The 119,835-nt window shown below is 49.2% G+C and overlaps 2 protein-coding genes across 6 annotated transcripts; one reads left to right on the top strand and one right to left on the bottom strand.

Moving 5' to 3' along the window:
• The first annotated feature begins 13,036 nt into the window (after nt 1–13,036).
• Nucleotides 13,037–99,819, top strand: FLI1 (Fli-1 proto-oncogene, ETS transcription factor). 5 transcript variants are annotated; one of them, XM_053996905.1, is made up of 11 exons: nt 56,869–56,892; nt 57,316–57,409; nt 59,549–59,668; nt 60,036–60,244; nt 70,259–70,413; nt 73,554–73,757; nt 80,128–80,193; nt 93,812–93,877; nt 95,096–95,158; nt 96,220–96,267; nt 97,262–99,819. In XM_053996905.1, exons 2-11 carry the CDS (start codon nt 57,317–57,319, stop codon nt 97,789–97,791), a joined length of 1,554 nt encoding a protein of 517 aa, XP_053852880.1. In that variant the 5' UTR covers nt 56,869–56,892; nt 57,316; the 3' UTR covers nt 97,792–99,819. The 5 variants fall into 5 exon arrangements, with proteins under 5 accessions (XP_053852882.1, XP_053852884.1, XP_053852883.1 ...); XM_053996907.1 differs by lacking the exons at nt 56,869–56,892; nt 57,316–57,409; nt 59,549–59,668 and adding exons at nt 13,037–13,280; nt 15,136–15,217; XM_053996906.1 differs by lacking the exon at nt 93,812–93,877 and having other exon boundaries at nt 56,817–57,157.
• A 10,726-nt stretch (nt 99,820–110,545) lies between these two features.
• On the bottom strand, nt 110,546–111,661 carry KCNJ1 (potassium inwardly rectifying channel subfamily J member 1). The gene has a single exon (XM_053996919.1). The coding sequence runs from the start codon at nt 111,659–111,661 to the stop codon at nt 110,546–110,548; it is 1,116 nt and encodes a 371-aa protein (XP_053852894.1).
• Nucleotides 111,662–119,835: the final 8,174 nt, after the last annotated feature.

Raw genomic sequence — 119,835 nt, forward strand, 5'->3', positions numbered from 1 at the left:
GCTCATCTGTTTCTGTTTATTTGTCCTCGATTGTGTCTTTGTCTTAGCCAGGAACTTGGAAAGCTCCTTGGAAAGCTGGCTCGGGCTGCCTTTGCCATCTGGCTGCTGCTCATGGCTGAGAATTCCAGTAGCAAACCAAACCCAAACATTGGGAAATGGGCCTGAGGAGAGCTCGTTTTTAGGAGGAGGACAATGGGATGGGAAGTGGGAGAGAGCCTGTCTGGTCCCAGCCTGGAGAGGAGCTCTCCCCAGAGCTCCTCAGACACCTGGGAACTCCCGATGGTTTTGTGTCTCCAAGGTCCCAATGAACAGGGTGGAGAAATTGAGGCACAGGGCCACTCCTTATGTCTGTGGCAGAGCTGAATGTCCTGACCCCAGGAAGAGTCTGGGAGCCCAGGCAAGGGAAGGTGGCTCTGAGGTCACCTCTCCCCCCACTTTGGGTGCTGACTCTGCTGGGGACAGTGGCTGCTCCTCCTGGAGGGATCACTGGGAATGGGCCAGTGACAAATGGGCTCTGGCTGAAATGAAGCGATGTTATCGTGGCCTCTGTTCCTCCCCCTGGGGGGACCACGAAGGGCCCTGGCTGCCTGGGCCAGCTCCCATTTCCCTGGGTGGTCACGGGTGGCCGGGCACCGTGAATCAAAGTGTCGGAGTGGAGCAGGAAATGCCGGGATGGGAACGGGAGCTGAAACCACTCTGCCACGGAGGCTCCGGCCAGGGAAACCTGCCCAGACCTCATCTGCCTTCACCCAGGCACTCAGGGTGGTATTTGAGCAGCTCCCCAGCCCTTCAGAATCCAGCCTTGGCATTTTTGAGGCCATTTTTTGATGGCTCAGCCATAAAAGCTGGGAGTTTGCAGCTGCCCTCTGTTCTCATTGCCCTCCTCCTTCAGTGGCACTGTGGGAACATGAGCAGCTGAAGGATTTTCCTGGGGGAGGCCAGAGATGGTGTGGGGAGATGATGGAGCAGAGAATCCTCATGGATTGAGCTGCTCCTCCCTCCCAAAAAATCCCCATGTGGGGCTCCAAGCACTCCCTGTGTGAGACCTGCACTGCTTTCCCTGGGAAAGCACAGGGAGGGATGCTCTGCTGCTCACTCTGTCCTTCCCCAGCTCTGCCCTCAGCATGCCCAGCAGCACCCAGCTGTGGCTGCCATAGCACTGGGCACAGTTATCCCTCAGGGATGGGGGAACAGAGCCCTGCTCTCATCTCCAGTCTGCAGGACAGGCCTGAGAGGACTGCCAGGGACCAAGGAATCAGTGCTTCATCCCCACAGCCAATCCCACAGCCAATCCCACAGACATCCGCCGAGCCATCCCCAGAGCCATCCCCAGAGCCAACCCCACAGAAAATCCCACAGCCAATCCCACAGACAATCCCAAAGCCTCCCACAGCCGTTCCCTGGGCCCAGAGGGTTCTGCCAATCCCACCAGGAGCCCTTTATGCTGGGAAGGATGAAAGTTTGACAAGAAAGTCTCACAGATATGTTTGCTTGGCAGAAAGATTTTTGCATGTAGAATCTGAAGAAGGGATAGAATTGAAAGCAAGTTTTGATATAGAAGAAAAGAATTGCTGAGCTGGTCTTACTGGATAAGTAAGAAGGCAAATGGTATGTTGGTCAGAAGGGGGTTTTATGGCTTAAAGCAAAAGATAAACCCACCTCAAACAAGGTGTTTTTACCAAGGAAAAAGATCAAACAGGCAAATAAGACTGACGATGTTGCAAGTAGAAAAAAGGTCTCAGAATTTTCCACTGCAAGAAAACTGAAAAACAACTTGTAGCTTAAACTGCAGCATACTAACTTTTAGTGATTGGACAATAGTAACATCAATATGGTAATGACAGTAGTTCTGATAGGCTGTAGGTAAAAGTTAAGGTTGGTTCCTCTGTATTAAGATGATCAGCAAAGAAAAGTATATAATGCATTGTAACCAAAACCAAAGGGTCTCCAGGCTTGCCTGCAGCTGGAGCTGACAGCTGTAGGCACAGGCTCTGCCACCCACGGCCCTGGACTGCTGGAACGCCTTGGGTACAATAAACTGCATTTTGTAGAGTGGAGTCCCACATCGCTCATCCGGGCTCTTACTCCTTTACTTCCACAGGCTCAGGCTTTTCCTTGCACATAACTGGCTGCAGGTCGAGGAGCTGCTGCTTGGTCCCCAGCTCAGTCAGCAGCTCACGTTCCCCTCCCAGCTCCTGGAGCTCCATCAGCTCCCTCTGATCCCAGGAAATGAGTTTTCCAAATGAGCCGTGCCTGGCCCATCGATAAAGAAGGCATCAATGGCCTGCCCAGTTTCTCCTCTGCTTTCTTAGGCCCCATAATGGATGAGGTGAGGAAGGTGTCCCTGCCCACGGCACGGGTTGGAATGAGATGGGCTTTAAGGACTCTTCCAACCCAAACCATTCTGGGATTCTGGGATTCCACAACAATTTCCTCCTGCTTCTGGGTTTTTCCGATGTGTTTGTTGCCAAAGCTGTGTAAAAATGTGGGTGTTTCCTGCACCTCAGAGCTGCCTGGATCTAAAGTGTGTCCTGAGAGGAGGATCAGCCCCTCTGCATCCCTGCTGCATCCCAGCTTCTCAGGGAATGCATATCCATGTCTCCCAATTCATCCCCAGAGAGGGTCTAAACTTTGCACCCAGTGGAGACAACGGTGGGGTTTGTTGACTGCAGTAGCACCAGGAGACCAATCCATAAATTAACACAGCAATGCCGGGCTCAGGAACTCCCTTTATTGTTCCCTTCAGCCCTGGGCTGCCTCGGGCCCTGAGCCATCACCTGATCCATGGAACCTCGGGACCTCAGAGATCAAAAGGAAACTCTGCACGGCTCAGAGGGAAGCATTCTGGGCTGCTGGACTGCTCCCTCCGACTTTCTCTTCCGCGGGAGCTTTGTCACTGTGCCCAAACACTGTGGCCAATTGTCACTGTGCCCAAAGCTGCGCTGGAAATCTCTGCTCGTGGGTTGCAGTGCCACAGCCCCTGCCTCACACAGGGACACTGCATAAAAGGGTTTATAGCCACGGAGCTCCCCAGCTTCCCTCCACCCTGAGCATTCTGTCAGCACAGGAGCATTCCCACCCCCCCAGAGCCCCAGAGCAGAGAGTCCTGAGCTCCCCCTGAGCTTCCCAAAACCTGCAGAGAGTCCTGAGCTTCCCAAAGCCTGCAGTGAGTCCTGGCCTGCTCAGGACCTGGGAAATGAAATAAATTTGTTCTGCTGATGAGAACAAGTGACAAGGTGTCACCCAGCACTGCAGGGACATGGAATATAGAGCATTTTTCATCCACACAGGAGGACAGATTGCAAGGATAGAGGTTTTGTACTGTCCCAATTGGAGCACTGGATATAAATGTGTTTACAAGGGGATTTTTGGCTAGTTTGAGGATCAAGTCCCACCATGGGACTTGGCAGAGCTCCTGTCATGGGGTGTCCTTCCAAGGCGTGAGGAGCTCTGTGTCACTCCAGCCAAACTCAGCCTTGGAGAGCCTGGAGGGAGCTGCTCACCCCAGGGCTGTGCATTCCCCTCCTTTGGGAACAGCCCCAAGTTTGGGACCAGGGCAGGACAACGGGAGCACAGGGGCTCCAAGGGCCTTCACTGAGCTGCCCTCATCAATCTCCATCAATCCTCCCTCTCGTGTGCCCCAGTTTGGTCTCTGGACCAGCTCCCTTCCTCTTTCCCCTCCCCTCCTGCTGCCCCCCAGCACACACAGGCACATTTCCTTTTCCTTAAGCAAACACTTTTCAGATTTAAAAGTGAACTCCGGGTGCAGGCTGCGAAAAGACAATGTGGCCTGGCCCCTTATCTGCTGCTATCTGCTCCCGACAAGCTGCGAGCCCAGATTGGGCCTGCAGGAGACTGCAGTGTTTATGGCCACAGGAGGAGGGACAGGAGGGGAAATCTGCTGGGGCAGATAAGTCCAGGAAATGGGGCTGGAGCAGAGTCAACAAAGCTGAGCGAGCAACCGGACACCTCAGGAGTCGCAGGGATGTGACTCAGTGTCACGACTCTGTCATGACTGCAGCTCCCCAGCAAGCAGAGAGGATTCGCCTGCAGTGGTCCCTGCCTGCCATGGAGAACAGAAACATCTTGATCTCTTCACACACCCACAATGTTTGCCAGTGAAGAGCCCAAATTTAAGCTCCTCAGCCCATAAGCAGGCCCCTGAAATAACCCTCTTGGTTTTGCAGGACTGGGAGCATGAGCTGGGCCCAGCAGCTCATGGGTCCCACCTGGGGTTTATCCCGTGCTGTGTAAATCTAGAAGCTCCCTGGTCCCCAAAGGATCACCTGGTCTTGTCCGTGTGCCACCAGTGTGGCTCAGAACCCACAGCACAAGGCAGGAGCTGCTCACATGGGCACCAGGAGATTTTTAGAGCCGCCACGTTATTTTTGTAATCACCTGTTATCCCCATGTGCACGAGGGGTTTGGTGCTAACTGGAAAAGCGTGTGGGCTTCGTCTGTAATGTATTTCAAACACAAAAATATCTTGGCTAATTATATCCAAGAACAGCAGCTCACATTGTTCTGGCAGCCCAAAAACTGTTGTAAGCATGGCTGTGGAATGGAAAAGTGAGGCTGCCTGCTCTCCTCTGGAAAGCCAGCTGAAGGAAGCTTTCATGCTCTGATGGTTGTTTCTAAGCAGGAAAACTTCTGCAAACTTCTTTGGGGCGGCTGCTCTGGTTTTACCTTAAACTCTGTAATTTATGACAGAGCCTTCATGTCTGAGCTACTGAGAGGAAAGGCAGCCTCATGGAGAGCAGAGTGCCACTGATGTCCAACAGCCTCCAGCTGCAGGGCCCTGGGCCACCCCAGCTCCATCCTGGTTCAGATTTTACTGGCTGAACTCCCTGAGTTCACAGCATTTTCATCTGCTTGCTGATGGGGTTATGCCCATGCATTGCTCCAGCCGTGATTTGGATGCTGCTGTTCCACGCTCACCTTGCTCCGGCAGGTTCTGTTCTGCTGCCGTTGTTGCCACAGCCCTGGCACACACCCAGCTCCAGCTGTGAGCCCACGGGCCCAGGACTGGTGTGCTGGACTAAACAGTGCCCTGAGCAGTGTCCCTGTCCCAGCAGTGTCCCTGTCCCAGCAGTGCCCCTGTCCCAGCAGTGCCCCTGTCCCAGCATTTTCCCTGTCCCAGCAGTGCCCCTGTCCCAGCAGTGTCCCTGTCCCAGCAGTGTCCCTGTCCCAGCAGTGCCCCTGCTCCAGGCATCTCTGAGGGCATTCACAGAATCCTGCAATGGTTTGGGTTGGAGGGACCTGAAAGCTTCCCCAGTTCCATCCCTGCCGTGGATTCCAGGATATTCCTCAGGTGCCTTCCAGAGCTGGCACAGAGGAAACCAAGCCTTCCCTCCCCCTTCCTACAGATTCCTCTTTCACCCCCACACCTTTTCCTGTGAACGGTTTTAATCCAGGTTTCATCCCCTCCATATTTTGCTGTCTGAGGCTGGTGGAAGATTCCCTGCCCACAGCAGGGCTTGGAGTGAGGTGATCTTCAAGTTCCCTTCCAACCCAAGCCATTCTGTGAAACCTGCATTTCTGCCATCTCCTCTCCTTGCACAGGGAACTGCTGGTTCTTGGCTTTTTTCAGTCAAGGTCAGGATTGAATCACTAGAGATATTTCATGTTCAGACTCAGGTGTTTGTTATTTCTTGTCTATGTTGCAGCCTCACAGCAGTGAGCTCTGCAGTTCTTCACTAACAAGGTACAAAATGGCTCACCATCTTTCTCTACAAGGTCTTTTAAGGCTAAACTGCCCAATTAAGAAATGACACCTCAATTATTTTCACTTTTAACCCAATAACCAACCACCTGTGCCCTGCAATGTGGACTTTTCTGTCCAATTACACAAAACCACCCAAACCCATGGAGAAGAAGGTGAAGAAGAAGGAGGAGAAGAATAAGAAAGTGAAGAAGGAAAAGAAGAAGGTGAAGAAGAAGGAGCAGCCTCCACCCTAAAACCTCCATCTTGCCATATATATATTACTTATTCTAAACCCTTAAACTCTAAGTTTCCCACCCTGTGATGTCACACACTTCTATCCAAACTCCACACCCACAATCCCAGTTCTGTCATTCCATTTTGGGAGCTTCTCCACGGTCTCAGGTCAATGCAGTGCTTTCCTGGGGGTCAGAGTGTGTCAGCACAGAAAGTCTGAAATTCTCAGCAGCCAGGGCTCTGACAGGGAGCAGCTCTCCCCTGTTGCCCCAGGCAGTTTCTCTGGCCCATAGGTTGGTCAGAGTTGCTCTCAGCCTCTCCTGCTGTCCCTGCTCTGGCCAGGATGCCCGGGATGCCCTGGCAGTGCATGGCAAAGCCCTGACACGGAGCCATCTCGTGATGCAGAGAACTCTCACTTCACAGCATTAGCCAGGGAGATTTCCCAAATGGTGGCTCCTCCCCAGCTGGGAGCAGTCATTCCCCCAGAGCACTGTCCCATGGAAAGGCTGCTCCAGCAGCAGCTCCAGGAGCCCTTTAATCTGCCCGGAGCCCCCGAGCTGCTGGGACAGTGTGGGGACAAGGGCTGCGGTCCCAGAGCTCCTCGAGGGAAAGCCCTCAGTGGGAAGGGCTGTAAAACACAATTTTTCTGGGTAGTTCTAAATTTCCTCTTTATTTTATGGCTCATCTGATTCAGAGAGAAACCTCCTCAGTGGAGGAGTGGAATGGGAAACACACTTCCATGTCAAAGCCTTGGAATGGCATCAAGCTGCTGCTTTAGTCAGTTATTTTCCTTTCATTCACCTTGGGCTTGGGGTTGTTTTAATCCTTTTCGTTCCTCTGGCTGTTTATGTTTTTGGTGGAGCTGCCTTTCTGCTCCCTCCTGCTCTCCTCCTGTACCATCCACAGTGGGTGTCACAAGGTGAGATATTTTCAAGGAATTGATCTCTGGGAAGAAATAATGGATGTGTTTGCTTGGTTGGTTGTTTTTCTGTGGTGATCAGAGCAGGTGGAGCCCCTTTAGAGCTCCAGAAAGGTCTTCAGGGGCTGAATGGTCTCTCCTGAGCTGGAGAGCTCAAGTCCAGGTTGGCCAGGGAGGCTCCAAGGGAGAATCAGGACAAGAATTTAGGGTTTTGCTTTAAAAAAAAAGAGGAAAGAAGCAATCCCAGAGTGAGTAAAGGCCTCAGGCTGTGGAGCTGGGCTATACAAGGAGGGGAAGCTTTAGCAGAGGCAAGGGCAATCTTGAGTTTTATATCCCAAAAAAGAAGATTTTTATCTCTTCTAGAAGAGGTGCTTCATCTAAAATTTACTAAAAAGCAAAGCAACAGCAAATCTTGCAGGGAACCTGGGGTCGCAGCCACTTCTCTTTTCTGAAGAGGCAAAACTCCTCTGGAGGAAGAGGTTTGTTTTTCATTTATTTTCCTTCTTTTCTTCCATTTTTCTAGTCAGCATCATCTGGCCAGGGATCTATGTGGTGAAAGGGCCTCAGAGGGGTGGCAGTGCTGTCACCAGGGGCCATGGCCACCCAGGTGTGCCTCTGCAGGTGCCACTTTGAGGGGTGGCATCATGGCCCTTCTCTCACTAAAAGGATGCTGAAGGGCTGAACATGAAAATCCTGGGCTAAAAGAGGAGTGTCCAGGGCCAAGTGTCCAGCTTTGGTCCAGGAGAGTGGAGGCTCCTGCTGGGGACTGCTCAGGAGGGGCAGAGCTGGTGTGGGGTGAGGCTTTGTGGGATTCCTGTCTTGCCTCAGCCACTATGGGATTCAATCCCTCTCCCACAGGAATTCCTGTCCCACTTCTGCCACAAGAATTCCTGTCCCCCCTCTGCCACAGGAATAAAATCCCTCTGTCACAGCAATGAAATTCCTGTTCCACCTTTGCCACTGTGGGATTAGATCCCTCTGCCACAGAAATTCCTGTCCCACTTCTGCCACAGGAATTCCTGTCCCATCTCTGTCACAAGAATTCCTGTCCCCCTCTGCCACTCAGGGATTAAATCTCTCTCCACAGGGATTAAATTCCTGTCCCACCTTTGCCACTGCAGGATTAAATCCCTCTCCCACAGGAATTCCTGTCCCACCTCTGCACAAGGATTGGATCCCTCTGCCACAAGGATGCCTCTCCTCTCTCTGCCACAGGAATTCCTGTCTTGCCTCTGCCACAGGGATTAAATCCCTTTGCCAAAGGGTTTTCTGTCCCACCTCTGCCATTACAGGATTAAGTCTCTCTGCTACAGGAATTCCTGTTCCCCCTCTGCCACTCAGGGATTAAATCCCTCTGTCACAGCAATGAAATTCCTGTTCCACTTTTGCCACTATGGGATTAGATCCTTCTGCCACATGGATTCCTCTCCTCCTTCTGCCATAGGGATTGGATCCCTCTGGCACAGGGATTAAATTCCTTTTCTGCCTTTGTTGCTAAATGATTAAATCCCTCTGCTACAGGAATTCTTGTCTTGCCTCTGCCACAGGGATTAAATCCCTTTGCCAAAGGGTTTCCTGTCCCACCTCTGCCACTCAGGGATTAAATCCCTCTCCACAGGGATGAAATTCCTCTTCCACCTTTGCCACTACAGGATTAAATCCCTCTGCCACAGGAATTCAGTCCCACCTCTGCACCAGGATGAGATCCCTCTGCCACAGGGATTCCTCTCCTCTCTCTGCCACAGGGATTGAATCCCTTTGCCAAAGGGTTTCCTGTCCCACCTCTGCTACTCAGAGATGAAATTCCTGTCCCACCTTTGCCACTACAGGATTGAATCCCTCTGCCACAGGAATTCCTGTCCCCCCTCTGCCCAGGGATTGGATCCCTCTGCCACAGGATTCCTGTACCACCTCTGCCCACCCCACTGCCTTGGGGTCTGAGGTCTTATCACCCCTAAACTTATGATCCCTAAACTTTCCTTCCTGCCTTTTGTCCGTGAGGCTTTCTTTCTCCAGGAAATGTCACTGTCACCCTGCCATCCCACCCCACACAGCTTCAGGAGGAACTCTCCAGGGACTGGTAAAAACCCACAGGAACTGAGGCTCACAGCAGCCCCCAACCCAGACTGCTTTAACAGGAGTTCCACGGCATCCCACAGACAGTAAATCATTTCCTTGGATGTTTATAAACAACGGGAGTGGAAACTCCCATGTTCTGTAAATGATCAGGACTTTAACAACACCAAACTCCCACTTTTTGTAACTCCACAATAAACATTCCTCAAAATAAATACTCCAAACATGTCCTCAAATCCAGACAGTGAAAAGAGAAAGGTTTTCATTCCCATCAGACAGACAGGGAACAAGGAAATTAAAATTCCTGGGGCACTCATGAACCTTCACCTAACATTTCTTTTTCAGGAATAATATAGCATCCAACAATGACAGCAATCCCTTCTTTCCTATGCCCTCATTTTATCTCTGGAACTAAAGCTTTCCCTGTGTTGTGATAATGATTTTATCAAGAATTTATGATTATTTATTTGAATACACTGATCACATCCATCACTAATATTAGGGTGAAGTGTATTCTATTTCAAAGGTGTTTTTCCTGCTAGAGAGTGATTTAGCAAAGCTGAAATATTTGTCCCAAAAAATATTTACAGTGGGTTTGCAGAATTTCAGTAGACTTCATCAAAGTGCCTTTAATGATTAATTTAATTAGTGGAAATGAAGGAGCAGATCCTTGCTGAAACGGGGATTTCTGAGCTCTCTGAATGAAACCTTTTAGCACTGGTAATTTATAACAGAAAATATTTTTCATGCTAAAATTCTAAATGTGTCCTTCTTATCAATGGAAAATGAAAATAAATTCTAAGAGAGAGGATTTTTCTCTCAGAATAATAATTTAAATTCAGGAATATGGCTAATTTAAATTCAATTTAACTTCTCCTTGAAGCTCCAGCTATGCAAAAGTACCTTTGTATCAGATGCTGCTTAAAGATAGCACAGGGGAAAGGCAGAAATTGTGGGCACAGAGGGTTTTTATCTTGTCCCCAACCCCCCCAGCAGCACAGCAGATGCAAACCCAGCTGGACATCTCTCCATGGCAGTTGTTTCACCATTTCTTCCCCGAATTCAGGGGAATTCAGGAGCCTGGTTTTATCCCAGCTCCTGGGCTCACCTGTGGGATATGAACCTTGTGCCCTTAGAGCACAAAGTCGCAGTCCCTGCAGTGGGGGCAGGGTGTGGGAGGTGTTTGGGATCCTTCATTCCTGGACGTTCTGCCCTTGGTCACTGCTGGATCTTCCCGTTTCCCACCCCAAACACCCAAATCTGGGTGGTGTGGTGGCCAATTCCACTGAGACAGTGGTCACCTCACCTGGGGCTGCTCTCCTTTACAGGTTTTGAGGTGCCACTAAATTATGGGCCAAGCCTGGGAGAGGAGCAGGGGCCAACAGATTGTCATTATTTGCCCATAGCATGTGGTGGCCAGTTCAAAACCCCACATTTCCCTGCCAGGAAGGAAAAGCTGAAGCACAGCAGTGTGTGTGTGGTTCCATGTCAAGCACTGGAGCTCCATCTGCCTTCCCAGACTTTCCCCTTATTCCTAATTAACATGTTGAGGAATTTTAAAATGTAATAAACATTATTTCTAAACAACCCAAAAGGAAAGCTTGCTTCTCTCCAGTTTGATGTAAACATTTATAGCGCAGCTCCATCCTTAAACAGTTAATCTTATAGTGACCTATTAAAATAAAATGAATTGTGTTATAATTCATCCTAAAGCAACCTCGGGGTGAGTGTATCAGGTAACTCCTGCTTTTGCAGCCCTCATGACGTTTTTAATCAAATTCAGCTGTAATTGCTGGAGCATTCACATGCCTCTTTTAATACCCTGCCTCCATTTGGGACTCATATGAGTCTGTTTTCTCTTAACGTAGCTAATAAATAGAAAACATGAAAAGAGCACATTTTGCAGGGCTCGGAGCTTTTCCACCGTTCCGTTTGTTCCAGCAATTGTCTGCCGGGCTGATGGGAACGCGGCACTTGTCAGTGCCCAGGATAAAACCCTTTGTGGGGTGGAAGTCGCTGGGTTTGTGTCGCTCACACCCCGTTAAAAGGGACAGGGACAGGGCCGGGAGCCGAGGGCAGGATTTCATCGGCGTCTTTAAAAACCCACCGCCGCTGATGGACCCCGAAATGTTGCTTACGAACAACTCACCCACGTTTGGGCAGGAAAACCTGAAATGCGGGCTCTGCCTCCGAGATGTTCGTCTAAACAAAACTCCTGCAACTTTCCCTGCCCAGCGGAGCAGGGGGATGGTGGCTTGGGGTTTTTTCAGTCTCCGACGCTACAGCTGTTTCCAATTTGCCAGCAATTTTCTTTTGGGCTAGTAAAGCTCCCAGGATGGCTGGAACTGGCCACATGGGTTTCTCCCCTCGGCTGTGGGGTTTGGTTACAAGGGGCAGCAAACCCAGCTCGGGATTCGGGGCAGGCGTTTCCTCTGAACTTGGGAGCGCTTTACATCCCAAATTCCTGTTAACGCCAACCTTTAAAGGATTTTTCATTGCAGGTTGTGTGTGTGCTCAGGGGTCCCTGCGGAGCCAGGCTGAGACTGCTTTAAAAGTGCAGGAAAATAAGAGGAAAATGAGATCCGAGGCAGAGATGCACTCGCGGGTTCCCTGCCCCGACAGGAAAACGGGAAGAGGCGTCAGTGACCACGAGAGCGGAGCCCTGGGGTTCCTCCTGTGCCGTGTTCTGTGTAATTCACACGTGGAAACGTGAGAAAAGAATGAGCGATGGCTTTGAAACGTGAGCCCGTGCGGTCCCGGCTGGCTCGGCTGTGCAGAGAGTTGTTCCCATCCTCGCAGAATAATGAGATTAAGGCTTGGAAAAAGCATTTTTAACCCCGTGCACGCGATTTTTAAAAAGCCTTTAATGATGACAATGCTGCTTTTGATTTTAGAGCGTTTTTCTCCCTATTCCCTTTCAGTCCTGATTGTTCCCCCGATCCCTTCCCTCCTGCGCACCTCGCGTGCCCCTCCTGTCGCTTTGCTTTTCCTTCCATCCCAAGGAAGCTTCTCCCTAAAACCCCCGTCCCCTCACCTTAGGAAAGGGCTTCTCTCGCCACAAACAACAACAATTATAATAACAACAAAGAATCCAAAGAATTTCTATATTAAAAAGTGGCGAGGTCCCTGGTTGCTGGGTCCAGGTCTGAGTCTGTTTTCCTTGGAAATTGGGAGGAATGCTAAACGCCTCGTCTACCAGGGAGTAAATTGTGTGCGGAGCTCAAGGCACGGCTCCCAGGTTGCCCTTTCACCCCTTCACTTTATATGTTCCTCTTATTAAGGAGAAAAATGTTTCAATATGTTGGAATTTGGGGCAAAGCCGGGAAGGAGAGAAAGAGAATAGAGAATGGAAGAACATTTTCCAAATAGTTTTGGTAACCCTTCTGAGGGCTGCATTTAAAATTGATGTTGTACTAAAATCCCTGGAAGTTTCTGCCCAGGTTAGCACAAAATATTGTCTGTGAAGGTTTCTGAAATGACAAAATGCACCAGGAACGTGACTCCGATGGGGGAAAACCATCCCTGGATGGAATATGTGTTTCCTTTCCCTCCTGAACACGTTACTGTTTGATAGGCTCTTGTGAAAGAGCTGAAAAGAGCTGGAGGTTTCGGCTTGCAGGCAGAAATGCGGAATTCTTTAACCAAAAGAATCGTTTGGAGCCGATTCCATCCCGCTCTCCCAGCCCTGTGCATCTGCAGCGTGCTCCGTCATGCTTTGGGTTAACTCTTTTCTAGGTAGGAGTCAGGAAAGAAAACCTCAAAATAAGGACCGATGATTTAAAAACGGATATTTGAAACTTCCTTATTTTAAAAAGGGGATTTAAAGTAGCACTTGAGCTCCACTCAGCGTCTCTTTTCGGCTTGACTCCTCAGCAATACTTTTTTTTTTAAAAGTTGTGAATTTTTTTCCTTTTTTTTTTCTTTTTTTCTTTTTTTAGTGTGTTGTTTAAAGTCGCTCTTAGCGCCAGGAGGGCTCACGGGGCGAGGATGTCCCATGGCCAGGAATAATCTGAGGGAACAGCTGGAATATTGATAAGGGGGGAAAACGGAAATCAAATGAAAAGTAGAGGGCAGAGAAGCAAGGGAAAGGAAAGCAAAGCACGTCCTGGAGCTGCGAGCAGCACAGAAGCCCCCTGAGGAAATGCCTGCTTGATGCAGCCTGTCTGGATGGGCTGGGAATTTTAACTTCAGCGCTGCTTTGGATCCAGCAAGTTGAAATCTCTCTTCTCCCCGCAAAACTGCAGCGGCAAGGGCAGTGCTCCGCAGCTGGGGGGGAGCTGGGGTTTGGTCTCACCCTGGATCTTTACAAACTGCTCTGCCACTGGCTGAGGGGAAAGGCTCTAAGAGGTGAGTCCCTTCAACCATAGCAATAAGAATAAGCGATTCTAAAAGTAGTTTAAGAGGCCTTTTTCTCTCGCGGCTGACGCTGGCAGGGCGAGCCGATCGATAAATAATCCGCTGCAGGCTCTTGAGAACCGGCTCCAAAATATGCAGATGTATTTATTTACATGCACAGGCGTAATTACAACAGGGAGGTAAAGGAGGCGGGAGGGGGATGCTAATCAGGGGTAAAGAGGAGAGCGGGGAAAACCAATATGGGAATCCTTGACCCCAGAAAATTTACTGGCGAGGCAAAATTACCTTGTCCCTCCACTCTGCCTGCCCCCACCCCCGTCGCAAGTTCAGAAGCAAAAGAAACTGGAATGTGTTAGGAGGGAGGACGACAGGAAAAAAAGGAATTGTACTTATCAGAAACACATTGTCCGCTTTAGAGCCGCTTGCCCTCCCGTGCCAGCTGGACGGGCAATAAATACTTTAAAAATCAATTAAAGGGGGGTTACGTGCAGATAGCGAGCTTTTATTTTCCAGTTGTTTGGCTGAGGGGTTTTTACTTGTTTTAATTTCTCTTTTTCCCCTGAACTCCACGCATGGTTCCGCGGCTCCAGGGGTGCGGGGCTATCCCCGGGCTCTGCAGGGTCTCCGCTCCAGCGGCCGGGCAGCCTCATTAACGCGGGTCTGTAATTAACCCGGGGCTGGCTCGGATCAGACCGGGACAAGCCGCGCTCAAGGCGCTGTCAGGACCCCGCAGTTTTCCTCAGGAGCTTGGACAAAAGCCCCAGCCCAGCACCCGGGGTGCGCGGCTCCTGCGCATCCTTCCCATGCCGCCGGCTCCTTTCCCTGCAGTAATTCCCGGCTGCATCTCTGACCCTTCCTTCCACCCCGGAAAGCGGCACAGAACCGCAGCAGGGAGCGGCAGGCGGGGATGTGTGCGAGGGTGCCTGGGATTCTTAACGATGCACTACTTACACTTCGCTAATTACACTTAGCTAATTGCTTTCTGGCGCGTTCCAGAAGAGCTGAAGACCCCGAGAGGATCGGGGAGGACAAATAAAATCGGTTTTCGGATGTTTTGGTGGCTGCGGGTTTGTTTTCCCACACACCATCACGTTTTGCACCATCGTTGTTAATCTCTGCATCTCTGCAGTGACGATTTTGGGGGTTGGAGGCAGAAAACACTCCGTTCATCAGGAGCTCATCAAGGCTGAGGAGAACAGGGAAACAGATGGGGTGCCTTGAGTCTGGGACAAAGTCTAAGCAGGACCCGAAACAGAAATGGGATTGACAGCCCTGAGAGTTCTTTTAATATCTGCAGCGATGCTTCCTTTCGGGTTATTTTTTAATTTATGGTTTAATTATTGTTGGTGAGGAAGGTTCCTTAAATCAGTCGGGGCCGGCGGGTTAATGGCTCGGGATGGTTTCAATGAGCCAGGAAAGGCAACTGCCCTTCACTCAGCCCACGGGAACCTCGGGGAACGAGTCAATGGGGTTAACTAGGCTCGACATGAAAACACGAGTATTTCAGCTGGCTTTTAATTGTTGGCTAAGAAATTCAGTTAATCAAATGTCAAACATTTCCCTCTGCTCTGGTCTAAAGTGAAGAAGGCTCTTTTCTTGAGGAGGAGGAGGGAGAATCCAAAGGAAAAACCAAACTGGTATTAAAAATGAAAAATAAACCCCTGCTCTGTGAGTCTCTTACTTGATTTTAGTTACTGTGTTGATGTGGTTCTCTGTCCTTTAAAAGTAACACTTGCTCATTCCTCTTTATATTTTATTACCAATCTTATTCTTTAAACCAGGCTTTATTCCTTTATTTTTCTACATGCATATATATGACTGGGAGTATTTTTATGATTTATTTCAGGTCAAATTTAGGACCTTTAAACATATCTAATAAACAAGTAAGGATGTTTCAGACTGTACCAGACACTTCGTCTTACGTCAAGGTAAGACATGACAGCATCTTTAAACAGGTAATGTCAAAAATTACAATCCTCCCAAATTCACAGTCATTTGTATTGGTTGAAAATCTCATTCCCTTTCTTACTGAATTTAGCAGGGAAAAAAAATCCCTTGATCTTCAGTGGCAGAGGGATCAGAGACTGAAATATCAAATGTATCATTTTGGAAGCATGCAGGGTTGAGCCAGAAGTTGTATCACCGATGACAAACAATGAGTTCAAGCGGGTTTGTCTTTTACCCTTCATCGATGCTGGCTTTGCTGGGTTATGCTGTGGTCAGGCTGTCTTAAACTCCAGTGTGGTCCTGGTTTAGTGCTCTGGAAGCAGCACACCCATGGGGCTGTGCTCCCAGGCTGTATCCCAGAGTTCTGGCACAGTGGTTCCTTCCATTTCCTTCCAACTCTCTGCTTTCCAAGCCCCCCTTAGTCCTGAGCCAGAGCTGAATTTCATTTCTCTTCTCTGCCGTGCCAGCTCTTGAGCTCCATGTGCAAGATGATCTGTGGGGTTGTGGGGTTTCTGAAAGGTCCATTTCAGAATGGATTTAGAGGGGGAAAATATTGAATGAGTTAAGGGCAGACATGTCTGTCAGCTGCTGAAGCAATGGATTGTCACACCAGGCAGTGCTGTGTGACACTGGGATTTCTTTCTGTGTTCCTGAAGTTCCTTTCTGTGCTTGAAGGTTTCCATGCAATTTAGTAGGAAAACTAACTTCAGTTATTTTGTTTTTAACTGATATTACCAGATCTTGCACTTTAAATACTTGTTTGCATTTATTTATTTATTTTAAGTAAAAAAAAAAAAAAAAACTAATGGATCTTACAATGTATTTTGATGGACCACTTCTGCCTCTTTCTTTTTTAAAGATTAAAACAAAAACCAAAGCAGGGTTGGTTGGGCACAGCCTTGTCCCTTTATACCTCAGCTGAGCTCTATATTATATTTGACATCATATAGGGGTTTTTTCACAACAGCTCCCAAGAATGTAAATAAACCAAGCCTGGGACATCTGGGTTACACGTTTGAGGCAAACCCTGCATGCAGCAGCACTTAGGGAAAATCTAAACCACAAGCTTCTCCTGTCCCTGAAGAAACACAGGAGGGTGTTAACTACAGCTGGGTGGATAATTTGTAATGAATAATTTATTACAGGAATTTGGTCTCTCTTTTTTTTTTTTTCCCTTTCCCTCTCTCAATGATCTGTGCCCTAGGATTACTGGGGATGATTCCTGTGAATAATTCTGAGGTCATGGCTCAGTTTGGGCACTGGCTGGGACAATCAGCAATGGAAATGTAAGCTTGGGATGATCCCAGGTCGTGTGGCACTGGCTGAGCTTGTGCTGCTGCTCCACATCACTGCAACAAATCCAGCCAGGAATGGGCAGGATTCCCCCCAGGCTGATAACCCCCAAAATCCCACTCCCATCTTGGTGTTTCAGGGAATGTTGGTGAGGTAATTTTGCTCAGTAAGTTCTCATAGCTCTGGAGCAGGTTCTGGAACAACAGAAATTGTGGAAAACAGCTGAAATTCGAGTCTGGGGAAGGCAAATCCTGTCAGAGTTCAAGCACACGAAGGTGTTCCCCAGAGTGTGACTGGCTGTGGCCAGCTGGAGTTGGGGGTACAGGAAATGCCCCAGGAGGCTCTGTCTGCAGTGAGGACATGAAGGCCCTGAGACATCCTCTGGAGTGGTGTCACTGCCTTGGCCTGGGAGGCAGATCCAGGGCTGCTCCTGTTGGGAGCAAAATTCCTTTGGAATCGTGGAAGTGAGCCCAGTTCTGAAAAACGGAGCATTGCAACAGGAGTGGGGAGCCTGTCCCCAGCTGTGTCGGGGCAGCCTCCTCAGGAAGTGCAGTCCTGCAGGAAAAGGGCTGGGACAGGGTTCCCTTCCCAGGAGTTTGTGCTGTATCCACCAGGGAGAGTCCCCAGGTGGGACACGCAGCTGTGGGGTGCTGGACTCTGCCTTGGCACAGCCCTTCTTCCTCAGCTGATGGTGTTTTGGGCAAGGATACTGTCCCTGCTGTTTTGTCTGCAGAGCTTCTCCCACACCGATGGCAGCAGGGAAATTTTTTGTTCCTGTGCTTAAAAACATCAGCAGTATTTCAATGAAGTCTGACCCAAAATCCTCTGGGGACAAAGGAAATGTCTGCCACTGGCTCTGAGCGGTTTGAGCTGGGCAGCTCATTCAGAGCAGCTCATTAAGGTGGGAGTGTGGTGAAATTCAGAGAAGTTTGAACCTTAAACACACGGGTGAGGTCAGTCTCTGCCCCTCCGGGTTTGATGGATTGATGGATGTTCCAGGCAGGGGAAATGTAGCTGTGGATCCCCTCCGTGGTGCAGTGAGCTCCGTGCTCCTGAGCAGGGCTCCCCCACCTTCTGCTGCTACATCACCCCCTCTTGGAGTGTGGCTGCAGCTCAGCAAGGTCCCCCTGAGACCTCCTGGCCTTCCTTCCCTTCCTGCTGCCCCACCCTGGCCTGGGAGGGCTTCCCAAGCTCTGGGGAGCACAAAGTTTGAAAAGCAGAAGATTGAGAGATGATTGAGTCCAAATTCCTCTCTCTTTCTCTGTCTATTCTGATTATTATTATTATTATTATTATTATTATTATTATTATTATTATTTTCATGTTATTCCTTCTCCACAAAACCTTATTTGCTGTCTTATGGAAGGGAGAAGTATTTTCTTTGTTACTTTTGTGGGATGTGTACACCACCCCCACCAGAAAAAGAGAGATGGGGATTGATCTTCTCTACAAATCCTCCCCAACAGATGGACAGTGTGCATTCACTTCAGGCTTACTCCATGCCTTGGACAGAAAATGCCTCGTCCCCCTCAGCTGGAGCCCAGAGGGGGCGGCTGCAGGGTGTTCCACACACCTACAGGGTGTTCCACAGGAATTCCAGAAGGAACGAATTCACCAAACATCCTGGGACACCTTCAGGCCACGGGGTTCTTGTCATGGCTTTCCAAAAGCAGGCTGAGGGGTGAGGTGAGGTGAGGTGAGGGAGCTGCAGGAGGCAGAGGAGGATTTCATTTGAAAATGCTTTGTTTTAACAAAGATTTTTATGTGGAGTCACTCGGATTGGAAGCTCAGCTTCTCAGTGCTGCAACCTCGATTTCCATCGCAGCAAAGAGGGGCTATCAAAAGCACTGATAACAGATCCCATGGAACTCCTGACAGGGGAACCCAATCCCACAGAACTCCTGACAGGGGAACCCAATCCCACAGAACTCCTGGCAGGGGAACCCAATCCCACAGAACTCCTGACAGGGGAACCCAATCCCACAGAACTCCTGGCAGGGGAACCCAATCCCACAGAACTCCTGGCAGGGGAACCCAAGCTTCTCTCTCATAGCCATTTCTTGTAGGGGCCTTAATTCAATGGAGGGCTGGCAATTCATAGAAATAAAAAATAATTTTGATCCTTCATGGCTTATTCTGCATAACTGTTGAAGAATTTCTGTTCCTCAGACCATTAGGGACTGGCTGATCGGCAAATATTTAATAATTCACAGTGTATCAGAAGGTGCTAATCTCATCTAAACACAATGACTTGACTTTAGAGAATGAAACACAGAATATAATTGGTAAATTAAATTTTAAAAGAAGACAGCACTGAAATCCTGACTGGAGGGATATGGAAAGAGCCATAAGCAAAGCGACATGACCTCTGAATTCTGATTTTTTAATTATTGCCATTGCGACAGCTCCTCCAGGTCACAGCAGCCCTCGCTCCCCTCCTGCCCTGCCAGTCTGTGCTTTCAGATGTGTAGAAAGCAGCACAAGGATAATTTGGGAGTTCATTGTTCACCCGCGCTTTTCTTCTGCCCTTGAGCAACATCCAAACGCTTCATGTCCCCTTTATCGCCTCCTCCTCGCACACTCAGCGCTTCTGCTTTCGCTTCCCGTGCCCTGCCCTTCCCGAAGCAGCCCCGGGGCCGGCTTAAGCCTCTCTCCCTTGCTGCTCCTGGAACTCCTTTTCATGCTCCTGCAGCCCCTTTCCAGCTCCTGGAGCCCTTTCCTGCCCCTGAAGCCCCTTTCCTGCTCCTGCAGCCCCTTTCCTGCTCCTGCAGCCCCTTTCCAGCTCCTGGAGCCCTTTCCTGCCCCTGAAGCCCCTTTCCTGCTCCTGCAGCCCCTTTCCTGCTCCTGGAGCCCTTTCCTGCCCCTGGAATTTCCACTCTGGGGCAGTTCCCACTCCAGGTCCCAGCCCGGCCAGGCAGACCCTGCCGGGAAGGTCCCTTGGAGAGGGAGGGAAGCGCAGGGCGGAGAGGAGCGGCTGTCCCGGCCTCACCCCGCGTTTCCTCTTTCCCCCTGCAGTCCTGCTGCCCCCGCTGCCCCTGAGGAAAGCGGCCCCGGCCCTCGGGAAGGGCACGGAGATGGATTCTGCCCCGGGAAGGAACCTCAGTGCAAGCCCGGGGTTCCCGCTTTAAGCCTGGGTTTAACGCAGCCCTAAGGTTTGTGGTGCAGCACAAAGAAGGATATTCATGGAGGCAAAAGGGGCTGCGTGGCTGGGAACAATATTGGGTTTGTTCTTGCTCTCCCTCCGCCTGGAAAGTTTACAGAAGCCCTAAAGAGAGAGGGGGTAAATTCTTATTTTAAGGACAAAACAGTGGAGTTTTCTTTGGAGCGGACACTGCCAAACCCCGTCACGGACGCGTCCCTTTCCCACAGAACAGGAGCAGAGAACAGGTTGCCAGGAAAGAATATCCCGGGATTTCGTTCGTTTTGCGGTGGGATTGGTGCCTGGTGGACCGAGCGCTGCAGGGGGACCATTGCGGGCTCAGCCCGCAGGTGCTCAGGGATGCGCGGGTGGAGCGGGCAGAAACCTGCCCGTTCTCCTAGGAACAGCTGGAGAACCTGAGCCCGGTAGGAAAGGCAAAACCAAAGCCTCCCTGGACTGGTTTTTCCCCGCTCCGGGTGCTGATGTTCCTACTGAGTGCATCCTCCAGCGCTTTAACCGTTTCTGCGCTTTTTTTTTTTTTTTTTTTTTTTTTTTTTTTTTTTTTTTTTTCCCCATTCCTGGCATCCCGGAGGGTTCCAGTCCTTCTCCGCTGGGCTCGGAGGGGGGGACAGGCACCTCCAGGGGATGGGCACTGCAGTAACTTCGGGGGCAGAAGCTGCTGTGAACTCCTTCGTCACTCGCCTTCCGCGATCACTAATGCCATTTATACCCATTCGTTTCTCTTGCTTTCCCATTTTGACACCCATTTCTCAGGGCACAGACGCTGCTAAGTTGTCGGACTTTTAGCAAGTCGTTGATTAACGCCTTATGACAACTTGGTGCTTAAGGACTTAGATCTTGTTTGCACCGATCTTTCTACTTTAAAGAGAAAAAATCCCTCTCCATGTCCCCGTGTCCTTTTTCCCGTGCTCAGCCCCGCGCTGCGTGGGGAAGGGCTGGCATTGTTCCTTCCCTCTTTACCTTCAAGACACTTGCATTTAAGTCGAGGTGTGAGGAAAAAGTGTTTTTTCTTCTGGAATTGTGGCACGCTGGAGCTTTCTAAAATAAATCGGGCACAAGGGACGAGCTTTTCCAGTGACCTCCGTCTTTAGGCAGCAGCAACCAACCCCCTCCCCAGCTCTGCGACCTTTTAAAGGCTCCATTCTTTCCCAATTTACAGGAAAAACGCCCCCCTCCCAATATGCTGGATCCAGGGAATTTTGTATTCCAGCCCTCCCTATGCTCTCCCAGCCCCGTGGTTAGAAGGAGAGGAGGTGTGGAGGGGAAGGGGAGCAAAAAGGGAAGAAAAGACAGAGTGAATGCTAAGGGGAAAAATGCTTTAAATCTTTCCTGTAAATCTCCAAATATATGAAGTCTGAGGAACAAATTCAAAGCAGGCACGGCCGCCTGAAGAGAAGTTAGAGAGAAATATTCTGTTCCATTCAAGCGCATCAAGGGTCTCGCTGAAGTCTTGTTTGGCTAAGGTCAGACGAGACTGGTTTCTCCAATAAAAATAAATCTCAAATTAATTATGGCCTCAAGCGAGGGGCCAGACGTTCGGAGCTAGTGCACTGCAATCTTTTTTTTTGGCCTCCAGTATTTTTGTTTTTTGTGCCTCAGCTTTTCAATAACTGCGGGATGGGGGAGGGAAGGAGGGCGGGGGCTGTTTTATTGGGACACGGAACTCAAATAAAAGCATCCAGGACACCCCTGGCTCGCCCCACTCGCCCCTCATTGCGATGCAGCTTCAAAGCTCCTGCATCTTCTCCACCCCACTTTTAAGACATTATGTTTTACTTAGTACCGATTAGCGGGGAGTAACTTCCCGGCTTCAGCTTCCCAGATCTCCTGGGCTGTTCCTGTCGGGAGGAGGGACCCGATCCTTCAGTTTTGCGGCTGGAACACTCTCCTGATTCCCTTTTATTGCTGCAGCTGAAAAGCGGAGGTTTGCCCAATTAATTGGGTCTAAAATTGGGATTCGTTTCGGGGGATCAAATCCCAGGGCTGCAGTTTGGGCTTTTTTGCTTGTAAGAATGTGAGGTTAGAAAATAAACACGTTTTTCTTTCTGCGATGGGGTCAGTGCCAGAGGAAAGTCAGAGCCGGGGATTTTAAAAGTCCACTGGAGCTGGGGGAGAGTTTCCCTCCAGTGAAGGCTGATCGGGATAAACTGTGGCCCCCTGCAAGTCCAGAATGACGGGAATTGTGCGTACGGTCAGAGAGAATAGCACGTAGGGCAAATTATCCAGAAAGCGATATTATTAGATATGCAACACACACAATGCACCCAGCGCGGGTTGTGTAAATGCACGTGTATTGAAAGCTCGTTTTACACAGGGGACACTTTGTCACATTTAGTGGGAAATGAGGCACTTTTTAGCCACAAAGCCAGGGCGTGGATGTTGGGGTTTTTTTTGAGCTCCCCTTCGCTTATCCCCGCGTTAGTTGACAGCGACAGCTCCAGGCTAGGCTCAACGAGAGCTCAGCTGATGCTGTTGGGGTCAGAGAGGGTGACAGAAGCCAATCCTCTCTCCTCTCCTCGGAAAATCAGATTCCCAACCTGCAATGGGGCTCGGGAAGGTTTTCACTGTGTTTGTTCCTAGGGAATAACCGGACGGTTTTAATTATGAAGTGATGCCCGCTAATTCCGTGTGGGTAACTGACAGAAAATCCAGATCTTTGGGGTTCTGCGAGGGACTGGCACAGAGCTACACCGGGGGTTAACGCGAAACAGCTCCAGGCCACATCCCCCCAGTGGGAAGGGGGGATTCCATTCCTTTCGTTCAGATCGCGCCGAACGTGGCGTTTTCACCTTCTCCGTGTGGGGCTGCAGCCGCTGGGACCCAGCCCTAAGGACGGGGAGAGGAGGTGGGGACGTGCCAGGCGCCCGAGATCAATATTGAGCTAACTAAAAACGCCGCTCGACGATTCCGTTCCAGTCGTTAACGGAGTGAAATAGGAAAGTAATAATAATAATAAATAATAATAATAAAGGAGTAACTGATTTCTACCAGCCTGTCCCGACGTAAGCATTTGAAATCTTCCGTGGTTGCCAAGATCAAATTATTTTCCAGCTGTCTAGTGGTGGCCACATTAAACAGGTCCTAATTCCTTAGCTGTACGTACGTGTGCATCCGGAAGGGCGAGTAACAGAACCAGAGTGGCGAACACTGCTCAGCCCCGTGCTCGCCTTTCCCCCGCCTGTCTCGGCTCCCTCCTTGGTTAAATGCAATAACAGTTAAAAACTCCGTCAGATACCAGTTAAATACCCAGTTAAATACCAGTTAAAACCTCAGTCAAATACTCAGTTAAATAACAGTTAAATACCCAGAGTCACGGCACAGCCACCTAGGATGATTCAGAGCTTGGCGTCCGGAGGTTATGAATATTTCAGCCTTTTCCAAAAAGTATGGCATAACTTCAAAGGCGGCTTTGGGTTTGGTTTTGAGGTTTTTAGGAGTTGTTTGTTTTTTGTGTGTGGTTTTGTTTTGTTTTGTTTTGTTTTGTTTTGTTTGTTTTGTTTTTTGGTGTGTTTTTTTTTTTTTTTTTTTTTTTTTGGTAGGGGTGGTGGGGTGGAAGGTGGGGGATTAAATCTAAAGCAGAAAGAAAAATAATGCAAAGCTTCTATTTTTCATTATTTGGGAGGAAAATAGCAGATTGTTTGGCTTGACTTTAGAATATGTAACACCTTCGCTCATTCCCTCATCTCTTGGGTTCTCCCAAATGTTGCTTTAGCCCAAACACAGGAGGAGAAGCACGGAGCATCCCTGACAGACCCGGGATCTCAAGTGACCTGAGCAGGCTCCGCTCTAGTCATCCCCAGACATGCAAAATAAACCCCTGCGGGTCACGGTGCCCGTCTGGCCATAAAATGCAGAGTTGGGTTCCAAAAATATCTCCCGGTGGGATGGCGGGGGGTCTGTTTGGCAACTTCCCGTCTTTGGGAGCGTCGGGGATGCGCAGCAGGGGCCGGATTTGTTTGTCCCTTCAGCCCGGAGCTGGGCAAAGGGGGTTTGAAGGTGTCGGGCTCAGGGGTTTTTAGGGTGTTGGGTTCAGGGGTTTTGAGATGCCAGGCTCAGGGGTTTTGAGGGTGCCGGGCTCAGGGGTTTTGAGGGTGTTGGGGTCCCCTCCCGCGAGCTGGGCCCGTTTTCAGGTGGTTTCCCCCTGCCTCTCCCGGATCCTCGGCTCCCCCACTGTCGGTCCCGCAGTCCCGACTCGAAGTGCCCTGTGAGGTCGGTGGGTGACAGAGGCTCCTGCCAGGGGATTTTTTCCTCTTCCTTTCGCGGTTGAGATCCTCAACCTGTGCTCTCCCTCACCCCCACCCGCGTTGTTTGTCGGGGCTGGTGGGGAGCGTTGTCTAGAGAGGAAACCATTCGGGTTTTGAAAGGATGCGTTTCACTCTTCCCTTTAACCTCTCGCTTTTCTGGTCGCTGCAGCCTGCAGCCATGTGGGAACGCCGAGGGGGGAGCCGGGACCGGAGCATTGCCGGGGGGACAGGACACAGGGCATGGAAAAGCAAGAGGAATGAGGAAAGCAAAGGGTTAACGGTGATTTCTTTTAATTGAACTCCAGTTTTGTGGCCCTAGGCAAGGGGGGACCTGACCCCGCTAGCAGCATCCAGATGTGCTGCTCTCGGGGGACCCCGGCGCAGCCCCCGGGAGCGCGGAGCAGACAGGAGAGGCCGGGGCCGCGGGGCGAGGGGAGGCGGCCGGGCTGGCCCTGCGCTCCCCCTTCACCTCCCGGCTGCAGGCGGCCTCAATCGCTGGCAAGCAGCGAGCCAAAAACCTCCAGGTCTGGTCACGTTCAGCCCCGTGTCTGCATCCGAACTGAAAAATTGTAGCTGAATTGATGAGGCTAATTTCAGAGGAGGGGGAGGGAGGGGAGGGAGGGGCAAGGGGGATCTGCGGCTCTCTCCTGCCAGCTTCGGGCTTGGAGAAATAAAGTATTAATAAAGCATCTCTGCCGCAGCCGGGGAGAAACACTGGTGGCATTATTGCATTTCCCTTTTGGAAGGAGCAGGGGCAGGATAACTTTGGATATAATTTTGCTTCCCCTCATCCCCTTCCCCGTGGCTGGACTAAAGACGGGGGAAACAAAAAGCCTGGACACGACTGGCACTGGACAAGGTAACGCGCTCCACCGACGGGCAGGGTGTCCGCCTGCCCTGGCACTTTTCTTTCTTGCCTTCACCCTCCTTTCCCTCCCTGCTCTGTGCCCCGTTTGTGGAAGTGGGGCAGGAGGGCCGCCCCGGCTGCTGCACGATGTGTTCCGCCGTGGTTATTTTGGCAAGGGCGGGGAGCGGGGGAGCTGGACAGGCGGGTATTGTCTCATTTCCCCGGTCCCTTGGAAGGCTTCGGCTTTTCCCGGAAAAAGGAAAACGCGCGTTTCTCCTTCGCCGCTCGCTCCGGTTTGAATGAGAGGGAGGACTGCACGTCAGGGGCTCGCCAGGTCTGAAGCGAGGTCTAAAGGCTGCTGGCTGAGGGGTTTTGTTTGCTGTGCCCGTCAGGACACGGCACCGGAGCGTTACATTCGGCTGTTCTGATAATTATTGTGAGGTTCTGACATTTTTATCAAGTGGGGGTGTCCCCCCGCTCTGAGAGGATTTCACATCTTCGTGAGGAGCTCGCACTGGGAGAGGAGGCTGGGAAAGGACTCCCGGCACCTGAAAGAAAGGACGGAAAATGGTCCATCCCAGTGCTTTCCCTTCCCAGCCCCACATCCCACCCCGCGAGACGAGTGGGAGTGAGGGAAGGGGCGAGAGTGGCCGAGAGCCTCGGCTTGCCCGCAGCCCCATCCGCAGCCTGTGTTTAATCCGTCTGTCTGTCCTGCATTATTGCACTCAGCGCTCGCTCCTGGCAGGGGCTGCACTCTCGGCTCACGCTCCGTGCTGGGAGGCGTGAAGGAAAGGGCTCGAAATACGCTTTGAATACGTTTTAATCGCCAGACTTTTTCTTTTCTCCCTCTGCCTGCCGTCACCGAATTGCATTTACGGTTTTCTCCCCTTAATTTTTCCCGTTGACTGGAAAACGCATTAATAAAAAAAATCTGTGGGAAGAGACGGAAATTCAGTGAGTCAGGCTAAAGCTGCTCCAGCCAAAAGGAAAAAAAAAAAAAGGCAAAACCCCACGTTAAACTAAGCCGTGAGATGACACAGGCTGGCTAACACGGGCTGGGGTGCGAGGCAAGCTCTGAGCTGGCCGGGCTGTCCCAGCGACAAACAGGAGCTGTGACAGAGGTGGCTATTGTTCTGCCTCTTCTTATCTAAATGGAGCAAATATCCTGTATGTAAAATATATATATTTTCATCAAGAAGGCAGGACCAGCGTAGAGACGAAGGTTTCCTCCTCGAGTGACTTCACTTCCCAAAATTAGCAGAAAAAAACGTTTCATCCGGTTAACTGTCTCTTTTTCGCTCTGCTGCAAGAAGCAAAGTTAAAAAAAGAGAGAGACCAAGAGAGAGGGAGGGAGGGAGAGAGAGGGGGAGAGGGGGTACGGAGAGAGCAACAAAACCGCTGCAAGGGCAGCGAGAAGAGCGAAAAGAGAGAGAAGGATAAAAAACTTCAGGAGGCGTCAGTCGCAGGCTAAACCGGGTCAATGTGTGGAATATTGCTGGTCCCGGCTGGAAGTTATTCCCGATGGACGGCACTATTAAGGTAAGGGGGCAGGAGGGGCTGGGGGTCCCCTCGGGCTTGGGGGGTTCTGGGAAGGGGCGCGGGGCTGGGGGCCGGCTCCGGCCGGGCTCTCTCCTCCTCCTCCTCCTCCTTCTCCTCCTCCTCTTTCGCCGCCGCCGCGTCTCGGGGCTCTCCCGTCTCCTCCCCGGCGCTCGGGGGTTCGCAGCCGGCCCGAAGCCCTGGGCCAGGGCCCGAGGAGAGGCCGGGGAGTGCCCGGCTCCGGGGGCAGTGCCAGTGGCAGCTCCTGTCCCCGGCGTGGCTCGGAGCTGCCCCCGCTGTCCGTGTGTCCCTGGCCCTGGTCCCTCGCCCGGCCCTGGCCGAGGCGCTCTGGCTCTGGTGCTCGCCCGTGCGTTTCCTCCAGCAGCTTTTTGGGGGCTTTTGGCGGGGAAAAAGCCCCGGGCTGGAGGAGAAACATCACCCTGGCTTGGGAGAAAGGGAAGCAGAGTGAAGCAAATAAACCACCAACATAACCAACCTCTGGTGGCCTTGAGCAACCAGGGACGCTGCTGGGACCGCGAGAGGAGTTCCCCCTCCTGCCCTCCGGCCAGCCGGCCGCTCCTTCAGCCCTGCAAAGCTAAACCGAGCCCTTCCAGGCACTCCGAGGTGCTTCTCCAAGCCGAGGCAGCACAGGGCTGGCATTGGGGGACCCCTGTGTGATTGTGACGGGCTTTTCTTGGGGAGTGCTGCGGAACAGAAGCCGCTGGAACAGAGGAGCCTTGAAGCGAGAGACGCTGTGGGTGTGTTTGGGTTGGAGGATTTCGAAAGATGCCTATCGCCTGGCTGGGTGGGGTGTCGAGCTCGTCTTAAAAGTGTTTTTTTTTTTTTTTTTTTTTTTTTTTTTTTTTTTTTGTTTTGTTTTTTTTTGGTGTTTTTTTTTTTTTTTTTTTTTTTTTTTGTTTTTTTGTTTTTTGTTTTTTAATTTTTTTTCTCTTTTTAAATTTTTTTTCTTTTATTTTGCTGACCTGGGTAGAACGAAGTTGCAAACAGGCAGGAACTGAAACTGTCTCCCTTAGATAGCAGCTTGTGACAAGTGCACGGTTTGGAAAGGTCTCAAGAGAAGGGGGAGGGAAGGAGATGGGCAGGAAGAGAAAATGGAAAGAGGAAAGAAAGAGGGAATGAAAGGGTGAATGTCAGAAAGGAAGGGAGAAAGCAGGAGTGTTGAAAGCACAGTATTTGGGAGGTATGGCTGGAATAAGACAGGTTTTCCCCTCCACCTCCTCTGATCTGTAGCAAAAGTAACCTGGGCCTCATTCAGGATACATTTAATGCACCACAACTTTCTTTGATTTGTGGAGCCCCAAATATTGTGCAGTGAAAGTGCAGAAATTCCCCATCTGCACCTTTGCTGTGGTGCACACGTGGACCTGCTTTTCTGCACAGGCCAGGAGCCCCCTGGCCATCCCTGAGCAGAGCTGGGCTGTTCCCCTCTCCTCTGGAGCCCCGGGAGCTGCTCCTGTCCCTGCTGCCCTGAGCTCTCCCCCTGGCTGCGGTTTGGGGATGAGGAACTGCAGTGCTCCGAGCTGGGCTCAGTCACGCTGGAGGCTGTGGCCAAAGGAGGAACTCGGCCACAGCCCAGGTCACTGGCCGGGGGCTGGGCCTGCCCTGGGGCTGCTCTGCAGCCGCGCTGCCATGCCCTGCTAGTGCAGGACTCCTGACACTCTTGGGGCTGGGAGACACAGGATCCAGAGACAGGGTCCAGAGACAGGATCCAGACACAGGATCTCCTCCTGGGCTCCTTTACTGAGCCATTCCAGGATCAGCAGCACTTTGCAGGTCCCTGTGTCGTGTTTGTCCCCTCTGCCAACGTACCCTCTTTCTGTGCCATGCACTGAGATCAGTGCTCCTGTCCTGCCCAAAGGATTAGCTGAGACTTCTTGTAAATTTTCATGCTGGGCAGAAAACTGTGGGATGGAGGCAGTGCCAGCCTCCCCCATGGAAAGAAGGGTGAGACCCCCTTGCCTGGTTTTCACAGGTGAAGGGCAGCACGAGAGGATGTGGCTTGAGATGCTGCAATGCTTTTGGTGTGCTGAGCTCTGTACTTAACCTGTGCTGCAGGGTGGGTGTGACTCTGAGGGCACAGCAAGGCAAACCTGGGCACATCCAGAGCAAAGTAATTTAACAGCAATTGTGCCCTCAGCTCTGCTCTTCCACAGAGGCACTGATTTATCTCAGAGCTCTGCATTTGTGTGTGTGAAAAAATATGGCAGAAGGATGCACATCAGTGACTGGAAAGCAAGAAAAACACAGAGAAAGTTTCTTTCATCATCTGCAGCAAGAACACGGGGCGATCCCAGATGAAATCGGAGTTCCGGCATGGGGAAAGGTGCTTCCCACCCCAAACTCAGAAATTTTCCTGTCCTTGGAGAGGACTACTGCTAGATTTGGGACAGGGCTGTGCCCTCAGATTATTTTCTTCTTGAGCAATTTAACTTTGACAAGTGGCTGTTTTTTTAAGCCTATGCAACGCTATTGCACAGACTAATTGTTTTAATTGAGCTGAAGCCTTTAACTGCAGGCTGGCAGATGCAGGGGTTTGGGTCCAGCCTACTTTGCACATCTCTCCCTTAGCCTGGAATCTCCAGTATTTGGCTTTGTCTTAGGCTGCATTACCAAGATAGGCTTGTACTTTCCCCTTCATCTTTTAATCAGAAAGGATCTTGATGACTGTCTGACTGCTGGTTTTACCTCCCTAGAGTAATTTACCTGCACACCTGCCCAGCTGCAGGTGAAGGGATAAATCCACTGGAGGCTTAAGCTGTCCCAAGGGCTCAGAGCTATGCTGGGGAAACAGGGCATGGGCAGAGAATAAATGTGGTTGGGATGATCCTTGTGGACATGGATCCCCTGTGGACATTGTGTGCAAGGGTGAATTGAGTTGTCCTCAGGCTTTCAACCCAAGAAGGGAATTCCATGGATATAAACATAAACCACAGGATCAGCTTGGGATTTTAAGTCATCATTCCCAACCATGCACTGACTGACATCACGTGTGACAGTGCTGAGCCAATGCACCATAAAAATGAACACATTTGTATTTATTCACAGAGGATTATTTATCTTGAAGAGAATTAGACCAACCTGCTGAGGAGGTTGGTTTTTTCTGCATTCTCTGAATAATCTGTGTAATACCTGCCATGAGCAGAACTGGCTGGCTTGGGATGTGCCCCCTGCAGCAATGCTCAAAGAGCTCTGTGGAGGAAGAAGTGCAGGAAATATGAATTATTTCCACCTTCTGTTCATATGCTGCAGATGATGATGGCAGCCAGTGAAACTCCTGACTCTTGTGTTAGCACTAATTTTAAATAGTCACCAACAATTTTATTGTGCCTCTAGACACTCAAATCCCGTATTCTTTGGGCTAACACCCCACTTTGACTGATTTGCATTGTGTTTGGGGGACTCGGCTTTCACTGCCTAACAATAAATCAGAAAAGGGCACATCTCATCAACAGCAAGATGCTCATATATGGCCTTCCTCACAATAACAAATTGTGTGGTTTCAAACTGCTTTAATTGTTTCAGTTCCACTTTATGTGTTGAGAATAATTAAAGCAAATATACTGGCCAGAGCCTGCCTGTTCATGAAAAAGCATTTTTGTGTGGCTCTTGCCTTCATTCCAGGGGAAGAAAAAAAAAAAAAATCTGATGTTGTGGCCATCAGAGAGTCCATCCGAGGGACGTTCAGCGAGGATTTTGCATTATTTAAGTGGAGGACAGCAGTGTCCTTGAATGGAGGACTGGTGTGTTGGCGTTGCCATAGCAAAGGGTGTGGCCGGGTTTTGGAGCAATCACAGTCTTTTGTGAGCTGGAGGCGTTTGCTCTCCCTCTCAAACTTGGCCGTGGGGATCTCGGACTAAGAAAATGTTTCCTTTTTGAGCAATTTTAGTGTCTTGTTTGGCTCTTTTTAATCACCCCGGCTTTGGCCCCAGAGGGATGGCCTTTCCTGGCTAAAGGCTGTTGACTCCTGGGGCAAGGCTCCTAATCTCCACACTGGAAAAATAATAAATAAATCACAAAGATTTGAGGGACAACAACTTTCCATGTTGCTGTCCCTCAAAAGCAATTTGGAACAAAACCATCTGGAATTTCCAGGGCACAAACAGCAATATTCCCTCCTAAACTAATCCCCATTCAAAAACACTTACATTGCATAATAACTTTCTAACATCAAAAACCATTTAGAAAGATTTTATGATGGGGATATTTTGATGCTGCTGCTGATTTTTCCCCTCGAGATCTGTGTGCAAAGGGACATCTCCTGCCCTAGCATGAGCCTCCAGCCTCGGTGTCCTGCTGGGTGCTGCCAGCTCACAGTGCTCCGTGCTGACTCCCACTTGCTAGCAAACGCCAGGAAAGCCTTTTCCAAGCCTGTAGTGTACTTTTTCCTGCTCAAAGAAAGGATGTTTTCTCTGAAGAAAACCTTTACCCAAGAAAACAATGCAACTGCTTGGATTTGAAGCCCTTGGGGTTTTGCTGCAAGGCTTTGAGGAGGTGCTGAGAGCCTGGTGTAGTTTCTCTTCACCTCCACAGGATGTGGTCACTCAAAGGAGTAGCAGTGCATGTCTTGAGGATTTCATGCTTTTATTTTAGTTATTGATTTTAATTCCGCGCTATTCCTTCTCTGAGATGGGGGAAGAAAGAGCTTCTGTCCCTGCTCACAGCATTTCTTGCCCTGGGAGTTCTGTGGGGTGCAGAATGCTGTTCCTTGCAGTGTCACCATCAGGAGCAGCACAGGGGAGGCTGCATCTCGGAGTGAGCTCTTAGATGACACCCTGAGAGGTGACATGTGCTGGGGGAAGGGCACTTGGAGCAAGATTTGCAGGCAGCAGAGTTTGTTTCCTTCAGGTCTGCCCTTCCTGGATTTACAGGAGCGTTTTCCTCTTGAGTTCAGCTCCCATCTGCTCTGAAAGGTCAGGTCTGGAACACATGAATGTACAGCCTCAGCACAGAGCATCTCCCAGCCTTTATTTCCCCACAACCCATCGGTGTTTGAGTTTCCTTTACAGCCCCTCATCAGCTGCCCTTGAAAAACAAAAGTCTCTCCTTGTGGCTGTGTTCATCTGAGCACTTACAGAGAGACCCTGTGTCCCACCTCAGAGCAAACATGCACCAGCAGGAGAATTAAAGGAGACATGGGAGCATTAACTTCAGGATTTCAGGTGTTTGTGGGTTTGTTGAACCCCTAAAGCTGCAGAAGCCTGGTGTGCATGGATGTGCCCCTCGAAAAAGCAGGTCTAACACATCCAGTTAAGTTCTACAACTTGGTTTGAAGCCAATTTGCACCAGAAATGTGAAATTCTCTTCAGATCTCTCATCTGAATTGGACAGTAGGTCTGTTTCCCTGCCTGTGCCTCTCCTGTGCTCTGGTGCACACCTGAACACAGGTGCCCCATGCACGTGAAGCTCTGGCATCTAAAAGGAGCTGCCTGAGGGCACCTCAGTGACACAGGGCCTGTCACACAGCCCTGGGCAAGGGTCAGAGACATTTTCTGAGCCAACAAATATTTTCAGACAAGATTGTGGCCACACATTTATAGCTGGGTTTGAAATACAGACTAAAATATACCCCCAAATGTGGATTTCTGCCTCCCTTGGGAATCATTTGTCTGAGGTGGAGCCGAGTCAGGGGTGCTGTGGCACCTCAGACACCTGGGCAGCCAGGTGCCCTGGGGCAGCCTCCAAGCTGCATGAACAGCACCGTGTGTGACAGGACAGTGCCTGCTCTGCTCTGCTGAGTTCCAGGTATCAAAGCCTTCAAGATGTTGATGCATTTTCTGCTTGTTTTCTTCCTCCCTCTCATTACCAGGCCACATAATTACTGATGCATATCTCCCTCGCCGGTAACACCCACCTGGAAACCTGGCTCTGGTGCTGAGCTTACCACAAACGGTGCCTCCCTCCTGCCCTCCTCCCCCACCTGAAGCTTCTCCTCCAGCCCGAGGCAGAGCCCCAAACCAAAGAGATGTGCAGCAGGAGGTTCATGCTCTCCTGACAAACCTCTTGCCTCTCCAAACAGCACCAAAGGCAAAATTTGGGAATAACACCCTGACAAGGACCAGGGGAAATAAAGGTAGAAGGTTCAGTCACACGAGGTTGGCAAAATTCCAGCCTTTGCTTCTCTTCAGGATGCTGTACAGAAAATAACCCTTCATGTGTGTTCAGCATTATTTCTTTTCCTGATTTTTCACTAAAATCCAGTAGGAAGCACAGCCCAGGAGAGGAAGTGTCATGGATAAGCTTGCTGCTTTATTTGCATTTATCTCCTTGTTCCTCCAGCACAGACCAACCCAGGACTCTACCAGGGCTGTGAAGGAGTCAGAAACAATTAAAATAAATTAGAAACCTTAAGCCCAGCCTGCCAAAGCTGCACACCCAGGAATTGAACGTTACAATCCTTGTCAGTCATCCAGAGGCAGTGAAAAATAACCCAGTGGGCAGCAGAGCCTCTCATTACTCATCTGCTGATTCCTCATTCAGCAAAAAAACTGCCCTTCTTAATACTGCTGGTTTTGATCTGAGGGGAAGAGATAAATCAGCAAGAATACAGTTTTTTAAAGTTGGTTGATGAGTGAAAGAAAGAAACTGGAGTAAGCTATGGTGGGGTCAGGGGAAGGTGTGGTGAGTTCAGGAAACCGACTTCTGTATGATGAGAACATACTTATTTGAATGGCTTTTATAGCAGCCTTTCTTAAAAAAAAAAAAAAAAAAAAAAAAAAAAAAAAAAAAAAAAAAAAAGATAAGGAAAAGATTAGGAGAGGCTAAAATACTCTTTTTACAGCTAAATGCAGAATTTGGCTCTCTGGTTTCTTCTGAATATCTCTTCTTGTTGTTCCAAGCTTGATTGACTTATAACTGCATCTGAACCAACCTCACATCAGTTCCTTTTTATCAGCCAGAGTGAGACTTCCTGTGCTCCCCAGTCTGGTTTCCTGATGTGTTTCCTTTTTCCTTTTAACAGAACAAAGGAAACTGTAACTCCTCCGCTGTTCCTGTTCCCAATCTCTTTGGGACTGCACACACTCTCACCATCCAACCTTTGCCTTGTCTTTTCTCTGCCCGGAGCTCCAGTGCCCTCTTCATCTCTGCCAGCTGCAGAGGGACAAGAACTCGGTGCTACTGAAAGGAAACCACTGCCACTGGCAGCCTTTGGTAGCTAAAATGTAGCAAAGCAGAAAGGGAAACTCTTCACCCAAAGGCTCAGTGTGTCACTGCAGATATGGGATTTTTAATGTCCTGCTGAAGAAAATATCAAGTGTTGAGGTCTCAGTGATTTGCTCAGGCTGATGTTGTGAACTTTGATACTTGAACCTGGGAATTTATGTCCTGAAATGTGTGGACCACTGGTGGAAATGCACCCCAAAAAGGTCACACATGCACAGTCACTGTCGTGGCACACACTGGAACTGGCAGCCTTGTATATTATATTTTAATTTGGATTATTTTCAAAGCACCACACTGAAGGGCAATTGCCCTCTTCTTGCTTTGGTTTTCCCTCAGCTGTGAGGGGCTGCAGCTCTCCTTCAGTCCTGCCATTCACACAAGGCTGCAAAATCCAAACCCTGCCCTGAAGTAAGGATCCTTTTCCTTGGGAAAGCCCTTTTCCCCCAGCTGTTCTGCTGAGATGCTCCATCCCTTTATAACCCCCATATGTCAGAGCTGAGGCTTTTTCTGCACAGAAATCCCAAGTTCTTGTTCACTTGACTGACAAGGATCCCTTGTTCTCCTGTTCAGACAGAGGAACACGAGCCCAGAGCAGGACTGAGTAGATGCCTATACAAATCCTTCAAACACAACCAGAATTCACTGGACAAGTGTGGAGTTGATGTTAGTGCAGAGTTCAGAGCAAAGCTGGGCCTGATTCCGAGGAATAGACATGGGATATCTGCAAATTCCCACTGAAATCAGTGTAAAGAGATCATGCTGAGGTTTTATCCATTCATCCAGACCCAGAAGCTCAGCAGGATTTCTGTGAATTCTGTGATGAGAAAGGAGAAGGGAAATTGGGCTGCAGCCCCTTGCCCACCCAGGTGGGGAGGCAAAGGGAATTTGCCAACTCAGCCTGCCCAGAGCAGGCAGCTGAAATCCAAGGCTCTTTTATTCAAACAATCAGCACTCAGGAATGGCAGAATATGGAACAGGATTGGAGATTCTGGACTTGGCTCTTTCCTGGACATGCCTGAACGTGTGTCTGTGGTGTGGAAGGGTGGCCAGAGCAAGGCCGTGGTTACACCAGGCTGAGGGAGCAGAGGATTCCTGCACCACATCCAGGGACAGGCAGGCAGAGTTTCCAGGGAATCCTGCTCACCCAACACTAAGGAAGCAGTAGGAGCTGCATTACTTGAATCCAGGAAAATAATTAACATCACTGCCCCCCTAGAGAACTGCCTTTCTGCCCATTTCTGTGCACTGCTTTGAGGTGTTCTCATGCACCTTTACAGTCAGAAATGGCATTTTTAATCAAATCACTTTGTGCTGCCCAGCAAAAGGCATCAGAAAATTATATCCCTACTGTAAAATCCAGGGAAAAATCAAGGAAGTTTTGCCTTTTCTGCTGTGTTCTGTTTATGGAACAATTTCTAGACAGTATAATTCAATTTCCATAAAAACTCCATTGATTTAAACCCTATTAAATTCTGAGGATTTGTCTGTGAGGGTTGTGCTGCAGCTCAGCCTTTAGGACTGACTCCTGATTAGAACCAGAAGTCGTGGCTCTATGATTAATTCCCTGTATTATGGGGATTGTCCCCAGAGGCTCCCATCAAGGAGAACCTGGCATGTAGATGGAATAAGAGCCCAAAATCCAAGCAGGCAAAGGGAAAAAGGAAAAATAACCAGGAGATGAAATGCAGGAAGCATCTGGTCACTCAGCAAGGCACCAGCAGAGATGCAAAGATTCTGTTCACAAGTTCCTTGCGTCAGAATTTCCCAGGGACTGGTGGATTTTAAACACCTTCCATGGTTCTAGCACTGAAAAATCACCAGAGGCAGAAATTATTGATACAGTACAGGCTGAAAAGGGGACAGATCTGTTCAACATTGATCCCAAAAACCTGAGAGCTGTTTTGAGCAGCTGCTGGAGGTGTCTCCAAGGCCGCTGAGGATCCAGACCAGAGGTCCTTGAGGGCCACTTTGCTGCATCAGGGACAATTTTTCTGTCCATGACACTCCCAACCCAAAGCAGAATTCACATGACACAAGCCATAACAGCCTTCCTTAATTAGATCTAATATGCCCATGTATATCTTTCCACAGCACAAATATTTATATTTTCTAAACTCATACATCTGACTTTGTTAGAATCAACCAAGCTTTAAAATAAGCACTCACTGGAGTGATTTGTTAGGCCAGAAGTCTCAGTATCATCCTGCAAATATTACCAAAATTGTCTTTACCAGCTCCAGTGACAGGAGAAGGAATGAGCCCCAGTGAGGGATAAAGAGCGCAGGTCCCTGGTCAGGGTCTGGGTGCTTTGACCTGCACACATTTCTCCTGAATCTGTTTTTCTGCCAGACAAGTGTGTGTGCAAGTTTTCCATGTGTCACATTCTACCCCAGCGATGTAAATTCCCCCAGGACACTGGGATTGTGCTGGAGATCCGAGATGTCTCCAGAAGGTGAAGAGAGGGACATGATGTCTCCAGCTCCAGCTCCTGCCCTGCCCACCCTCATCCAGCCTCTGTGCCCAGCCTCCCAGGACACGGTTTTGTCCTGAACTCTGGGCTGCAGAAAGGGGAGCAGGACCATGGGCAGGTCCAGGATGGAAAGTGTTCTTACCCACACAGGAACTGGACGGAGAAGATGAAGGACAGGACTTTGCTGTGGCACCTCTCGGGCCTTTCCTCTGTGTTGCTCTTGGCAGTGAGACTGGATCCTCTGGAGTCTGAGCAGAGTGTGCAAGGCCGGGTAAAAACCTTACTCACATGCAGCCCCATAGGATCCTCTTCATGGCAGGAAAAGTGTGAATCCAATCTTAACTCCAAACCCAAATTCCTTCCTGCCAGGCACATTTTCTGTCTGTCAGCGTTGAAGTTGTGTGTCTCTCCCCTTTGCTGCTTTCCATAGGGCACCCCAAACCCAGCTCCACAGCTGCAGGAATGCTCTCCAGAGCAGCAGGCAAAGGTTTCAACAAAGGGACAGAGTTCATCCCCTTCAGAAAGGGAAAGCAATGCCCTGAGGTTCAAGCTGGCCTGTGATAAATCCTCTGGATTTGCACCACGGCATGTGAGAGCAGACATGCTCTCATCCTCACAGGACACAGGCTGCTCAGTAATGGATGGAACAAACTTGCAGTTTGCTCCCTGCTCCTCAGTTTTGGTATTCTCCTATGTCATCTGTGCTGCAGGAAGGATGTAATTATGGTTGGTCGTTAGTGTGAGGAATTATTTGCGCTGCAGCAGTGCCTGGAGACCAGTGTGGTCTCTGCTGTGTGTAACAGGAGAGTCCTCCTCAAAATTCCTGAACAGTGAAGAAAAGTTAAGGCACTTAATTTGAACTCCAGAGTGGGAGCAGTTCTAGGGCTCTGCTCTGCTGTCAGACAGGACCAGGTTCTGCCATTCCTTTCCCAAAATCTCCAAAGTTTCTGTAAAGGATTTTCTTTCCACCCCCACTGCTGCCCATTGAACAGGACTTCCGTAACTTCTTCCTTCTGGGGTTTGGACACTTTCTTCTGACTTGGGGCTGGCATTTGCTCATGACTGATTCATGCCTTTCTCATGCCAGACACACTGCAGCACTTTCCCTTCCCAGGACGTCTGTCCCCAGTGCATTTACAGACCACTGCTGTACCTCATTTGCTGGGACAAACAAAACCCTCATGATCCCTTCACACCTTCCTTCTCCTGGTTATTCCTTAGCCCTCAGCTGCACCTGATCCCATCTGGATTTGCCTTTTCTCAGCATCACTGGAATGGCACACACTGTACCCAGGGCTTGGCTGGAAATGCCCTCCTGATGCAATCACTTGAGGCATTGGGATGCTTTGGCTTTTTTAGGTTCTGATGAATCAGAAAAATCTGTGCTGTTAATTGACTCCAGCCTTTATGTCAGCAGTGCCCAGCCTGGCTCAGTCAGTTGTAGTTCCACTGTAGGATCTCAGACACTTTACCTCTCTGTACCTCAGCTTCTCCTCCGTGGTACTCAGCAAATGCTCTGTTCCCTCCCTGCCTCCTCTGCTCCGGTTGCAGCGATGCTGTCCCAAGTTGGGAATGACTTTGGCTCTGTTCAGGGACAGCAGAGATATCAGTGCAGGCCTGTCCTGCAGTGCCATGACATGGACAGAGAGATCAGTGGTTGTTCCCATCATTGTCCTTCATTAACATCCTACAGCCTCCTGCCTGTCCTGGGAGATGGGTGTAGCTCCCAACCTTGGGGTCCTGCACGTATTTGCAATGTGGCTTTGGAGAATGTCAGGAATGCTTTCCCACAGACCAAAGGCCATTCCAGAGGAGGAGGCAGGGTGTGAAGGCCTCCAGGTTTTCCAGGGGTTTGCAGCAAGTGCCCTGGAGGAGGAGGAGGCAGCAGAGTCCATGTGTGTGCCTGTGGAGCTGCTCCACGGATCCACACATACAGCACTGCCAGCGTTTCAGCAGGGCCTAAATGCCAGGTGGCTTCTTGCATAAGCCAAACTTGATGTGTTTAAAAGCCAGCATCCAGCACAGGCTCAGGACTCTGCTCTGGTTCTCTCTTCCATCCATCCGTTTCTTACCCTATTGCAGTGTGAGGTTCTGTTGTTTCAAAACTAACAGCTGCAGGCTTCCAAAAATAAAAAAGAATTCATTAATTAACATAACCCTAAGCCACAGAAACTCCACCTTGTGAGCAGCCCTTTGCTCACCACGTGCAGCTCTGTGCCAGGCTGGGGGAGCTCCGGTGGCCAGGCAAACCTTTGCAAATGTGGGGTGTGGAAGGTGTGGGCACTCAGCAGAGAGGGGAAATGTGGATGGAACAGGGTAGCAGAGGAGCAGAGAGGGAGCTGGCTGTGCAGAGAAATCCCTCCAAGTCCTGACAGATCACTGTCCCAGGTGCCACCAAGGTCTCTTCTTACCCAGGTCATGACCTCAGCTGTTTTTAGGTCCCGAGGGCTCCATTCTGGTTGAGCTGAGCCTCCACAAGGTGTGTTCTGCTTTCACAGCCTCTCCTAGCACACAAGAACCACTCTGTGGTCCCCTCACGTTTCCATCAGTGCCTCATATCCTCCCCAGGCTCTTCTCCCTCTGCCTGGGTGTTTGGGGTGCCCGCTAATGCAGCAGTGGGGGATACAGGTGGGCACGTGCAGGGTTTGTGCACACAAGGCTCAGTGGATGGGCAATGTCCTGAGTAAACAAAGGGCTCTGGAGTGTCATCAGCTCAGGGATTAAAGGGATGTGCTCTCACCCTGTACAAACAGCAGGGTAAAGTGGAGTTAAGCAAACAGCTGTAAAATGGCTCAGTCTCACTCAATGCTAATTTCACATATCCCAGATTCACTGCATGGGGTGGGTTGGGAGTGACCTTAAAAATCACCTTGTTCCACCCCCGACTGTGAGCAGGGACACCTTCTGCTAGACCAGTTCCAAGCCTGGCCTTGGACCCTTCCAGGGATGGGGCAGCCACAGCTTCTCTGGGCAATCTATGCCAAGGTTGCAAAAGATGAATTTATGATCCAGGACACTTGACATTCATCCCTGGCTCTGCCAGTGACTTTTTGTGCAGCCTCGAGAAGCCACTGAACTCTCAGGCAGGCCTGTCATTCCCTGTTTATCCCCTGCCTGCCCATCCTTGAGCTGTTTGGAATAGAAGCCATCCTCAGGGTGTATTTGCCCAGCACAAACACAGGCACAACTTGAGGGTTGCTCATGCTTGGCTGGGAGGTGAGAATTTCCCCAGGAATTGTGTCTAAGACCTGCCCTTGGATATTCACCTTCTGTTATGACTCAGTTAAAGGGTTATAGACATAAGGATACTTCTAGAAGAGAAACATGTTCAGAAACCTGCCATTATCTGTGACAAAGTTTTCTTAGCATATGAGATCCTAATCAGACATCTATTATTTAGTGAGAAGATAAGGAGGAGAGATCTCTCAGCTGGTATCTGCTCTGCTCAGCAGATAACAATCAGCTCACATGGCCCTCTTTAAAAACTCTCAACTTTGAGTAGAATCAAACCCTGCAAGTGGAATCTCCTTTCCTTTATTCCTTCTCTTTACCCAGAAACCCAGAGCAAATCATCAGAGGTTTCTGTGCCTTGAGTTTCTTAATTGTAAAATAATAATGGGAAATGCTCTTCTGAGGTAAAGCTGAGAAGTGACAAATCTCCACAAAGAGTTTTGTAAGCCCTGGATAAAGAACGTGCAGGTACCTGAAATGTCAGCAGAAAATCTCTCTGAAATCCAGTTCAAAGCAGCTGGATGCAAGAGCTGCAGCTTTTGAAACTAGGAAAGAACTATTTATAGGACATAAAGTGTTCTGGTGCTTGTGAAACACAGAGAGAAACAGTCTGTGCTCTGCAGCCCTACAAGCTAAAGCAGTGCAGTAACAGGGCCTCGTGGGACAGGTGCAGCCCGAGCCCTTCAGGGTGAGCAGGTAGGAGGGGATGCATCCCACAGCGTCCAGAGCCCCGTGGGATGGAGCTGGCATGGCCTGCTCAGTCCTCCCAGGGCACTTCTCCTCCTTCCAGCCCTGACCATAAGAGATGCAAAGGCCACATTAGCCAGGGGCTGCTCTTCTGGGGCAGAGAGGGGTGTGAGGTGTCTGGGATCACAGAAAACCCGTGCTCTGGTGATGTGGTGACCAGAACCTGAGAGCAGCAGAAGCACAGCTCCCTTTGCCATGCCTTGGCTCTCTCAGCATTGTCATTGTTTGATTTTGGGCTGCTGGGACAGGTGCAAATCTGCTTCCAGATCACACCCGGGCACATGGCAGGCAAATTTTCCCAAGAGGCTGCAATAACAAGAAACAGCTCTTGTCTCTCAATGCTCCATAGAACTGGGGGCTCTTCTGCAGCACCTGACGGGGCCTTTCCTCCTCTGCTGCACCTTTGTGTCTGCCTGGACAGTCATTTAGCAAGTGCCATTTGTGGCAAGCTGATTCTTAAAAGACAAAGGGGTGAAAAAAACCACACTTGAAATGAGTTTTGGTTTTTGAGCAAGCTCAGAGCCTTGGTTGGGTACGGGGGCAGTGCAGGAGTGAGTGCAGGTGTGGGAGGCTGTTACTTCATCACTCAGAGAGAAAGGATGCACAGGCTAAACAAAAAGATGCAGAAGGCAAATGAAAAGGTGCTGAAGTTATATGAAAAGATGCACAAGTTATACAAAAAGATGCACAAACTAAATAGAAAGATGCAGATCCTAAATAAAAAGATGCACAAGGTAAATTAAAAGATGCCCAAGTTGTAGAAAATTATGCCCAGTTTACATAAAAAGGTGAGCCAGGCAGGCAACCTGAAGCCTAAAGGACCTGGTCCTCTGATAAGGTCATTCACCTGCTCTTCTAGGCATGAATTTCCGTGTTTTAGAAAAGTGGTTTTTATCTCACTAGGCAAGGACATTTGTTAGTGCAGGAGCTGAGAAAGGGGCTGTGAATCCCAGGTTTCCTCCCTCTGGTTGTACCTCAGTGGAGTGAGGCAGGGTGGGATGAATTTCTGGAATATTAGGACATTCAGAAATATTCTTTGCACGTTAACAGCAGGAGCTTCAATTGTTACCTTAATGAAGGAAACGAGGACAGCCTGGAGTTTGTGGTTTTTTTATGGATAGTAACATTGCAGATTCAGTGAAACTTCTGCACCTACCAAAGGCACAGAGGGCAGCCCTGGGATGAGGCTGGAGTGCATTCCCTGTTTGCCAGCAGAGCCTGAAGAACGTGAGGAGCTGCTGGGAGCCATCAGGCAGGTGACAGCAGCCACCAAGGCCCCTGCAGCCACTGCTCCCCTGTCACCGAGCTGGGCCCACCACAAAGCCCAGGTGTGATGGGAGTGCCCAGGCCAGAGGTGATGGGATCTGGACACCACATGGCCAGGGAGGCTCTGGGAAATCAGGGAACTCAGAAGAGAAGCCAGAAGAGGGACAGTGAGGGGCCAGCTGGCTGCTGCAGAAGGATGGAAAGAGGGATGTTGGGTGACATGGCAGTGCTGCTGCCAGCTCTTGTGGGATTCGGTTTTCATCTGGAAAGGCTGAATTATGCTCCAACTGCATAAGAATATCACCTTTTATTTAATAGGTGATATTAAATAAATTAATAAGATTCTATTAATTTAATTATTTAACTTAATTTTATTAATAAATTAATAAGATTTTATTAATTTATTAGTAAAATTAAGATTGCAGGGAAGAGCTTGAAATTGTATCCTAAAAAGTTTGAAAAACCAGTTATAAATACAATTCCATGTTCAATTAAGGTTATGTTCAATTAAAGCATGGGACTGGAAAGCCCCCCCCATGGCTTGCTATGTGCATCCTACTAAGGCTCATCAGCACCAGCCATGAATAAAAGTGTAAAAACCAACAGCAGGACGGCTTTAGGAGTCTACTTCACCTCCCATATTTGGGGTTTTTTAGTCTGTGAGTGATGAACTGGCAAGGGAGGATCAGGTAGAACCTGGGGGTGTCAGGGGTGGACAAGGACGACTTTATAAAGGAGATCTGAGAGGACCCAAAGCAGACACGCCTGGGGGAGCCTCGAGCCCCACTAAATTCTAGGATGGAGGAAGAAGCCCTGGGGCAGAGCACGGGGCCAGCGTTAGTCCTGCCTCAGCCGTCACTCCGGCAGGGATGGGAGCTCTGACAGGTACGAGCTCATCGCTTCAAAATTAAACCTGGCAAAGCCCCAGCAAAAGCCTTTTGGGAGATGAGGTCAGGTTGTTCTGCCCCCTCCGCAGCCCGTTCCGTCTCTATTCTTGCCTCTCTCCCACAGACGCTGAAAGGAGCAGGGGTCGGAGCATGTTTATTAATTCGGGATGACAATAGGACACCTGGACCAGCACCTGTCAGAATAGGATGCAAATGAGCCCGGGGAGCTGCCCGTGCTCCTGCAGCCCCAATGAAGCACTAATAGCACTGATAATGCCTCGCACGGCATTCACAGGGCATTGGCTCAATTGCAGTAATTAATGCGCCCATCCCGAGCCGCAGCTCCCATTCACGGGCACTTCCTGATGCTTTGCTCTCGCTGTTTGGTTTTAAACACACAAACCCGGGACTTATTATACTTGCAAACAATGGCCTCGTGGAGATGCTCTGATTTACTGCAGAGATAGAGGGGGATGATCTTTGAAAGCCTAAATTAAAGCAGGATTTCCTTCTGTTTTCTCAAAGGAAAGGTTAACATTTGCTAATAACTGTCACAGGCTGCAAACGGTCTCAGTGTCATATGATGGATTTTTCTGATTGCTTTTAATCAAGGTTTTCAGATATCATGGGGTATAAACAGAGAAATGAGCTGAGCGCTCGTGAGTTGAACAAACCTCAGGAGATGTGACTCAGATAAGGAAGAACTGTTCTGACAATGAAGTAATAGCAGGTCCTTTGCTGCTCGAGTTCCACTTTTTATCATGATTATTTTAGCGTTCCCCATTCCGTATCTGTGGCCGAGATAAACTGTTCGGCGGGGATGGACATGTGCTTGCAAAGGCTGTGTGGGAGGGTGGAGGGCTCTTTACCCCACAGAGATATTAAGTTGCTGCCCTATCTACTTCACCTCCCATATTTGGGGTTTTTTTTTTGCCTCTTCAGGGAAATTTAGATAATGGGAATGAATTAGAAAGTGTCTTTACATGTTCAACCAGAGAGAGATGGCAAAGGTGAGGCTGGAGATATGGAGATGATCTGTCAATGAAAATTATTACTTCTTGCTGGATGCCTTTCCTCGAAAAAGGGAAAAATGGGAAGGTGTTTCAATACCCCATCTGAAAATACAGGACACAAAAATGATCCCCCAAGAGAATTGCAGGAAAGGAGGAGTCTGTGCTGCAGAGCTGAGCTCTGATAAAAGGCATTCTGTGCCATCAGTTTCTTTGTTAATAGGACCCAAAATGTGAGAACTTTTGTGTGACTGCAGCAGGGCCTGCATTTCTCAGCGACTCAGCGACGTGTGAGGGGTTGTTTTCCTCTCGTGGTGCCTCAGGGGGGATTTGCAAACCTGCAGAAACCAAGTTTTGGGCCATCCCCAGTGGTACCAGGGCTCAGTGGGAGAGGCGGGTGGGGGGACTCCTGGTGCTCAGCAAAGCTGGAAAATCCAAGGAAAGCCGAGGGGGATGAGGGACTCTGGCAGGAGCACACGGGGTGAAGTGCAGGCAAACCTCCAGCTGACACAAGCTGTGTCCTCTCCCACGAAAAGCTTCATCATAATCTGTGCAAACATCACTTCAGGATAAACACAATCCTGCTATAAATACCCCCGGCCATTTCCTGTTGTTCTTTCTGCAGCTTGCACAGGGTTTGTGTCTGGCTGAGGGTGTGACTGAATCCACACAGTCACTCATACGTCCCCTGCTCTGTGCTCCACTGAAAATAGCCTTTTCTGCTTAAAATCAGCCTCTCTGGGGTTTGTGCCACTGAGCTGAATGTTCATCCTTAATGAACCAGGAATGTTCTTTATGGAAGGAATTCAGGGCAGCAAACTCCTGCTATTGAGATGAGTTGACTTGAATGTCTATATGCACTTAATTGCAGTCAAATTAATTACACTTCATGACTTAATTACACTTCAATATACACTTCCCATCCCTGGAAATGTCCCAAGCCAGGTTGGATGGGGCTTGGAGTAACCTGGAGTAGCAGAAGGTGTCCCCGCCTGTGGGGTGGAACAAGATGATTTTTAAGGTCTCCCTTAAAAATTTGTCACCTTCATCCATATTTCCATCCCAGGTTATTTCAAATTTTACCCATTCTTAATTTTGATTGTCAAAGGAAATCGAGCACATTAAAACCTGAATTGAGAGAAGCAGAAATGCAAGCGCCTCCTGCCTTGTTTTATGCCTGATATTTACTGAATTTTGTGTTTTAAGTGGATTTGTTATTTCAGTGAAAATGGAAGCAAAAGTCACACTCCCATCTGCTTGTTAATCACAGACATACCTCAAGGAGAAAGGAAACAAACTGAGGGGAGGGCTCTGGATCCTCATGCATGAATTAAGTCTTTAGAGGACTGCACTGAAAGTTCCTGCAAGTACAGAATTTTTAACTCAGCAGTTTCATTCAAACCACTAATTTTGTTTTTAATTTTTTTTAATAGTTTTGGAAATGTCCTTTTTGCTAAACAGAATGAGCTGAAAGCCTGGGTTATAAATACTTGGCTTAGGCTTTCTACCCAAATAGAGCTAAAAACTTAGGGTCATACATTAAAGATAACTTGGGCACATCCAAAGAAGATACTGTGCTGTTTGAGTCTTTAAAAGTTCCTCCCCAAAGTGAAAAACAAACCCAGATTTACGTTGCCCAGAGTTATTAAGCTTGGATCTGTCTTTGTGGTTGGTTCTAATCAGAGGATCCATCCGTCTTTATGAAACTACAGAAATTATAAATTGTTCCTTCAATTTATATGAGAAAATGGGAAGGGAATTTTTCAGATCATGGACAGACTGGAACTGCCCCACTGGGGAAGGAAACAGGGCCCAACTGATCCCTTTGCTCCTGTCCACAAAATCAGGCAGGAATGCTCAGAAGCAGAATATTCTTTTAAAAGATCATTGTAAACCAGTTTCCCTGTGAGTGCAAGCCAGTGAGGCAGAGTGGGTGTGAGCAATGGAGCTGTTTGCTGTGAGAGGCAAGCAAGGAAATGGGAATTGCAGGCAAGGCTGGGGAGAAAAAGCCTAATGAATGAAACAGAGACAGAATGTTCTGTCCCTACTCTGGCTGGTTGAGACTTTACCTCCATGCTACTTTATATGAGCTGAGTGAAGGCACAGAGTAGGATTTGAGAAGATTTAAATGAAGGATAAAATGTATTTGATTGCCTGATTCAGATTTTCCCCTTCAAAGATGCCCCTGAAGAAAACCCCTTGTTTACACGTCCCACTGTGTCTCAGCACCTGAGGCAGTACCCTGGGAACCCAAATCCTTGTGCTGTCAGCCCGATTTTGCTGCAGTTGTGCTGTGTAACCCCCAGTGAGTGATGTCCTTGGGCCTTCTGTGACTGTGTGTTACAGAAAAGTTGTTCAGAGATGAGAAAAGCAGAGTGAAATCTGCCCCTAAAGGTGACATTGAGCGTGTGAGAGAGAGGCAGGCAATATTTTGACAAGTTTAACAATCCCCACCGACATTTTTTCCTTGATGACACTGAAAAGGTTGTTTCCCTGGTTAACCCTGAGGTTCCCTGGCATTCCCAAACATGTTCTGTCTGGGGTGACATGAAGAAAGAGAAGGGGACAGTAAAACATCAGTGATTACATCAGTGATTACATATGTAAAAGATCTGTCCATGATCTCCACAGCCTCTGCTTCCCCAAACCTAAATTTATCTGTGTAATTAAAATGTGACCAATAGAGGCTTTTGCCCCACCAGCTTCTCCTGGGAGCTAACTTCTATTTCCAATCTATTCATCCCCACATCCCTGGCAGTGCCCAAGGCCAGGTTGGACAGGGCTTGGAGCAGCCTGGGATAGTGGAAGGTGTCCCCGCTCATGGCAGGGGTGGGACTGGATGGGCTATAAGGACCTTCCAGCCCAAACCCCGCTGTGACTCTGCAATTCTAATTCTGAAGTGCTTTACCCACTGTAGCTCCATCAGGTGTTTTGTCAGCAAGTCCCCAACCCAGCCCCAGGTCCTTTCAAAGCTTTGTTCCTTGTGAGAGATTGATTTTTTTACTGACAACTCTATAAACATCATCTGAAGCAATGTTTGGGATCTCTTTGTTGCCCCCATGGAAGAGGAATTCCATCATCACCCTCACCTGAGACCCCCAGGAAGAGGCAGGGCAGCTCCCAGGGAGGCACTGCTGAATTGCTGAAATCTCACTCCTAGAGGATGCTGATGAGGAAGGTGACTGTAAGACCTGCCACGAGACACTCCTGCTTCTTCCCTTGGATGTTCCTGTGGGACCTTCCCAACCAGGGAGAACCTGTGCCTTTAAAGGGGCCCCACTGAGCTCCCGGAGTGCTGAGGGCTGGGAGGAAAATCAGACCCCCAGAAAACTCAGCTCAGGTTTGCAAAAGCTGCTCAGAGCAGTCTGTGCCAGGTATCACAGGAAGATCCAGTTTTCCTTTGGTCTCTCTGAGACCTCCATAGTCCCACCAGGATAAGAATCTGATGTAGTTTGAGTCACCATGACATCAAAATGCCAAATGTTAGTGATATTGAGGTACCTGTGCAGTCAAATGGCATCAGCTAGAGCCAAAACAAAATAGATTTTCTTAAATTATTTCTAAGCATCCAATTGCTTCTTTAGTGTTTGTAAAAAGTATTAAAAATATAATTAAAAGTCTACAGACTCCAACTGCTTGGCTATTGGAAGTTTTCCAGGACAGATCCTGTGTGGGTTGGAATCATTCTTGCATTCACACAAAGCACACAAATACACAGAGAGTTGCAGGGAAGGTTGGATCACACATCACCCCAAAGGCAAAGGCAGAGCTCCCATGGGCAGCCTTAATTTGGCCCTGTCCTCAAAGGCTGTGACAGAATTCACTGTGTTTGTACCAGGGACAGATACAGGAGACTCCTGTGAGATACAGTCTGACCTTTTCCTACGTGGTGTCTTTTCCTCAGAAAGATGCAAATGGATCCAAGCCCTCCTGTTCCCTGGAAAGGCTGAGTTCTGACAGGCTGCCCTACTTGGTGCCTTCTCAGGTTTTTCAAGTCTTCCTTTGAAACTCCACTTTAGTTGGAAAACGAATTGCAATATTTTAAGGACACTGAAAAGATTAAAACTGCAATGAAACACTCAGAATATCAAAAAAAAAAACTTTGGTTAATTTAAGGTGGAATTATCTGGATAATTGTTTTGACCTTCTGTCGGACATTAGGATTGAAAATTTTCCCCCAGCCTCCAGATTTTTTCAGGATACAACAAGGATCTCCCACCACATTCTGGACTTTTTCACCCCTTACCCCATGGCCTTGACACCCTTTTTACCCCCTCATTTTACACAGAAAACTTCGGCTAGAGCTGAACAAACAATTTTGCTGGCGAGATGGTAAATGAACCCCCATTTCCCAAATGTCACTGTAGTACTGAAACCACAGGACCATCTTGCGGGTGCTTCCTGGCCATTTCCTGCTTGCTTGAAAGCTGAGGAAATGAGGTATGCTGAGGTGTGAACTCTGTTTGTAGGGGGAGAGCACTAAGAGACAGAGACACAGCCCATGACCAAGGTGCTGGGAAAAACCCCTAAGAAAAGAGAAAAGAGAAAAGAGAAAAACCCCTAAGAGCCCATTCCTAAGGCATTTACAAATGAATGTTAAACACTGCACCTGGATTAACCTGCAGGGACTGCCTGGCACTCTCAGCCAGGGCAGAACCTGGCCTTGGCTTAAGTCTCTGTCAAGGTGTGCCTCAATTGATTTTCTTGGGTTTAAGCCCTCAGCTACACTAAAATCAGGAATGGGTCTTTGAGGGATGGTTGGTTGTTGGTTTGGTCTGGTGTGGTTCGGTCTGGTTTGTTTTGGTCGGTCTGGTTTGGTTTGGTTTGGTTTGGTCTGGTTCGGTTTGGTCTGGTTTGGTTCAGTTTGGTTTGGTTTGGTTTGGTTTGGTTCGGTTCAGTTCGGTTCAGTTCGGTTTGGTCTGATTCAGTTTGGTTTGGTTTGGTTTGGTCTGGTTCAGTTTGGTTTGGTCTGATTTGATTTGATTTGGTTTGGTCTGGTTTGATTCGGTTTGGTTTGGTGTGGTTCGGTTCAGTTTGGTCTGGTTTGGTCTGGTTCGGTTTGGTTTGGTCTGGTTCAGTTTGGTTTGGTCTGATTTGGTTCAGTTTGGTCTGGTTCAGTTTGGTTCAGTTTGGTCTGGTTCAGTTTGGTTTGGTTTGGTCTGGTTCAGTTTGGTTTGGTCTGATTTGGTTCAGTTTGGTCTGGTTGGGTTGGGTTTTGGTTTGCTCTGCAGTGCTGCCGTTCTCCTGCCAAGACAAGAGCAGGGCCATCCCTGGCCGTGGCCCAGCCGCAGGGACTGGCACAGTGTGAAATGCCAGCCCCGGGACTGGCACAGCTCAGGCCACGGAGGAATTCCTTGGGCGGAGATAGCCTCTTCTCCTCCACACCACGGAGAACCCAGGCTGATACCAATTGTTTTAATCCTCTTTAATCAGAGCTTTAACAGCCAGCAGGTTCTGCCTTGAGCCCTGCCGGCAGAGCTGGGTCTCTGCAGGGTGGCTGCTGCTCACTGCAGGCAGGGCTGGGAGGCAGGCTGGGTCATTAGCAGGGAAAGCTGATTGATTTATGAGAGCAGAAGTCTCCTGCTCGCTCCAGCACAGGTTATTCTCCAAATGCAAACTCTCCTTCACTTCACACACACAAAGTGCCCGAGTGCTGTGTTATGAATGGGCCCCTTTGTTACCCCAGGCCCGACACCACAGACTGTTTAGTTCATGCCTGTGCTTTAGCAAAGGAGGACAGGGTCTGCAAGACAGATGTGCCCTTTAATTGCAGGGAAATATTAGAAGATCATTAAGCCATTTCTGACAGGGCTTTCCTCTGGCTCAGGGAATAGGGAGTTGTTTCGGGAAGGCCAAGGAGCAGCCCTGTCTTGCCAGCCCCACAAACAGGACCTTGTCCTGCTCCCTCACCCCAACACTAAACAAAACCAGAGGAGGTTCACTCAGAAGCCCCACTTTGCTGCCAAAGCTGCAGAGCTACATCTCAGAGAGAGCTCTCCTTACACTACATCTGATAAAAGGCTTTTCAACACAGCTCAGGGGACTTGCCCTGCTGCAGATAAGAACAGCGCTATCAGCGCTGCTGAGAACATGGAGATGTGCCGAGGGTTCTGCTTCTTATTTGTGTTACTGAGCCCAGGCTGAGTGTAAGAAGCTCTCCAGCAAAAGGAAGACACGCTGCAGTCTGCTCAGAAAACACCCCAAAGTGCAGGGGGGAAAGGCAGATCTTCTACTCTATAGGAGAGAGAGCTTCAAGGGTGGCCTGTGGTTTAGTTTTGGTTTAGTTACACTGACACAATGAGTTGGAGCACTGTTTGGGTGCTTTGTGTTGGTTCCTGTGCTGCAAAATTACTGGACCAGCCTCATCTGTGTCTGCAGGGCACCCCTGAGATGGTGGCTTTATTTTTTGAGATCATTGCTGTGACAGAATTGACAGCCCCTATTTCAGTTATCAACTCAGAGCTAATGATTTTCATTTAAAATACAGCAAAATAAACCAGGACAAACCCATCACATTGATTGTACAGGTGGGGATCTGCTGAGGCATAACATGAATCCCATAGAGGTCTGAGCAGAGGTCCTGGGGATGGCAGAAACCTGCAGAATCAGCCCCAAAGTGGCCCTTGGGGACAGTGTGAAAGAGAAGGAGAAGGATACAGAGCTGACTGACCTGGCCAAAGTCACAGCACTGAGTGGGCTCCAAGCTGGGATTTGCCTCCTGGCAGCCCTGGCTCCCAGCCCCTCCCAAACTCGCCAGGAGCCTCTGCTGCAGCTCTTGTCTGCCCTCCCTGCAGCAGAACATCCAAAATCCCTGCCAGGGGCTCATGCACGGACCCTGCTGCACCAGACATTGGATCTCCCAGGCATGGAAAACTGTCCCTGGGCACAGACTTGGACCATTCTATGATTCTGGGACTCCTCGAGGTACTAAGGGGCCTCATTTATCTGAGCCAGGCTCAAAGCCCTTCTCGGTACCACACTGATAAAGCCAACAGTCTTTCTGTTAATGGTCACTGATAAGAGATTTTGGAGAGGTTTTTTTGCTCAGTCTCAGAGGAAAGTCAGTTTTGCTTTGTCTATCAATCCGAGCCCTGGGATAACACTTGGCTGTTCTGCGGCCTTCTCCAAGGACAAGGGATTTACAAAATCTCAGCTGTTTTGGGGGGCAGCATCACACAGACAGGGAAACTGAGGCATGGGGACGTTAATACAGCTGTGAAAGAGGGCTTTTTTCATTTTTACTCTCACATCTGCTGTTGGATGAGCCAGGAGCCAGCATGCACTGCCTGGTTCTTGTAGATTCTTGCAGATTCAAGCCTGGTCCTTGTAGGTGTAACACCAGAGAAGGCCTTGGACGTGTTTATTTAGTGGGAATGTTTGTCCTCAGCAAGAGCTTCACTACGTTTATGCAGAAGAGGCTCTTTCCCTGCTGCAGCTCCCTGGAACTGTTGGTGGGGTGGTCTTTGCTCTGCCATGTTTGATATCAGGAGAAGGAACAGCACCTTGTCAGCTCCTTTTTGTATGGCATTGTAAACTTTGGGTTCCAGCCCAGATGCCAGGATGGGATTCAGCCTTTTTGTCCAAGAAGTAGGTGTGATGGCAATCCCTGAATCCTTCCAGGACTTTCCTCTTGCACCAAAGTTAAAACATTAGTGTTCCTTTGTAAAGAAATCAAAAGCCCCTGGGAATTTCCACTGGTGTAAACTGGGTTTTCCTGTTCAAATATCTTGATGGAGATTGACAGAGAAAATATCTCCGTGTGATCCTGCGGAACTGTTTTCCTTGGAATGCTACGGGCAGGCTTGTTCACAAAATCTCTGCTTTTGCTATAGGCGTAGGCAGAAACAATCCCTTCACTGGAGCCACAGGGGCTGGGCTCGGTGCACAAGGAAAACACAGATCCATGCCATCCCAGCAGGGTGGCAGCCCTCAGCGCCTCTGCCAGGGTCAGCAGAGCAGCTGGGGTGTGGGTCAGGAGCCAGCAGAGGCTGGAGTGCTGCACAAGGGCACCCAAGTGTGCCCAGAGGCAGGGAAATGCAAACCTGAGCCAATCGTGATATTTGAGAGGGATTTACAACACTGTGGCCCCCAACACCTGTAAATGAAAGTGTGATTTGTGTGACTTCAGGCTTTTTGGGAATCTCTCCATCAGGACTTGTCCATCCTAGTCAGAGCCCTTTGTCTGGTGCAGAGGCAGAGATCAGACTCCGGGTGCTGGATCAGGAGAATGCATCTGCTCCTTGGGGAACAAACAGGTTCCTGTGAGTCCTCGACCACCTCCCCCCTCTCATCTCTGGGCTCCATGTATTGCAGGCCCTGGCCCAGCCCAAGGAACCTGCTCTGAGCTCAAACCCCGAGTCTGGGGTCTGGGTGTCTTGGGCACCCAGAACCTGAGTTCAGATTTAACCCAAACCCAGCTCTGGGCTCAAACCCCAAGTTTGCACTCTGGGTGTCTTGAGCACCCAGAACCTGAGCTCAGATTTAACCCAAACCTGGCTCAAGGCTCAGGACACAAATAGACTCAAGCCCTCACATTGGGCACATCTCATTTTGGACTCAGATGCAGGATTGTGTTGGACTTGTGCTTGCTGATGTAGAGTGTCCAGAGCTTCACCATGTACTGTAGGTGTCAGTGATGGATTATTCCTTATAGTTCCTTTTAGCTGAGCATTCCCTCGAGAGCTGCTGAGGTGCTCCAGGCTCCAGGCCCAGGGAGCAGCACAGGCTGTGCTCACTCCTGGAGATGCTGCTGGGATCCTTTCGTGCTGTTGTTTTTCCTCAGTCTGGGATAAGTCATCTTGGGCTGCAGGAGTTTGTTTTGTTCTCTGCGGATGGAAACAAAACAGCCCGCGATGGCCGCTTCCTGATGGGCTTCCTGCGATTGTGCAGGGAATGGTGTCAGGGAACAAAACAGGATACGGAACCGGCTTGTGAATGTAACTGGGACAATGGTATCAAAGTGGAATAAAAATAATGAATGGGCACTGCTGGAGCCTTGAGTCACAACCTGAAATATTTGTGTCTCCCGAAGCTGCCACCTCCCACCTCTTGAATTCCTGGGAGAACGCTCTTTTTACAGTTTCCAGTGCTTTGGCAGTAGGAACCCAAAGAGAAAAGATAAGGTTTCATGGTTTGCATCTATTCCTTCGTGCTTTTAAGACTCTGCTTTCTGTCCTTTTCCAAGGCAGCCTCAGAGGAAGCCCAGAGATGGGACAAACCTTCTCTCATAACAAACCCCCAGTATTTTTGGGTTTCTCCATTTGTTATTTTCCTTTCTAGGGCAAATCATTTATATTGGAAAGCTTCAATTTATCTCTGTATGTTGGAAACAAAACCAGCAGGATCGTCACAGTCTCACTTTCTGACACAAGTAAAAATACCCCTCAGAAGCTCAGCTTTGAGGGACAAGGTGACACCACTGCAATGGCAGATGCAGCTTGGGGTGAGCTCAGCTCTCCTGACACAAAGTGGTGGGTCAGTCTGCAAACTCCTGATGGAATATTGGCCATTGGGAAGAGCTTCTGGCAGCACATCAAGGCGAGGGGCTGGGCACTGGGTGCTCCAGGAAGAGTTGAGGTCAGCACAGCATTTCTGCATTTGTGCTCCAGGATTCTTGGGGTTTGTCTGTGAGCCAGACTCTGAAACCATCTTGCAGTTTCCCTCCTTGTTTCTTCAGCAGAGAAGACCATAAAAATGCTACAATAATATTTACTGAAGGGTGCATGTTCCCAGTTAGGTCCATGTGTCTCTGTTTATAAACACATCTGCTCAGAGCAAGGCAATTATTTTAAAAGTGTGAGGGGAAAAAGAAATGAAATGAAAAGGAAGGTGAGCTAGAGCTGGGTGGATTTGAGTGCTCAGCCCTGGGAAGCAATCACCCAACAGCGTCAGTCTCGGTGAGTAGGGAGTACAGCTTTGGAGGAGAAAAGCTGTGGGCACAGAGGAGTGGAGGTACAAGCACAGGAAAGTGACTGACGGGAGTGCTAATACCTGGCCAAGGCTGATTTTCTGGGAACATGACATGGCTTGGAAAAGATCTTGTGAGATCATACAGTCCTCAACCTAAGCAGGGTCAGGCTGGTTAATCCATAGAGGTGAATCCTTTTGTGTTCTGTGTCACTTCAGGCTCCCGAGAAAATCTCCAGCTCAGGACTGTCCCTCCCAGTCAGAGCCATTCTCTGGCTTTAATCAGATACTAGATTTCCAGGGATTCAGTGAAATCACCTCCAAGATAAGAAACCTGGCCCAAGCCATGCCAAAGGTAAAGCTTCCAGCACTCAGGACAGGTTTCAATCTGACCTCATCCTGAATTGTCTCATGTGTCCTGGTTGGCAGAACAGGGCAGGGAACAGAAGCCAGGGAATTCTCTGGGAAGGGCAGCCAGAAGCTGTGCTTTGTCCCACCTCGTCCCAGTGTCAGTCCCAGCAGGGTGGGGAGCACTGGGGAGGGCAGGAGTGCTTGGGGAGTTCCCTGTCCACAGCCCAGGGATGGGATGAGCCAGCTGGAGACTGACGGGGCTGCTCCTGCTCCTTGCACAGCTGCTCATGTTCCAAGGGAAGAGCTGCAGCTCGCTCCAGGATTTCAGGTGATGGGGATGGGATGGTCCCCCCAGCCTCAGCTTTCACCATATTTACTTTCCAGAAGTCGAGGGGCCACAGAGATAATTTGGGCAGGTTCTTTTTAAATTCTACCTCCATTCCTGGGCCTGTGCTGAGACCTCACAGAGGCTTTTCCTGGGAATTTCCCACAGTTCCAGGCCTGGTTTAAGCCTCCTTATCATTATGCTTAATGCAGCAACTTGCTGGGAAAGAGAAACTGTCACCTGGTTATTCCCAGTTGGCTGGAAACAAACCAAAATAGGCCCTGAAACCATTAATGTGAAGTCTAGACGGAGGAAAAAAAAGTCTTTGGTCCAGATCCTATAAAAGTGTGCCTGAAGGAAAGTGCTTTTCTGAGAAGTGAAGTACAGAAGAATGATTTATATTTTTATCCTTTTTGGGGATCTTGAGATGAAAATAATAGAGCATTGATTTTAGCAGCCTTCTTTTACCCACTTGATACAAAATTTCATGGGAATAGTGAGCAAAAAAATAACCCCCAAAAGATGAAAGATATATGTAATTTTTTTCCTTCTGAGGAGTTTTACCAAATCATTTTGCCCAAATTTTGAGCTAATTTCAGCATGATTTTGGTGGTTTTCAGTGTTTTTGCTGTTTCTGCTGCTTTTACTCCTGCTTTGTTTCCCCCCAACATGAGTTACCACGTTGTGGTTTCCCATTCATTTGAATTGTGAAGGAACTATGGTGTATTCCAAGGCTGCCAAGCTACCCTTGGATGGAGTAGCCTGGGTGGAAAGAGAAGGAAAGGGGTGGAAAGGGAAGAAAAGGCAGCCTGGGCTGAGTGGGTGGCTCTCTGTCCAGGTCACTGTCCTGCTCTGTGCTCTGAGCTAGTCTCCAGTGCAGACTGGACAAATCGTGCAGTGTGGGATGCCCTAAAATTATTAAATGAAACCTCTCTTTTATACCCACAGAAATCCTCAGATCTGCAGAGGCTTGGACACAGTGTTAAATGTTTACTGCCATCTTAACCCTGCTGCAGCAGGGCATGGGGTTTGGAGCAGCCTGGGATAGGGGAAGGTGTCCCTGCCCTTGGCAGGAGGTAGAACAGGAGGAGCTTTAAGCTCTTCCAAGCCAAACCATTCCATGATTCTGTGACAGCAGTCTGCATCTCATCCCATCCCTCCTGGGGCAGGGCCAGCTCTGGACAGGGATTCCTGCAGCTGGGATGTTCCAGCAGCAGCTCAGTGGGGAAATGCTGTGAGCAGCACAGTGGGGGACGGTGGGCAGTGCTGCAGGTGGGTACCAGGGGGAAGAACAGGGCACCTTGAAATGACAGCTCTCATCCTGCTGGACTCACCAGGGGATGATGGATCTCCAGCTGCAGCCAGGAAATGCTAAGCAGGACTTCAGTGGATTGTGAAGGGTATAAGACTGCATTGTGGTTGTTGGCAATCAAATGTTCATGGTTACAGTTTTCTAGGGGGAGTTCTGGGGAGTCCCTGCCCCAGTCACATCCTGTAAGGAAGGTGGAATAGCAGGAGCAAACCTCAGGAAAAGTGGTCTGGAAAAGCTGCAGAGGCAATTCTTGGATTGATTGGGAGCAAGGGAAGAGTGGATATCTGAGAGTGTGTCCAAAGGATTCCTGTGTGTGTCCCAGGGGCAGAACTGGCCAGGGCTCAGGGCCCCACAGTACAGGGCAACAGAGGAGGGGAAGGCAGGGAGAGCAGAATGCTCCCTAAAGGTGATGCCAAAGATCGAGGGCAGGTATGAGAACTCTGCGTTCCAATCCAGTGCCCAATCCTCCCTAATGTGCTGCCCCACGATCAGCGCAGACCCTACTCCTTTTTGAATTTGATATTTGACTCATTTTCTTGTAAGTCTGATGTTATCTCTGTGCTCATATGAGATGTTGGCAGCAGAAACACTGACTTGTAACACTGCAGTGCCAAAGTCATCTCTACTCCAGGGCTGCTCCTTGGTGCAAACCCTGGGCCGTGTGTGAGGCTGGTGGACCTCAGATTTTGGTGTTATACATCATTAGGTCTGGGCTCTTCAGGTCTGTGTTGGCAACATTCTCTTTACAATAATATTTCAGGAGTAATTTTCTCACAGGACCAGGAGTGGTGACATTTTGGGGAGGGGGCAAAAGGAAAGCCACATCTCTAGCAGTGGAGTCATCTCTCCATGGCACAATGGTTCAGGTACTCAGCACTGTCTTCTCTTCTAAGGCAGCCTTTGTGGAGGAGGATGAGGCTTTGATCTTTAGCAATGCCTTTTTAAATGTGGTTATGACCAGAAAAGTAACTGTAGGGAGCTAAAAGTTGATGTTCAGTGAAATCTCATTGCACACACATGGAATAACCTCAGTTACTGGGGACACCTGAGGTGAGAACACTGACTACTCACCTCACCAGCCCTTGTTCCCCTGGCCTTTCTCCTGTCTCAAATATCCTGCTCAATTCATTAATTAAGTGAAACCTTTGCTAAAGTGTGCATGTCATCTCCCTTTGCAAGGAGATCAGGAAAACTTGGTTGAAGCATTGGTGGCTTTCAGCCCTCACAGAATGTCAGACTGGCTGTTCCTGCTCTCAGGGCCACAGCCAAACTGTGCCTCCAGCTATGTCCCCCTCACACCTGGGGCCTGGCTCAGGATGGCTCATCCAAATAGAGGCAAACCTGATCATTCACTCTCTTACAACTGGAAACTGCTGTATAAATAGGAGGCACACCATGGACTCCTGCCTGGGGGATGCAGGAGTGTGTGCCAGCTCCTCCTTTGGGGCAGTCACTGGTGGGCTGCCCTGAAGGGGCTGGGGCTGGGCTGCCCAGGGAGCTGGACAAGCTGCAAGCTGCCACAGCAACATTTATGCCAGGAATGTGATTAAAAGCTGGAAAAACTGAGGCCAGCCCATTCCCAGAGGCACTGTAACGTAACACATATGCCAGAGGAGCACACACAGCTCCTGTCTCGGCCTCAGGCTGGCGGCCCAAGGCCACAGGCCGAGGCAGCGCCGTGGGGGGACCTGGCGGGCTGTGCCCCGTCTGGGCAGGCTGTGTTGGCACCTGGACACGTCAGAGTGTTTTCCCAGTCTCCAAACACTGAGCAGCTCTCGATTCCAGGGCAGAGAAGCTCCGTGTTCCATGAAGCTGCTGCTCTGTGCCTCAGGCAATCCCCTCTGAGCAGGCTGGGCCTGGCCGGCTCCGTGTGGGGAGCTGAGCCCACAGTGAGCACTGGGAGGGCTGTGCACGTCCCCACGGCCTGGGGCCGAGCCCTGGCCCCTTCCAGGAGAGCTAGCCCGAGTCCCAGGCAGCCCTGGCCTCATCCAGGGGTCCCCACCAGCAAAGGCTGCCTGCTGCTTGCCCCATGCTTTTTCTGTGAGCTGGATGTGGGCACAGGGCTGAGCTGGTGGCAGCGGGGCTGGCCCCGTGCCACCCAACCTGCCTTGCATGTCACCAGCACTGCCGTGCTGTGCCCCTGGAGCTGAGCAGGTGTCACCAGCCCTATCTCTCCTCATCTGCCGGGGTGCCTCAGCTCCCCTGGGGCTGAGCCTTTGTGCTGCCACCAGCTCGGGTTTAGCTCAAAGCACTCCTGCCCCAGGAGCTGCCAAGAGCAGCCAGAGCATTTGGATTTCTGCTCCTGTTTTCAGGATGAAACTGTTCATGCAGCACAAGGCAGAGCTCGGTCCCAGCACCCCAGTGAGGTTATTGCTGTCCCAGTTAACACCAGTTGCATGCAGGCAGGTCTGAGCAGCCACTTTGTCTTTCAAGGAAGATCCTTATCTGAGGAGGTTCTGTGCCACATACTCTGTGTCACAGAGCAGCGTGTACTTGCTTGTATATGTAAAGTTGTATTTCGTGTAGCCCCAGGGTCTTGGTCCAGGGTTATTCTGTGGAGTGTTGATAAGTTTAGGGGGTTTTGGGACAGCCAGAGAGATCCCACCAGAAAATTTCTTCTGAAGAAAAATGGCTTTAGGCAGAACAAGCAGCCTTAAGCAGCCTGGACTTAAGAGTGCCAGACTACATTTGAATTTCGAAGAGCCCTCCAACCCCTGCATAAGTCCCGCTGAATTGCCAGTAAAAATCTTGTGAGCAACCTCTCACACTGATTTTGCAGGATAACTGTCATTATAGTTATTTTCCCAGATATTTCACTAAAACAAAAACCAATTTCGTGTATGTTTTTAGAGGATGTTTTTAGACTGCAGATCTCCAACCCCAAATATACAGAATCTTTAACAGATGAATTTGCACACATTTCCCTTGTCTCTGCCTAGCTGAGACTGGGTCTAGAGGGCCCTAAGCTGGTCCAGCAGCCCAGTGTGGGGTTCACCCACCACCTCAGGTAGGAAACATGACACTTTGTGTACTGCGAGGAAGTAGAAGCCTGCAGAAAATGTGTCATTGGGAACCCCTGCCTAGGGTGAATCCTGACATTAGTGAGTCAGAGGAGCAGCAAATCCTGATCTCTGATGGGAAGGCTTTGCTCCCCTTTAAGACTGAACCGTCTCTTGTTCTTGTACCTTCCTGCACAGGCAAAGATTGCAGCCTGGAGATAATGCCAGCCCTTTGAGGGGTTTCTGACACAAATTCACACCAATCCTTCCCAGGGACACCTTCCATTCCCTCCCTTACTCTAAAGCTGAAAAAGGGAGGGGTATTTTTGAAAGGTTGTGAATGCACCAAGGAAAAGCTGCAGGAAAGGTTGAACACAGCGTGACCTCCTTTCACCAACCACCACTGGGCAGTGTGGGCTAAAACTCCTTTTTTGCTGTTTAGTGGCTGTAACCAGTGTGAGAGGTTGAGCAGAAAGTGCAGCAAATGCTGGAACTTCAGCAGGATTGATGCAGATGTTTGAGGGTTCCTCTGAATTCAAGCTTAGCCAGGCCCACTCAAATTCTAGTCCACTTTGGCTTGTTTAGGTTTGTTACATGATCTGAGATCAGAGATAGAAAAGTGCTGGTTTTTGTAGGCCTGACTCTCTTTAAGTGGGTTAACTTCAGGCTGAGGGGAGTTTTTGTGTTTACCCAGCCGACTCTGAATTACTGAATTACTGATGCTTTTTGTGAGAATATCATGAGCCTGGTGGTATCTGATGTGTGCTTAGATTCTCGTGTCTTTCCAGAAGCTGCACTTCTCTAAGCTGTCAGAATTTCTGTTTCCCTCCCTGGTTATAGAAGAATTTACAAAACAAACCTCTGAAACAACTACTTGGGGGAAGGGGGCGGGGAGAGAGCAATAAATTATTATTTTTAGAAGCTCCCTGTGCCCTGTGAATGTTGAGCACGGGGGGTTAGCACACACCAGGTCTCAGCTGTGTGTTCAGTGAGCCTCTGCAGCCCACACACCACTGCTGGGTGGATTTTGAGCACTAAGTGCCCAGAGTAGGTGAGTCTGTAGCTTTGTTTTGGAGTCTGCTCCATCCGCTCAGATGAAGTGGGGGCTGCTTTCAGTGCAGGAGGTTCCTCCTTTGGTTTCTGCCCTGCCACTCATAAAGGCAGCTGTGTTGTGTGTGGTTAGCTGAGCTCTCTCCAGAGCAGGCAGCCCTTGCCAGATGCACTTTGAGTCAGGCAGGGCTGTGCCAAAGCCATCAGGAGCCCGGCACTCCTCGCTTGGAAAACCCGAGCACATCCACACAAGGAAATTGATAGCCAGAACTTTTTGTCAATATTTGGAGTTTCAGCAAGGGAGGGAAAAATCAAAAAAAAAAAAAAAAAAAAGGATAACAATTTCCTGTTTTCAAGCATTTCTAGAAATGCACAGTTGGGTAACACACCAGCCCTTCACTTCCCACAAAATAAACAAAAACGTGTAAAGTAATGCATTTTTTCCCTCACCACAAACACCCATAACTGTGACCTGCTCTGCCTGTTTCTCCTTCAGCAGCAACCTCAAAACACAAACAGCACACAAACCCTCCGAAAGGAGACGCAGAGACCTTCACATGCCACTCCAGAGGTGTTCCCATACACACCAGTTGGCTTTGGAGCAGCAGTGCAGCAGGTGGGCAGGTCGGTCACTAGCACTGGGGCTGAACTGCTCACAGTGAGCATTGGGGTGACACAGCCCCCGTGAGGTGACACAGCCCCTGTGAGGTGACAGCCCCAGCAGCTCCTCTGCTGTTTGCAGTGCTCCAGTGAACCTGAACACTGCTCCCACCCAAAGCCAGCATCCAGCAAAGCAGAGCGGAGCAAGCCCTGGTTTGCATAGGGGCTCCTGGACCCCGGGCTCTTGCTCCTCAGGCAGGTGGCAGTGGCAACCAGCACAGGGCAGCTGTGGGGCCCTGCAGATGCTTCCAGCTCAGAGGGAGAACCAGAGGGCACTTCCTGCTTTAGTCATGGCTCTGAGGGCTGGTTCTGTCTCTCTCCAGGAGGCTCTGTCGGTGGTGAGCGACGACCAGTCCCTGTTCGACCCCACGTACGGCGCGGCCGCGCAGCTCCCCAAGGACATGACGGCCTCCGGCAGCCCCGACTTCGGGCAGCCCCACAAGATCAACCCCCTGCCCCCCCAGCAGGAGTGGATCAACCAGCCCGTGAGGGTCAGTGTCAAGCGGGAGTACGACCACATGAACGGATCCAGGTAAGGCAACACTTACAGAGTCTTAATCACGGAATCACAGGATGTCCTGGTTAGGAGGGACCCAACCTGGTTGGGAGGGACCCTCAGGGATCATTGAACCCAGCTCCTGAATCCAAACCCCGAGCCCAAACAAAGGCAAAGCACACACTGTCCGTTTGTGCTCTTGTCCTGCACATCAACAAACCTTTCTGTGCAGGGCCATGTCCCACTCTCCTGCAATTCCTTCTTTTATGACTCATTTTTAACAGCCTGAGCACCTTGGTCATGCAGGTCCTGCAGGATGTGTCCCTCCCAGTCTCCATGGACACTCCACGGACTGGGCATGAGACTGCCAGGTCAGAGCTCGTGCTGCAAATGCTGCTGTAAACCCCACATTTCACCTCTGACTTCAGCACCCCATGGCTGAGCCATGTTTCCAGGGGCTCACAGAGGGAACATGCAGCAATAATCGGAGTTTCTGTCAGTGAAGCACTGAAAGCTGCACTGCTGGGCTGCGAGGGCTTCCCTGAAGGACACTTTCTATTTGTGTTCTACCAGGGCATAAGCAAACTTCTGGGAATGGAAAGCTTTTTGATATCTCAAGCTGCATCAAGGGAAATTTAGGCTGGATATTAGAAAAAAGTCCTTCACAGAAGGAGTGATAAAGTTCTGGAATGGCTGCCTGGGGAGGTGGTGGAGTCACCATCCCTGGGTGTGTTTAAAACAAGCCTGGATGTGGCACTGGGTGCCAGGGTTTAGTTGAGGTGTTGGGGCTGGGTTGGACTCGATGATCTTGAAGGTCTCTTCCAGCCTGGTGATTCTGTGAATTCTGTGGAGAAGGGAGAAGGATGAGACTGAGGTCCTTTATGGGAGTCTGAGAGGTGGAACAAAACCAAGAGCCTGTGCCTGTTGGAGTTCTAGATGCTGAGAATTGTAGACTTTCTGTGCTAACAGACTCTGATTCCCAGAAGAACACTGCATTTGACCTGAAGCCGTAAAAAAAACTTCCAAAATTAATTGATAATACTAAAAATACGAGTGTATTGTTAATTAAAAAAATATAATATCACAAAGTGAAAAACTTAGAGTTTAGAGTTTTAAAATATAGTAATTATTAATATAAAACAAGATAAAAGTTTTAAAACAAAACCAAGTTATTCTTCACCTTCTTCTTCCTTCTTCGTCATAAGTTTAAGTAGTATTTTGTAATTAAACAGAAAAGTCCACATTGCAGACTTTAAATAATTAATTAATAAAAATAAAAATAAAAATAAAAATAAAAATAAAAATAAAAATAAAAATAAAAATAAAAATAAAAATAAAAATAATTGTGCCCACCCCTTCTGAGTGCGTAGAGGTGACACAGGGAATTCAGGAGTCATTGGAGAAGGTTCATTGTGTGAACCCCCACAGGGTGCCTGGGGATGGTGTAACCTGCCCAGCTCACAGCCAAAGGACAGCCCAGCCCCTGTCATTTGTACTTAGAGGTGAATCATTTCCCTGTCAATGGGAAATTGAAGGGCTTGAAAACATTTTGTTAATGGATTCTTAGCTTCTTTTCTGCTAAGGCTGGGATTAAATCATGAGATGGTATTTTTTGTTTGGACTCAGATGCTTATTAGTTCTTATCTATGTCACAGTCTCACAAGCCTGAGTTCTACGGTACTTTAACAAGGTGAAAAATGGCCCTGTATCCCTCTCTACAAGGTCTCTTAAGGCTAAACTGTCCAATTAAGAAATGACACCTCAATTATTTTCACTTTTAACCCAATAACCAACCACCCATGGCCTGTAATGTGGACTTTTCTGTCCAATTACACAAAAGCACCCAAACCCATGGAGAAGAAGGTGAAGAAGGTGAAGAAGGTGAAGAAGAAGGACCAGCCTCTGCTTTGAAACCTCCATCTTGCCTTATATATATTACTGTATTCTAAACCCTTAAACTCTGAGTTTTCCACCCTGTGATATCATACACTTCTATTCAAACTCCACACCCATTTATCTATCATTCAATTTTCAGTTCTATCATTCAATTTTGGAAGCCTCCTCCACGGCCTCAGGTCACATGCAGTGTTCTCTTACGGGTCAGTGCCTGTCAGCACAGAAAGTCTGAAATTCTCAGCATCCAGGGTTACAATATTTTGTTAGAGCAGCCCAGGTGACCCCTTTTAGAAACATTACTACAAGTCCACAGCCTGGAAACAAATTTCACCTTCTTGAACATAATTTTAAAGTGTAAAAATTTCAATTTCTTTTTCAATTTTAAATATAGATATAATATAGATACACTTTTGGTTTTTAGCAAAAGCTTTTAGAGTTCACATTAATTTTAAATATGATTTGAATGTCTAAGTCACAAACATTTCTGCATTTGTAGTGTCTCATGGTGAAACTCTCAAGAGTTTTTCTACTTTAGGATGAGTTCAGCAGCACATTTTCCTGGTTTCTGAGAACACAGCAGAGCAGAGAGTTGGAAACAGAAAGCAGCCTTATGCTTTTAGCCTTCTACAGAGAGATGATGCTGTTAAAGACATCAAACAGCAGCATGCTTTTTTTTCCTCGTGAGTGTACAGTAGATGCTGATTTTGCCCTCAGATAAAGGCCTTTGTGGCAGTTGCTCTCTTGTGGGCATCATTGGCAGGCTGAACTCCATCTCACCCTGATTGTACCTCAGGAGCATTTCTTGACTCCATGAAAACCCCGTGGGTATTTGCACCGTGTTCCCAGTCTCAGAACTGGGGTGAAACATGGGAAAATTAGCAATTTCCTGAAAAAGCATAACACAGAGAGAAGGATGGATATTGAAAGTGCCGGGAGTTTTGATAATCATGGGGGTTACCTTTGGCTACCAAGGATAGTTTTCTCAGGAAAAGGAGGAAGGAGCCTTTGCAGCATTGCCAGGCTGCCCAAATCAAGGCTGGGGCTTGGACCAACCTGGGGTAGTGGAGGTGTCCCTGCCCATGGCAGGGGACGGGATGGGATGGGATGGGATGGGATGGGATGGGATGGGATGGGATGGGATAGATGAGCTTTAAGGTCCCTCCCAATCCAAACCATTCTGGGATTCTGTGGTTGCTGCAGTTGCTCACACCCCCAGTGCCAGACCCATGCACACAGAGGGGTTCCTGCCTTTCCACTCCTCTGTCTCAGGGAAATCTGGCAGGGAAAAGGAGCCCTCCACATCTTCTGAGCTGCCATAAACCACATGTGTCTGTGCTCTGCAGGTCCTGTAAGCACAGGCTCTGTTATCATCCTGAGTGTGTCCGTACTTGTACACCCAAACTGTCCGAGTGTTCTGTGTGCTCTGGAATGAAATGTCCTGGGCTGTCCTTCTGTGATGATTCCTCTGTACCCATTTCCTCCTCTGCTCAGAAAAAAGGGAAATAGCTCTGCCTGGACAAACTGATTCATGAACAGCTGTAGGAGCCCTGGGAGCCATGGAAAGGCCCTTGGAGTGTGTTGGTTCTGGGCAAACAGGAAATCCTTCATTACAGACTTGCTCAAGACTCCAAGGTTCTTGGACATAAAATCTGTGCTCAGTGTCCCTAAAGAGAGGTAACCCCCTGTCAGGAGAGAAGAAAAGGCTGCTGTGAATGTCAGGGCTATGCACTGCCAGAGCTCCCACCTTGCCTCTGGATAACGTCTTAGCATGGGAGCTCCAGGGCACCCAGGACAGGAGAACATTTCTTCTATCCTCCATCCCCTCATCCCTGCCCTGCATGTCCATCCCAGTCCAGTGGGGATGGACTGGGCCACTCCAATCTCTCATTCCCCAGCCTATCAACTGCCTGGCCAACCCCACACACGTGTGAGTGGCCAATGCCAACCCCAACCCCAACGCCAACCCCAATGTTAATCCCAATCCCAATGACAGTGCCAATGCCAATCCCAATGCCAATGCCAACCCCAATGCTAATCCCAATCCCAACACCAGTGCCAGTGCCAATCCCAACCCCAATGCTAATGCCAATGCCAATGCCAACCCCAATGCTAATCCCAGTCCCAATCTCAACACCAGTGCCAATGCCAATCTCAACCCCAATCCCAACCCCAATGCTAATGCCAATGCCAATGCCAAACCCAATGCCAATGCCAATCCCACCTAACTCCAGCTGCAGGCTGAAGAACATGCAGTGCCCCTCTGGCTTTGCCTCTCTTGCTCTCAAGTGTCCTCTCCCTGAGTTGCAGCTGCCCCCAGCAGGACCGGCCCAGGCTGTGCTGTCACCTGGGTGGGAGTGCTGCGGGGCTGGGGGGTTGTGTGCTCTGCCAGGGACAGCTCCAGGGACTGCCAGTGCCAGGGGACAGCAGGGACAGTGCCCAGCTTTGCCCTTTCCTTCAGACCAGGAGCAGGGCTGAGGGTGTGGTGGGGGTTTGGTCCTCAGCAGGGTGGCAGAAGGGTCTTTGAAGGACCCCTCCAAGTGTTAAACAACATGGAAAGCCCACCCAGCTTTCTACCCCATGCCAGGACCCCTGTCTTATCCTCAAACTGGAAAGAATTTTCCAGATAAGTGCATCCTAACTGTCTGTAGGGGATGCTCAGACAGTCATCAATGTTTTAGGGGAGAAGATGGGAATTCTGTATTACTGCAACATTCAGATGTAGAAATTTCATTAACTCCTCTGCTAGTATCAGACCCTAAGGCAAGTTATGGCCTCAGAATCTGCCCTTGCCCTCAGAAAGCACCTTGCTTAGAGCAAAACCCATTTAAAATTATATTTAAAAACCAAAACAAAATAAACAAAAAAAAATCTCACATTTGAAATTTTACTGAATAAAGGAGGAGCATTATTTAGAGGGATACTGGGTAAAGTTTAACTGAATTTACAACCAATGTTAATAATAGTTTTCCTCATATTTTACATAAATTAAAAACTAATTCCAGTATTGACTGTATTTACTGAGCTTTTACCAAATTTACCGAATCTGCATTTGCAGCTAAACTTAGTGAGCCATTAAAAAAAAATACTATAAAATGTGCCTGATCTTCAAATGTGAAAGTTCTCCTGTGCTGATGGATGTGGGCAAACTTCCCTGGGCAATCCCAGCTGTGGCACGGATTTTGTCCATGTTATTTCAAAATAATTTTCATTATTTTGAAATAATGAAATTTGGAGATGCTTTGGAGCCATTCTGCAGAGACATTGCAGAGCAGCTGTGGCTGCCCCTGCATCCCTGGAAGTGTCCAAGGCCAAGCTGGACAGCGCTTGGAGCACCCTGGGGTAACAGGAGGTGTCCCTGCCCATGGCAGGGGTGGGACTGGATGGGCTTGAAGGATCCTTCCAGTCCAAACCTCACCGGGGTTCCGTGATTTGATGTTTCTCTTGCTCCAGAACATGAAAATACCGCCAAGGTTCGGGCCCCCCAAGGTGTTTGTGTCAGCCCATGGCAAGGGGAGCTGCTCTGGTGCCTGCAGGGATGAGCTCCCCGCGGAGCCGCGTGTGAGCCCTCTAGTGGGATTTGCCGGCTCCTTCTGCCCCAGCATCTCCCTCCTGTCTGCCTTTACCTGGCTGGGACAAACAACCTGAATTTGCCATCCTTTTGGCAGCTCTGCAGCCTCTTTCAGTGGAGTTTCCCTCCTCCCGAGGCATTCCTGAAAGCAGGGTTGAAGCGCAGGCAGATGCAAGCTTGGAGGAGCTGGCTGTTCCCTCTGTAAGAGGGGACCACAGGCAGAACCCTGGTGTCTGTTCTTCCTTCCTTCACTCAACAATAACAAAAACAAATTAAAATGGGGCTCTACACCAAAAAGCAGCAAATTTAAAAAGAAAAGAGGGGTGGAAGAAAGGAGGAATGAAAGGATAGGAAAAGAGGGATAGAAAGGAGGAAATATTCCCGAGTCAGGTTCAGAAATTCCTGAAATCCATTATTTTGCTCTTTCAAGGAGAAGTCAAAGGTGGTTCCTAGACAGAGACCTGGGACAGTGATTTCCCCACCTCTGAAGCCCAGGCTGGAGCTCTACAGAGGATTTACTGGTCAGTGTCAGGCGAGCTGCTTGTCCATTTTGGCCAGTGTAGGACAAACTGTCCCAAACAAAAGATGCAAACTCTTGGCATCCCCAGAGAGAGCTGCTGGAACAAGGAGCCTCTGGACAGTGGGAATGAGTTGTGCTTCCTGTTCCTTGGACTCTGCCTCTGCCACAGGAACTGTGCTCTGGAGAGCTTGTGAAACCAGCCTGTGCCCATTTACCTGTGCACATCCACAGCCTGAGCAAATCCAGCACAGAGAGCACTGCAACATCTGGGAAAAGCCAGGGATTGATCTGGCAGCTGAAATGCCCTGGCACAAACCCTTTCAAATGACGAGGAAGGATTTCTATGAATCCCAGCCTGCCCCTGGGTGATGTGTGAGCTGAGGAAGGAGCGACATTCTATGAATTCATCCATGGCTCACAGCTCCCTGCTCTCCTTTGACATTCATTCCCCAGGCTGAATCCGTCCCTACACCGTCCTCCTGCTGGGGTAAATCCCTCACCTGGGGCAGGGCAGGGGCTGCAGGGGTGACTCAGACTGGCAGAAGTGTCCCAATTCCTAAGAAAAGGCTGTGTTTGGTAGGAAATGCTGGGTTCCAGAGGACACAAAGTTAAGGATGTTCTCACTTGCTGTCACAGAAAATTCCTGCTGCTTTCTCAAGGACAGCTCAGCCTCCTGCCCAGTTGGGTGATGCTATCCACAGTTATGTGTGTCCTACAGGGTCAGCTCTGGATGCAGCCATCCCCAAAACTTCCCCAGAGGGAAGGGAGGCAGCTCTGCAGCCACAGGGACACGACCCTGCCAGGCATCTGGAGCACATTCAGTGTCCTGGGGGATTCATGGAGTGGATCCTCTGCCCACAGTGCCCGGCAGGGCCATCTCAGTCCCTTAAAGTTCTCTTCACACCTTTCTGCCAGAGGTTTCTGGTTGGGCTGCTGAGGCACAGAGCAAGGGATGGGCAGGGTCTGAACTGCCAGAGCAGAGTCTGTCATGTGAAAAAGCATCCCAAAAACCTGAGGGGATATTGCAGTCCTGCGGCTATTTTGGTTACTTCACTGCCAGGGTCATGTGGGTGTGCACGATGTGAGCAGGGAGCACAGCCAAGGACTCTGCTCTGTCCCTGTGCTCATTCCATGCCACATGGAGAGGCTCTTTACAAGGTGTTGTTATCCAAGAGTCTGGATATCACAGACTCACAAAATCCCTGAGAGGTTTGGGCTGGAAAGGACCTTAGACACCATCCAAATCCAAACCCCTGCCATGGGCAGGGACACCTTCCACTGTCCCAGGCTGCTCCAAGCCCTGTCCAGCCTGACCTTGGACACTTCCAGGGATCCAGGGGCAGCCACAGCTGCTCTGGGCACCCTGTGCCAGGGCCTCCCCACCCTCCCAGGGAACAATTCCTTCCCTCTGGCAATGGGAAGGCATTCCCTGTGTCCTGGAGCTGTATGAGTGAAATATATAGAATTATTTGATCATAAATAGTGCCTGTCCCATCTGCAGGGGCATTTTCCAGGGAAATTTTACTCCAGAGCAGGATGGGAGAGAGAACTCTGGACCCCAGGAAGAGCAGGAGAGGAGGTTGGCCACTCACCAGGGACAGTGATCTGTGAGCACAATAGACTGAGTCCCTGGAGAACAATGTGAGACCCTGGGCCACAGTGTCACACCATGGAGCAGAGTGTGACAGCCTGGAGCACAATGTGAGATCACGGAGCACAGTGTCACAACCTGGAGCATGCTGTGACAGCCTGGAGCACAGTGTGACAGCCTGGAGCAGGATATGCCTCTTTGGAGCTCAGTGTCATACCCCTGAGCACAGTGTCACACCCTGGATTATGCTGTCACACCCTGGATCATGGTGACACACCCTGGAGGACAATGTGACATGCTGGAGGACAGTAGGAGCCCCTGGAGCACAGAATCACAGCCCTGAGCATGGTGTCACACCTGGATCACTCTGTCACACCTGGATCATCACACCTGGATCATCCTGTCACACCTGGAGCAGTGTCATACCCTGGATCACTCTGTCACACCTGGATCATGCTGCCACACCCGGATCACTCTGTCACACCCAGATCTCAGACATCCCCTGGCCCTCCCTGGCCCAGGCCGTGCCCAGCAGCACTCAGCTCTGTGCCCAAGCCCTCAGCTCTGTGCCCAAGCCCTCAGCTCCCTGCCCAAGCCCTCAGCTCTGTGCTCAAGCACTCAGCTCCTCTCTGCTGCCCCGGGGCCGTTTTCTGGCAGCGCAGGCACGTTCCCAGCTGGCAGGAGCAGTGCCACAGGGAACCAGCAGTTCCGATTCACCCTGTGAAACCCCCGTGTCCTTGCAGCTCCTCAGCCTCTCCCGGCTGCCTCGGGGACATCGAGCCCACAGCAGTTGCCTCTCTGAAGGAGGATTTTGGTTCCCTGCCTGGAAAAACAGTAGGCAAACCAGTAAACCCTTAAATTCGAACATGTGTAAGTTATACATCTTATTTCCATTTTCCAGCAACATTCCCTTCGTCAGACATGAGGAAAAAATTACCGTCTGCCTTGGAATATCTCGGTGGAGCATTTATCTCCTGGCCATGATAACTGAATTTCAGGCACTGCTCCCTCCCCCCCAGTTCAGGTTAAGAGACAAATTTGTTTAGTGTCCTGCTTGGAATTCTTGCCAGCTGAACTCAGAGGGTGGGATTTGTGCACTGTCACCATTCTTACCCTGCAGGGAATGGTTCCCTCCCAAAGCTCTTGGCTTCTGGCAGAGGAGGAGCACATCTCTGGGATTAAACATGGCCTAAACTGCCCTCGAAATGGGATTAAATCTGGGATTAAAGCCTGGGCTTGTTCTGTGCAGAGGTTGTGCACTAATTCCCGCCTTGGGAAAGTGAGGGCAATGATGTGCCCTTCCTTGGAAGTCCCTCGCAGTGGGATGTGCTGTGTGTGCCTGGAAGGCTCGGGGTTGGGCTTGGAAGGGAGGAAAGGCAAGAGCTGCTCCTGTAGCTGGAGAAAAGAACAATCCCTGCTCCCTGTCTGGGCTTTGGAGACTCCCAGTTCTCCCAGAGCCTTCCCAAGGGTCTGCAGTAGGCCAGGTTTAGCACAGTGCTGGATGTCCTCTCTTTGTCACTCCAGCACCTCAGGAGTTAAACTGGGGCCAGAGCCCTTTTCACACCCAGTAGTGGGGTCTGAAGTTCTTGGCTCATGCCTGGGCCATCCAAGATGCCCACATTTCCTCACCAGGTAGTGAACTGCGGCACTATTAATCAGAAAATAATATAATAATAGAATAACAGAAGAATAGAATAACTGAACAATAGAATAATTGAACAAGCTGTGTTGGAAGGGACCCACAAGGATCACCGACTCCTGTCCCTGCATAGGACACCCCAGCAATCCCAGCCTGTCCCTGAGCGTTGTCCAAATGCTCCTGCAGCTCTGGAAGCTCTGAGAATAGACAAGCTCCATCCTGTTCAGCCCTGTACAAATCAGACTGTGCTGCCATTGGGTGTTCTCTGGGGACAGCCCTGTCCCTTTGGGTGGATGTTCTGGGTGCTTTGTTAATGTCATGAAAAGGCTGTTCCTGTGTCCCTGTGAGCTCTGCAGAAACACCTCAGGGCAGGTGAGCAGAGCACTTGTGTGCCACTGCCAGGCTCCAGTGAACACCAGGGGTGTTTTAGCACCACAAAGGATGGAACAGCCTGACAGGGCTCTGAGGAGCAGCCAGCCTGCCTGCAGGACTGCTGGAATGCACTAAGCAGCCAGGGGTGAGAGACTGGGCATAACCCACAGACTGGTGTCCTGGGCATTGCCTCCTTACCTGGTTTGGGAGTGTTGGTATTTCAGAGCCACTGCAGACATTGCCTTGTCTGGAGTCGTTCCCTTGGAGACTCCCCCTGCATTATCAGAGATCCCCTGTGCCTCACAGACCCCTTATGACACCCAGTACCACATTAGGAATGGCCTCTCCACAAGGGAGCTGCCAATGCCCGCCATGGGCCCGTGTCTGTGTGTGTGAGCCAGCCCCTCCTGTGTGCAGGGATGGAGGGGCACTGATGGTGACCCAGCTTTGCCTTTGCCTTGCAGGGAGTCCCCCGTGGACTGCAGCATGAACAAGTGTGGGAAGCTGGTGGGAGCAGGCACCGAGTCCAACCCCATGAGCTACAGCACCTACATGGATGAGAAGAACGGGCCTCCCCCCAACATGACCACCAACGAGAGGAGGGTCATCGTCCCCGCAGGTACCACCACGGGCTGGGGCAGCTGTCCCTGCTCTGCCTGGAAGAGTTTTTTGTTTGGTTTGTTTATCCATTCCCAGAGGAATTCTCTCTCTTACAAACCACGGAAATATATAAGGAAAATATTGGCGTTTCTGGCTAGTGGGAATTCCCATGTCCCAGTGCATGATCTGAATGAGGATAGGCAGCAGATAATTGATGCTTTTTCTTTTCTTTTTTTTTTTTTTTTTTTCTTTTAATTTTTTTTTTCCCAGAATGAAATGTTGTTTTGGTGTGCTAAACCAAATTCATCTCCTGTCATGTGTTAGAGGAGAATCTGCTTCCTGGGACATGCAGGGGATGATCAAAGGGGAATGAAGTGGGCCCAAGTTATAGCTCCCCTGGTGCTCTCAGGATCCAGCTTCCAGCTGCACTTTCAAGTCACACTGATTGATTCAAAATGAGCTATTTTGTTTCCATTTTTTTTTTTAGAAGTAAAAACCCCAAAAAATTCTATTTTTCAGGAACTGCATTATCCTTCCAAAAATTGTCACACAGAAACTTTCCTGTCCAGCTTTGTTTGGTATCCACATCTGCTGCCTGGAGCTGGCAGGATGCTCTGGATGCCTTTGGACAGTCAGGGGTGAGAGCTGCTGTGGGGGGAAGCATGAACCTGGAATGAAGAGCTGTTTCCCTGTGAAGTTTACAAACAGCCAGGGCCAGGAAGTTTCCAGCAAAGGGGCCAAGTGCTGGCCCAGTGACATCCCAGAACTTGCCCTGGCTCTGGGGCTTTCAGCAGGGCAGGGAGGGCAGGAGGAAATGCACTCGTGGAATTCAGCTCCTTTCTCAAAGCGTGGCTTGCCCACGAGCAGATGACAACTCCCAAGCATTTGTTTGCCATTTAGGATGAAAAGGAAAAGCTTGAACTGAATGCATGAGGAAAAGCCAATAAAGGATTGACGGCAAAGCTCTTAGTCCCATTCAGGCTGATGTTTGAGGGACTGGCTGAGCTGCCTGGGGACAGCAGCACAGTCGTGTCCAGTGTCACCCTGTCTGGAAAGGTGCAGCTGGCACCAACCAGTCCCTGAGTTATTAAAGGTGTTCCAGGGGCAGTATTTATCCTGTATGTTTAAAAAACCAATGGGTGAGCTGAAGTTTAGCATTGTTTAAATAGGGGAAATTACTTTCAGTACCCCCAGTGGAAGAGCAGGTTTGGAATCTCCTCTTTGAAGGAAAGTGAGGAAAAGGACTTTTCTCCCACTTATGACCATCCACAAATCAAACCCTTGAGATCCTTGTGAAAGAGCAGAGATTTACCAGACCTTGGAAGACAATAATGAACATCATCCCAGATCTCTGGCTGCAGGAAGGAGGCCCAAGTCATCCAAGAAAGGCATTTGGATATTTTAATTTAATCCAGAATGGAGAGTTATAGCGCATTAGCGTGAAGATAAGCAAGAATAATGTCACATTAGGCTTACAATAGCAGTAATAATGAGCTCTAAGCCATGTTTCAAGAAGGCAGAATTTCAGACACCATTCAATGTCTTTTACAGTGTTTAAAGGGAGGCCACAAATCCACTCTGCCCTCTAGATATTGGGTTGTTTTCAAAACTCAAGACAAATAAGTCTTTCAATTAAACAAACAAACAAAAAAAAAAAAAAAAAGAATCCTCCCTTGAGTACGTGCACTGTAAAATTTGCAGCCTTTTGCCAGTGCTTAGAAAGCAGAATTTCAATTAACTATTGCCAAAACCTGAAAGAAATCCATCTGTTGTTCTCAGAGCAGACTTGCAAAGGTGTGGGGTTGTAAATGCCCTGTTCTGAATTCAGCTTTCAGCTGCTCAGATTTTCTGGTGATGCAGTGGGGAAAGGTCTCAGAATTTCAGTTCCCTTGGTCTCAATTCCTCCATTACCCCAGGGCTCAGGTGCCCAGGAATGCCAGGCGTGGGCTCTTCCTGACCTTTTGTGCCCAGAGCTGCCCTCAGCCTGGGCACTCAGTGTCCAGCCCTGGGCTGAGGCATTGCTTCATACCCGCTAAATCCAGGCAGAGACATTTCTTGTTCTGCCCACAGCACCCCCAGAGCCCTGGGCGTGTTCCCGATCCGTGTCCTCGGCTCCCCGGGGTCTGAGGTGTCTGAGGTTTGTCTCAGAGCTGGACTAGCTATTAATGACACATCAGACATCTCCAAAGTTTGAACCTCTTTGCAATCCTCTCCAGCTGCAGCAGAACATGAATGCGCAGCTCCAGCTTGGAAATCGGCTACGTGGGGAGCAGCAGCACAGGAAACATCTGAGAATGCTGATATGCTCTGAAAATGACTGTCAAGTGCTGTGGCACCAGCTCTTGCTGGGGCCCTCTGATCTAATGCCCTTTGCAGAATTCAAAGGCTGATTTCTTTTTTTAACCACTGGTGCAGCCACTCATCTCCACGGGGCCTGAGCTCCAGCCGAGCTCGGAGCGTCTCTTACGTCATCAGCAGCAATAAAGATCCCACAGCTGGAGCTCTGCTGACACTCAGGGACGCCCAGACAGCACAAAATCCAGCCTGGCCTCGCACAGCTGGCTGGCTTTACAGGGACAGTGGAGGCAGAACTGTGCTCCTGCCTGGGGTGAATAACTCCAACTCACACCCAGAACAAGCTGGGTGTGGCTCTGTTTTAGCCACACCATTATTTTATTTTATTTTATTTTATTTTATTTTATTTTATTTTAATATTTTATTCTTTATTTTCTGAGTCCCCTTGCTGACCATGAACACCCCATGCTCAGGGTCTCTCATGCCAGCTGTGGGTTCCCTAATGCCCGTGGTGGAACTCGCACAGCCCTGATGTCACTGCACAGCCATGCAGAACAGGGACAGGAACTCCCTCTCAAAGGGCTCAGCTTCCTTTAGGAAGCTTTTTTTCCAGACAGAGAAGAGTCAGATGTCACCAGGGCTGTTCCCAAGCAGAGGAGGAAGCTTTGGGCAGGTGGGACAGCCAGAAGTGACAAGGCCAGGCTGTCCATCCTGAGCCCTGCTCCAGCACAGTGCCTGTTCATTCTGGCAAAGGGGGTCAGTAAATTCAATATATCTGCTTGTGGAAACAATGGCTTGCGCTCTGACAGGGCTGCAGGGACTCTGGAGATGTGTGTGTGCCCATCCTCTGTTCTCTCCCGGCAGATCCCACCCTCTGGACCCAGGAGCACGTGCGCCAGTGGCTGGAGTGGGCAATCAAGGAGTACGGCTTGATGGAGATCGACACCACCATCTTCCAGAACATGGATGGCAAAGAGCTCTGCAAAATGAACAAGGACGACTTCCTGCGCACCACCTCCCCCTACAACACAGAAATTCTGCTGTCTCACCTCAGTTACCTCAGGGAAAGTGAGTATTGCCCTGGCCCAGCCCAGCCCCTGCCCCCAGGGCTCCTCCTGCAGCAAGGGACGGGGAAATGAACAGAGAAAGGCAAGCAGAGAGAGCAAACAGGGAAACGAGGAATAAAATGGGCTTGGAAAGTTCAGATGAACACAGATGGAGCTACTGGTGCTATCAGGGAGGTGAAGAACCGAGCAGGGCTCTGGAGAAGATTAGATAAGTCTTACAGATAACAACATCTGTGGTTATGTGATAAAAATACACAAATTTGTCACGGAGATGAAACCTGACATTAACTGATTTGTCTCAGGCAAACGATTCCATAGCTCTGCAGTTAGAAGGCTGTGCCCTCCCCATAAACAGGACCCCCAACTGGCCAGGGCTGGAGCTTTCCTGTGTTCCTGCAGGCCCAGGTTTGTTGGAGAGAGTTAAAAACCCAAGAGTGATTCCCCATATGTAAATGTGCTGGAGCAGATGTTATGCAAATGAGCAGAAAAAGGTTGTGGAAGCTCTTTATTGCTCCTTTCTGCCCCACACCTGAGTATGAGATGGAACCAGTCCCCCTTTTTGCTCTATTAAGCCCCAAACCCAGAAGCTGTGAGCAGTCTGGAAAAGTATTATTCCAGCACCCAAACACCTGAGAGATGGCACATACACCTGATGCTGGGAGTCTTAGATTTCAGCTTTTCCAAGACTTCTGTGAAATCATGATCATATCCACAGGTTCCAAATGTCTCCTCTTCACCTAGAAATGGAGCTAAAAGGATTTCCTTTCCCTTCAAAGGTGTGCTGAGGGTAAAGGTGCTCTGATGAGGCAGAGAGCTGGAGCTGGGCCCCACATGCTCTGCTGTTTTTCCAGTGAAACAGCTTTTATAGGACTATCATTATGTAAGCACGCAAAAATCAGGAGAAGGTGCCATAAATCAAGGTGGAAGCACAAGGAGAGAAAGGCAAAAGTGTATTTTCTCTACTAGAAAATCCAATTGTGATGAAAGGCAGCTGAAGATGTCTCCTCTGGCCAGTGAAGCAGAGATACAGAATTTAGGGTGTTTCTTCAAAGTTGATCTCTTCCTGCCCAAAATCAGTGGGAGTTTCACAGATTCCAGTGGCACAGAAGTTAGATCACAGATGGGTGCCTCTGGAAGCCCCACCTTTATTTTTCTTGAGAAGTCGAGCCAAGGAAATGATTCACAACAAAAAAACCAAACTGTTGGATTTGAACAGTTTCTGTCCCTTGTGACTGGACAATAAAATAATTTCCCATGCAAAATCATTGGCAAATTTAATTCTGTTTCATCAGAAAAGAGCTGCTAGTCCACAGGAAGCTTTTGAAGGATTGTCTGTGGAATTAGACAATTTCCTGGAAAATGGGAAGGCAGTTTTGTGCAGCCAGCAGTGCTTTGGCCAAACCTGCTGACTGGGGTTGGGGAAATCAGGCACTTTGTAACCGGAAACACATCTAAATTCTCACAAGATAAACACCCAAGTGAGACACTTGAACTGTCTTATTGATAAGGTTTGAGAATTGTCAGAGAGATGGAGTTGGATGGGTTCAAAGCACAGGAGCTGGCTGGATTTGGAAAGCTTGGCAGAGGAGCGGAATTCTCCAGGTGGCATCTCCAGGATCATCCCCAGTGTTTGTGTCCCATTGTTTGGGCTGACCAAAGGCAGTATCAGGGGAATTGCATTGTTGATCTCATGGCATAAGCCCCAAAACCTGGGTTCAGTGGCCACTTTTACCATCTGCTGCTGCCCATTTGCTCAGGAGCAACTTCCTGCTTGATCCCACCTGCCCTTGTCTGAAGTACAGTCACACCGCTCTCCATGGCCAGCAAGGCAGCACCAGGGCATGCTGACATTCAGGACAGCAGTCCCTGGGTCACACCTTGCCTTTAAATACCTGGAATTAGGAGGTTTTGCTGTCTGTAAGGTGGCACCAGCCATTCTGCCTTCTTGCTGGGCCCCTCCATTGTGATTGTGAGCAATGATACTTCCAAAAATTTAGAAGGTTTATTAAAACCTTATCAAAAATACAACAGAAGACTGAATAGAGAAAATATAACAGTGCCAGGAGCAGAGGATTTTTCCCACTATGTGCTCAGCCACACAATGGAGGTTTCACCTTTTAACCCTTTATCCCCTCCCAAAGTTCTGTCCATTGACTCTTTTGCTGTCCAGGGGTGGAGATCACTGCCTGACATCTTGATTGGAGGTCAGGTGCTGCCACAGTAATGAGCTGTCCCTCCCAAATGCCCTGACTACCCAGGCCACCCCCTGATAACAATGCAAGGGGGCCAAACATAACTATAAATCTATAAAACATCTCTTAGCATATACATAATATTTTCTTTTAATTGTGAGAGTCAGCCATGGCATTCCTTCTCTATCACAGGATGGTGGGTCTGTGGAGCAGGGGCTGTGCCTCACACCTCCACAGCCCAGCACTGCAGCCCTGGTACAGCTGCAATATTGAAGTGCTGCTGCAATAATGATCATCAAAACATTCTGTCCTGCCAGGGCAGTGCCTGCAGTGATTTCTGTGCTATGAAGCCTCTGCAAAACCTGAGGAACCTTGCTGAACTCAGGCAGACTGCTCACTCCTGTTTTACAGAGAATTCAGTCCCAGTCCATCCCAGCTTTAGGATGATGGATCTGTGTGTGCTGATCCCAGACTTGCTATGAGTGCCGTGCTCATCAGAGCAGCTCCTGGCTGCTGGAGCTGGGCAGAGCATTCCTGCTTCCCTGCAGCTGTTCCCAGCCCGAGGAGAGGCTGCTCTGGGCAGTGCTGGCTGTCTCCCTTGTGGACTAACGCCTTCCAGAGGAGCTGATGGCTTTTCCAGACCAGTGGCTGTTCAGTGCCGAGCCTGGAGCTCAGTGCCATGGAGATTTGGGCTTTCTTTTTCACGAGTTTCCCCCTTTTGGAAGGGTGTTTGTCCCACAGACATTCCCTGCTTAGGGTAGGGAACAGGTGATGGCCACAAGCACAGGAGGATTTGGGGGAGTTGCAGACCTACAGGCTGGATTGTCTCTGCCCAGGCTCCCTAAAGGTGTTTGTGGTCTTGGGATATTAAGCTGGATATGTGATGATTTATGAATCTTCAACTTTGGGGTTTGTTTTCCAAGAAGCAAAGCTGATCTGACCTTTCTGAGCTGTTTGCTCACGCAACAAGGAGACCCCCTGAAAATGAGGTTTCCCAGAAGGTTCTCAGCATTTTATACTCCTAATCAGGGTGAAAACTTCCTTAAAGCTGCCTATGAAATACATTATTTTGGCACATCTAAGTCCAGACTGAAAAAATAAACCAGCAACATCTTCATGACCTCAACAAAAGCTCAGTCTCAGTTTTAGCAGTGGAAGGCTCAAGGTGAGCTGTGTAATGTAGTTGAGAGTAACCTAAACTCATCCCACAGCACCTTTAGTCTCCAGCTTAGGCTGGCTCAGAATGGTGCAGTTGTTTCCTGTTGACACAAGCCATTGAAGCTGGCAGGAATTCCTCTGATCCTCAGGAGAGGATCAGTCCTGCAGCATTCTCCATCCTTTGGAGCCTCCCAAAGCACCCCAGTGGCTTTTTCAGGGAACTCCCTGTCCACCCCCTCAAACAATCATCTTTCTTTGCATGCTTCTTTTAGTTCCCCCTCCAAAATTGTGAAGCCATGCCTTGATTTGCCTTCTTTTTGTTCATCCCCACCCACTGTGGGCTCCAGACTGATCTTTCTCCAGCACATTTTGCCTGGTGAATCCTCTCCAGGCAGCTGTTGGGCAGGGAAAGGGAGTTTTGGATGCATCCATGCTGTGTTTGGGATGAAGATCAAAAGAAGCTGAGCTGCCACCTCCATCCTTTTCCTCCCTGGTGGTGGGGGCCAGGCTGTGGGGTGTGCACAAAGGGGAAGAGCCTGAAGGGGAAAGAATGAGGCTGTGGTGAGAAGTAGAAAACTGATCAGTGGTTTTGAGCCATGTGTTAATGCCCAACAAAACCATCCTGCCAAGTGCAGCAGGACCTGGATTCCAGCAGGAGCCGTGCAGGGCCTGGGGAAGGTGAGGGTGAAAAAGACTTTCAAATTAAATAGACCTCGAGACTGTGGAACCAAGATGTTCAGATGAGCTGCCTTGTGAGAGGGAAGGGTTTATGGGAAAAACTCTCCTGCTTTTCAGCCCTTCTCCATCGTTTTGTAATGAGTGCAAGGGAAATAAAAGAAAGGGAAGGGTGGGGGGTGCCATAAAATAACGTGTTTAAACATTAATTATGGGAGAACAGCCCTCACTGCATTAACCATACCAGAGAGCTGAGCCATCCATGGTGTCGCTGACCAGGGAGGGGGACTAGGAACAAAAATGAAAATTCATCACAGCCAAAGCTCTGCCCCCGAAAGAGAGTGGGAGGAGCAGCCTGGTTTGTGTCTGTCTGTCTGTCTGCTTCCCTCTGTCCTGGTCTGGGTCTCTGCTTTTCTCCCTTTCCCTCCTCCATTGAAACCCTTAATAGGAAACACATTTCCCTCTCTGTGGTGTTCCCACCAGAAACCTCAGACTGCCGGGCAAAGGTGAGAACTTTGAGCAATTAAACCGGGGGAGGCGCCGGTCCTTTCCAGTGGCTTGGGCTGCATTTTTTTACCCTAAAGTAGCTATAGGTTGATCCTGCTCGCTCAGTGCTATTCATCACCCCACCCCCACCGCCCCAGCCACTCATTTGCAGCCCATTTAGTCATAGAAAACCACGTTTCTGAATTCCCCAGTACTTCCCTGTCTGGCAGGGGGAAGCTGGGCTGGGCGTTGCACTCAGGATTGCTTTAAATAACCTGAAAAGGAGAGAGTGGTGGACAGGAGTTTCCCCACAGATATTCAAGAAAGAAATGCCAAAGCCAGAAGCCATCTGATGAAAACATGAGTTACATGGACGGAGTTGTTTCAATTCCTCCGGCAGCCAATCTCCCTAAATATTTCAGCCAATCCTTTTGGCTATTGGCAGCTTTCAGAGCCAGGGTGCCCTTGGGATCCCCCTGAACTCTTTACCTCCTCGTTCACCATCCATCCTGGTCTTTGGAAGCATCCCCTGACTTGCAGCATCTGGTACCATCCATCCTTCCCTCCCTGCGAGCAGCTTTGTTTCCCAGCACCTCCTGCCTCTGTGTCCTGCTGGCTTGTGCAGTCTCTGGCTTTGTTTGCCTTTGGGGAGGACAGAAATCCACTGCAGCAGAGGGCAGAGGGCCAGCAGGACCCAGCACCTGCAATGGCTCTCAAATCTGGCAGGGAACTGCCCAAACCTCAGCTCTCACAGGAGAGAGACACTCTGTGAGCACTGAGGGGCAGCCGAGGTGATTTGGGACCATGTGCACCAGAGGAACGTGGGACTGCAGGGCTCAGCCCCAAGTCCTGCTCGGCTGCTGTTGTGGTACCTGCACAGAGGGTTCCTGCCCTGCTGAGGGGCTGGGGATGCTCAGGGGCAGGATCCCCTGCATGGAGGGGATCTGCAGAGCTGTAAAAGCACTCAGGGCAGGATTGGTGCTGCTCCAGCCACGCCATCAGGACAAACAGGACCCTCTGCCTTGTCAGGGCTGTCACTGACCTAGCACCAGCTGCTCCAAGAGTGCAGGGAAGGTGAGCCCAGGGGGTGATGTGAGCACACTTAACCAGACAGCCATGAAGTGGGTATTTCATGTTGGCTTCCCTGGACTCCCAGGATCTCCTCCTCCATTTCCAGGAGAGCTTACAGGAGAAGCAGAGGGAAATGCTTAGAAATGAACATTTCCCTCACAGACTGCAGAACAGAGACACTTCCAACAGGTTCTTTTTGTGCTGCACTTGTGTGTCACGTGGGGCTGGATGGAAAGGCCTCTCTGAACCAAGGGAGCTGCTCCCAAATTCCCCAGAGCAGGGAGATGCTGGAATCCCAGTGAGAGCTGTGCAGCTGCTGGCCCCAAACCAAGCATGTGACACTCTAAAAATGGCCAAAAAGGTCCTGACAGTGCAATTTGTGTATTTTCTCCTGCCTGTTCCTCAAACAGGAAATTTCTCTATCACAGCCGGAGAGAGAAAAGCTTCTTCCTTATGCTGTCACAATCTGTGCCACAGGCATTTCTGGAGGCTGTGCTGGGATAGATCCTGTGCCTGTACAACCTCACCCTTTAAGATCAGTTTTCAATGGGGGACATCAAGGCACTCAGTGAAGGAGACAAATATCTTTATTTTTTTGCAAGTGAGTAAACAGCGGCACGTGTGACCTGCAGCTACCAAGCTTTCAGATGAATTTCACAGAAAATGTGTGCCTAATTAACAGCAAAATTAGTTTTCTTCATGCCATTAACAACATACCCTACCTGCCCTCATGGCTCCCCGTAGCAGAGTGTGCCCAGACTGCTCTAACTCCCTTTATTTGCCTTGCAGGTAGCTCACTGCTGGTCTACAACACTCCATCCCACACAGATTCCTCACGGCTTGCCACCAAAGAAGGTCAGTGTTTTGCATATAAATGTCCTGGGTTTGACTGGGTTAAAACTAGATCTTGTTAATAATATCCTCGGCAGAAAACGTTCTGCTCTGCTCTGCATTCACCACACGGTTAAAAAGGATTAATTCTCTCTGTGCAGCCCCACCCAGGCTGGAAATGCCATCTCTGCTTCTCCAGCCAGCGCCATGGCATCAAACATGTCACTGTCACACTTGTGTTTTGCTGAGCTGGTGAACTGGTGGCACATTTTCTGTTCCTGATGTGAACAGTTTGGAATCTCACACAGACAGCAAGGCCTGAGACACTGTTTCTCTCTGAGTTCACAGCTGAAAGGATCAAATCTTCTCACAATAAATTTCACTACTGTAAAGGCCACTGAGGTATTCCAAATCCATCCATGGATCTGTAGCTCATTTCAACCAGCAAGTAAGATCAAATGTATCTTTCTGCCACTTTCATTTTGGAATAGTTTGATTTTCTTTATGGTTTCAAATAACCCATTTGTTTTTTTATCTAGTAGAAATTCTGACCATGTAGTTATAGCTTAGAAACCTTGGAGTTTAAAAGTTAATAACCCTCTTGAGGCTCCTTCAGGCTTTGGAGTTGTTTGTGGGTTCTTCAGTCAGGTGTTTCAGGTTTTTCTCTGCAACTCGAGCCCTGCTTCTTGTTCTTATTTTTATTGACAAACTGGACTCTCAGTCAGGATAAAGTTGTGAGCGTTGATCAGAGTCCCAGAATGGTTGGGGTTGGAAGGGACCTTAAGGATCATCTGTTCCAGTCCATGGCCATGGGCAGGGACAGGATGAAGCACATCCCTTATCTACATAGAGAAGTTGAATTGATATAATGAATATTTGGGTGAATTTATCACTCCCAAGTAGGGTGATAAAGAGCAAAAGTCCATTCTGTGCTCTGTAACTCCTGTGTAGGGACAGGAGCCTTAAATTGGGTTTTCCTTTCCCTTTGTGCTGCTGCAGGAACATTGGGTTTGTTCCCTGGGCTCTGTTCAGCTCCTCCTTGGATAAGTTTCTAGGGAGGGGTGAAACTGCTGCCCACCCCCCCTGGAGCCAGCCTGTCCCTGTGCCAGTTCCCTGTCACAAATGGTTCTCTGCTTTTCAGGAGAACATGGCTGCATGGACGAGCCACAAGTTTGGATTAAAAAGAGCAGTGGGGAAAGGCAGAAGGTCTTTTATTGAAGCAGCTGGAGAGACAAAACCTCCCATTGCACTGAGGGGCTGCAGCAAACAGACCCCACGGTTAACAGCTCCTGCAGGGAGAGTCTGGCTGCCTCCCTTCTGTGCTGCCCTCAGAGCCCTCCTTTCTCCTTGCATTTCATCCCCAACATCTGCCTCAGAGCTGGACATGAGCTCAGGGCTGCTTCCTCTAGCAGCTCCTTTTGTCCAGCATGTAAATGCCCACTGGAGCTCCCTGGCACACTGTTCCCTCCTCTGAGGCAGCACCAGCTGATAAAACAGGGCCCTTACAGGGACAGAGCCACTCAGGCTTTGCTCTGACTGCTGCTTTGACATTAACAATCTGTTTAAAGTTCATCTGAGCTGGGCTTGCACTGTGTGAATAGAGCAGGGACATGTGCTCCTTCACAATTTCCCCTTACACCCAAACCTCTGCTCATTCTGTCTCAGGCCAGGCAGTTGCTAAATATAAAGCCAAGAAAAGTCTGATTTTTTTTTTTTTTTTTTTTTTTTTTTTTTTTTTTTTTGTCAAGAAAATCTCTGTTTAGAACTGCACTCCTCTGAATTTTTAAACACTTTGTGACTTGGGCCTTGAGTCACTCAGGCTGAAAGAAATTTGAGGGGAAAGTGTCCCTCCCCCTGCATTTTTAGTGGCCTCGAGGGTGTCTCTGTAGTGCAGCTGACAGAGCTCTGCGTTCACTGCTGTCAGCGTGGAGCCCTCAGCTTCACATGGAACTTTCATCATGTGTCAATAAAGGACCAAGCACACCCAGGAGAGAGGCAAATAAAAATTAAGAACTACGTAGAAATGTTGAAATCCCATCTATTCCTCCCCCATTTCTCCCTATAAGGCATAAATTCCATCATTCCTTCCACACTGGATGTTGGTGTAGCATAAACTGCCCCACTCCAACCCACTGCAGCTGACTGAAGTTACTGAGATAAGGTCAGGGAAAGGGACAGGAGAACACAACAGGCTGGCAGATAAGGGACTGGGGGAGCAGAATGAAGTGGCTCATCCAATAGCACAGCAGAAACTCATGATGCTTATAAAACTGGACTTGGAATTCTTCAGTCTGGTTTTTTTTTAGGAAACAGGATTTTCCTTGTTTCTTTTTTAATGGGCTCACTTCAAGATTATATTCGCACTCCAAATGATTATATTCTTTTGGAAAAGGAATTTCAGGTTAAAAAATATTTTTTTTTTACGATTTTTTAACTTCTCAAAAGATTAAACAGTTTTCTTTGTGCCAGTGCATCTGGAATCTACCAATCCTGTAAATATTTCTCCTCTCTATGCCTGTGAATAAAAACAGATGAGTTTTTCTAACCACCTTCCCTTGAGGATTCAAAAGCAGGTGATGAAATAGTACCAAACATGCCAAAGATAGGAAAAAATACCATTTTCTTCACTCCTCCTGTAGTTTTTCTACATAACTAGTGCAAATAACCTGCTTGCACAGATTGCAGGGAGATAGGAGCCCTTTGCATACATTTACACTGTGCTTTACACAACAAGTTCCATCCACGGCTGGAAAAAAGAACCCACACGTCAAAAAAAAACCAAAACCAAAAAAAAAAAAAAAAAAAAAAACCAAAAACAAAACCACAAACCCCCCCCCCCCAAAAAAAACCCACCAAAACGCCAGTGCAGCTGCAGCACAGACAGCTGCAGATGTTCCAGATGCAGCACAGGCTCTGCTCCCTCCCCCAGGACGATGTCCCCAGGAGCACAGGGAGCCTGGTCCGTGTCCCAGTGCTGTCCCTGGGCTGGGTTTGGTGCCCTGGCTGCAGCTGCAGACCTGACTCCCTTTTTCCCTCCTGTTTTGTGCCCTCTCCCTCCCTGCCGTGCCAGCTCTGCAAACAGGAACTGCAGCTCTGCTTTAGGGCAGCTCAAGTGCAGATCTCTGCAGCAGGAATCTTGGGAATCCTTACAGCACATCCTGAAGTCCCACAGCTGGGGCCCAGGGCAGCTGAGGGTTCTCACAGCAGACAGGTAGAACCTTGTCCTGTTCCAAGGACTCCTGCTGCCTCAGCTTCTCCCCTTCCCAGCCTCATAAACACTCCAAAGGATGGGACTGAGCGTCACAGGGACAAATTGTCTTCAGCTGCCTCTGAGGAGTAAATGGCTCTGATGAAAATCACCAGTGTTCTTTGGCTGGAGAGCAATTTTCTTGGAAATGAAATGAGGCTGCTCTCATGGCTGAATGGAAAGAGCTGCGTCCCCCTCCCACTGCAGAGATGGTCTGGGTCATTTTCTGGGACTGCTTGGAGAAATGAGTGATCTGCTGTGGGTACTGGAGACAGGAACAGGAATCTGAGCCCACAGATCTGCCCCAGTCCAGGGAGACCTTAAACTGCTCTCCTGCAGAACAGTGTCATTTGAGCAGGTTTCCATAGGGAAATGGAAAGAATATTCACATACAACAACATTGGGAGGCCAAAGGGCCACGTCCCCAAAGGGCTCTGAGCTCTCTGGCCTCGCTCCAGCACAGTTTTAAAGTTTTTAGTGTGTCAGGGTCTGTGTAATTCCTGTGTTTAATACTCAAGCAGAATGCTGTGCAGGAGCTGAGGCCAGGGAAGAGCTGGGGGCTCCCAAGGAGGTAGAACCCTGGTGTGTGGATGTGTGAAGGTCCCTGTGTCCATGCAGCCTGTGGGAGTGCCTGGGCTGGGATGTGTGGTACTTTCCAAATCACAGAATTCACAGATTTCACAGAATGACCAGGTTGGAAGAGACCTTCAAGATCATCGAGTCCAACCCAGCCCCAACACCTCAACTAAACCCTGGCACCCAGTGCCACATCCAGGCTTGTTTTAAACACATCCAGGGATGGTGACTCCATCACCTCTCCAGGCAGCCAGAACTTTATCACCTTTCTGTAAAAAACTTCTTCCTAAAATCCAACCTGTATTTCCCTTGGGGCAGTTCAAGGCCGTGTCCTCTGGTTCTGTCAATGCTGCCTGGAGAAAGAGCCCAACCCCACCTGCCCACAGCCACCTTTCAGGAGGTGTAGAGGGTGATAAAGTCACCCCTGAGTCTCCTTTTCTCCAAGCTGAACACCCCCAGTTCCAACACGTGCTGATCCCAGGGAAATGGTGTTTGTGCAGGGAGGTGGCAGAGGGTGTGAGGGGAGGCTCAGCATCACAGGTGACCAGAGGGGTCACTGGGGCTGTTTGTCTCCAGGTTGTTCAGGATCTTGGTTCAAAAGTTGCATTCACACAAGTCTGTCCTCTGCACACGCCGGGCTCAGCCCAAGGTAACAGAATCCCAGAACCCCAGAATCATTTAAATTGGAAAAGCTCTCCCAGACCATCAAGTCCAACCTGTGCCCCATCCCCACCTTGCCACCCAGCCCAGTGCACTGAGTGCCATCTCCAGGTGTTCCTTGGACACCTCCAGGGGTGGGGACTCCAAACCTCCCTGGGCAGCCCCTTCCCGTGTTTAACAACCCTTTCCATGAGGAAATTCCAACCTGAGCCTCCCCTGGCACAGCCTGGGGATGTTTCCTCTTCTCCTGTAACTTTTCCTCAGAGAAATCCCAGCCCCCACCTGGCTCCTGGCAGGGAGTTGCAGAGAGGGATTTGATCCTTCTTGAGCCTTTCAGATTTGGCTGAGAACAGTGACAAACCAGCCCAGAGTCTCAGAAATCCAATTGAAACTGAAGCAGAGCACATGAAAAAGGGATGTGGTACCTTTCAAAGACAGAAGAAATCTCTATGTGAATGCATGAACAGGGATGGAGGGGGGAATTTTAATGGTTTATTCTGTGGCTATCCCATATTTATGTTCATGTTATAGAAGTCATTGTGTGAACAATGAGGATGTTTGGTACAAGATGTGTGTTTGTGCTTTTGGTGGGGCTGTTGGCAAATTTAAGAAGATAATAAATCAGTGAACTCCAAAATCCAGTGTGATTTCCTGGGGCTTTGTACCAATGTCCATTGTGAAGCCCTAAGAAAGGGTTTCCTGGTGTTGGAGCATCAATTAAAATCTCTCTCACTCCAATTCCCTGGTACCTCACAAAAGATGAGTCTGTGCAGCTGTTTTTCTCACCATCAGGGCTGCAACCTCTGTTCCCTTTAAACTGGGAGGAACTCCTCAAAACTCTTCTCTCCCACTTGTCAAATTGAGTGACAATTTGGGGTAACAGGTTTGGATTTTGGGGCACTGGGGAAAGAGATGCAGAGACCGCAGGGAATGAGGTTGCATAAGCACAGTTACCACAGGAAAACCTCTCAAATTCCTGCATCAAGCCCTTCTCCTGAAAAGGTCATTTTTCAGATCTAAAAGGTTGTAGTGAAAAATATTGACCACGTTCAATAAACTCTCCTCCGAGTATGTCAGTGCAGCCCCTTTTCACAGCAAACGTTTAAAACTCCCCGCCTCAGTTGTGGCAGAGGAAAAGCAGCTGCAGCTTTGTCTAATTGTCTGTACTTGCTAAAACATTTCTCTATGATATTTGTGCGCCTGGTGATGAAATATCCCATTTTTAGCTCGGCAGCAGAAAAAGGGGAGGCTTTTTTAGGTCTCCTTTCATTTTGGCTGTGTGGCCAAGCAGGGATTTATGAGTTCAGGGGAGACAGTAGCCAGCGCGCTTGGATTTTGCTTTTTATACTTTCTTTTTTTTTAAATTGTTTTCCTTTGAAATTCCAGAGTTAGTGTTTTGTCTGCTTTCTCCCTGACCCTCTTCGGAGGCAGGCGTGTGTTTTTTCACCAGAAAAACTGGAAACAAAGAATCGTTGTCTTTAAGCTGTAGCAGGCAGGAAACCCAACTCACAAGGGATCACCCCGAGCCAGCGCTGTCCCAGAGTAGACTCCAGTTCTCTGAATTCAACCTGACAGCTTGTCTGGAGCACTTTCTAAGTAACCATTATCCTTCCTTTCCCCCAGCAAAAGAGCCATTATTATTTTGCCTGGAGTGCAGTGCAAGGAGTGTTTTTGTGCTGGGGAGGGGGTGGTGGTCACACGTTTGCTGGGGTGCCAGGCTCTCCCTCCCAAAGCCTTGGAAGTGCTTGGGCTGTTTCCTAAAACAAGAGTTAATTTGTTTCCTGATGATGACTTAAAAGCTGTAAAACTGCCATGGCTGTGCATGTGTGTCTTCCCTTTTCTCTCATGTATGCGTGGCCTTTTTCTCCATGGATATGAGGTTTGGGGGTTTTTTACTTCTGCATTTGTGTGTTTTTCAACAAGAGCAACCTCCAGCCTGTCAATGGTTTGGTTTTACACCCTGTGCTGGGGGTAACATCCACATATTGCTGTGAGCACATTCCTGCCTGCTCCTGGGTGTGTTTGGGTGGTTCTGTAGGTGTGCAGAAGATGTGCAGCTGTGCCTTGGCTGTGCCTGCAGCCCTGCATGGCTCAGGAACATCTCTGCTGGCTGGAGAGCATCTGCTTTTCCAGGCTGGCTCTGGGAAGGGTTCTCAGGACACATTCTTCAGCCTCTGTGCACTGTGCATTGGGATTTCTGCTGCTGATATTAAAAAAGCAACAACAAGGGAAAAAATCTTCTCATTACTTCCTCCTTTTCTTCATAATGTGTCTTTGTGAGGCTAGCTGGGCCGAGGCAGACGTGGCTCAGGAAGTGCCAGTGCTGCTGGCTCGGGGATGTTTTCCAGCCACAGGCACCACTGGGGGCTGTCGCCTCTGGCTGGGGCAGCAGGGAGTGACTCCAGGGCTGAGTGGGGAGCAGAGCTGGGCTCTCTGCCCTGTGGGAGCTCCTTCTCTGCACCCCTGCTCAGGGACAGGGCACAGGGCTCAAACAGAGCCACCTGTCCTGAGCACGCCCTGCCTCAGGAAATCCCCTCTGGAAATCACAGTCCCAGGATGGGTTGGCTTGGAAGGACCTTAAAGCTCATCCAGTGCCACCCCTTCCACTGCCCCACACCTTCCATTGTCCCAGATTGCCCCAAGCCCTGTCCAGCCTGGCCTTGGACACTGCCAGGGACAGCAATACTGAATCCCAGTTCTATTCCTACACCATCCAGATCCTGTCTGACTCTGGAAATAAGTGGGCTTCAGCCACAGGGCTTTAGTTCATCACTGTTTTAGAGCAGTTCAATCAGAAAGGTTTGATCCCTCTGATCTGTATTTCTATAAAGGCAGCAATTCATAACCAATCTCTCAGCTACTTTCAGACACTCCCCAAGCTAAATCTGTCCTTCACATCCATCTCTGCAGCAGATTTCTCACCTAAATCCAGGAATCAGTCCCTTCTCACTTGGTTTGAGTTGACTTCAGGTCAAAACCCAGTGTTGTTCCTGGATTTGGGATCTGTGAAACAGGTTAACAGCAATGTAGAGATCAGGGAATCACATAATCATTCAGGCTGGAAAGGCCTCTGGGATCATCAAGTCCAACAGTGCACCCAGATGAATGCAAAAGATGGCTTGATAATATTTTTCAAATGTGAAATAATCAAATTGCTTGATAATGTAAAATACTAGTAATTTTGAAATCATTCTGCACTCAATGTGTTGCTTCCTCTTAGTGAAGAGACAGAATTTCTGATTTGTACCTCTGACGCTGGGAGTGGTTGTTCCTCAGCTCAAGGAGCAGCACATTGTGTCTTGAAGGGACAAAGAAACAGTTTGGTGCTGAAGGGCTGGGAAATCTCATGTAACCATGGGAACAGTCACAGTAACACTGCCCAGGAATGACAAAGACATGCGGCACATGTGTTAATTAATTGTTTTAATTAGCAGAGATAGTAAGTTGAAAAGCAGTTCCTTGCAGGACAAGCGATGCTGGGAGGTTTTGAGGCCTCACTGTGACACGCGAGTAAATGTGTGCACCTGAGTAAATGTGATGGGAAGTTGGCAGAGCCATTGGAAAAGGCCACAGGAGTCCTCAGACCCTGCCCTGCTCCAGTCCCTGTCCCACCATCCCTGGCCACACCCACAGACAGGTGAGAGCCCAGAGCCTTCACAGCTTTGTGCTGAGGGCAGCTGGAGCTCCTCTGCTGACCCTGGGGGGTTTGCATTGTGTAATGCTCCCTGTGTGTGAGGGGCAGTCAGAAATGTCCTGTGGGTGTGTGGGGGGCACTCAGAAATGTCCTGTGGGTGTGTGGGGGGCACTCAGAAATGTCCTGGGTGTGTGGAGCACTCAGAATGTGTCCCTGGAGCCAGGGAGGGACCTTGTGGGCTCCACAGCTTCAATGCCTCTGCCACCATGTAAAGCAGTCCCTTGGATGTTTCTGGGAGCAGCTGGGGGTGGTTTTGGCCCCCTGGTCCCTGCAGAAACCTGCAGCCTGGGTTTCTGCTCTGCAGCTGGCTGTGAACCCCAGCCCAGCTCCTCACTGGGATCCCCAGGAGGGGAAGGGGCAGCGTGAGGGCTGGACACGCACACCTGGGCAGGCCCGGCTGAGAGGCTGGGCTGGCAGAGGAGAGGGTCTGGGTTTGTTCCCATGCTGGGACCTTTCCAAGGCACCAGGGGGGTGCCACCACTCACAGCCTCACCTGGGCAGGAGAGGCCCTGGGGCTCTGTGCCCTCCTCTCCCTCTCTCCCCATAAAGTGGCTGCCACAAAATAGACCCCCAAGGGACCACTTGGATTAATGACAGGTCTGCACCCCCAGGACAGCTGGGTCTGCTTTCCCCATTTAGGGAAGCTAATTTAAATTCCAGCCACCAGGTCAGGGACCCTTCTACCTCCCAAAGCAGGAGGACTCCTTGCAAAACCTAGTCTGTTTTGCAACAGCATGAAAACATGTCTGTTTTTCATGGAGAATCCATGGCCCAAAGCTGGCATGCAGGAGGATCTGTTCTGGGATGACCTGCCTCACCTGGATTGGCAGCATGGGTATTTCCAGGCAGGACTTGGCCTTAGAGATTTCAGTGAAGCAGATCAGGAGAAGGGGAAGGAGAAGACTGCAAATCTGAAGTGGGCCATGAGATCCACAAGATTCTCCAGGTACCTGACCCTCCTTTCCCTCTCTCCCTACAAAGTGGTTGCCACAAAATAGACCCCAAGTGACCACTTGGCCACATCACAAGTCTGGATCCCTCAAGACACCTGGGTCTGCCTTCCCCCTGTCTCCCTTCCTGGCTCTGTCTCCATGGCTTAGAACAAGGCCCTTCCCACCCTCCAGCTGCTGAATTTCCTTGGAGGTGCCAGCTCCAGAGATTCCTGGGCTCTCCATTCCTTCCCAGCCTTGCCTGTAGTGCCAATATGGGCGGCGTTCCCCTATAGTGCCCATAAAGCATTTAATCCATAAATGATCCAGCCCCACTGTATCCATCCTAGAAAAATAAAGGTCTAAAAAATGTGGATATTCCAGGCCCCAAGCTCGTTGTTCTCCTGGAAAGCCTCATCGGGCTGGTTGCACAAAGTGGTGCCTGACTCGGGCCTGAGTGAGAAAGCTCCTCGGAGGGAGCAGGATGAAGGGGCTGTCAGCACTTCCCAGCAGCTCAGGAAGCACAGGCACTGTGAGCCCATTGTTCAGTGAAACCCCCCCTCGCCTCCCCTCTGTCCCAAACTCTCAGATTTATAAAACACCAGGGTTGGGGTTTTTTTGTTTTTTTGAAGTTTATCAGAGAGGGTTTGCTCCCTAATACATCATATCTCAAACAGAGACTCCCTAAAGCCTTGCTCACTGGGCTGCACTCAGGCTGACAGGACCAACAAGGATTTGGGATGGTGGTGTGGGAATCCACCTGGGGGTTTTCAGGCTGGTTTCCTGGCAAGGGAGTCTGTGCGTCTGTCCATCTGCCCCCAGCTATATCTATCAGTCTGTTCAGACTAAATATGCCCCAGAGGGGCTGGGAGGGGACACAGCTCCAGGGGAGACAGCGGCTGTCTGGAGAGCTGAGCACAGAGTGGCAAGGGAGAAGCCGAGGCAAATTTGGGGTGAGAGAGTGGAGACCAGGGCTAAAAGGGCACAGAGAGCAGTGCTGCAGCCTGCCCCCACAGGCTGATTCCTGGGGAAGGCAGTGCATCTGGAAAAGGCAGCTAAAGCCTGCAGAAAGTGCATTTATGCCTGCAAATAAATAAAATTATATTTAACCTTCTTCCCAGGCGCGCTGTGAGTGTGAATGTTTGCAAAGCTGTGAGATCCTCGCTTGAAAGGTGCTGTGAAAGTGCAAAGCATTATTAATATCCTTTACCTTCCTCCTAATAGACTGAGCATTCATGCTGGGGAATTTCTAGACATAAACCAGACAGCTGCAGAATGACAGTTCTTGAAAGCATCTATGATTTATTTTCTGCACTTTAATTCCATTTTGTATTGAACACACATTTGTCATAGGGCTCTTGTTCCACGGGGCCTTTTAAGTCTAAACCAGACATGGGGACCTGATCCTTTCTGGGATAAATTTCCCCACTTCACTGTAGCCATTTGCTGATTTACACCAGGAGAGAAGTCCAGTCCAAGTGTTTTAATTGAATTTCCATTCTATGGCAATTTTTGGTGTAAAATCTGAATGGTTTAAATGACAGTTAAGACTATTCCTGTCACCATCTGGCTGCAGTTCTGTAGGATCTCTTCGAGCCACTGGGTGTCAGATCCTGGGAATGATCCTGTTTTTGCAGGAACCTGCAAAAGTCTGGAGGGGCTCCCTGGCTCTGCCTTTTCCATTTTGCTTTAAACAAATTCAGCTTTCGAGCCTGGGCCTGGAAGCCAGGAGGGGCTGGTGTGGTTCTTTCACGTTGCAAAGATTTTTGTGAAATAAAAATAGCTTCCTGCGTTTGGATTTTTTTTTTTTTTTTTTTTTTTTAGAAGGATAGAAAGAATTGGAAACTTACAAGAGCTGGGTGCACAGGGTGTTTCAATAGCAGGGCTGATTATCATATTTAACCCTTCTTATTATGGCCAAGTCACACTCAGGGCTGAATCTCATCCTACAACACAAGGCTGCTCGTATATATTCCCACACTTTGCTGCATAATCCGTATTTATAGAGGAAAAACTGAGGCAGAGGGACTCAGTCTGGATTAAACCTGAGGAGGAGGAGGAGGAAGAGGAGGAGGATGAGGAGGAGGAAGATCATCTCTCCAAATCATGGCCTATTTATTTACCCAAAATATGCTGATGACTCTGGATCAAGCAACCCCTTTGTAGCAGTTGATTCCCTTGAGTCAATGATCTGGCCCCCAAAAAAATCAGAGAAAGCTGAACATTTTCAGCAAGTTCCACTACTTTTTGGGAAGGATTTTTTTCCCTGCTTTGAAAAGGATTTTTCTGTTGGAAAAAGAATTGCTGCCTTCCTCTAACAGAATCATCATATGGCATTTCCATTAATGTTACATACAGGGCTGTTTATGGATTGAACAAACCAAAATGTACATTAACATCTCGGTGGACATTGCTGAAGGTTTTGCTTTTCTCAGTGCAGAACTTGGGTTTTTCAAAGCGTTTCCCCAAACATGGCTCTGATAGCTGTGGTTGTAATAACTCAGAGGGATATCCCAGGGGAGCAGTGGAAGTCAGAGCCTGGCTGTAGGGAGGACATGGGAAAAGGCAGGGCCTGCCTCAGACCCCATCCCTGCTCCACTGGGAGAGCTCCATATCACTGGGATCCATCGGGATTACAGCCGGGAAAACGCCCCCCTGCAAACAGCCCCTGGGTTAGAACAGGGACAGCTGCTGGACACTGGGGCTGGGGAAAGGTCCCACAGCACCAGGGCATGGGACACTCCTGCTGCTGCTGCTGGTGTGGCCACGGGAGCGGGGACAGCGATCCTGAATGGGACAGAGATCCCTAATGGGAACAGGGATCCTGAATGGGAACAGGGATCCTTAATGGGGCAGGAATTCCTGACGGGAACAGGGATCCTGAATGGGACAGGGATTCCTGATCGGAACAGGGATCCTTAATGGGACAGGGATCCTGAATGGGACAGGAATTCCTGATGGGGACAGGGATCCCTAATGGGAACAGGGATCCTGAATGGGACAGGAATTCCTGATCGGAACAGGGATCCTTAATGGGACAGGGATCCTGAATGGGACAGGAATTCCTGATGGGGACAGGGATCCCTAATGGGAACAGGGATCCTGAATGGGACAGGAATTCCTGATGGGGATGGGATCCCTAATGGGACAGGGATCCTGAATGGGACAGGAATTCCTGATGGGGATGGGATCCCTAATGGGACAGGGATCCCTAATGGGAACAGGGATCCTGAATGGGACAGGGATTCCTGATGGGGACAGGGATTCCTAATGGAGACAGGGATTCCTAATGGAGACAGGAATCCCTAATAGGAACAGGATCCCTAATGGGAACAGGGATCCCAAATGGGACAGGAATCTCTAATGGGGACAGGGATCTCAAATGGGGCAGGAATTCCTAATGGGGACAGAGATCCCAAATGGGGACAGGGATCCAGAATGGGACAGGGATCTGAAATGGGGCAGGAATTCCTGAATGGGAACAGGGATCCCTAATGGGACAGGAATCCCTAATGGGAACAGGGATCCCTAATGGGAACAGGGATCCCTAATGAGACAGGGATCCAGAAAGGGAACAGGGATCCTGAATGGGGCAGGAATCCCTAATGGGGACAGAGATCCGAATGGGACAGGGATCTGTTTTGGGACAGGTCTCTCTGCTGGAGCAGTGTAGATGAAGTTGTCACCTCCCTGTTCCCCAGCTGTCCCATCCCACTCTTTGTCCCAGCTGAAACCACAGTGGTTTGTTTTCCAGTCTGATCTATTTGCAGTGGGGTTTGTGGTTTCTGCAAAAAGGGAGAAAAACAAACAAGTAAAATAAAAATAAAAGCAGGCAGATTACACGAGCTCTGTTTTCCCCCATTCCTCTCTCTTCCCTCCTCCTCTGGCTCCCCCACCCTCCCCTCTCCCGTCCCTCTATGTTTTCCTTTCCATGCCAATAACTGCAAGGCTGTAATTTCAAAGCCTCGGCGGCTTTCCCAGTGCTGGAGGAATGTGCCGGTGCCTGGGATGGATCCTCAGGGAGCTGCACAGCCCCACAGGCAGGAGGTGCTGGGCAGAGGGGCACTTGGGACATCCCTGGAGGATGCTTTTCCCCCTTTTTCATCTCCTTGAAACAGCCTCCTTATTGTCACCTCAAATCCTCAGCCTCCCCAGGTTTAAAATCCAAATTTAATTTCTGTGAAATAGTAACAGGGTTCATCTCCTCCTCCTCTGCCTGTGGTCTTGGGATAAGAGAAAGGGCTCTCCTTTCGGCTGGGACGGGTCACACTGAATTCCACTGAGTGCAAGGACAGCACTTCGTGGTCAGAACATGTCAGGCTTGAGAATTGCCCAAAGAGCCCCATTGCTGCATTTACACCCCTATTTACACTTCTGTGAGAGGCTGGGTGAGCACTGGAGATGTGGGAGAGGAAAAAACACAGCCCTACAGAAGCCAAGCCAGCTGGGACCACAAAGTTAAGCCAGAGTCTTCCAAGTCTTTTTCTAGGAAAAGTTCTTTTCAACCCCTGTGTGCCTGTTGTCTTTTGTCATTAGATCCCTCCTATGATGCAGTCAGGAGAACAGGATGGGGCACTAATGGGAATTCTGGCCTCTCCAAAAGTAAGTTGTCCCAATGGGAATCACAAACTGTGCAATGGAAGATTAAAATGAGACTTGGGCACAGTTGGCCTGTGTCAGAGGGGCAGAAGATTTGGGAACAGATAAGAGGTAGAACTGGGGACAGATAAGAAGTAGAATGATGTTATGGACAGAGTAATACTTGTAGGGTTTGGTTAAGGGGCCAGGAGCAAATCCTCTTAACAGACACCCTGTTAATCACGGGCCTGTCCCATGCTGTGATGGTTTTAGGGACAGATCTGGACAATCTAAGAGTTTCTGCCAACTTTCCAAAAAGGCAAAGTCCAGCAGGCAGATGGGGCCCCTTTGCTCCAGCCCTGCTCATGCCCAGTTCTTGTTCTTACTGGGTTTAGGGTGCCTTGGATTCCTAGTAGGGGAGTGTAGTGGTTTTGGTTTGATTTGATTTTTTGGTTTTTGATTTTTGATTTCTGGGCATCCCAGACCAATTCTCTGTCCCTAAAATCGTGTTGCAGCTGGCCCAGCCTGCTGGCTCTGAGCCACTGTCCCCTGTCCCACTGCTGGGGCTTCTCCCTGGGCAGGGTGGGCACGTCTGACCCTCAGCAAGGTACTCCTGCTGTAAATCCCCATGGCAGCACCTGGCAGAGTTCCCTCCCTTGGCTCTGCAGCTTCCTGAGCTGTGCTCACCCCAAATGTGAGAATTATTCTTTGAGTCAGTTTTCTGTTGTGAGAAATGATACAAGGAGGAGGAGCAGATCTTCCTGTTGAAGGGATTTATACAAACCATCATGGTATTTTCAACTAAATGTTTGATAAACCCCAATTTTCTTTTTTTTTGCCTAAAAAATAATTTGCATTTGAAAAACATGTGGGAAAAGCTCTAATATGGAAGGAGATCAGCATTTGTACATTTAATAATCCAATTTTTTGTTCATAACATGGATGCAAACTAGAATGGAAGTTGAGTTGCAGTAAAAGACAGAAAATTAATGAAATATCTACATAATACTTTCCTTGTCTCACGGACTATTTGGCAAATTATAAATATCTATGTAATGCTTTCCTTCTTGGTGTATTTTCATTTTACACTGAAATTTTAGATTTCTAGGGAGACATCTCTTAATTTTATAGTGCAAGCCCCAAACTATCAGCTCTTAGTCCAAGCAAACCTTTCCCTTGCAGTTGCTGTGATTCCTGTGGGATGTGTTTTGTACTTTGTACAAACCCCTTCTCTCTTTCCAGGCCCTCCCGTCGCAGGGACGCAAAATGTGAATAAGACAACGGAACAGCAGCGGCCCCAGCCAGGTGAGGGTGGGGTCTGTGACCCTTGGGCTGGGGGAATTCACGTGTGGAGCAGCCCCAGGCAGGGCCAGGCAGGGGAGGGCTCAGGACCACGGCTGGGCTGTGCCAGCTGCTCTTCCCAAGGGGCTCTGTGGCTGCTCTGCCCCCGGGCCAGGATCTGCAGTGTCTCCATGGGCTGATCCCCTTGGAGCATCCCAGCTTGTCCCATGCCAGCAGGGTTTCCCCGGCCCAGAGCAGGGTGGGGGAGGGAAGCAGCCCCTCTGGGTAGCGCAGGGGGTGTTCCCTGCTGCCTCCCCACCTTCCCTGCCCGGCACAGCTGCTTCCCATCCCCTTCCTCTGCTCCGGGGCTTGGCTCTCTTGGAACAGGTTCAATCCACCAGCAAACGCTGCAGATCCAAATCACCACAACCAGAGAGAGGCAGAGCAGAAGTGTAGAGATTAGGGCTGAGGAGGCCCCACAGAAAGGGAAGGAATTCATTCCTAATAAATACTTCGTGGGGTTTTCAAGAACCACTCAGCCTTGGTGGAGCCAGCGACAAACTCCTGTTACTCTCATCTCTCTAATGCTGTGTTTCCCCCACAAAGAGAGATTTGGGTGAATATTTCCTGCCCTCCCAGGGCAGCAAGCTCAGCTGCTAACAAGAGAATCTGAAAATCTCATCTGCTCTCCTTTTTATTTAGCTCTTTTTTGTTAGGAGAAATATATTTGCTTCTGCTTTGTGGCTGTTCTCCTATCCCTCAGGTTTTTTTCCACGTTTGATGTGTTCTGGTTGCCACATAGTGCAGGGTATGTCCAAGGAGCTCCCAGACTGCAAAAGCAGGCAGGTCTGAGAGCAGTGCCAGAAACTGTGGCTGTGAAATTTCGGATTCCTGAAATACCTGGTGGTTGTTTGCTAAGAAAGAAAGAAGGAGCACTTCCAGGCCCTGAGAGAAGGGATAGAAGGAGTAAAGAAAGAAAATGAAAATTTGGTTTCTAGGACAAACATAATGACCTGGACTTTCTTTTTGATGAAACATCCTTTAAATTTTGTTGGTTGATTTTTCTTTTTTACTTTATTTTTTAGATCCCTACCAAATCCTGGGGCCTACCAGCAGCCGTCTTGCCAATCCAGGTGAGTTCGTTTTATGTTTCAGACCCCCTTTACCAAAGAGGTGAATTTTCCTTTGGAGCTGTTGCTCCAGCGTACACTGGGGCAGCAGCTGCTGTCCCTGCACCCCTGGGGGGACCTGTGAGAGCCACTGAACTCAGCAGCTGTGACCTCACAAGGGCTTTTGCCAAAATCCTTACAGAAAAGTGAGGAAAGTGGTGCAACAGCACCTCTGTCGGGACAAAATCCCCATCCCGGATGTCCTGACCCAAACCCAGCAATTTCTGAGAAGAGCTTTATAGGGGGCTTAAGTGCTGGTCTCTCAGATTTGCAGCACAGATTAATTTTCCACTGCCTGCTGTGGGTTACAAGAACAAAGGCAGAAAACATCTCTGAAAGTCACAGTGTAACTGTCCCTAGCACATCATCTGCAGTAAATAATCCCTGATTTTAGGGAGTAAGTAATTTGCCTGGAGCAAATCCTGCTCAAACTAAACAAACTTGTACACATGGGATGGCTGTAAGGAAACATCCTCCTAAGACTCTTAACATATCCTTAACTACTTGTACAACTACACTGAGTAAAACCAGGAGTCATCTGGGGAGCAAATCATCCCATGTAACTCAGATCACCCACTGGAAAGAGAGCTGGAGGTATCCAAAACAATCTCCATGGCAAGCAGAGAGCAGTGGAGGGGTGAAGTACACTGTGCTAACCAGTCAGTGAAAACTCTGCAGAGCAGTGTCCTCACAGAAAGCTCTGTTTATGAACAGCCTGAGGATTTTGAGGCCAAAGGCAACCATTATGAAATGTAATGTGACCTCAGGCCCAGGCCCAGAACAAAGGGCTGAGTAACTTGTTTGCTGGGAACAGTTTATCCACTCCTAGGGCCGCCTTTCCAAGGCCTGAAGGAGCAGTTCCCAGTCGAGATCGAGATAGCCCTTCTGTTTCCTGCCTTTGTGTGTGCCCCGAGCAGGAAGGCCCGAGTCATTTCCTTTCCCCTGGCTGTGTCTGCAGGGAGCGGGCAGATCCAGCTGTGGCAGTTCCTGCTGGAGCTGCTGTCGGACAGCTCCAACGCCAGCTGCATCACCTGGGAAGGCACCAACGGCGAGTTCAAGATGACGGACCCCGACGAGGTGGCGCGGCGCTGGGGTGAGAGGAAGAGCAAACCCAACATGAATTACGACAAGCTGAGCCGGGCGCTGCGATACTACTACGACAAGAACATTATGACCAAAGTGCACGGCAAGAGGTATGCCTACAAATTTGACTTTCACGGCATCGCCCAGGCCCTGCAACCCCACCCCACCGAGTCCTCCATGTACAAGTACCCATCGGATCTGTCCTACATGCCGTCCTACCATGCCCACCAGCAGAAGGTGAACTTTGTGCCCCCACACCCCTCCTCCATGCCTGTCACATCATCCAGTTTCTTTGGAGCGGCCTCCCCCTATTGGACCTCCCCTGCAGGAAGCATTTACCCCAACCCCAACGTGCCCCGCCACCCCAACGCCCACGTCACACCACACTTGGGCAGCTATTACTAAATGCTTTGATCTGCCAGTGGCCTTGAGCAGTCTGTTTGAACTTTTTCTTTACTCCTGGGATTTGTATGGTTTTTGGGGGGACCCTTGATGGATAATTGTGGCCTTTCTGGGGAAGAATTAAAACTGGATTTTTGTTATTCCTGGACCAAACCTTTTACTTTTGTAACTTTGCCTCTTGTGTCTTGAACTGAGAGATGGAAGCTCCTGTAGGCCAGTACTCTGCATTTTCCTTGGGGTTTAAGGCTTGTGTCCTCTGTAGGAAGTGACAGTGAAGATGGTTCACTATTCCCTGAAATGATTATTAGCTTTTGGATGAGAGCAATTTTTAAGGATTCAAAGGCTTTTGACAAGGCATAGATCCAGCAGTGGGTCGTAGGAAAAGATGACCACAGTGGGGTTTTTCTCACTGGCCATTTGACCATTCAGTGGAGGACGTTGGGCTGCAGGGGACCACAACTGGAATCTTAGCTCTAAGGCAGAGGAGGATTTTCACCCAACTGGAAATTAAATATATATATATATTCATATATATATATATATATGTACATGTATATTTTAAGAAGTAAAGGGCATTGAAGGAACTTTTCTAGAGTACAACTTCATTTGACTGTGTGTGAACTCAGCAAGCAGCAGAAACCAGAACAAAGCGTAAGGCAAAGTCAAGCACAGACATTCCTGGGAAGCAGAAGTGAAGTGAATAAACGACAGCAGGTCCCTGGCTCTGCCTGAGCCGCGGGGCTCTGGAAGCACCGATTCGCGAACGCTGTGCGTTTGTCAGACCGTCAAACCAAGGGTCAACAAACCAGAAGGCAAATTACTGTATAAATTATGCAGAGTTATTTTTCCCTATATCTCACAGTTTTAAAAGAAAGAGTAAATAAAACGAGTTGACCTCGGTCACAAATGCAGGTTTGTTTTTTACTATCAGCTCGGTTGTTTTTTGTTTATTTTTTTAATGTAATTTGTACATCTTTTCAATGTGTACATTTGGGCTGTAGCTTTGTACTTTTTGCTAAAAAAAAACAAAAATAAAAAATAAGACATGAGTAATGTATCTGTTGGAGATAGGCTTAGTCCTGCAATTGGATCCATGACTGACCCCCAAAGTGGCCAGAAACCCTCCAGATTGCCCTAGGTTTGTCTAGAGGAGAGGATTTTCTGTATTAGTCTGGTGTAGCTGTCTGCAAATTAGCTCCACTTACTCCCATGTTTGCATTGAGGCTGATTGAAAACAGGCCCTAACATCTCAAGGCAACCATTGCAATATTCTGTGATCGCTTTTCACCCAAATCCTGAACTTTGGGAAGATCCTAACCACTTCATAGATAAAAAGACTAAATACTTCTCTTTTGGATGGCTTCTGCTGGGGGGTTCTGTGGAAATCTGACCCCTTCCAGAGCTCTGAGCCATCCCCAGCTTTGCAGATGTGAATGTGACGCTGCACAAGCGGCGGTTTGGTGCCATAAACAGAGGGTAAACCACAAGCGTTTGGGGTTTGGAACAGATGTCTGGGGGGTGAAATTTCCATGTACAACCCATTAGCTGACTTGTATTAAGTGGCAGCCAATTAACAGGATCACAACTATCTAGTCTAGACCAACCCCTGGGACTCTGTGGGGGCGGGATTTGGTCCATGTGCATCCCATTGCAGGAGGGGAGTCTGAAACCAGAGCATGGGAGTCTGCTCAGAACGTTAAACACAAGCACTGATGCCATTATTTAACAAAGTGGGAAGAGAAGATCAAGCTACTACAGTTAGGTCTTAGTGCTTTCAGGGTGTTTTTAAGCAACATTTCTGCCATAATAGCAAAATTTAAGTATGAAGGAACTACCCATGGAAATGGGGCTTTTGCTACTATATATATGCAATGTACTTTTTGGATATTAAAATATATATAATTTTGCAAGCTATCTTGGTGGGTTGTTTTTTTTTTTAATATGTATTAATGTTACAATGAAACAGTTGTATGAAGAAGATGATGTAAAAAAAAAAAAAGTGACAAAATAAATGGTGGTTTTCTTCTCTAAGGCATCAAATTGTCCCACTCTCTCCCTCCCCTCTCACACTTGCATGCACTTGAAATTAAATTTAGCTAAAAAGGGAAAGAAAGCAGCTCCACGGTAGTGGCAACCCATCCTGATCCCTGTAGTATTGACCACTCATTCCAGAAAATTGTTGCCAGAGATTGTCAGACTGGATTTGGTTATTGAAGGGATTAAAAGCCAGGCTCAGGCTTTTGTCCATGGAGAGACAGAGAAAGTGGGAGGGCAGCCAGAGCTCAGCAGCTGAACTGTCAAGGTGGCTCTTGGGGTGCCCCAGGGCCGCCCAGGAATGTCAGTGTGTGCTCAGCCTGCTCCTGTTTCCCACCTATCCCCAAACCCCAGGGAGAGCCAGTGCTCCAGAGCATTCCTGAGGTGGAGGCTGCAAAAACAAGCTGTGCCAAGGAATCTTCTGATTGTGGATAAAGGTCAGGCTGAGGCACTTCCTGCACTTTTGCATGGTGGTCCTGAGAGATATCTGGAGCTCCTGCAGACCTGATAAAGCCTTGGGAAGGCAGGGCTGCACAAGCACAGCACTTCCTTCCTGCACACAACCTTTTGTTGCTGAGCTCCGGGACAAAGCTTGATTGGCTCGGGAAAAGGGCCACTTCCAGCCCCCCAGAGCTGCTCCTTCTCTGGATTCCAACAGAGTTGCTCAATTTAGTCACAAGAGCGGGTGGTTTGTTGCTTATCTCCGTTGTTTTCCACTGCAGCACCAGCGAGATTAATTCTGGCTGTGCAGCATCAGTGGAAATATCAAGTATTTTATTTGAATACCATGTCCTGCCTGCCTGCCAGTAATAGGAAAATCAGAAGTCAAGATTGCACAAAAGCATCTAAAGGCAGAATCTGGAGGTTATCAGAGTGCAAAGATGTCCCTCATAGCAAAATTTGGCCAGCAGGAACCTTGGGGGGAAAAAAAAAGACGTTTGGAAATAACCAACAATTTAAGAAGCATCTGATTCTGGCCTGCCCAGTGTGTTAAATGAGCCCTCCTGAGATGGGAGGTGATCAACAGCATCCCAGCTCAGGTCTTCTCTGCCTCCTTTCATCCTTCCCTTCAGGGTACTTGCTGGCATTAATCCTTTCTAGTATTCACTAGTATTTCTCTTCAGATATTAATTTTTTCTAGTTTTTGCTAATATTTAGCTCTAGACAGATTTTTCCTCCTACTCTGGGAATTCCCATGGAATCCAGAGATCATAGAGCAAGGAGATCTCACCCCAGAGTGCCAGAGAGCCTCACACTGCTGAGGCACTTCCCAGATAACTTTTAGAGCATTTTCATAGGATCTTGATAATTTACATTCCTCACACAGAGTAATAAGACAGAGATTGGTAATTTGTACCCCTCAAAATCAGCCTGGCTTTGTCACGTTGGAGGTGCCAGGGATGGGAACAGGGAGATCTGCCCTCCCAGCCCAAGTTTCTGGGGCACACTGGGACAAAGCAAACAAGGAATTTGACAGCCCTAATGCTACTCTCTGCTTTTCCCAGGAGGACAAGGCAGATTGAATTCAAATATTTCAGGCTTAAATCAGAAAGTTTACCAGGCAGATGGTTGGGATCACATGGCTGTGAGCTGGGAGTCAGCAGGGGCAGCAGAAAACCTTCCCTGCATCGACGTTCAGGACTCAGAGCTCTCTGGGAAACCCAGCTCCCATTGCAATCAGGGTGAATTCAGCTGCTAATTTCCAGGGATCTGGTATTTCCCCAGGATTTCTGTTCCACCAGCCTCAAACCATGACTGGGATCTAGCTCAAACATGCCAAAGTGGAATTAACTCTACATTCCACTATCAGAGTGCAGCCTGTACATGGAATAGAATCAGCGATGGCTTTACAGGCTCAGAGCTCTGGCTCTCTTGGCTGGATCTCTGTGCTACTTTTCTCTGTTTGAGCTGGTCCTGCCTCTGTGTGTGAATTCCTTCTGCTTAATTACAGCCAGCAAGTTCAGAATCTGCTTTGAACTGGATTTTGAAGCAGGCTTTTTATCCCCACTGGACGAAGGAGCTCCCAGCTTAAGCACTTATTAGATGCTCTAAACTAGGGGATAACAACTCCTCCCAGAGCCAAGCACGTGAGATCACTCCTGTCCAGAATCCCTGTATGCCAGAACCCACATCCTGTGCACACTGGTGCCTTCCTGCTTTATATATCTAAAAATTGTATTTTAGCTCTGAGGATGAACTTCCAAATAGCTGCAAATTTCTAAGAGAGTGCTGTGGCAAAGGAGAGGAATTTCCCTGCGCCAAGACCTTCCCTTAGTAAAGACAAAGACAGATTTCTCATACTCATGCCCAACAAGTACACTTCAGGCAAATGAGACATTAATTATGGGGGAAATCTGCCATAACTTCTGTTGATGTAAATATTTAACGTGAGGCTGGAGTTTCCCAGCAATGTTTCATCCACATCCATGGCAGTAAATGCCCGGGCCGAAGCTTTGTGCTCAAAGGAGGGATGAACCCAGCTGCTGTTTCCCACCTCTGTGTCACAAGGAAAGAGCCATCAGTCTATAAATGCTTCATGAAAGCAGCCAGCTTCACTTCATTATCCTATTACAATAATAGAGTTTTTACAGGCTGGTTTGCTGTGCTGAGCCGGTATTTTTTAATAACTTCTGTGAAATTAGTTGGTGAGACTTCAGCCTGCTGCCTACCCAAGTCTGCTCTCCCACGTCAAACTGAGCGTGGCTGCATTTGGTGTTAATTAGAGCTGCAGTCCAGGGGCACGTCAGGGGCTGGCGCTTATGAATTCACTTCAAAGACTTTATTTGTATATTTTTGCACGATACCCAGCATAACATACACATGATAATTTTCATCTGTGAAATCAGAGCTCACTGCAAATAAAGCTCAGACCTTTCTCTCGTATCAGGAAAGAATTGAGAGACCTCTGATTAAGGTCACGTGGAGAATGACAACACGTAATTTAGCTTGTGTGTTCTGATTTTTTCCACTACAGAGGTGGAAATCCCTGCACATGAAGCTCAGATTCTTCTATTAGATCAGAATAGAATTAGAGATCCTTGGCAAAAATCAGCTCTTCAGGCTCCAAGAGCAGCAAACAGAGCCTGACACCAAACCCACAGAATGTGAAGACCAAAGGCAGAGCAGTTTTGAGGCCATGGCAGCAATAAGCCCATCAGCCCTGCACCCCACGCAGAGGGAGCTGCCCCAAGGAGCCCCAAGGATCTGCCCTGTGAGGCAGGGGAAGGGCACAGCTGGGTTTGCAGCTGAGCAGCCACCCCGAGCCGGGCAATAACTGCGGCGGGAAGGGCTTTGGCCAGGGGAGGTTCCCAGGTGAAGGGACCTTGCTGCTCCTAACCAGGGCCAGGCACAATAGGATTTGTCCTGGAGTTCTTATGTGAAGTCGCAGTGCTGAAGGAGAATGGGGCTCTGGCAGTTCGGTGCGATTTCACCACCAGAGCCAGCTCCCTCCTTTCCAGGAACTGCTGCAAACTTGTTATTTGCTTTGGCTTCTCGCTGAGTTTCTGTCTGCCGGAGCTGGAAAGGCCGGGGCTGGGTGCACCTCCCCTCCTGCCGCTGCGAGCGCCGTGCTCAGCCCGGCAGAGTCCCCTCCCGGCTGGCAGCCCGGGCTGGGCAGGGACACGGCCAGCCCTGGGGTACAGGGGCCGTGTTCCCGGTGTTCCCGGTGATCCCGGTGTTCCCGGTGTTCCCGGTGTCCCCATACCGGGCTGGGCAGGGACACGACCAGCCTTGGGGGACAGGGACCGTGTTCCTGGTGTTCCCGATGTTCCTGGTGTTCCCATACCGGGCTGGGCAGGGACACGGCCAGCCCTGGGAGCACAGGGTGGGTGTTCCCGGTGTTCCCGGTGATCCCGGTGTCCCCATGCAGTGGCTGACGGGGGTTGTGCTGGGAGCGTTGTCAGAGGACACCTGTAGAAACCTGAACACCTTCCCTGGGATTTCTGTCTCCCTTAGGACCCATGTATAATACATACATATCTGTCTGTCTATTTATCTATCTATCTATCTATCTATCTATCTATCTATCTATCTATCTATCTATTATATAGATGTACACTTACCACACCCCTGGAAGTGTCCAAGGCCAGGCTGGATGGGGCTTGGAGCAAGGTGGGATAGTGCCCATGGCAGGAGGTGGAATGGGATAAGCCTTAATGTCCCTCCCAACCTAAACCACTCTGTGACTCCTTACAGATTTATGTATATTTCATAGAACATTATATATACACACACATATATATTTGATATAATTGTGTGAGTGTATATATACACACATTTGATAGAATTGTGTGTGCATATACACCTCTTTGATAGAATTGTGAGTATATATATACACCTATTTGATAGAATTGTGTGTGTGTATACACATATTTGATACCATTGTGTCTGTATATATATACACCTATTTGATAGAATTGTGTGTGTGTATACACATATTTGATACCATTGTGTCTGTATATATATACACCTATTTGATAGAATTGTGTGTGTGTATACACATATTTGATACCATTGTGTCTGTATATATATACATATTTGATATAGGAGTATACTGTGGTGTTACAGTAAGACAAATTAAGAAGGGAGTTCAGCGTGGACTGAACTGTGGAGGATTTAAAACTTCCCTTAATGCTCCATTTCTGGAGGCTCAAGGCTGACAGGCAGCTGAAAAGCTCCCCCAAAATCCTCAGCCAGCACACTGCAAGCTCTGCAGACCCAGTGGCACCGGCATCCCAACCTTGCTGTGGGAATTTGGGGAGCAGCATCCTTCTCCATGAGGGATAGAGGGGACAGGGGGGTCTGGCATGGGGGTGGAAGGAGATGAGCTTTAAGGTCCCTTCCAGCCCAAACCACCCTGGGATTTTGGGATGGCTCCATAGCAGTGTTTGGGGTGCTCCAGGCACAGCAGCATGAAGGGATGAGATCTGGGCTTCCAGAACCATCCCAGGGTTCTGCAGGCCCTGCCACAGTGACAGTGACTCCCTGCGGGGGGGTTGGCTCCCTGCTGCACCAGGAGCACTTCAGAGCACGGGGGAGCTTCATCTGAGCAGGAACTTTGGGCACTGCTGTAAACACAGTGAGGACTCAGGGCCGTCCCGGCTGGTCTGTGGCAGAATCATGGAATCAGTGAGATTGGAAAAGCTCTCTGGGGTCATGGAATCCAGCCACTAACCCAGCACCACCGTGCTGTTGGGTTTCAACAGCTGGGGAAACTGAGGCACAAAGCAGGGAGCAGTGTCTGGCGTTCCAGAGCAGAGTTCCCTATGGAATATGGGTCTCTCCAGACTCGCTGTTCCTGATCCCCCCACTCGGCTTCGGGTGCAGCAGCAGCCGATGTTTACAGCCCCCAGACCTCCGCTCACACATCAGCTCCGAATTCCCAACGCTTCTGTGAAGGGGCTAAATATATCCTGCTAGCACGGCCCGTGCCAAAACCGAGCCACTAAATGCATTGAACTTCGTGTAATAAAATACGGAACAGTCCCAATAAATTCTTGCTTTGCTTTTCAAGGTTGCGGCGGCCGCCCTGCGGAGTTCGGGGCTGCGGAGCGGCTGATCCGCAGGTGAGCGGTGCCATCCTGTGGCGGCGGCACAGAAAACACCGCGCTGCATCCCCGCATCCCCGATAGTCCCCAGGATCCTCGTGCTCCCCAGCATCCCTGTGCTCCCCAGCATCCCCGTACTCCCCAACATCCCTGTGCTCCCCAGGATCCCAACAATCCCGTGCTCCCCAGCATCCCTGTGCTCCCCAGGATCCCTGTGCTCCTCAACAATCCCGTGCTTCCCAACATCCCTGTGCTCCCCAACATCCCCGATAGTCCCCAACATCCCTGTGCTCCCCAGGATCCCTGTGCTCCCCAACATCCCTGTGCTCCCTAGGATCCCTGTGCTCCCCAGGATCCCCATGTTCCCCAACATCCCTGTGCTCCCCAGCATCCCCGATAGTCCCCAGCATCCCGGTGTTCCCCAACATCCCTGATGGTCCCCAGCATCCTTGTGCTCCCCAGGATCCCTGTTCTCCCCAGCATCCTTGTGCTCCCCAGAACTCCTGTGCTCCCCAACATCCCTGTGTTCCCCAACATCCCTGATGGTCCCCAGCACCCCCGTGCTCCCCAGCATCTCGACCTGTCTCCCTGCTGGGCTGTCACAATGGATTAACGTGGTGATTTTGCACAGCTTGTTGGGATGTGGTTGCCCAGGAGAGCAAGGGCTTAATGCTTTCTTTGCATAAATTTGGCCAGCAGTGTAAAAAAAGGAGACACCAAATGAGTCTGTCTCATCTCCAGCCTCCTCTCGCTCATCCACCTCCCCTGAGCAGACAGAATTTATGTGCAGCAGTGAGTTTGTTCAAGTGAAAGTGTCCCCAAGCCAATGCTTCCACCACAGGAATGTCAGCTTGGCCTCAGGAATTATCTTTTGTATGTATTCGAGCAGCCATGGAGAAAGCTTCAGCCTTCCTCACTCTTGTTCCAGTAATGCTGTCACAGGGTTAAATGTGATTTAGGGCCAGTGCTGGTGGTGTCAGAGGTTCCCCAAGCTGCAGCAGGAGAATTCACCCGAGGGTTTAGGAACTTGCACATTTTCCCTCTTTGCCTCCCTCTCTCTGTGCACATTCCTGGCCTGGTGCTATGTTTTCTCCCTGCTCCTGTGGGGAGCAGGAGCTGGGCCAGCACCACGACTGTGGATCAAGGCAGGGGTGATTTTAGGGGGAAGAAATGAGGTGGAAATCCTGGCTGTTCCCAGCCAGATTCCCAAGGGTATGACCACCTCACTTTGCCTGGGGAGAGGGAAGGGGATGGGACACCTCAGCTGCTGCCTTGTGTCTTTGCTCCCTGCTGACTGGTTTGTGGTGAGCAGCAGTTTCCAGGGAATTGTGTACAGGCAGGAGCTATCCAGGCACTCGCTGGCAGCCTGTGAGCAGTGGTCTGCCACAATCCAGCAGTGCGAGTCAGTGGGAGCATCTGAACAGTGTGCCAAGGATTTTGGTTGTTATTATTGTTGTTATTATTATTTAGGGGTGTCTTTTCACCAGTTCCTCCCAGACCATGTGTGCAGACAGTCAGCAAACCAGCACATGTCATTTTACCAAAAGCAATTATTTTAATTCATGGCCCTTTCTCCAGCAGTCAGCAGGAGGCCTTATTCATTTGCCAGCAGGAGGGTAAATCTATTTCAAAATGATTGAAATATTGCGCACAGCTTGAATGAATGTTTAAAATAAATACAGTAGAAGAAACATGTTGTTTGTGAAATGAGAAGATAAATTAAGTTTAGTGCAGACACATTATTCCCAAGCCTGGCTGCTTGGCTTTCCCAGTGAAATCCTTTAGGCCTTAATCCAGAAGGAATAGTCTGGTTTGCTCTCCTGAAGGGCAGGCCTTTCTCCTTAGACCTTTGCAGGGTATGGGCCAGGCTGACAGCTCCATGGGGTGTCCCAGTGTGCGGGAAGGCCCAAAGGCAGGAGGGCACCCCGAGGGAGCAGAGACCCTGAGCAGAGCTGGAGAAGTGAAGCCCTGCCAGGGTGAAGAACCCGGCCTTTGTCTTCCAGTATCAGCTCTGTGGTTCCCTCCAGCCACTTCTGCTCAACAAGATTAAATTTATTTTCATCCTCTTAACTGAACTTTCTTTTAATGGCAGCAGAGGTGACAGCCCTCAGAATAGCTTTCCTCTGGAGCATGTCCCGAGTGCCTGTCCCCGATAACCTCCTTCCTGGCCAGGCCTTTATCTGCCGGGTGACAAACTGCTCTCCCTGGACAGCCAGAGGAAATTCCACTCATTGTTGTGCTGCTCCTGGGCTCTGCCTCAGCTCTATCTCCTGCTGCTGCGGGGCTGGCAGGGCTTCCTGGGGTGACAACCAGCAGGAGGCTCGCTCTGGGATTCCCAGTCAGCTCCCAGCACGATCCCGCTCTAAGGGAGCCTGATAGCTCAGCCGTGGGCCTGTCAGCTTTGGATCCATCCTCTCGAATTCCCTCTGCTCCTGGATCCCTTCCAGTAACACCAAAATACACAGAAGAACACAGTCACCCTCCCCTGGTGCAGCTTCCTTGTGCTGCAGGTTCCGAGGCAGGTGTGACCCTCAGCAAGGGAACAGCAGGCGACCACCTTTGCAGGGGGATCAGGTGTTTTCTCTTTGAGCTGTGGTAGCATTTCATGCTTCTAGACATGGAACAACACCTGTTCATGCTCACGCTGCAGAGACAGGGCAAAAGGTTCCATCGCTGGGTCAGAAGAACATTGAGGTTTAGGATTTTGAGGAGGCTTTCCAAGGGCAGGACCTGGAAGTGCCTTGTTTAGGAACCCTCTAAGCTTTGGAGGGTGTGCACCACCTCTTGTACAAGCCCAGCAGAGCATTTGATTTCTTTTTCCCACAAGCACTAACATCCCAAACCAGCACTTAAAGTAGGGACCTTCCCTGACTCCTCATTGCACAGCTGGCTTTGACCTTTCAAATGGATTTCCCTTGGACTTGCTATTTTTGTCCAGTGGGGACACTTTTCCTGCCTCTATTAAAGGCATCTTGATGCATCTCTTCTCCCAGGGGTAAGAGGTGTAGCTTGTGAGCCTTGAGCACTGACAGTGCCACTTTCTGGAGACATTATACCCAGGGAACTGAACAGGAAGCCTTGGGAGGAAATGCAGCAGCAGCTCTGAAAGGATGGAGCAGCCTTTTGGTTCAGACCACTCTGGGACTCTGGACATGTCATTTCACTTCCCTGCACCCTCTGAGATTTCTGTTCATGCCCACTGATTTCTTGATGTTTGTTTTGGGGGATCAAAACTGCCCTTCCAAGCTGATTATATGAGGGGCACTAAGGTGCTGTGGTGATTTGGACTGTAAAGTATTTTTTACACTGTTGGTTTGCAAAGTTGCAAGCCAGCACAATTAAAATATCAGACAATATCTGTGAGCTACCTCAAAGGTCTCACTCCTGCTTCTTTATTCACAGTTCTGGCCCTGGTGCAGCCACTTTTGGTAGCTCTGATGTGTGATGAGAGCAGAACTTTGTGTGCTGACCTTTCCATCCAGAGTGGAGAAGGGTGTGACAGTGGTGCACTGAGGAAAGATTGACACAGCTGAGAATTGGCTTTTAAAGTGCTTTAGTGACATAATTGTTCATACCATTGCTCTCTGTACAATGTCAGTGTTTATGTCCTGTGTTACAGATGGCAAATCAGAGATTCAGAGTAAAGTGATTTGTTCTCACCCAAGAGAGGAGTTCACACTACTGGGACTAGGACCTGAACACTCCTGGTCCCCAGAGTTTGATTTCCATACTCACACTGTGCTCATTTGCAGCACAACTTTCTCTTGTCATCCTCTGACCTGCTGAATTCTCCCCGTCTTTTAAAACCACTTAGTCCAGCAGCTTTTAACACTATTTCCATTTTACCACAGCATTGAAAATTGATGAGTTGAGTTACATCACTGGGAAGAGTTCCCAAAAACTCTTTGGTCTGCCACTAGGACTCTCAGTAACAAAATGAACTGGGAAAAAAAAGCCAAAACAAAAAAACTGACTGTGAGGAAGTAGAAATTCACTGAAAAGGTATTGAAGCTTCTTGTTGCATTTATGTCAAAAATCATCCCCAGAAAATGTTCAGCACTATTCAGCTCCCACCGAGCAGGAGTTGTTTCCTCTAGGGATGCACGTTTGGCTGTGGTGGGATGAACAGTTTGGAATCAAATCTGAAGCCAAATGTTGGTAGGAGGCTCCTGGGCTGTGTTTTTGTTTGAACAAGACCTTTGTGCTTCAAAGGGGAAGATAATCTCTGTTTGCATTGGGGATTTTTTGGAAGGATACAGCCAGAGCTGGGAACTTCCTCTCTCCTCCCAGTGGAGTGGTTTCTGCTGGGTGTGAAGGAATGAATGTGTTCTCCACCTCCCCACCTTTCTCAAGAGTTGTCTTGAAATGTTTCCCTATTCCCCATCCAGGCAGCTCCTGGGGCAGTGAAGAGCAGCTGAAGGCTGGGACAATTGGGAATAAGCTGCAAAATTCCTTTTGTCCCAGGGTGGGTCTCTGCTTTTCCTTGCTTTTTCAGTTTTCATTTCCATTTGGTCTTTTTCCCTGAAAGGAGTCAAAGGCTTTCAGAGGGGAGAAGTCACATTTTGGAGTTGGAAATGCAGCAGCTTGGCCCAAGCTCTGTCTTCTGTATTTCCTAAGCTTGTCCCATCCCTTACTGCTCTGTCCTGCAGCTGTACCAGCCCCAAAGAAAGAGGGAAGGAATTGTTCCAGAACATTCAAAGGTGCTCAAGTTCCAGAGCCAGAGACTTTGTTTTCATAGAGGACTTTGGCAACCAGAAATTTTTTTGAGGTTTTGGATCCTAAGTCCCTTAGGTTTATTTAGCTTTGCCTTCTGTCTCGCCTTTTCAGATTCTCCTTCCAGCAGCTGTGTATCTTTAATGTCCTAAAATTTCTTTCCATCTTTTCAGGCTTTTTAACACCTTTGCATACGCCTGAAAACTTCGATGGGTTGGACATTCCAACATAGCAGCTTCATTAAATGTCCCATAGATATAAAAATATAAATTCTATGAAATATATATAGTGTAGTTAAATAGTGATCACTGGTATGCTGCTCCTCTTTGATTGGAGGCTTTTGAGAAAACAAATGCTGGGTTAGAGCAAACCCAAACTGTGTTTCTGTTTTGTTTTACTGATTATTTATTAATCCTCTCAAGATTGAGTTCTCTCTGAAAACTCAGTCCCACGAATACCTGGCACTACATTTTTGTGTCGCTGGTTTCATTGACTTCAGACAAGACAAAGCCAGGATTGTCATAACCTTTCTTCTCTTTGGCTTTGGCTTCCTTCTCATTGTAGAGACAGAAGGCACAGTGGGGAGTCTCCACAGCCACTGTCTTGCTGAAGTTCTGGAAGTCCACTCTGTATTTCCCTTCTTTGGTCTTGGACACGATGGGAGCGAAGCGGTACCCCCAGAGCACCTCCTCGGGGATGTAGGATGTCCTCACCTGGCAGGTGGCACTGGTGGCCTCCACGGTGCCATCCAAAAACACCACCAGCTCAAAGTCCTGCTGCAGAAGGGTTTCTGCTGCCATGTGGAAGAAGGGGCTGTTCTTGTCTATGATGTGGTAAATGGTGAGGGGCGAGATGAAGAAGAGATTCTCGTTGCCAGCATCCACTACGAATTCGATGTTGACCTGGTCCAGGATGATGGTCTCCCCCTCGGGGGTGATGGTGGTCTTCAGCAGCTTCCCGTAGATGTGGCTCCCGATCAGCAGGCTCTTGCGGAGGTTGGCCACGCGGATCAGGAGGCAGAGCTTCCCCCCACGCTTGCTGATGACAGCGTTCTTGCTGAATGTGATGGTCTTGGCTCGGTTTTTGGACCTGGAAATCTTGGCCAGGATGGCCCCACACATGAAGGAGTTGATGATGACACCCAGGATGGACTGGAAGATGAGCAGGAAGATGGCAGTGGCACACTGCTCTGTGACACACCTGAAGCCGTACCCGATGGTCACCTGGGTCTCCAGGGAGAAGAGGAAGGCTGAGGTGAGGCCGTTGATGTTCTCCACGCAGGGGGTGTGGTTGATGGAGGGGTTGAACTCGGGCAGGTCTTTGTGGATGTAGGCCACGACGTACCAGAGCAGCCCAAACAGGAACCAGCTGCCCAGGAAGGCCGAGATGAAGATGGTCATCTTGTACCTCCACCTGAGGTCCAGGATGGTTGTCCATATGTCAATCAGGAAGACAAACCTGGACTGTTCCACGTTGCCAAATTCGATGTTGCACCTCCCATCCTTGGAGACGAGCCTGGCCCGGCGCCGGCTGCGCTCCCGGAGGTGGCTGGTGAAGCGTTCCCGGAGGTAGCTGAACATCCCCCCTGCTGACAGGGCTCTGCAGGGTGAGAAACAATGACCAGGGGGTTTAACCTCTACCTGCAGGCCAGGGGGAAACTCTGACACAGGCTCAAGATGCTTGATTAGAACAAAGTTATATAATTTGCATATTTTTCCCCCAGTTGGTGGGGAAGAGTTCCAGTAAGCTGGTGAGGAAACTCAAGAGTTCCTTGCCTAAGGAGCATTCCAGCAAAAATCAATCATTTAGGCTTGCTCAATAAACTCTGAGTCAGTCAAGTGTTAATATCGTCCTGTGCTCAGCTGTGTAAGTGAAGCCTGGAGCAGCAATAACTCCATCATGGGCATGTGTGGGGAAAACTGCTGGGTTTGGAGACCTTTCTGCCTTTTAGGAGATGAATCCTGGTCTGCTGATGCAGTTTTGTGTGTATCTCGACATTAGGAGACCCTGGATGAAATGTGGATGGGAAATTTAGGGACAAAGGGGAGCAGATGCAGAAGGCATACTTAAGCCAGATACGCAGTTATTTTTAGCATGGTTAGAGATGGGGTTGGAGGTGTGAAATTCAGACCCTGGAATCACACAAGCATCTCAAATAGGATTAAGTGAGAACAAAAGAAAAGATGAAACTCCAGCAGGAGAATTTGGGTGTTTGCTCACCACAAAGGTGATGCTAAGGCTAAGAATGGATTTCTGAACCTGATCCTTTAAAGGAAAGCATATCTCTCTGTTCCTCTTATTTTGTCCTGTATGTCCGACCATGTTAACAAGGGGCTCAGGGAATAAGAGTCATTGATGGAGAAAATGCTACAGATGTGTTCAGACTGGAATTTGGATCACCCTACACCTGAAAAATTCCCAGTCTTGGAGTTCCTCAGACACACAGGTGTGGGGAGAGGCCAATGCACTGCAGAGTCAGACACTGCCTGGGATGTTCCTGGACCATCCTAGGGCCTGATTTTGACCCAAAACTTAGGAGTGTTCTTAGAAATAATTGATTTCTGAGTTTATCACCCTTGAAGCACAAAATGTGTTTGGTTGCCAGAGAGGATGTTGGATTAGTGTACAGTGAGCCTGGACCCATGTGTGCCTTTTTATCTAGTTTTTGTTGAACAAAATCCTTCTGAGTGCCTGAATGAGCTGTGTGCTGTGATCATGTGTCCTGGGGCAAAATGCTGCAGCTTCCAAACAATGCAAGAACTTGAGGGGAAAATATTCCCAGTGCTGACTCACACAGGGTTGTTCTGAGCCTGCTGGGTCTCTGAACAGGAGAATCTCCTGCCACACAGAGTGAGGGTTTGGGGTTCCTGCAGCTGCTTGAGGATGCTTCCTTTGGGAAAACCTGTGAGTGCACCTGGAATGAGGAGATGTCGAGGGCTTTGTGTTTCTATTGTTACTTTACCTTCCCAATAGGAAGGGACAGTAAAAGAAGCCTTAGGGATAACTATTTAGAGCAAGCTAAAGATGCTACACCCTTATCTGAAACCCTGCCTCCTATCCCAGCCCACCCAGGCTTCCTTTTGGTCAGCAACAAAATGTTTGGGCTCAAATTGGTAGCAAGTGGACTGCCCAAGTTTTGCTTGATTTCATGTGCTTAAGTATTTGTGGCAAGAGCTGTTTACATCTCCTAAACTCTAGGCTCATATATCCAAAATGAGGATAATCCCAAGTGAGCTGTTAGACACTGGTAGGGAAATTTCCTTGGGAAATTTGTCTCATTTAACTGCAGCCATTTAAACTCTGGGGAAGTGTGTGTGCCAGTTGTACAGCTGACACAGGGAGGACCAAGTGCCCCCTCTGAGGGTCCCCTTGCCACCACAACAGCTTTATGAAGAATTGCTGTTTGGCAAGGTCCCTTTACCCTGTAATATTAATTTAGAGAAGCTGTCTGATGCCTCAGCTGGCTAAAGCAGAAATCCTCCCATTGGACCCACTTACAGGCACCAGGAAACACCTTCACAGTGTCAATCAGTAGCAAAGAGAAGATATTAAATTATCAAGGACAGAGTCTAAGTACAAATTAATTGCATTTTGTAAAGCCAGAAGTAATTCTATTATTTAATGTCCCTGTTAGTATCAGCAGCCCTAAGAATAAACTCATTTCTATGTCTCTTACAGCTGCCTTCTTTCTGCACTTGGACTGAATCACCTTCCTCCCCTGCTCAATAAAAGGAAATGAAGGTCACTTTGTACTGTACCTTTTCACCCTTTTGCTGTTGAATTTATTGGTTGCATATGGATCTGACAGAGGTTAAACTTTAAGCCTGTATTCAAGGAAAGGGGAATGAGGTCACACTTTCCTGAACAATTCTCAAGTTTTATTTTCCTGATGCATTTTTAATATGTCCATGTTAATGCATAGTTTGACCAGAAATAAAATATTCCTGTGCAACACATTATTCCAAGAAATTTTCCAGGATTTAGACTTACTGTGCAAAAGCACCCAACTACAGCTGGCCCTTGTGTTCATTTTGTCCTTTTCTGCAGGAATATGAACATTGGCTTTACCAGAATGGCAGGGTAAAATTTTGGGATGCCTCGCCTTGTCCATCGTGAGCTGCACGTGCACTCCTTAGGCACAGAGGGGCTCCTAACCTCAGGGAATAGCTGTGAAGGGGAGAAATCTGCAGGAATTCTGGTTTCTAATCTGCCCATGTCCTCACAGCAGAGGTCATGATAAATTACTGTCACAGTTCTGATCCAGTCTCCACTGGAAACCTCCTGGAATTAGGGTGAGGATCTGGACGTGCAGCTGAACAGATAACAGCCACAGAAGAGCTGAGAACAAGATGCTCAGCCTGGATCCTTGAACCAACTCCACCATTCTTCTCCTGCCTCTTTAAATTATCCATGGCCCCTTCTGAGGCTCCTTTCCAAGTCCTGCTTAAGCAACCCCCAAGCAGATCAAAGAGGCAGAAGAATTACACCTCTCTTCAGGCAGGTTGACAAAGGAATTCTTTCAACAAATCCCTTGCCCCCACACACAGCTGAAATGTGTTGAATTGCTTCAGCAGCAGAAAAATTCCCTCCTGGATAAGCATGCTGTGAGCATGTCAGTGACTGTCTGGAGAAGATTATATAAAGTTATATAATACAGCAATTAAAGGCCTTTTAATTCAAATCAGCAAAGGTGCCTGACTACATCCTAGCTAATGTTTACCAGGATATGTTTCCTGTTGGGCCCAAATAAACAGGGCACTGCTGTCTGTCTGGAGTGTGGAATTCTGTGCTGTGGGACCTGGGGGGTGCTGCTGTCCCCAGGCACAGAGTGTTTATAGAGGGTGCACTGCTCCAGTTCCTGCACAGGGGGACATTCACCAATAAAAACTCCATGAATAAACAGGACCTGTCAAGGTTAGCTGTGAAAACAAGGAGGTCCCACTTCCCTGGCCCAGTCTTTTATTTCCCAGTGATCACCAGAGGAAGCAAAAACTTTTGTGTTTCTATTCTCAGTTTTCCAAGCACTCCAGCAGTGCCTCCAACCCAAATATCTGAGAGCTGTTACCTGTATTTCTGCCTGTTCTCTGCAGCCCTGCAAGTGGGTGACACCAATCCTTGCTGGTCCTGAGCAGCTGGAGCGCCTCTGCTCCCTCAGGAATGCTACTGAGTGCTTCTCTTTGCTCTTACTTCCTTTCAGCTGGTCTGTTTTGAAAAGTTTGGATGTGGGGGATAACGACATTCAATTGTTCCTTGGGTAAGTTTTAGTCCAGGGAATTGGCTTTAATCCCAGCCACGTGCAGCTCTTGAGGAGATCGGAGGGGGGAGGAAGGAAAAGGTGTTGAATGTTTGATGGGGGCCCGATAGGAACAAGGTTCCATCTCCTGCTCTGTCCCTGACGTTTGGTGTCTGTGGCTCCAGACTCCTTTCCTCCCTGGCAGCAGTGGGTGAGGGAGCCAAGCTGGCACCAAGGGATCATTAGGGGGAGACAGAGCAGCTCCCTGAGCTTGCAGCCTGCCTAGAAACACATCTTTGTTAGGGATTCAGAGGAAGTTCTAAGCAGCTTAGGTAGAAGAAAGGGGATACAGAGTTAAAGGATTATTTTTTTTTCAGTCCTGTTCAATTCTTTGCAAAACTCAGATCTTCTTTCAGTCCTTTCTGTGTTTATCATTTTGTTGAACTTTCTCTGAACAAAGTATGTGAAATATCCAATTCCTAATACCTTATCAAATCCGTTTTTATTAGAACAGCAAACTCTAACACTTACTCTCATGGTATATTATCTGCTGGCTGCTTCACTGCTGAGCCCTTTGGGGAGGAGAGCTCGTTTGTCCTTTGCCAGCTGCCCTGGGCAGAGCAGGAATGAGCCGGGATGGGACAGAGGGCAGGAATGGCCAGATGGGATGGGATGGGATGGGATGGGATGGGATGGGATGGGATGGGATGGGATGGGATAGGATGGGATGGGATGGGATGGGATGGGATGGGATGGGATGGGATGGGATGGGATGGGATGGGATGGGATGGAGTAGGAATGGGCCTGTAGGAAGGGGATAGCAGTTGCACCATTCTGTCTTGTTGCTTATATCAAAATCAGAATCAAGGACTGCCACAGAAAGCTGAATCAATTGGGAGTGGAAGAAAATCTAAGCAGCCAGTTGGCCTTGGGGTTTGTCTGTAGAGAACCTGATTTGAACCATCCTCTGAGCATCCTCCTGAGGGACACATCTGCCAAGGGACCAGACCTGCTGGCACTGGCAAGGTTCCTTCTTGGCCCTGGCAATGCTACCATGGAATATTTATCCTTGGCAGCAGCTTGGAGCTCTGAGCACTGTGGCTGTGCCTCAGAGCGTTGCCTGAAATGCCAGCTCCATGTGGGAAATGTGATCCTTCCATCCGGCTCAAAGCTAAGCTGGAGTCTTGTCACAGCTCCAGCCCAAGTGACTGCATTTGCCTAAAGCCCAAGTGGAATTTCAAGTGGATATCCCAAAGGATCTTATCCCCTGACTGCCCTCTCTCCTGCTAAACAGAATATTATGAGCTGTCCATGCCCTTTTCCATCAGGACAGACAGAGGGACACCTGCCTGCCTGGGGATATTATATCCATAATATCCACTGGGAAAATGGAATATCCTTGGAATACATGTCTGCCAGCCCAGATTTCTGTGGGAGCACACAGCTCTGTGTGAGCACCCAGTGAAGAAACCCCTGAAGTGCCAAACTGCCCCCCTTAGATGGGAGAAGGGGGAGGTCTCATCCTCCTGTCTCAGACATGCACAAAGCAGGACTGGCCCAGCCCAGGCCAGCAGGGCCATAACCAGGACATGGACTGGCCCCTCCCTGCCTCTCCTCATGCCCTGACTTTCAGGAGCAGAACCACGCTGGCATGGCTCTGACATCTGTGGGATGCAGGGACTCTACAGGAGCAGTTGGTTGCTCAAGGGACTCAGTCACCTCAGAAGTGCTGCCCTGCCCTGCCCTGCCAAGGGGGTTCTGCCCCTCTGCCTTACATGAGATTTCTCATGGTGCTTCCTACCTGTTTTGTAGGGTTTGGCACCTGATATGCTGCTGCTGAGCAGCCCCAGAGTGACTTGGGTGCCACTTTCCATCATATTTCTGTGATAACAAATAGTCACTAATTTCACCCAGGAATGTTGTGCCCTGAACCCATAGTTTGAAAGGAGGGGCTGCAGTTCCCCCCCCCCAGATCTGAGGGGAAGAAATAATTCCCTCATGGGAATGCAGGCCAGTGAATAAATGAAAGAACAGGCACTGCAGCACTGGGGACTCAAGCAAATCTTGTTTTCTGAAAGCTTAGGAGTGTTTGGGGTCCTCAAAGGTTAAAATATTTACCTCAGATGTATAAATAAAGGATTTACAGCAATAAAGACATTACTGTCATTGTTAGCAATTAATAATACTGTAATTAGTGCTGCACAGAAATTAATCCAGGGCTGCATTTGCTGGGGGAGAGTTAAGGGCTCCAGCAGGCTGAGAGCAAAGAACACATCCCATACACGAACACTGGAAAGGGTTTGGTAGAGAAGCAGAAGCAGCATTTCCTCCTGTCCCGGCCCTTGGAAACACCTCTGGCTGCACAAAACCATCTGCCAGCATTCAGCAACAAACACTTCACAGGCACCAGAGAAAACATCATGACTGGATATTTTTGCAGTGCCAGGTTAATTCCATGGCTGGCCTGAACCTCCTGCTGCACATTCTGCTGGGACAGGGAATTCCCAGGCACCAGCTCAGGGTGCAGCCACGTTGGGGATGTTGCCTCTGCACACAGATAACTGGGAGCTCAGCTGTCTTTCCAGCAGGATTTCTCAGCAGAACTCATTTCTATTTTCAGAAAAATAGGTTTCCACTGAAAATATTCAGGTTTTAGTGGGAAATTGCTGTCTAGGAGAAATAATTTCTCAAGCAAATTATATCTTTTGGGATTTCTAATTTGGCCAAAAAATCCCTGCAAATAATTCTCATTGTAGTAGAGTTCTGTGTGACATGTAGTTGCATGAGAAAAAAAAATAGGGATTTAACCCACCCCAGTGTTGCATTAGATTTCTGCTCTACTTTAAGACAATTGATTTTGATGGGCTGAGGAGCCTTGAACATAAACCCTTTTAGCTGACATTTTTAATGGAGAAAGGCAAGTTTTGTGTGGCTGCTTCCGCTCTGTGTTGCCAGACAAAGGCAGTGCCCTGTGAATGTGTGAGAAGGGCAGATGGAAATGGGTTCTCACCTGGACATGTGGGATTGATCTGAATGCAGTGAACCCTCAGTAGTGAGGGCTGGAAGGCAAATGCTGCATAAACAGCCCCCAAAAGCCACGGGGAAAACGGGCAGAGTCATGTGAGCCAGTTCTGCACATTCCCCATGGTGGTGTTCTTTGCTGAGGCATTAAGGGGTTGAATCATTAACTGCTGTGGTGTTTCTCCAGGCTGGCAATGTCAAGTGTCAGTCACCAGCTGCTGCAGGAGCCCGAAGGCAGCTGGTTCTGGGCTCGGGGACACAGCAAGGGACAGACTTTGCCAAGGCAGAAGCACCTGTGAGCACGGACAGGTCTAACCCTGCTCTGCTGTCAGACACCCCAGCACCCAGCACTGCCCTGGCAGATAAAAGCTCTGCTCCTGTCCAGGCTTTCTTCCCAAAGTGCTGGTGGATTTAAGCTGGTATTGCTGTGGTACTGCCCCAGACAGGCCCCAGCTCCGGGGTGGAGGCAGAGAACTCAGCACTGGTCACCTTGGTGGGCTGGGAAAGGCTTCTGCTCACTCAGGGCACAGGAGGAGCATTGCAGCTCCTCTGTCTGGGCTCTGCACAAGGACAGAAACAAGACAGCAAATGTTGTGTGGCAGAAAGTCCCCCCAGATAGCTCTGAGAGCAGTTCCAGCTCTGCAGCAGAGACATGGGAAGGGGTGCTCAGAACACACCCAAGAGCCTGGCAGGCCCTGCCACGGCCACGCTGCATCCTTAGGGCAGGATTTGCTGGGATGCTCCCTGTGTGGGAGCCTGAGGAAGCTAAGGGAAAAGCAAAGAAACCCCTGTCCTGTGTGGGACTGCAGCAGGAAGGGCTGCTCTGTGGTTTTGGGATACAAAAAGCTGCTGGAAGCCCTGGGGGAATGCTACCCTGAGAGTCATTGTTCTGCTGCCATCTCTCCCTGCTTACACCACCAGGGAAAACCTCAGTAAGTCAGGGAATGTTTTCATGGAATGTGAAGAGCACTGTCCTCACCTGAGGCTGTAATTCCAGCAGCCCAGCTTTTGGTGCTTACCAAGGTGACTTTGGTCTCAACTCTCCCTGTGCTGTGCTGGTTTGGTGCCAATAACCCGAGCAGAGCACAGAGGTCTGTCACACTGGTCTGGATAAGCCAGACTCAAACCCTGCTTTGCCAGGTTTCCATTGGGAATGCCAGCCCCTGAGCACTTCCCAGACAGCAGGATTGGAGAGGGAAGGCTTGGAGATGTACAGCAGGATGTGATAGGTGGGAGCTGTATGCCTCAGCCCCCCGAGATGGTTCATGTGAGGATTCACTGGCCTGGAAACAGCAGTTGCTGAGCTGGGGCCCTGACTCTGTGTGCTCGGATGTTTCCATCTTTCTCTAACTCCTGGTCCCTGTCTGCAAAGGAAATAAGAATCATTTCTCTACTTCACATGCAACTGCGAGGCTATTTTAAGGCTGAGGCTGGGGTTTCAGCAGGTGCTGTTTTAGCGCCCAGCACTCTCTGCCCTGCCCTGTTAGAGTACTACAGCTC

This window comes from Vidua macroura, chromosome 22, assembly GCF_024509145.1.
Source record: "Vidua macroura isolate BioBank_ID:100142 chromosome 22, ASM2450914v1, whole genome shotgun sequence".
Taxonomy (NCBI): Eukaryota; Metazoa; Chordata; class Aves; order Passeriformes; family Viduidae; genus Vidua; species Vidua macroura.

What these genes read in the sequence shown, in the direction of transcription:
- FLI1 (XM_053996905.1), top strand. Translation starts at nt 57,317, where the DNA reads ATGAAACTGTTCATGCAGCACAAGGCAGAGCTCGGTCCCAGCACCCCA. An exon ending in CACCAGTTGCATGCAGGCAG is followed by an intron (nt 57,410 to 59,548) that starts GTCTGAGCAGCC and finishes TTTCTCCTTCAG; the next exon opens with CAGCAACCTCAAAACACAAA. An exon ending in TTGGAGCAGCAGTGCAGCAG is followed by an intron (nt 59,669 to 60,035) that starts GTGGGCAGGTCG and finishes GTCTCTCTCCAG; the next exon opens with GAGGCTCTGTCGGTGGTGAG.
- KCNJ1 (XM_053996919.1), bottom strand. Translation starts at nt 111,661, where the DNA reads ATGTTCAGCTACCTCCGGGAACGCTTCACCAGCCACCTCCGGGAGCGC.